Source organism: Harpia harpyja, chromosome 2, assembly GCF_026419915.1.
Source record: "Harpia harpyja isolate bHarHar1 chromosome 2, bHarHar1 primary haplotype, whole genome shotgun sequence".
Lineage (NCBI taxonomy): Eukaryota > Metazoa > Chordata > Aves > Accipitriformes > Accipitridae > Harpia > Harpia harpyja.
In genome coordinates, this window is record NC_068941.1 from 49393481 (window position 1) to 49537659 (window position 144179).

The 144179-nt window shown below is 37.2% G+C and overlaps 1 protein-coding gene and 1 long non-coding RNA gene across 4 annotated transcripts; one reads left to right on the forward strand and one right to left on the reverse strand.

Annotated features, from left to right (window-relative positions):
- Positions 1-245: 245 nt before the first annotated feature.
- GLRA3 (glycine receptor alpha 3) lies at positions 246-99835 on the reverse strand. 3 transcript variants are annotated; one of them, XM_052779320.1, is made up of 10 exons: positions 99342-99833; positions 78189-78316; positions 71622-71689; positions 50300-50523; positions 47275-47357; positions 31841-31978; positions 19808-20022; positions 16981-17127; positions 11168-11284; positions 246-7323 (listed from the first exon to the last, which is right to left on the reverse strand). In XM_052779320.1, the coding sequence occupies exons 1-10, from the start codon at positions 99458-99460 to the stop codon at positions 7054-7056; spliced, it is 1509 nt and encodes a 502-aa protein (XP_052635280.1). In that variant the 5' UTR covers positions 99461-99833; the 3' UTR covers positions 246-7053. The 3 variants fall into 3 exon arrangements, with proteins under 3 accessions (XP_052635280.1, XP_052635264.1, XP_052635271.1); XM_052779304.1 differs by lacking the exon at positions 11168-11284 and having other exon boundaries at positions 99342-99832; XM_052779311.1 differs by lacking the exons at positions 246-7323; positions 11168-11284 and adding an exon at positions 14305-15016 and having other exon boundaries at positions 99342-99835.
- LOC128138057 (uncharacterized) lies at positions 79859-95249 on the forward strand. Its single transcript, XR_008233950.1, has 3 exons — positions 79859-80121; positions 87223-87404; positions 95035-95249. It is a non-coding gene; the product is annotated as an uncharacterized LOC128138057 (long non-coding RNA).
- Positions 99836-144179: the final 44344 nt, after the last annotated feature.

The window sequence follows — 144179 nt, forward strand, 5'->3', positions numbered from 1 at the left end:
TGGTCCTTGAAAACACCTCTTTGTATTTTTCATTAATGCAGTTAAAGTATTTTGAAGCTTAATCTGAATAATATAACAATTGAAGGTACTCCATTCCTTTTCTCTCAAGTTTTCACTCCTGAAATATTTCATAGTAATGCACTTTAACTACTGCTGAGGGTTTCATCCTTTTTTCCAATGGTGTTGATAGTCCCTCCTGTAACTTTAAGCCCATTGCCTAAAATATCATAAAAATAATTATACCGTTTCTGAAAAAAGTTAAGTTTATTTTTTTAATAAAATATCTACAATGACATGACTGACACCATAAATTTCACATATTTTAACACTTCTGTGTGCAGAGAATGTCAGTTTAAGTGCAATATGATACTGCAATACAATAAAAAGGAATTTAATCAAATCCATGCACAACACATTTACAGAGTTTTACCAAAAAGTAAGTACTTTGAGATGAAATTGCCATCAGACAGAATTCACAGGAGAATATTTTGAAAACTCACAGACAAATTATTAATAAACTATCATATTAACTTTTTTTTCTTTTTTCTTGCTGTAGCCTTTAAAAAGCTGGGATCACTAACACACAAAATACTGTATATTATGTTAAACCTTTATGTCAAAAGCTTATGGCACAATTTCTTTTTATACAGCTCACGATTACACATTCATGGAACATCAGTAGCTACTTCAGTCCATTTCATCTGTTAACATCACTCTGTCATACATTAAAATACAAACATAAGAAATGTTTCTTGCATATTTCACAGAGATGAAAGTGAAGAAGTGCAGTAATATTCAAGAATGTCAAGAATACAAGATGAGCCAACATTTTTCTGGCATTTAACCCACTGCTTCTAGCAATCTAACCTGCTTCCACAAGCCTTCCAAACTGATAGAATTTCAGTAACTACTGTAGGTGATGCGTGTTGCCTGAAGGCACCTTTTCCATAACCACTCCAAAATGGGATACCCATTTTATTATTAACAAGTAGTTTGGTTTGTGATTTATATTTTTCTTCTCAGTTGTCTCAAAAAGGAAAAAAGCCACGATGATCTGATATTGTCCTCATCTAAATAACCATATGATTATACAGTAAGATGTGGATAAAGTTATTTTACTACCTCACAAGCATACTGTAAGAATTAATAACTCATTCAGCAGTTTCACAGTTTAAGGCCAAATTCTGCTCTGTTGCATTAGATTAATTCCTACAATAGCTCAAATAAGAGCAGAAGCTGCACATAAAGTGCATCTATCTTTTGCAACCAACCATCTCAGCTTGGGCTGGGAACTGTATAAATAAATTCATTTCCATCTAATATAAAATTATTGCTAAAAATAATACTTTTTTTTAATGGTTGAGGAAGACTTTTTATCTTTCCCTACTGTTAAAAATATAAGGTTTTATATACTTTAGTATATTCTATTTTTATCTACATTATCAACCTACAGTTTTGTAAGGGGTTATAGTACAAAGTGGAAGCAATACCTTAATCCTTAAATGTAAAGTGCACATCTAAATCACCTAAATGTAAGTCTTTCTAGTGAGTAAACAGAATCATCTCTCACACATCACAAAGGATTCTTTATAAAGCAGACTATGAAAAGGTTTTGGAACAAACTCTTAATAAAGAGAATGCAAAGAAAACCAATATATGATGGAGCTGAAAGAATAATTAAATCCCGTGTTCTTCCTGAATTCCACTTACCTGCTTAAATAATAGTGCTTGCTGTCAAAACTCCTTGAAAGTAGAATGTGCTTTATTTTGGTATTAAAATAGCTAAATTCTAAATAGTAAAACACTAGTATACCTTCTTCCCTTTCTCCTTCAAGCCTCCTCTAGTTTATCAACATTACAGAGAAAAAAAGCCAGCCCTCTAACCATGCAAGCCTATTTTGTTGATATTTGAATACTGTTTTAAAAATAAAATGCATTTTGCTATTCAGAATTTAAGCAGGAGTTTGGTACTGTGGCAGTTCAGTATATCTACTGCACCTCTAAGGGACCTTTCTTATCCTCTCTCAAGGTCTTGAAGTTTTTGGCCTTACGAGGGATGACATGGATTTGGCCACATCTCTCTCTTTAGTGCAGAAAGAAAAGACAGTCATATGAGAGGTTCCAGACTCTGCTTTCAGCTTTCTCTCTCCCTGTGGTCCTTCTTATGCTATGTACAGCCCATACTTTTCATCCTGTACCTTCCTGCTCCCCTTCTCTTTCCATTAAGAAAGCGGATGGTGTGGAAGTCAGTTGTCTCTCTGCACAGGTAGAAACTACTGTCCCAAGAGAATATATACTTTGCAGCAGTTGACATAAATTGTTTCCCTCTGCAGCTACTGCTTCTACCTGAACACGTGTACCTGTGGAGCGGATACTGGGGGATGGGGAAAAGTAGTAAGGATGCCTCATGCTTCCTTCTTTCCCCTTTATGGTGACTGTGTCAGCTCTCTGGTCTCTGTGTTACTGGAGTATTCCTCCAGATCCTACAGTTCCTCCCTCTATTTTCATTGTATTGCAATGATCTTCTAGTGCCAGTATTTTATTTTTGAAGTATAGGGCTGGTCTACAGAGACCACAAAAACATGACCTGAGCAGCACAGAGTCTGCACCTATGGTGAATGATGACTTGGGGCAAAGCTGCATTAGCCTGTCACATAGGGGTTGTGCTTACAAGAAGCCTTCTTGTGTGGCTTTGCTAAGGACCTGTACTCTGCAGAGCCCAGGTTCTGTGATAGTGAGGTGAGGTAGCTATCTACTTCAGCCTAATGAACGGGGTCTTTTTTAGATGTAGAAGTGTCCTGGTTTCAGCTGGGATAGAGTTAATTGTCTTCCTAGTAGCTGGTACTGTGCTATGTTTTTGAGTTAGGTAGGAGAAGAATGTTGATAACACTGATGTTTTCAGTTGTTGCTGAGTAGTCTTTAGACTAGGTCAAGAGTTTTTCAGCTTCTCATGCCCTGCCAGCGAGAAAGCTGGAGGGGCACAAGAAGTTGGGATGGGACACAGCCAGGGCAACTGACCCAAAGTGGCCAACGGGGTATTCCATACCATGTGACACCATATTTAGTATGTAAACTGGGGGAGTGGGGGCGGGGGGATCGCTGCTTGGGGACTAACTGGGTGTCGATTGGTGGGTGGTAAGCAATTGCATTGTGTATAATTTGTATATTCCAATCCTTTTATTATTACTGTTGTCATTTTATTAGTGTTATCATTATCATTATTAGTTTCTTCTTTTCTGTTCTATTAAACCGTTCTTATCTCAACCCACGAGTTTTACTTCTTTTCCCAATTTTCTCCCCCATCCCACTGGGTGGGGGATGGGAGTGAGCGAGCGGCTGCGTGGTGCTTAGTTGCTGGCTGGGGTTAAACCACGACAAGGAGAAGCCCTGCTAAGTAGCATCTGCCTCAAACTTATTTCCTTGATGATTGTTTTTCTGCCTCTCCACTGCCTCTTCCACAGGACTGTAGCATAAATAGCTCAGTCTGATAAATACTGCAGAGTACATTTCAATTCTTGCATCTTCTTCATGTTATTGCCTGCTACTTCATTATACAGTTACAAAAGAATCATCTCCCACACTAACCTTAGCTGATGACAGTAGCTGTTGATTCTAGCTTTGTACAGAGGGCTGGCATGCCTGCTGGCATTTTTGGACTTTTCCCCTAGTCAGTGGTGAATAGCAGGCAGTTGTGCCTTGAAATTTCTTATCATCTCAAATGACATTTCTCTCTTTCTTTACTGTGTGACTTTACACTAAGTCATTCAGGAATAATTTAAATGAAATTTTAATTTTACATTCTGCTTTCTTTTGAAAAACACATTATTTAGTGGACTGCAGAGGCTTCTGTTACCTTGGCAAATGTTATGTTATGGTTCCAGTAAAAACACAGAAAACCATCAGTTCAGGAGAGATCTTGGTTCCATTACATCGAAATAGAAAATCTTTACTTACCTGAGGGCAGCAGAATGACATGCCAAATGTTATGTTCATTTGAAACCATCATCACGGAACCATTTTTTACTTTTCCCCTCTGTTTGAAATACTTTTATTATTAATGGATTGCTAAATAAAAAATGTTCCAGCAAGACTGTAGAGTTTTCATAATGATGTTTTAAACATATTTAATTCTCTTCATTTTCAATGTGCTCTGTTAGAAGACTGAGCATTATATGTAAATTTTCTGTATAAAAGTAGAGTATGCTCAACTTCCCAATGTAACGGCCTATGAAAGACCAATATAAGTACATAGAGGAAGGGATATACTTTCCATCGGCCAGGTCTGAGACCCTCTTCTCTCTCACCATAACGCATGCATGGCTGAAGAGTTGCATCCTGAGAGGCAACACTAGACACTAGGTCCAGTCATTAAATCTATAGATCTCACTTATTTTAAATAGAACATATAGGTAACAATCCATTAGGGAGGTCAGAAAAGAATTAGAATGTAGATCTATGCTTTTTATTTTATATATGCTATATGCTGTAATTTTTCCTTAGATTAGCATACCTCTAATCAAAGAGAAATGTGGCACAAGGGTTCTTCCCCCTCACTGAGGTAATAGGTTCACATATGAATGAAGGAACTTGTCTTTTTTGCTTAACAATTTACATTCCTTCTAACTCCCTGTTACATTTTGCCAGTGTTGTAATTTAATCTCTCTTTTATCAGATTTCTTGTCTGATTTCTTTATTTGAGAGCATAGACCTTTTCTGCCTCAGAGTGAAGAAAGAAATTAGGGCTAAATTTGTTTAACTCTGCATGACTCAAATTTGTTAATGTTTTCAAAACAAGGTAGTACTACATGTGCAAGAGCAACAGACTATTGAATGATTGGGAAAGAGGCAATATGAACCAGGTACTCAAGTGTTATAAACTAGAATAACTAGGAGTTATTCTGATCTAGCCATCATTTTTTTATGCACTTACCCCTTCAACTAAGAATTCTTTATTGAATTCAATAAAGCTAATTTAGAAGGAAAGAAGAGAGATGAGCCAGAAAGATAATGTAATTTTTTATGATTGCCTCTTGGTTATGGATCCAGTACTTCAAACAGTCCTTAAACAAAATACTGTTGACTTTACTGATAGCAGAAGCAAGTTAACATCCCTTTTCATACGATACAGCTAATGATAACTTTGGGAGAGATTAATATAATCCAACTGAAATGTCAGCCATTAGTTCATGATACTCCCTCACACAGGTGAGCACCTTCATAAGTGAATAGGATTTTTTGGAACATGCACATAAAGAAATCAACAAAACCAAGACATAACCTCAGCAAACAATGATTGTTTAAAGTGAATTGAATTCATTTCAGATCATACATGAAGCAAAACTCTGAAAAAATAATACTGTTTTAAAATAAAGGAGGATTATACAGCTTCTTTCTGACACAGAAGAACCAAATCTGAGAGCTACTATTTCAGAATCTCTCTAACTAATCCTTGGAGGAAAATGACAACAAACCCAACCAAACCCAAGGTTGCTATGCTATAATCCTCAGTGCAGAGTTACATTGCTTCTGTTGCTTCATAAGCACCGTGCCTTTGGCAGTGCACCAGATGTTTGCCTCCAGCTGATTTTGCTTTTGTATACACATTCTGAGCAACAACAAACCAAAAATTTAAAACATGTTAAAAAGAAAAATATTTTGCAATGAGAAACAGCCTCAGCTACTGGACTTAAAATATCTAGTAAATCTAAATGTCAGAGTTCCATATCTTAGCATGTTTTTGTTTTCCAAGAGACAGGATTGGCAAAAGTAAACACTCTTGCCTACAAGGTAGGCCATAGATGTGATCTATTGTGTTACAATTCAAAGAAGCAACTAGTATAACTTATTTAATCCTAAATAGGGAAAATCTCTCTAAGAGTTTTAATAGTTGTTCTCCTATTTATTAATGTGAAGTACAATAAATGTAAAAGACCATCCAGATCCTTTTTCATGTTTTAGAAGAGCTGCATGTTTTTCTAAGGCTGTGAAGTGCTTCTTAACCAGTATCTAAGTCATATCAATATACTTCAAAGAATGAGTTAGAAAACTTGATATACTCATAAATTTAACTTCCTGTATTTATGTAACATGTAGGAGATAAATGTGCATAAACACAGCTGTACTTATCCTCGAAATATTTCAGTGAAGCAGTTGACTATTTGCTTTTAGTTTTGGTCCAAGATCTCTTTGCATTGAATCAAAACGAAGCATTGCAAAATTTTGATGTAGTTTGTCTATCTCACAAGCTGTATGAGTTTTATCAGTTGAGAAAAACAAACCCTTCAAAAATATAAAAAGGATTAAAAAATATTATAAGTTTTGATTATTAAAGTGTAGGTAATTAAAAGAAAAAAAAATCCTTTGCAGGATCAATACTTCACAAATTTTAATATATTTCCCATGTGATATGCAGACTATTAGGCTGTAGATACCCTGTGCTGTTTGAGATTATTTCAACATACAGCTTCCAGGAGAACAGTAACATGAAGTACATTGAATAAATTATATAACTTAAATGTGTCAGACGTGCTCATTGCAAAACTGCAGGTACTGTCCTTAAGACAAGAAAAAATCCTTAAAACTGTAATCTCAAATCAGTAATTTGTCATTATCTTGTAAAATTAAAATAAAAGTTTAAAATACTAATCTATTCTGTAATACGGTGGGATTTACCTAGGGTATTTTGGATACTTTTTTTTAATTAAAAACGCACCAGAATTAAAAAAAGTCAAAGAACATCAAAGAATACTGTACAATTATACCACTATGTAACAGTATGTATAAATACTTGGCAGTAAAGCTTCAGTAGAGAGTGATTTACAATGAAAAAGTTGTTAATATTTAGTTTGACACTGAAAGTTTGCAATAGCAGATGTATCTTCTCTGGGTGTCATTCAGTCCATTCCACTGTGACTGGGCATTGCAGGCCATGCAGGATCTTCCCCCCCCCATGCTTTTAACTCTCCCAATCACTCCTCCGATGTGCATTTTTAACAAAAAGCCTCCTGTTGAACATGGCAGCCAGATCTGTATGTACTACAAGCCTTACTCTTGTTATTGGTGAATGTCCTCATGCCTGATGATTTTGTAAATTACCCAGTAAAAAATATTGAAAATCAGAAAGGCTAATGGGAAACAAGCTCTGGATATTGTGTCTATCTTCTTGGCCCGGTCAATGAATACCTTTCTCATCTCATCAGGACTTTTTCGTGCAGCTTGAACAGGATTATTTGGCCCCTTTTGTGTCACTCCATCTTTTGCTTGCAGACATGGGCCCATTCCATATGCTGTAAAGCTAAACTGACTTTCCCTTACATCATCATCCTGTTGAAAAAAAAAAAAAGAAAAAAAAAGAAAAAAAGCAAGAATTTTTTTTTATTTACAGAAATCTTACCGGCTGCTAAATAGCAAGTATTGCACCGTTACCTCAGTGACTTCTTGAATCCACAGTTTATCTTAGCTGGTTGAAATTTCAGCCCTATCAGTGCCTGTCAAAAATATTGCAGCAGCTTTAACAAGCACAGAGTTTTCCTATTTGTTTATAGATTCTGTAATCTATTTAGAGACAAGAGAAAGCTTAGTAGGCTAGTGGTAACGAGGCACACAACTTCTGATTTGGTTTAATTTTCCCCATTTACAGTAAATATCCACAGTCTTCAACTGGGCAAACTTCACAATGGTCTTTTAGACAATAGCCATTAACTCCGTACATTGCTTAACAGAATGGGATCTTGGCCCCTAGAGATACTCATCATACAAGCACTAATGATGTTCATGTTAGTTATATTAGTGAGAATTCTATTTGGTCATTGCATATTTAGTTAATCTTATCTGTATGCCTTATTTCTGCTGTTCCCTGTGAATACATCAGATAAAGAGAATAGTATGTAAAGTGTCTTAGTTTAAAATAAAAGTGAATGAAAGCTAAAGGCCGGATTTTAATTCTGACTCATTCTTCTGTCAATTCAGAGGTAAACTGGCAAAGACATTCTGAATTCAGGGTGGTATAAGAGAAAATGGTTTTTAATCCTGTGGCACAGAAACAGAAGTAGAAGGTCTGAAGATATACATATTTTCATAGCATGTGTTTCAAGAATGTGGCTTCTGTCTGGAGACACATTTTGCACTTCTCTTTACCTGGTTATAGGTATTCTCAAGTAATAAAGGAGGTACAAATGCAGGCAAATAAATGATACATAGACTGTGAAGCAAGGGCCAAATTTGGTTCTGAAATATATTCTAGTATATTCCTTCACTATATATGCTACTCAAGGATAGCCATGTGATTTAGATGGCATTTACAATTTTTTTAATACTGATTTTAAATTCAGGATTTCCTATTTTTCATGTTTAATTTAGCCTAGCTGCTTTAGGATTCTAGACTTTTATGAAGTATGACAAAGCGTATGTATATGTTATTTCTTAAACAAGTATTTTGGAAAATATTTTCTGTAAGTATTAAAAAAAGAATTGAGCAGCAGTCAATTTTCCTTTTATAAGAGAATTTTTGATGTTTTGAAGCTCTTCCTAGCTTAAATTAAAATAAAAGGGTAAAAAAATTTATTTACCAAAGCAAGTCAAATAATTAGTGTTTTAGTTCAGTAATTCTGAAATATTTTTGTTTTATTTAAACCTCTTACTTTATAGTCATGTAATTTCTCAATGAACACAGTTTAAATCCAGACTTCCAAATTTTGCATTTTGAAAATGCCTGTCACATTTGGAAAATCTGAAAATGTTTTGGAATAGAGAATTAATTTTAAATGTATTTAAAGTTTTGGTTAAGTAGTACTTGCTAGAAGAACCATTGTTAATTACTTTGTTTAAAAAAATTCCAATCGTATTTGTTATCAATATTAGTTGAATAAGTTATCTACAAAAGAATGCAGATCAAATACTAAGTTTGAAGTGAATTAGTTGGCAATCAGCATGAGCATCTGGCAGAGCTGTAGTTATCACCCAACAGCTGTAGTTATCACCCAACTGCAACACTTTTTCATATATGTAAACTGAATAAACTTACAGACTAATATAGTTTACTGAAACTACTCTACTTCAAATCTGTATTAGAATTCTCCTATAAAAACAAAAAATAAGGAAAAATTAACATGAAAGAAAAGGAGGAGGAAAAATCACTGACTGACTTCATTATGGAAATGAATAACAGAAATACAAAATGATAGGATCATTATCTGATGACGTGATAAAACAAAGATCTAATTACTAGAATAGTGTTCCTCTCCTGTCAGAAAAGAATGGGAAATAACATCTTTATAGTGGTTGTATTCCAGAAGAGTTGTAGTGTAGTATTCCAGTTAACAGAAGTTACAAATACATGGACTGTGAGAACTTACACTAAACTTGCCATTTAAACACCTTTATACATACAGTTCAGGGTTTAAATCTTTTCATGCTTCTCCAGAAAGTAATGCTTATGATTGCACAAGCTCAAAAAGATAATAAAATAATTCTTCTGAGTAGCAGCTTTCAGCTGGTTATGATTTCGGGATGAGGCACAGTATACGAAGACTTTACTGTCTCTGTTCGATGCTTACCTGAACTGAGCCATCCCCTAGAATGGTTTTAAAGGTCAGGTCTCTGATTTTTTTTTTTTTTTTTTTTGCTTGCAGACATCCCTAATTTAGTCTGCAAGCAGGCTGTGTGGAAATGCTCCCTGTTGTTGAGGAAGTGATGTGAAAGTCCTTCTAGGAGTCTAGCTTTTCTGTTGCATGGTGTCTCCATGAGGGCAAGCAGAATGGCTGGAGCCTGTAAGTCAGACCAAAGTGCTAGGACCAATGGATATGCAGGAAAGGGCACCTTCTGGAGCACTGTAGCATGCCAGGTACCATCATACTTTTTTTTCTGGGATACCAGCTGGAATATCCAAAATGTGGTTCTGCAAGTTTTCTAGCAGGTTCATAATGCAGAAAAATCATTAATTTGGCCTCAGGCTCGTATCTGTGGGTGCTCTTGCACAGCAGGAAAGATGCAGTTATTGTTGTTATTGATATTAACTTTTGAGTGCTTTTTTGAATGCATTTTTATAAAATGTTAGTGACACCCCATTTGTTTTATCAACTGACTTGGCTATAGTCCCTCTTTTTGACTAGAAATATTTCTCATGATGCACGTGTCCGAGTTCACAGCAGTTGAAATCGTCTAATGGAAGTACACTGTATGTCCCAGTTGAGAATCGGAACAGTGAATCTTCCTCAAGAAGTCCTGCATTTTGGTTGAAAATTTTTTTTTTAAATGTAATAAGGAAGCTTTTTTTTTTGTCTTTTGTGCATTTGTTTAGTGGTTCATCACTAAAGAAAAGAAAATGATTTCTTATTGATTTTTGATAAAGCTTTTAAAATCTTATTAAAAAAAGTTCAGTATGAATGAGCTTTTCACACATACGGCTTTGGAATTAACAATTTGAAAGTTATTCTGCATACAATTACATATAAATATTTTATCATCTGTATTAAAACTACTGTAATTAAAGATAGGAAATAAATTTAGATAATAATTTCTATTTAGAAAGTTAGAATTCTCTGGAGGCCTGAGGGAAATTATTTCAATTAGTTTATTTTTGTATCAGCATTGTTCTACAAAATACTTAGCTATAAAGTATTATAAAGCTGTCAGTTTCTGTGGCCCTGTGACTACACTGTTTTCTGTCCATATATTTAATAATACATTTCTCTTGAGGAGTAATATGCATAAGGGTTGAAAATATCTCTACAGCCTTTTGACTGTAGGTTGTGGTAACAGCTTGAAGACTTATTTGAAGCCTATGCTTTGATAACTGAACGCTATATTTTTTACTGTTCATTTTTGAGAAGAAAAGTGTTTTTGAATTGTTTTGCACAAAAACCAACTTGGTTTTAAATGCTGATCTGTTAGCAACTGATTTCTCCTTGAACTAATGTCACTGTTCCTTTGAAGTTGCAGAAAGTAAAATTTTAATACTATGTTTTAAGCCAGATTTAAACAGATCAAAATGGATTACGGAACTAACAAGACAGGTACCTTTATTAACATTTCACGTCATCACATACAGGTAGCAATGAAGGTATATGGAGTTCACATGGGAAGATGTTATTCCAGACAAAAAGACAGGGCCTCTGTTAATGATTGGATATCACATTATGACAAATGGGACATCTTCTTCACAATTTACCCTTAAATTTGTACTGTAGATTTGAGGCAAAGTCCCATCTATAGGTCCTGTACATCTCAAGCCATTGCTATGCTGCAATGATTCACTGATTTCATTTCCATCAAGAACTCCCTCAAACTTTCATCAAAACGGATGGGTTGACCAAAAAGAAAACAAAAGAAAAGAGGTGTGATTACCATTAAAGAAAATCTAGTTTGCATGTCTATTTTCCTCACTAAAGATATGGTGATCTTTAGATTTTTGAAAATAGAATTAAAAGATTGACTATTCCTGAAAACTAAATATATTAAAAGCTAATCTAAAATCAAAGTGTTATTCAATATATATACACAGTTAATATTTTTCCCTCTACAGTGTGAATGCAACTAAGAAAAAGCACTGGTCGCAGATATATTTCAGTATCTCTGTATGACTTCTAATTCTGCTATTTTTTTCCTTTTGTCTTTCAAGACTGAAAAGAGTCTAACTGTAAATGAATAATTAATATTCATTCATTCTGAAGGAATGTTTCCATCACATTAGTAATATAATATTTGTGAAATGGTTGTGTTCATTGGCCAGATTTCTTTCTCTGTCAGAGACAAAGCACTATGGATCATACAGTGACTACCAAATGAAGTCTTAAATTGGGAATCAAAATCCCCCTGTTCTCAGAATTCATTATGCCATTTGTGTAATCATAAAGAAACGAGACCCTTTTTGAAAAATCTCCTATACCTATTGTGATGCCTATCGGAAAACAGCAATGAGTAGGTTGCATATTACATTGCAATAACAGTTTTTATTTATAAATGTATTTACAACAGAATCCTGGACACTTCAAAATATTTGTTAATTCCGTGTAAATTGGATTGGCCCTCTGAAAAGAAATTTGTCTTTCAGTTATTTGAATCAGTTAGTGAGGTCCATACTTAGAACCATAAAAACAGTAGCCAGAGGGTGCAGTTACACCTAAGTATTGCCTTTGATGCTGCTGTTACTGTTGTCTGGGAAGGGAGGCTGCAAATGTACTAGGTGGTGTAAGAAAGAGGCAGTGACTGTAGGTGGAAAAAGCATAAGGAAAATGGCAAGGATAGATGAGCTTTGGACGCCAAAATGTCTTGATACAGCCCTGTACATAATTACATTTTAAAAAATTTTCCATAAAACTCAGCAGTTCTTATTTTGTTTGCTACACTTGTTTACTGCAGGGGTTTTACCCAAGTTCAATCATATGCTTTTTAAGAGAGAGATTTCAGTTCTACTGTGTTTTTAATCAGCATTGAGAAGGAATAACACATAGTTTTGGTTAAATTTACAAAAGACTCCAATCTGGGAAAACCTGCAAATTTGTTTGAGGATATGTTTAGAGTTAAAATTTAATTTAATGACTTGGACAAAGAATCTGAAAAATAGAGAAGGAGAGTCGGTAGGTGCAAATACAAGGTACTACATTTAGCCAGGAATAATCAGCTTCACAAACATAAGATGGAAAGTGAATGGCTCTGCAGTAGTTCTGGAAAAAGACCTGGGAGTTATGGAAGGTCACAATCTTGATACAGGTCAATACCATGCTGTTGTTAAAAAGGCAAATGGCAAACTGGCTTGGATAAAGAAGTGTATAACTTGCATGATGTGATCCATCATCTGCTCTCACTGTTACTGGTTAGGCATCATGTTGCAAGCACAGTTTTGAGGAATTATATGGACTTATTAGGAGAATTTCCAGGGAACGGGAATGAGGATGAGCATAAAAGAAGACTATACCAACTGGGAATATTTAAAGAAGACTGAATGGAAATGTGCAAATGGCTACATAAAGGAATGCAGTAGTCTGTTCTCTGTGCCCCTTCTAGACAAGCTGTGAGAGGCCAAAAAGGCATGAGTAAAAAAACTTTCTAAACCATTGGAATAGATTGCAGGGGATCTTGTGGAATTTTTATGACTGTGATGAATTAGGTATAACTGACACTGACTTAGGTCAGGAAAATGGATTCATTGACCTTCCAAGGGCATTCCAGCACTGAAATTCAATCATCTGACCATTGCTAGGGTTACTTGGTAAAAGTAAATATTTCTTGCAAAAAGCATGTCTTTGTAATTACAAAGAAAATAGACCTTGGAAATTCTTCACCTACCCTATTGCAATTAGATATTATTTATACATGTTCTCCTCTGTCAACATATATCTGAAATGAAATATTTCCAAAACCATCTATTTTTGGATTTTTGCAACACTGACGAATCACTGCAGATTTTGCTGTACCCTTGCAGATAAATTGCCAGTGCCAAAAAATTCTGTATTCGTCGGTTGGAATTAACCTAATCCTAGTAAAATGTCCCAAGATGGTAAGCATATAGGATGAAAAAAAGTCTAATAAGTTATCCTAACTGCTCTATTACTCTAATCTATTTGAACAAAAATACTGAATAGAATAGCAGTTTTCACTTTGAAAAGAAAGAGGATTTAATGTTCAAGCAAGCTCCTGAAGTTTATTTTAAACGCAGACTTTTAACCTGACTTCTTTTCTTGTCTTTTGACTTTGTGGTCTGTAGTGGGTTGACCCTGGCTGGATGCCAGGTGCCCACCAAAGCCGCTCTATCACTCCCCCTTCTCAGCTGGACAGGGGGGAGAAAATATAACCAAAGGCTCATGGGTCAAGATAAGGACAGTTTAATAAAGTGAAAGCCAAGGTCGCGCGCGAAAGCAAAGAAAAACAAATGATATTATTCTCTACTTCCCATCAGCAGGCGATGTCTAGCCACTTCCTGGGAAGCAGGGCTTCAGTACACGTAGTGGTTGCTCCGGAAGACAAAAATGACCCCCTTCCGTCTCCCTTTACTTAGCTTTTATATCTGAGCTGATGTCATATGGTATGGAATATCTGTTTGGTTAGTTTAGGTCAGCTGTCCTGGTTATGTCCCCTCCCGAGATCTTGCCCTGCCCCAGCCTGCCATTGAGGGGGGGCAAAAATGTTGGGGAGACAGCCTTGATGCTGTGCCAGCACTGCTCAGCAGTAGCCAAAACACTGGTTGTTATCAACACCTTTCTAGTTACTGATGCAGAGCACAGTGCTACGAGGGCTGCTATGGGGAGAATTAACTCCATCTCAGCCAGACCCAATACATCTCTTTATACATGGTAGTTTTAAAAGTCAATACAAGGTAATTTTGGAGAGCCAGTGCTATTTGACCTAGTCCAAAGGGATAAAAAACACATAGAAAACTTTATAATCATGAGCTATAGTAACTGACTTTGAAAAAGACAAAAGAGGAAGGAAACACAAGTTAATTTGGCTTATGATCCTAGTGCCTGCATTTCATGTTAGAAATTGTGGTGAATAAATAACAACATTTGTGGTAAGGAAGGCTAGTTATTAACTGCTTTCTTTAATCTATAAGACGTCATTTATTATTTGTATACCAGAGGGTTTAGGATGCGATCCAATTTTTTTTAAGAGATAAAATCTCCATGCTGTAACATTTCAAATTCTAGTACACTTGTTGGGCAAGGAATGGTTTAATAAAACAGAGAAAAAGAGAAGTAATTAGCTAAGCTCTCTCTAGAGCTTGAGAAGGTGTATTCTCAAAGGCTAAGTCTGGACAGGAGCTCTAGCTCTTCATAGAATTGGAGTCAGTCAAGAAACATTTAGTTAATCTTTTCAGAAAAATGCCTATTTCTCAAAATCATAACCTTGCATGGGAACAAAGCGTTTTTTTGGTAAATTTAGGCTGAGAAACCTGTCTCATGATGAAACATACAGATATAGGGAGGAAGGGAAAGCCATATACCCCCAAATATAGTTAATACCCTCACCTGGGTATGTTATGAAGAAAAGCATTGAAATGCATGTTTTCATCCTTCAGAATCTAAGGGGAATACTTAATATGTTACTACAGACCCTGCAGTCTCTAAGTCTAATTCTCTAATTTTATGAGAACTTAGCAGGCAACCTACTTGAAGCTAGAAGACTGTCTAATAAAATGTAAAATTAGAATAAGGACTTTTACGTGTGAATTAAAAAATACCATGATGTCAAGCACTCATCCAGCAAAACACTTAAGTCAATGAGAGTATTCACGTGCATACTTTTTTGTTAAGTGGTCTTCTCTTAGAAGTGCTTTGTATATCCTTCCTCACATATGTCTAAGCTAAAATTTGATTGATTGCGGTTGCTGAAGAAGTGTCTTTGCTGAGCCTGAAGTCTTGCTAAAAGGGGACTGGAAAGATACTTGGTTTGATTCTGAGGAAGGAAGGTAATATTACCTGCCAGTTTCTAACCCTGTTTTAATAATTGGCATCTATTTAAGGAAGTGAAAAGATATTACTGAAGTTGAATATGGTAAATTTGCCTGAGATCCAGAAGACACTGTAATACATGGTGAAAAAAAAGAATGGACTAAAGTATAATCACATAATATCTCACTCACCACAGCTGTTTGATACATGACGCATTTGTCGTGGCTCACCTTCTCCCTGTCCGGTAATCCGTCTCTGCCTGTCCCATTCCCCCCATTCCAAACCTTTAAGCAGCTTTCAGAGAGCTGCCATATTTCAAAAGCAAATACCCTGTCACAAAAATTCTGCTTTCCTCCTGTGTGTCTCAGAAAGCGTTTTTTCTGCTGCTGTCAGCAAAAAGAAAAAAGCACGTTTTTCATAGGGACAAATGTTGAAAGCAGTCTGAATCATCCTCTAGGCTACAGTACATGAGTTTCTCTCTGCACCTGAAGAAGTCTAGGACTCGACACACAGGAACAGGCAGTGTATGAAAATGTCATTTTCATTTGACTGTTCATCCTGCCTATTAACAAGGAGCCTTGCTAGCAGAGACTGCTTAGGTAGGCTTTACAGCATTACAGATATTCAGTATCTTCTAAGTAAAAGGGAAACAACCTGTACAATGTCGTCTTCTTGTGAGGTAAGGAGTAAATAGAGGTAAGTCTTCAGGAGCAAAAGATGGCTGAACTGAGTCATGTTGCTATGGTCAGACTTTCATCCACAGTAATATTCTAGATAGGGACTGAAAGCCACATACCCAGTGGAAAGGGTCTGCATGACATCAGTGGTGAGCGCTCATTTAATGAGTAGGTTGGAGAAATATTTACTCTTTGAAAAATCAGAATTAGGAGTTACATATTGTTGTAAGAAATTTTGCTTATTGCTTGATTTAACTGGACTTCAGAAATCAAACCCGTAGCTTTTGCTGTTTGACTTTGCACATTGGTAGTGACTTATTTTACTGGTAGTCTAGATAGCTTCAACTATAAAATAAATATTAATAACCATTGCTATATCAAAGTTTCTTACTAGTTGTATGAACAATTTACACTAAATTAACATGAAAGAAGGAAAAAACCCAACTTCTCAGCCTTTTAAAGTAAATAATATTAATTGAATAAGTATTTTTTGTATTGAAAAAATTTTACATGAAACAGCTGTTAAGGCTTTGAACTGAATACTAGAATGAAATTAGGAAACATTATTTGTTGAATCTTAATGTAGTACACAAACTGCTGCAAGTATCAGTAACATTCATCCACTGAAGTATAATGTAACTCTTCTAACAGAGTGAAATTCATGCTTGTGCAGATGGCTCCCACATGGCCCATGCCTCATTTAAATCCCTCTTAATCCCTCTTCCGAGAATTCAAGTTGAATTTATGCAGTGCGTAGTCCTTGTAGTGACCCTTTGCCTACAGTGAATTTTATTCTCTGCTGCCATTTTATTTATATTGCCACTTTAAGCTGCAGTATGTTTACCAAATTAACCCTATATCCTCGCATAAATCAATCTTAGACTTTCTTTCAAAGTTGTGAATACTGTTATTTTTACCTTGTTCTTCTTCCTCTTGCGGCGGAATCGCAGAAGTTCTTTATGCTGCCTTGAAACAAAGTTTACAGCTGCGTACTCCAAAAGTGCAGAAAATACGAAGAGCAGACACACAGCCATCCAGATGTCAATCGCTTTGACATATGACACCTATGGAGAGAACAGAGCAGAAGACTGAATATGTTAAAACCACAGATGTGAAGTTTAGTATTTCATGTCAGGAGTAAGTGCATTAATATCTCCACATCCCAAAACTACTCTTATCAAATAAAACTTAACACGAAAGCTAGATAATAAGAGGGACAACAATTCAATCTATAAGCATTAAATATTATTTTAAAAAATGGAGTCTTTCACAAAATGTGATTACTCTTTATGTCATTAACAGTTCCTCATAATGTACTGTGTATTTTATCACAAACCAAAAAATCCACAAGAAGCACATGCTCTTCCTCCATTTTTCCCACTGAGATCTGTGAATGATACTAAGGAACCAGAGAATAGCTTATAGTGGGACCAGTGGGAATTCCTGTATTATAACGGATCTGATTTAGAGTTCCTGGAATAGAAATTAGGTAGAAGAAGGGAGATGGATGGAGAACTCTGATATGTTCATTCTCTGCTAACACAGGCATGGTAAATCAAAGATATAGGTTCAAATTAGTCCTGTAATTTTGACACAGTAGAAGTACTGAAAATCAATTACAGAGCAGATGAACTCATTGCAATCCTTTATTGCCAAGCTCAGCTGCAGGACATAATCTGAACTAGGAAAGTAGGGCCTGTTCCCTCTCTGTGTGCAGATTTACAAGAGCTTTTTCATATAAGGCAACATAGCTAGCTTCAGGGCTCTAAAATGTGACAAAAAACATCTGTAGCTCTCTTCGGTAACCTCTTACATTCTCTCTTTTCTGAGTTTTTATAGCATTCCATTTTCTTATATGTTGATGCTACATTCAGATGCATTTAGATCCACATATTTGAGGCACAAAGCACAGCCACCTCTGTTAGGGGTATCTACTTAGAAAAAAATTTAATTAGCCAAACTAAAAATACCATGTTAAAACTATTTGGCAGCTCATGGCTTGGACAAGTGTACTCTTCGCTTGGTAAAAAACTGGCTAGATGGACAAGCCCAGAGGGTTGTGGTGAATGGAGTTAAAAGCAGTTGGCAGCAGGTCACAAGTGGTGTTCCCCAGGGCTCAGTATTGGGGCCGGTTCTGTTTAATATCTTTATTAATGATCTGGACAAGGGGATCGAATGCATCCTCAGTAAGTTTGCAGGTGACACCAAGTTAGACAGGAATGTTGATCTGCTCGAGGGTAGGAAGGCTCTACAGAGAGATCTGGACAGGCTGGATCGATGGGCCAAGGCCAATTGTATGAGGTTCAACAAGGCCAAGTGCCACGTCCTGCATTTGGTCACAACAACCCCATGCAGCGCTACAGGCTTGGGGAAGAGTGACTGGAAAGCTGCCCGGCAGAAAAAGACCTGGGGGTGCTGGTTGACAGCCGGCTGAATATGAGCCGGCAGTGTGCCCAGTGGCCAAGAAGGCCAACGGCATCCTGGCCTGTATCAGAAATAGTGTGGCCAGCAGGAGCAGGGAGGTGGTTGTTCCCCTGTACTCGGCACTGGTGAGGCCGCACCTCGAGTACTGTGTTCAGTTTTGGGCCCCTCACTACAGGAAAGACATTGAGGTGCTTGAGCGTGTCCAGAGAAGGGCAACCAAGTTGGTGAGGGGCCTGGAGCACAAGTCTTATGAGGAGCGGCTGAGGGAACTGGTGTTGTTCAGTCTGGAGAAGAGGAGGCTGAGGGGAGACCTTATCGCTCTCTACAACTACCTGAAGGGGGGTTGTAGTGAGGTGGGTGCTGGTCTCTTCTGCCAGGTGGCTGGAGATAGGACAAGAGGAAATGGCCTCAAGTTGTGGCAAGGGAGATTTAGGTTGGATATTAGGAAAAATTTCTTCACTGAAAGGGTTGTCAGGTATTGGAACAGGCTGCCCAGGGAAGTGGTGGAGTCACCATCCCTGGAGGTATTCAAAAAGCACATAGACAAGGCACTTCAGGACATGGTTTAGGGGGCATGGTTGATGGTTGGACTCAATGATCTTGAAGGTCTTTTCCAATCTAAATGATTCTATGAATCTGTGATAATACAGAAGTGGACTTTGTGTATTTTTGTTATATACATTTTATTTCCATTAACTGCAATGGCCCATGAAGATGGTCAAGGAATAACCCTTAAAATGAAAAAGAAAATTTTAAAGCAATGACAAGTAAATAGTTAATCATAGAACTATACTTTAAGCTATTTATATTGTGTAGTGAACCATTCTTTATACAATTGTTTGGAGCTATTTAGCTTCACATTTTTCTATATTTTAATGTAAATATGTTTGTAACTAGTGAATTAATTCATAATGTAGGCAGGTTTTGGGAAAGGAATATCATTGAGAATAAGTTGGAATCTATGACCTTCAGAAATTCAGTCATATCTGCTAGCATGTCATCAGATACTGGGATCTGGAAAGGACAGACTAGTCAATTGCTAGGCGGCATTTATGTAGTACTGAATAACATTGCTTTCATCACTTGCTGAGGTTTATGGAATTTAGTAGATGTGTGGTTGGCTAAATAGTTGAGACGGGACAAATAGAATATATTTGGTGACTCAACCTTTAAATATTTCAAAGTTATTTATCTCCTTTAGAAGATTCTTAAATGCTGACAATTAAGACACATATTATAAGGTTGACTGAAGGTGTTTATTTGTCACATAGCATTATGACTTTGTACTAATGTGGCACAAACAAAGGAAATTCTGCCTACCTTTGGAAGAGATGCTCGTGAACCTGAGCTTTGTGTTGTCATGGTCAGTACAGTTGTTATGCCTAAAGCCACTCTGGCTGGAGCTGCATCCATATTGATCCAAAATGACACCCAGGAGAGAATGACGATCAAGAGACTCGGTATGTACATCTGGATGAGATAGTAACCCATCTGCCTCTCAAGGTGAAATCGGACTTCAATACATGTAAACTTTCCTTTTTATAACAAAGAAGAAATATTGAATAGAAATAGAATGTTCTTTACCGTCAACATTTAGTGCACACTCTAAAGAATTTACACTCTGTCAAATATTTTTGTTCTCTAATGAAAGATGAATGTTTCGATTTCTTTTCAGTGATTTTTAATATACATGGTTCCCACTGTAACAGGAATATACACTGGAAAGAAAGGGGACAGAAAAACTGAAAATTTAAGAATTCAATAACCTCTGGAACTCTTCTTTCCTTTTAAAATACAAAACACAATTCATTATGACATAGGAAAGTTCCTCTGTGAGATCACACTTGGTTTTCCACTTATTGTTTGGCAATACTGCTGTATGCAAAGAAAAGGCTTGCTCTCCCATTGTATAATATCATCTTTATCTTTTGGTTCAATTTTAAGTTTAAATTTATTTTTTTTAATCCAATGAATTTGCAAAAAATATAGTGAGATCAGTGTGGGCATTAGGTTATCAATAGGAGATTCTGCTAAATCTCTTCCTTTATCCCCATTTAAACTGTTCCAGCTCAAAAGTACAATGACCACGATTCAAACAGAAATTGAGAATTTGAGATTAGGCAATTTTAGGAAGCTAATTAATTTTTTCCAGATAACGAACATCAATCAACTTCCACTGATTTAACCAAACCAGAACAACAACAACAAAATCTATTGTTTGCTCATAGAAATGCCATAAAACCATTTTTTTCTCTTATCCCAACTGTTTTTTTTAACCCGGTAAACTGTAGATTATTTCACAGATCTTGACCTGGTCTCATTAGATTTTATAATTCTTCTCAATGCTCATATTAGTCACGTTAAGAATGGTGCTGAAGGCAATGTTATTACTATAAATAGTGTATACATGAAACAGTTTCTCATAGCAGGAAATATACATACATCAGATTTCTTCCTCATTTGAATGAAAGCATTTCCTAATTCTAAGTTTAACATGGAAAGCTATACAGTTATTTATTTTGTGGTATGAAGTTTTTTGGTTATGTTTTCCAGTAGGTTTTGACAGATATTTTCCTAATGTATTTTTATTTGCCAAAATGCCATTAATGCACATTAATAGTGCTTTAATATTTACCATATTAACAAAACTTATGTAATGGACTTATTTAGGAGCTTATCCTATACTAATTTAATATATTGTGTATTATGCTGTGACAATAGTCTTAGGCATACGGAAACGAGTTTCAGGTAAAGTCAAACTGAAATGTTTTTATTCTAGGCATATTAAGTGCTTGGAAATATCTTTTGAAGTTCATTATTTTTGTAATAGTTCTCTTAACAGGCCATTAGTTCTTTCTATGCTGTCATAGTAAAAGTCATTGTATGAAATTTTTATTCTGCTGAGGCACTAAAAAAAATATTTAGAAAGACGGTAGTTATGATGTTCAATTTTAAAATGATATGATATATCTCAGGAGTTTCATATCTGCCGGCTCAATTATTAGTTCCATTCCTAATTGCTGCTGTTTTCTGAATCCTATCTACACTCCTGAAACCTGTGTCCCAAATCCTGGCTCAACCATCTGCTGCCCCAGCTTCAAAACTGATTTCTGCTTCAGTCAAGGGATGAAGTCCCAGTTTAACAAAGTGAATGGGAATTTTGATGTTTACTTCAGAAAAGGCCAGGATTTTCCCCTATGTTTCTCTTTCAGAATCTTTGAATGGATACCTGCATGATACATTCTTTTACTTAGCAGCTCAGTACACCCCACGTAACTAGAAGTTCTGCACTGACTGGCCTTTGTCAGAATCATATTCTTACTTCAAACTGGTCCTTACACTGAAGATTTCTTTTTTGTGACATTCGTTCTGTTAATCCAGCAGCCTTAGACAGCAGCAGTCTCTTCTCTCATACATCACAGTAAACCATGGTGGTAAGGAGTGACAGAAATGCATCAACCAAGTCTAGGTCTCTTGCAAAGCTGTTTTATTTGGCATCACATCAGCAAGAATTACAGTTCAGCATGCAACATTTTCTTCTTATAGGGTCCTATATTCTTCTTTCAAAACAAATTAGGGAGGAAAATGAAGGAGCATCAGAATGGGTAATATATGCATAACTGGTGTGTCAATAAATGTTGGCTATTGCTTGTACATAGTTTTTTTCTCCAGAGAAAGGTGGGATAAGAGATCTGAGTCTCTTTCCGAGTACTCAAGTAGGCTTGGATTATTACAGAGCTCTCAGCACAAAAATACAGTGGTCCTAAACAGGAAGCAATAAATAATATACTAGGTCTGATGTGGGTTATTTTTATGTTGTTGCAAGTTTGCCAGGTTTGTACTAAGAAGAAAGAGAGGAATAGCTGTGGACAACAGAACCCTAAAAAATTGGAAGATTATGAAAGAAAGAAGTGCAAATGGAATATATTGTAACCACAGAAAAGAGATGGGATTATGAAGAGGCCAGAACTAGGACTGGGTGATGTGTCAGAGGAATTATACTGAAAAAATCTTTTTGCTTGGTTTTGTATTTTTGTATCATTGGCCAAGGTAACAAAAAAAGCAAGTGAAGTGTGTCTCAAAGTGGAAAAATACCTTTGCTTACTCCACAGAATGTGTGACTTAAACTCCGACCTTTGTCTTGGGCTCAATGAGTTTATGGACATGCCAGTCATATGTCCACTGCTTCCCAGGCAAGACCACTGTATTCCTCATGTGCTCTGTTCCAGTGTAGCACGAAAAAATTAGTATGTGGCAACTCCCCAGGCAGACTCGTAGCTACCCAGGTAGACGCTTCTCTCTGTTACTCCACTGCTGACTATTGGAGAACGGCAGCACTTGGAAGTCAGTCTCGGCACTGCAATTGCAGTAGTTGCTAGTCTAAGTGTGGAAGGGGTAATGTTAGTTTTTGCCCTTCCTGCCTGAGACTAGAACCACCTGCATAAGCTTGGCTAATGAGGCAGAATGGGAAAAAACACATTTGCACTAGCAGATGTGAGCTTCAGCTAGGAGGCAGCCAGCAGAGGCTGTGCTGTTGTTTCCCAGCTGAAGCCAGCATCCAGCTGTGGGCCTCCTTTCTCTTCCTGTATTCTATTTCAGATTCAAAGCCAGGTTAGCTGTGGTTTAATCTATTTGACTGGATGCTTGAATGGTTCAGAAGAGACATACCCATGAAGTCATCTCGGTTGGGGAAGGAGAAAGACAAGCAGCTAAGAGCATTGCTCTAATAATTCATTTGCAGTACATAAAAGGTAAGCTCTAGTTCATTCTGATATGCACTGTAAATGTCATGGAGAGTGGCTAGGAGGAGTATATGAAACCTTTGTGGTATTGTGGTTTTGCTGAGGTTGAGTAACAAATTAAGGCCTGATGCTAGTTTCGGACCAGAGCTAAATATAGATGTGCACACAAACCATACAATGGACAGATTTTTGTAATGCAAAAGAAAGAACTGTTACTGAGGGCTTCCTAAAGGATAAGTATTTTTTCCTGAAACAGAGGTAATGTTCTTTGTGTTTGTAAGTCTAGCCTAACCAGGGATTCAAGTGTGTTAAAAGCACCAAAAGTGCTGTCTTGCTGAATGCTGTACCTATGCATATGAAGTGAATGTAGTGGTATATATGCACATGCATTTTTCTCTCTTACACATGTTCTTTGGTAACAATGTCAGACCTGCTGGGCTGGCATGATTTCCATGCAATGTCCACACTGAAACCAATATTGTAGTGGAAAAATGTATATTCCAGTCAGTCTGTATGGTTTTTATTTCTCCTGGAAAGTATAAGTGGCTTTTCTTCAGAGTCAGTGTCTAGGTCACATATTCTTCTTTTGGTTGTTGCTGCTGTGGCTCATTGTGAGTAACCTAAGAAGAGCAATTTTCTACCTTAGCATACCTTCACACTGCACAGCCTCCTCTGACTACGGCAGGTGCTATTTAAGCAGTGGGCTATGCAGGCAGCAGTATGCTTGTGTGATTAAAAGGTACTGCCAGCAGTGTGGGATGTGCAAGGGAAATCAAGCATAAGTAGTAGCTTTCAGGCCATAAGGAGTCCTTCTTTTCAGTTTTGCCTGCCTCAAACAGCTCCAGAGGTAGTACTTGGTAGAACTTAAATATATTTGTCCCCTTTTAGCAACCCTTAAGATGTACCTTGGGGGAAGCGTTTCTTACTGTACCCTTACAATGTCACGGTCATGTTTACAACTCCCAGGAAGGCTAAGCAGATGTTTCTGAAGCTACATAGAAAGTTTTCATAATGGAGAATCACCTTAGGAAACTGAGCCAAGGAAATAGTGTGCCTGAGAAATAGGTAATTTCTAATAAAGGTAAGAGTAATAATAATTATTAAATCACTATGAAATTAAAAATTAATAACATAATAAAATAAAATTAATAAGTATAAACAAAAAAAAGGAACTAAGCATGCACAGATTCAGCTGTTAATCCATGTGGAATGGAGAGATATTTGCTGAAGGTTCTGGTTCTTGATACTACTTAGTAAATCATAGTCTGGCCTTCCTAATAAAAAAAGCCATTGATAATGCTAATATCTGATCTACTATGAAATATCTTATGGATGTAGAGAGGACTGTGGCCTAAAGACTATATAGCTTAATGAAATTACATTAAAATATTTACTTAAAATAAGCATTTTATATTTGCTGAATAGGGAATGATTCAAAGCTTAGCAAAATTGAACTAAACTAAGTTAAGCAAATCTGAATAAATCTTTATGGAGCCCTACAGAGTATAAGTCTTAGACCTGGGAAGCAGATATTTTATATTCTGATTCTAACACATCTGTCAATATGGACGTAGACTACACAATTCTGTTTTTACCAGCAACTGATGACCAACAAACAGCCAGCCCGAGGGCCAAAATATTGCTAGCTACGGAGATTTGCTAACAGAGTCCTGGGGCAATTGAACTGTGATGATGGTCCTCTCCTCTAGCACTGCATTTTCCTCCTTGAAAAATAGCTAGAGGCACCGGTTTAACATGAAATTAAGTACTGAAAGACAGCAGGGCAGGAGAAAGGGAGAGTGGGACTTCTTCATTGGTGAGGATATGCTCAGCCTAAATGGTTGACTTAGATTTAGATCCCTTAATAAAATACAGAGCTTCTCCCATTTGTCTGTCTTCTGGAAATCCCTTTCCTAAGCAGCTCAATTCCTCTACTCCCCATCCTAAGATCCTAAGCGTTCAAGCTCAATCTGAGCTTGAAACTTGTGTTAGACAGAGTATTTATTTCCAGGTGCTATTCTGAACCTCTGCGGTGTCTATCATTTTTGGACTTGTAAAAATCACAGTTCCTCATTTTATGTGAAAAGATAACATATTGCAAAAGCCTGCTGACACACTTTTCTCTATAGAGAGAAAAGTAAAGACAGCCTTCTCTTCTAAAAACAAAAGTTAAAGACTCTTCTAAGACAAAACACTAGGTGGAATCAAGAAATAGATTTTGTATGCATTGATGTAACATGGCTACTGCATTTTATGACTTTGACTGTTTTCTAATGTTTAATACCTCGGATTCCCAGGCTCTCACTAAATAGTTGCCATTGCAATGCTTTGAGTATTCTTGTCTACTCTCTGTACCTTTGTATGAAGGAAAAAAGGACAATATTTACTCAAAACAAATGTCTATTGCAGGACAATACACGCTGAGAATAGTTCATGAGATATAATGTATATGTATAATATGATCTCACTGCAGGCCATCCCTTTTGCTGTATTTTTTCAGCCCTTCCTTAATGCTGGTTCCGGCACTCATCTCATCCTGAGTTGGGACACTTCGGTGTGCTAGATAGTAGAAAGCTAGTCCTTTATGTATGTGTGTGTTAAAGCCCCAGACAGATGAAGTTTTGATCAGTATCGTCCTGAAACCAAATCATTCATCATGTAATTAATCAAGGCTTTTGTTAAGTGCCCTGCATGCATGAGACCTAATGGGTTAGGTTATCTAGTACATAGGATGGAATCGCCCTGGCAAAGGTTGCTGTTGTCTTTAGTGAGAGTGAGGGTATTGATTCCAAGTATCCTCAGACAAACTGGATTAATGAAAAAAAGCCCCAACACCCCAAATAGAAAGCCTTTTATTTTTAAAGTTATTAATGTTGAAAGAAATTTTCTGAGGACAATTTTATATTCTAACTGAAATAACTGTTTGGCTGAAAACAGACATAGTATCATAAGGAAATAAAACTGTATTGCCATAAGAGGGATGACATAGATCACCAGCACTTCCCTTCTGCCTTTTGTTATGTGCTTTCTTTTTGCTCTGCATCTGCTAAAATAAGACCACAATTAACCTCTCTCGGCAACAAAGTACAGCGTGTTATGTATCACACCACAATCATAATGGCAGATGATTTTCACAGAGAGCATGAAGAAAGAGAATGGATAAACTGACTTTTCCATGAGGCAGTACTGCTCCTTTTACTTTCTCTCCTGTTAGAGTCATTATCATAATCACCACTAGGCAAGCAGTCTAGCTCTGTTTACCTTATTCAGTAAAAAGACTTCCTTTTTATTCCTCCCAGAATGTTACACAGTCATTTGAGAGGCATTCTGCTTTACTTATTACTGAAATACAGTTAAATATTTTCTGTCCTTTTGCCTTCCCATGATAAAATTTCTTAAATAAACAAGACACTCCATAAATTATGTGTGTGTGCAAAGCTGGTTATTTCAAGAGACTGTATCTATAAAATTGATTACATATAAGTAAAGTTAGCTGAAATTGCTTTCATACCTCTCTAAGAAGGAGACAGGGTAATAAAAAAGCACTTGGTAAGTGCAGTCTCCAGACACTTTTTGCAATTTGCACTGAAATAAAAAAAGCAATTTGAGTATATTTTGCTGATTAAAACTGCTTATAAAAGTACTTGCCTTTTCCTCATCGTAAAACATTCAGGCTTTATCTATGATCATGCAGCCTGACTAGAAATGATGACTGTCGAGTGTCTGGCATATAGAACTAGACGAGTTCTCATACATATGGGTGGTGTATATGTATTTAAAGCCAAGATTCACAAAACAGCTATAGGAACGTACTAACGCTCAGTTTTTCCTTGAAGTCACAGTCTGTGGATATCAGTGGTATACTGGGGGATACCAGTGTTGGTGCTGTCACCTGCCATTGACTACATAATTTCTTGGTCAGGAAGGAAGTGACTTTACATAGCTTGTTTGGAAACAAATACTAGGGCAGGTGGTAAACTTAACGTTGGTCTAAGACTGATAATGACTGCAGTAAAAGAAAGTTGCAATTCCCATCTCTCACCGAATGGAGGACCAAGCTGCCATTCAGTGGGACCTCTGTAGGCTGGAGGACTCACCGCAACATCATGACAGCAAAGACAAATGCACAGTTCTGTGATAAGGATGGCGTAACCCCATGCACTGGTACAGGCTGGGGATGGACTGGGTAGGTAGCAGTTCTACAGGAAAGGCCTGGGAGCCTTTTTATTCAATGAAACTTTAAAGTAGAATGTTTAAATTTTGTTCAGTGCAGGGGTGACGATTGAGGTAAGTTTTCTTCTCTTGCAGAGAAAAATGCCCTGTTGGAGTCAGGCAGTGCTGTTTCTGTGTCTATGGATGGTCATGTCCTCAGCCTGTCATAGACTGTTCTTTGAAGTGTTTATCATTTCTCCTTTTTCAGTGAAGGAATGAGCAGCTTCAGAGTTTTCATGCCCATGGAATACCTCCTGGATAAAAAGTACAAGGTTCCTTTTCTGAGAAGTGGTCTATGAAAAAACCCCAAGGGGTTAAAAAGCCATGGTTCAAAAGTCACTGCTATAGTCTCAAAAAGAGTGGTTTAGGTATTTATCAAAACAAGTAGGGGTTTGAGCTCTTGCGGGCAGAGTAAGGCATCAAAGCTCTGTCTCCTTTAATCACTATCATGTTGGCAACAAAATGGCCAAATGTAAGGCTGTAAGTCAGTTGAAAGTAGGACCTAGAAAGGGCACAATCTACAGGTTATTAAACAACTTCTTTGACCTTAAGGGGGTACCAAAGGACTCATGAGAAAAGGTTGTGTTTGGGATGTATGTGTTAGGAGGTCGAATGGAGAGTGTGGAGTTAAGGTAGTGGGCTGTTCATCAAGATCACAGATTTAAGGATACAGAGTTATCAGAAATGGTAACATACAGAATGCATCAGTTCTGATGGTGAGTGTAGCAACCATAGCTCCACTGTTTCCAAGACCACTACATCCAATACTTTGAGCCAAACCCCATCAATAGACATAAAGACAGTTCTGAGCAGCATCATTCAAGTGCAGGTGTAGTGTGTTATCCATGGTGCAGGAATAAAGCCAAGATTCAAAGTATTTCTGTTTGTGCCTGTTAGCCAATGCTATTATGTATAAATTCATGCTATCGTATATTGGGCTTTTTGCAACTGTGATTGCAATTACCTGTGATTGAAATTAAGATTGGGTGTTGCATATAAAAGCCCAGGGGAGCAATGCATGTCACATAGGAAGTGAATGAGGACGCGGTAAAGCAAGACCATCCTTGTAATGTAAATGGTTCACGTTGTGATTTTTCTGGTTGTTACGATTCTACTTCACTTCCCAAATTTGTCACTGCGGATATGCCAGTGGACACAAAAACATGAAAATGATCAGAAATGTTGTTGCGTCACTTCAGAACACAAGACTTGATGAGCCATTATGCTGTACTGTTGCTGAAACTATTATGTCCCTATCTTTAGAAGCAGTTTATTTTTCAAGCTGTAGTTACAGTGATCCATTTTCAATTGGACATGAAACACTGATGAGACATGTACTGATGAGTTTCCACATACCGTCCTGAAGCTCCATGTTAATTTGTTTCTCAGGGAGACTTTGGGGATTTTTTTTCTGTTTTACAGGATGTCTCAGAAAAGCTTGTCATCTTGTGTTGTAACTAAATTTAAATTGAACACTCTTCTTTGGTCACTTATTGCATACCAGCTGCTGTTGCTTAGCATTCTTTTAAGAATTCATTTTATCTAATCTGTCATAGGCCAGAGAAATAGGCTTTATTTCTAGTTTTGGAAAATGATTTTTTTGTTTGTTTCTTTTGGAGTACCCAAAAGGGGTATCTGTCTACAGTATCTCACTGCAGGAGCCTTAAGAAAGCACATTACTGGTCACATACCCAAGTGAAATAATGGAGGAAAAGAAACTCTTAGTTGTTGGCTTTTAATGTAATGTTTAGGGATTTTTAGCCTACACATGGTAGTTAATAATACTGGTTGCAACAAAGAAATGAAGGGCACTCCTACCCTTCTAGAAACCAAACCAAACCCCTCTAATTTGATTAAATTAACTTCATACTGAAGACTTGAATAAAAAAATAAATACTCTGGAGAAAATACTGTTATGATGAAGAAAAGAATGTCACAATAATTGTAGTCCTGCATGAGTAAGACTATCTTTTCTTTCTGGTTTGTCCTGCCAAAATTCTTCTAGATTTGTACCTGTAATTTTGGTGCTGTAACTCAGAGCAGGCCACTCTGCTGCTTCCTCTGGTGAGGACATACCCTTCTGCCTGCAGCCACTCAGTGCCACTCAGTATTGCATTTTTTTTCCCCTTGGCCAGTCATAGGCAGGTTCCACAGCTGTGCAATTGTCTTTTTGTTTGCCGAGGTCTTTTAAAGTCTCCATCCTGAAGTGTATGGTGGGTGCCTGCATCCAGGCTTCCAAGTTTTCTGTATGAGTAAATGGCTTGACTTTTTATGGACAAATTAAATGGCTCAATTCTTTTTTTAAATAGAGGCATGAACTTCGGCCATCTTTTCAGAGTTGTGGGCTGCACTCACATTTTAGAGTACCTGTTTGGCCATGGAAATGCAGTTTGGCCAAAGCAATACAGAAATATAACAGACTGATTATTGGCCACGCTGTCCTCTGAAGTTATGACGGTAAACCCCTTCTCCCACCTAACTGTGACAGCGGTTCACAAGGATAAGTGCACTTGTCTTGCAGGCACATTTTGAGAGACCTTACATGCAGTTAATAACATCTGTTCCTCCCGCTTCTCAGCTCAGTTTAGGGCCACAGGAAAAGACAGTAGATGTAAGTTGAACCCATGCAACCTAGTGTGTTATGCCTAGGCCTAGCATGTTTTCCTATTTCTGCCTAGAAGAAAATTAATACCAACTCAAATAGGCTTGAAACATAGTTTATAAAGAAAAAGGTAGGGGCTCAAAAATATTGAAAAAATGAAGTTTCAGTCAAAATCAAAAGGTTTAAACTATGATGATTGTAATGAAATTCTCAGACAAGTCAGAGTACAAGTCAGCTTTGGATGAGATGTTTAGAGAGATATTTGGAAATCACTGGAAATTCTGACATTTTAAAACAGTTTTCCATTCAATATCACATTAAGTACCACAGTAATGTTTTAGTTCCTCAGTTAGAAGTTTTTGATGCATCATATTGTCCAAATGAACTTTGGAAAAATGAGGAGAATATTTTCTACCACAAATTCTCATTTCTTAATATCACTATACAGATTATAGAAGTACAGTTCCAGGCTCATGTTAAAAAGGCACAAAAGCAGGAGAGTCCTAAAATGGAAGAAGAGGTTGCCTATATATCTCAAAGGAGACAAAGAAAAATAACAAAAGCAAAATTTTCTTGTTTGTCATAGGGATTACAGTAAAAAGAAAAAAGGAATAATATTAATTTCATTATTATCATTAACAAAGGGATGTTTGAGTGAAAAAATTACCCTGCTATAGGATATGTATCTCCATTTCTGGAAGGTTTTTAAGGATTAGCCAGATATTAGTATTTTTCCGGTAAAAGTGCATGTTATGTATTTCCAATTTATTTTAGGGAACACTTCAGAACATCTCTATCAATATATCCCCACTCTAAATGGAAATTATTAGAGAACCTTTCCCTCCATTAGGGCACCATGGCAGCTGTGATAAAACTCAGTGCTGAAAATTATTCTTCCTTAGTTTTGATTGCAACAGGACATTTGTTATGAATGTCACCTGTGGAATTTTATCCTTTCTGCCATTTCAGCGGAATCCAAATAAATCAGTTCTAAACTTAAATTTCAAGATATGTTTATTAAGAATCAAATTGGAGAGCAGAAATGAAAAGAGATATGGATTAGAATGAAAGAGTTCTAGGCTTTTTTTTTTCCCATGAGAACATGGAAGCTGTGCATTCTAAGTCTTTGCTACATGTTTTTTTTGAGGATTATTATGCTTGTGATTGATTGTCTAGTTATTGAGATAATTTTTTACAATTAAAAATAAAATAACTATATTAGTAATGTTAAAACCCCCCTTTTTCAAATAAACCCAGAGATGATGAGCTAAACATCGCAGTTCTACAAAGGCTTTATCTCAGAAAGGCCATGTCTAGTTTGGTCACCTGGCCATTGTACATTAAGGATGCTTTCAGATTGTTTGCATTGCTCCCTTGCTTTAAGAACTAGGGCAGGGGTAGCTGGCTTGGCAACCCTGTGTCCCTTTTTCCTGACTGAGCCAGTCCATGCTTAGTGAATAGCATATGGACCTTTGGATTTTAGCAGTGCTTCAGATCCCACAGTGTAGATGTGGTTATGGCACCCACTGTAAAAATAAAACTCCTGACTGAATTGCTTCTTAATTATTTCAACTATGTATTTTCTTAAGTTTACTGAAATAGAAGTTTGATCAGCCTTCAGGTACTTTTGTTTCATTGTGTCAGTTATTTAAGACTGCATTATCCTGCCCAATGCACCTGTACATTTTAATCTTCTTGTGAGTTCAGTAAGAATATGTAAAAAACCAAAACAACTCTCCAAAGTAACAATAAATTTTAAATGTCATTCCAGTTTTCATCACTGATATGCTTTCCTACCTGTATTGTAATGCTTGGTGCAGTAACATAAATCCTTTTCTTCTTTCAACAGAAACTGTGGCAGAGTGAGACCTTCTGCTACTTGAACTGCTCCCTTTTCTTGCCATTCAAAAATTAGATCATTCATTGTGTATCCAACTAAAAAAAAAAACAAAAAACAAACCGCAAATAAACTCTAAGGCAGCTGGAAACTTTGAAAAGCAGGGACATAACAAATAGTCATGACTTAATCAAATGTCATAAAAAGGAGATAATACAGGGGGTCTGTTTGTACCTGTTAATCACAATGTGCTATCTGCCATTCTATACCATACTGAACTAGGAAAAAAAGCCAGTCCTATGCATCCTTTGTGAAATCTTAATAGTCAGGTAGTCTATTAATGGAATTAACAAAAGCATCAAAATGAGCTAAACATCCAATTCTCTTGGGCACTTGGGAAAATCTTACCCCCCGCCCCCCAGCTAATGAAGGATAAAATAGGCCCTTCACACTCAGATCTCTTTCTCCTTTTATTTGAGGTGAAATGGTGGATTGTCAAAGCTATGTTTATGGATTTATGTCAATTTGAATTGTTAGGTGCAAATTCTTCAAAGAGAACAATGAATAAAAATTTCTGCAGGAGTGAGGTACTAGTTGAAAAACTACTTTTCTCTGGAACTGGCACAAAACAAGGGAAAGCAATTGATTGTAGTGTTCTTTTATTAGCTGACTATGACGACTTATGATATTAAAAGGCATTCAGTTTCAATATTCAGATTCCTGCACTTACCCCTACCTCATGCATGTGTGTACAAGATTAAATAAACCAGCAAAAGCTGTAGTAGAAGTACTAATCAAGGCCCAGACTTTGTAAAGGGCAAGTACTTTTTCCTTCTGTTTGCCTCTCTCAGCTGAATATTTGCATGGGATATCATTGGGGAAAAAAGTTCTACTTCCTCTGAATATGTGATATATGAACTTTCCAGTATATCCCTGGCATTTATTCTAAATTTTTTCTGAACAAATTTTATCTGGTTATGACAACTGGGGAAAAAAAAAAGCTTCTTATTCTCATTCACGTTTCATTAAGACTTTCTCAGAGTCTAATAGATTTGGACAAAGTGAGATTTTAAGATTGAAATCTAAAAGTAGATAGCTTCTATTGTTGTAATAGTTTGAATGGCAAGTGTACATTTGAGCCACATATAATAGCTTGAACCAGAAGGAAAAGGGAGTAATTTTTACATCTAAATTATATACCTTTCACTCATCTGTTTTGCTTCTTTGCCATATTTCCTTTCTGCTTTAGTCCAATGCTAATGAGCTGTTGAGGATAACCTACTGATAACTGGAAATATCTTTTAATCCACCAGTAACAAATTACTGTTCAAAGTATATTGTTCAGAACTTTCTAAGAGTAACTGTCTGCCCTCAAATACTGAAATTTTGAGTTCCAGTGAAGGCAATAACCTCTTTGGTGTGTGGGCATAAATCTTTCCCGTTATATTCAGTGACTTCATTACTCCTTGAACACATCTATAAATGCTATTCAGTCATAATACCCTGATATGCTGACCTCAAATCTGAGACACACTTCATCCTTTCTGATCTATGTTGAATGCACCTATAAGCTAAGAATCAGTGTTTATACATTTAAAACTGTTATCAACACCTCTCCTTGCTTCTAGATTCTTGATGTTTCTTTTGGAGAGTATCTTTATACAAGGTATTCACAGGCACTCAGGCTGACTGTTGGTTTACTTTGGTATTTTGTTGGGGCTGGATGAATATGCTAAAATAGAGACCATATCCTTTTAAATAAGTATTTAATTAAGATCAGACATTACTCAAGTCATTACAAGCATATACTAACTGTGCAAGGAAACACTTATTTTTCTGTCTTATTGAATGCATGACATTCCATAAACACAGTCTAAAAATTCACTATTAAATGCCATAAACTATGAAAAATCAGAAGTATCAAACTTCCCATGAATTCAGACAAAAAGCAGTTGTGTGTAAAGCAGATTATCATTTGAAGCATGTAGATTATGGCCAGAAGTGATATCCCCTGAGTAAAACTCATTGAACTGACAAGAAACAACTGCTGTGTCAAAATGTATTATTTCACTAAATCAGATTCATTCATCTCTAATGCATGCTTTTAATTTTGATTATCATCTACCCTGCCCACTAATTCTTCTATAGTGCACTCTGTTAAAAATAATAACAGTGTATGCAAAATGCTGATGTGGTAATTAATTTTTATCATGTTTACATTTTAAATACCCAAATAAAGCTTTAGCATTCAATACTGTAACTTCATTTTGTAAGTCAAGATCATAGTTATAAAGTAAATGTGTCTTAAAATATAAAGGAGCTTAATGGAGATGTGAGTTTATGTTATACCAAAGAAATTTAAAATAGTATAATATATATCATATTTCCACTAGGTAAGTTAAATTAAATCAACTTAAAATAAATCTCTATTAAATTTATGGCCCTTTATTAAATGTGAAATACATGGCCCAATCAAATGTGCCCATTGAATTAGGGACATCAAAAATCTTGTATAGTCCTGTAAGTGGGGAAGTGAGAAAACATAAATTATTTAAGCATACTGAACTATTTGATAACTCAAATTTGCCTCTAAATTTTCTTTAGTGAGCAGTGTTAACAAGGACAGGTATTCTTGATTTTCTAGCTGAAAATATTTTGTTATTTGGTACAGTTCCAAATAGACTGATGATCTCTTTCTTTTTTTCAACTACTGCATTGTTCTTTCTTCTTGGCATGGAGAAAAGGAAGAAAGACTACAGTGGAAAGTATCTAGTCACTAGCAGAAATAAAGTAGAATCAGAGAATTTCTAAGAACAAACTGCAGCACATGTCCTAGGTCCATCCCAGGATATCCTATCTACAAAAGGGTTAAAACCCACATTGTTCTGTGTTGGAAATTTTTCAGGAGGAACAACAATATCAATTGAGCTAACTGAGCTTCCTTAATATCTCAAAAAAAAAAAAAAAAGGAAAATATTTTTGTTTTTAAATTAATTTTATATAGAAGACCTGCTGAATAGCACAGTGCTTAAGACTCAGAATGCTCATGGTATTGTGTACACTGTGCATAAGGTGAAAAAGGCATTTCTATAGAAATGGCCCTTTAAAATTGTCAGTGGTTACCATACTGTAGTATATATACTGTTATGATTTAGGTGTATGGTGTTATATATGCAATGAGCCTAAAAATCAGTCCTCCAGCACCCTAAATTTGGGACCTCTGCTGATTAATGTAATTAGTGTCCCTTACTGAAGTGTCTGGACTCCCAGCAGCATGAGAAGACATCATGGCAGATTTTGAAAAGTTCAGTCTCAGCAACAAAGTAGAGACTTATGTTCCTGATATGGATAAGGCACCAAATTGCTTAGTGCCATCAACAGAGGGTGGGGGGGCTAAGTACACAGGAACTAACAGAAGTGTAGGGAGCTTTGGTAATGAAAATTTTGAAGACTCAAGAGCAGAGTGTTATTTTTTAGATTTAGGATCCTAGAATTGCCAATCATAAAAGTTTACAGTATTAGAATTATGTGGGTAAATTTAAATGTCTGATGCCAGTGCCTGAGTTCAATGGGACTATACAGATCTTTCATGCATAGTATTTGCAGTACTGAGGCCTACATTGGCAAAAAGGAAATGATTAGATGCTGCAACAAAGAAGGTCTCTACTAAAATGCATTTACCTTACTCATCTAGATGAAAAAAGTACACTCGCCCATCCACTGCTGAAATGAGTTTTACAGGAATAAAATGAAAACAAGTAAACTATTTCATTGACTGTACAAGATTAGCAACTGATAAGCTGAGAAAAGGCAGGTGAGAGAAGTGAGTAATGGTGCTGTCTTTGTCCCAGGTTTATGCAGCACTAGTCAATCTAACTGATCAAGCTCATAATTAAAGCTGAGTGTTCCTGAGACACAATTGCAGTTTATCATAGTATCATAGAATGGTTTGGGTTGGAGGAGACCTCAAAGATCATTTAGTTCCAACCCCACTGCCATGGGCAGGGACACCTTCCACTAGACCAGGTTGCTCAAAGCCCCATCCAACCTGGCCTTGAACACTTCCAGGGATGGGGCATCCACAGCCTCTCTGGGCAACCTGTTCTAGTGTTAGGCTGCAAACGCACATTGCTGGGTCTTACTCAGCTTCTCATCAACCAACACTCACAAGTCCCTCTCTGCAGGGCTGCTGTCAATCCATTCTCCACCCAGCCTGTATTTGTGCTTGGGATTGCCCTGACCCATGTGCAGGGCCTTGCACTTGGCCTTGTTGAACTTCATGAGGTTTGCACAAGCCCACCTCTCAAGCCTGTCAAGGTCCCTCTGGATGGCATCCTGTCCCTCAGGCGTGTCAGCTGCACCACTCAGTTTGGTGTTGTCTGCAAACTTGCTGAGGGTGCACTCAGTCCCACTCTCCATATCACCGACAAAGATGTTAGCACCGGTCCCAGTACCAACCCCTGAGGAACACCACTCTTCAGGGCGTTCAGTTGCTGGTCTCCACTTGGACGTCGAGTCATTGACCACAACTCTTTGAGTGCAACCATCCAGCCAATTCCTTATCCAGCAAGTGGTCCATCCATCAAATCCATGTCTCTCCAATTTAGAGACAACGATGTCATGCGGGACAGTGTTAAATGCTTTGCACAAGTCCAGGTAGATGACATCAGTTGCTCTTCCCTTATCCACCAATACTGTAACCCCATCGTAGAAGGCCACCAAATTTGTCAGGCACGATTTGCCCATAGTGAAGCCATGTTAGCTGTCACCTATTACCTCCTTATTTTCCATGTGCCTTAGCACAGTTTCCAGGATGATCCACTCCATGATCTTGCCAGGCACAGAGGTGAGACTGACTGGCCTGTAGTTCTCCAGGTCTTCCTTTTTTCCCCTTTTTAAAAATGGCAGTTATGCTTCCCCTTTTCCAGTCAATGGGAACTTCCGTGGACTGCCACGACTTCTCAAATATGATCGAACATGGCTTAGCAACTTCATCCATCAGTTCCTTCCGGACCCACCAATGCATTTCATCAGGTCCCATGGGCTTGTGCACCTTCATGTTCCTCAGACGGTCTCAAACTGATCTCCTACAGTAGGTGGTTCTTCATTCTCCCAGTGCCTGTCTTTGCCTTCTGCGACTTGAGTGGTGTGGCTGGAGCACTTGCTGGTGAAGACTGAGGCAAAAAAAGTCACTGAGTACCTCAGCCTTCTCCATATCCCAGGTAACCAGATCTTCTGTTTCCTTCCGGAGAAGGCCTACATTTTCTCTAGTCTTCCCTTTATCACCAACATACCTATAGAAGCTTTTCTTGTTGCCCTTGACCTCTCCTGGCCAGATTTTATTCTATCAGGGCTTTAGCTTTCCTAACCTGATCCCTGGCTGCTTGGACAATTTCTCTGTATTACTCCTAGGCTACCTGTCCTTGCTTCCACTCTCTGCAGGCTTCCTTTTTGCATCTGAGTTTGTCCAGAAGCTCCTTGTTCATCCACGCAGGCCTCCTGGCATTTTTGCCTGACTTCCTCTTTGTTGGGATGCATGACTCCTGAGCTTGGAGGAGGTGAACCAGCTTTCTTGGGCCCCTCTTCCCTGCAGGGCTTTATCTCATGGCACTCTACCAAGCAGATCCCTGAAGAGGCCAAAGTCTGCTCTCCTGAAGTCCAGGGTAGTGAGCATGCTGTGCACCCTCCTCGCTGCCCTAAGGATCTTGAACTCCACTGTTTCATGGTCACTAAAGCCAAGGCTGCCCTTGAGCTTCATGTTCCCCACCAGCCCCACCTTGTTGGTAAGAACAAGGTCCAGCATAGCACCTCTCCTCGTTGACTCTTCCATCACTTGGAGAAGGAAGTTATCATCAACGCATTCCAGGAATCTCCTAGATTGCTTATGCCCTGCTGTGCTGTCCCTCCAACAGATATCGGGGTGGCTGATGTCCCCCATGAGGACCAGGGCTTGTGAATGTGAGGCTGCTCCTATCTGTCTATACAGGGCTTCATCTGCTCGGTCTTCCCGGTTGGTGGCCTGTAGGAGACCCCCACTATAATGTTACCTGTCCCTGCCCTTCCTTTAATCCTGACCCATAAGCTCTCAGTGGGCTCCTCATCCATCCCCAGGCAGAGCTCCATGCACTCCAGCTGGTCATTGACATAGAGGGTGACACCCCCTCCTCCTCTCCCCTGCCTGTCCTTCCTAAAGAGCCTGTGTCCTTCCATTCCAACACTCCAGTCATAGGAGCCATCCCACCACGTCTCTGTGATGCCAATAAGATCATAGCCCTGCAGGTATGCACACATCTCTTAACAACTCTTGTTTATTCCTCATGCCATGTGTGTTTGCATAGAGGCATTTAAGTTGAGCCCCTGATGAAGCTGATAATTGATCTGAATGCAGTAGTACCCAAACAGTAAAATTCAGTAAGAGAGATATCTTTCTGTGGTCTCTCAAATTTTGCTTTGATATTCTTGAATAATGGCACCACTAGCAGAAAGGGCTAATTTGTTGGCTAGATATATGCAGAAACAGTTCAGATTATCTTAGGAATGGATTATTCTGCCAGTGATAAATATATTACAGGTTCAATCCAGTGCATTAATTTTTCATTAAATAATCAGAAGGCATGATAATTAAAATAAGGCAAAACCTCTTAAACTGAATTCTAGAAATACTAAACCTGAAGTCTGTTATTCTGAACAGATGTGTGGTTACCAGTACAAATTTGCACTGTATGTGTTATATTGTTAAATATGTTCTGCGTCTTGCAAGAACACACTGAACTATGTAGTAGTCATAAAGAACAAGACGTTTCTCTTTAGGGATTCTAAGGGATAAGGAAGATAACAATGTCTTTATTGTACTGTTAGGTCCATAAATACTGACTCCACAGAAAGTGGCTGGCAGGAGAGTCGGCACAATCTAGGACCCTGAATTTGAGGAAATAGAGGAACCAACTCACAGCAATGTCATAGAATGAGGAATCATGTCCCTTGCAGTTTTTCAAGTTCAGATTCACACCTATAGAAGCCCTATCTCCCTGACGATACCTGTTTCTAGATTCTCCTCCTTACATTTGCTATGCCAGAGAAGCCCATGACAAATGTTAATGTGGTGATGAGTTTTGCAGTTTATTTATATTTTTTTATATTTGCAAAAATAGCAGATGCATTTCCTATGTTATTTCTTAATCACATTTCCTATGCCTCTAACATTTCTATCAGGAGGGCACTGTATTTTTTCTAGGACAATAATTTCAGTGGCTGCCTACTCAGCTCTGAGTATAGAAAGAGATGACCCAAAGCCATATCAGAAGAGTGCTTTTATCAATTACACATAACTTTAAATGTTTATTAACTCTGCTTTTAGATGTATAGAGCTTATTCTGTAGTAGACATAAGTGGTTAGCTCTTGAATCCTGACTTCTTCTTGGGATAAGACTTGAGTGTAAGATGTTTTCTCTCTGTGCCATGCTTTCATTGTATTCTGCTTTCCATAGGAAGTATGGTGTGCATGCCTGATGGGAGTCTCACTCTATGTGTCTGGAAGAAAAAACTGTGAATCTATTTCTGAGCGCACCTGTTTTTCAGGGTAAACTTTTGCTACATAATGGTTATTCCTATTCTCTGTAAATCCTTGCTGTTCAGTCTTACTATATTCTATCTCTTGCTGCTGCTTTGTGAGCAGAACATATATATGTCTTGTTTGCATTTGCTGCAGCCTAACATGGTATTCAGCCTCTCACAAAAAAAAGGAGTTTTTCTTTTTAGGCTATGAGGTGGTTTTGGTGACTATTATAAATTGCTACCAGATATTTTTATTACTGGTGATTAGCAAATACAGTGTTACAGAGGAGTCCTTATGGCTACATTTTAGTGTTGAAAAAAGGACAGTCAGTCACTGGCCTAGTTAGTATATGAGGGCACAGCTCACTTTTTAATTTCTGGTGGATAAAGTGACCCTTTTATACTACAGAATAGCTGAAAGCAATAGAGGCTATCATCTAGTACAGTGGTCTGCAGGACGAGGCCAACCTGAACTAAATCAGGTGGATTAGTAAGGATGTCTGTCACTGAAATGCAGTGTGCTAGGGTTTGGGTTTGCAGGGTGTAAATGCATGAAGGTTAAGAAAGGAAGTAGAGATGCCAAATTGTGTGTGTTATGGGACACAAACCAGCTGCTGTGGCTGAAATAGAGTTCAGTCTGCAACGTATTTGTTATCGTCTGGCTACTGTCCAGGTGTTTGCTCTTACTTAATTCTATAAAGGTATTACTAATCACACAAAATCTAAGTGGTGTCATCATAGAACTGGTAAGAAAGGACAGAAAAAACACATTGTTATGTTGAACAGCAATGTTCAGAACTTACAGGACTGGTTAGGTTACATTAATACTGTCTCTATTAACCCAAAATCTGAGGTCTTGCACATTTGTAATGCAAAAGTAGATGATAAATTGTTGGTAATTATATGACAAGGCTATCATCCCAGGAGGAGAAGGTTACCAGAGGCAGTATTTCTCAGGAAAACTCAAGAACTGTGTGTATGCATGGCACTGTAGCCTCTCAGCAAACAGCTCCCTTTAAAGAGACAACTCATTTTTAGGAGCCTGAAGTCATTCCAGGTAATTAGCTAGTGAAGCATGTACTGGCAGACTGAGACCTCTGCCTGAGATGAATATGAAGAACTGGCAAACTAAGTAGACTTTAGAATTGACTGGCAGTGTAGAGGGCCTGAAACAATTGGGAAAGTTAGATTTGGCCTGCAGAAGTTTTTATTTAGAAATGGTCTGTCACAGAGCTGGTGATAAGTATGAAAAAATGAAAGTAAAAACTCTGTGGAGTCACACTTATGGAGGGAGGAGGTGGAAAAGATAAGGCATTGAATGAGGAGTGGTTGTCAGGACTTGTGCCTGGAATAGTTGATGTATGGTTTTGCATAGCTGGACATCAAATAAAATGAAACTGTAGTGATAGTCTATTTAATTGATCTCATCTATACAAAACTCTTTGGCAGAATGTGGACAAGACAGACATACTAACTCTAGCCTTTAGACAGCACCGAAAATTGTCTGGCTAGAGTGAAAATTTTCAGTGTGTTCAATTAAAGGTTTCAGGAAAAATCGCAGGGAAAAAGAATGTGATCCTGCTGAAATATTTCTAAGTAGCAAGGGCAACTATAGTGCCTGGAAAAAAGAAAACCGAATTTTTCCCTTGGTGTCAGTCATCTTTCCCAGAAAATCTTATCTTTTAAAAAATGGTGTTGACAAGTTGTTACCAACACCCATATGAGGTCCCTGAAAGAAAAAGTAGATTGTATCTGTGGTTTTTTTTAACACTATTATAAATCTTAATACTAAATATAACCTCTTCATTCATCCAGTTCTGAAAGTATAGGAATGAAGCCTGCCTTAAACAAATAGGGTTCCTTTCAACCCACATCAGTCCACATGACTCTATAGAACTTACTGGAACCAAGCTATTTATATTGGTTGTATACATGCATGCTAAGAGTATGAAGATTTTATTTTAGCTAATTCAATATCAGCTGTAGGCATTAAAAGCCCATAATCTCATAGGCAAGATAGTGGACATCCAACAAGTTTGTCTTGAAGAATTGTTTAAGTGTCTTGAAAGTATTAACATCTCTTCTTCAGGCTGTCCAAGGACTACACCATTACAGAAAAACAAGGTTTGTTATTCAAGGCAAGCAATTCCACTGTACCTTCAGAGACTCCACACCTTTGAACCACAATTGTCTTGGCAATTCCAAGATACTCCCTTTTTTACTTCTGCTGACACAGTCTTATTTGCTAAGTCCTTTCCTTTTCACCACACTCAGAGTACCATTCCAAGCCATAAAGAATAAAATTTTTGAGAAAACTTGTGATCCAGCTGAATACCAATATATCTTGTAAATTTTCTACTCATTCTGTTTTATTCCAGAAAGGCCATGCTTCCCTTGTGTCATTTTACAATACCTACAGGCATATTAAAACCTAACTCTTTTCCTCTTGTTCAATAAACAAACACATGAACGGCATGAAACAACTGAGCTGAATAGCTAGCATTTTTGTAGAAGAGAATTTGGTTCAACTACAGGATTTATTTTATAGTTCTTTTAATCCCACTGATTTATCTAAATTCCATTCTCATTTCTTTAATGTTTAGTAAGGTACAGGTTCAAGAGTAACATTGGATTTATTCAGCAAATGAAGCAGTTCTTTAGGTATCCAGCTGAGGCAAGGACTACAGTCGTGTTGACTAGAGTTATTTCACTACTCTCTTCTGTTAGGCATCCCAACAGTGTGCCTCCAGGATAGGCTGCCTGCACACTACTGTTCCTAAGAACATGGCAGAGATTTGAGTTGCACCCTAAATTCCAAGCAACATAGCAGGGGGAAGATATGACAGAGGTAACAAATCTGGTTTTGGCTTGAGGTTAGAATAAATTCTTCTAATATACATTATGTGCTAAAAATATTAGCTTCAGAAATCAGCTGTGATGCATTTCAAGGCTAAATTTATGCTGGAGCTCCAAGAAAGCAGGATTTTATTCTATGTACTTCTGAGCCACTGTGCAAAGGGTCTTCCCCTTGCACTGCCCTCTAAGTCATTCTAATGGAATCTCTCCCTTGGGAGTTACAGGTTTATCCTTCTTAGTCTGAACTTCAGAGAAGAATAACATTTCAGGCCCACCCCTTTACCACATCTCTCAAACCTAATATTCCTTGCTGAAGCCTATAGATTTTCAGCTGTCACTTTTATATTAGTTTCTGTGGGTTCAGCAGCAGTTGTACAGTTACTACGGCCCTTTCATCCTGCATTAGTTGGGAGCTGATGAATACAAATACCTAGCTCTCTGTAGCTGTGTGTCAGGTCTCACTTCAGATATGCGCAGTGGGCTGAGTCACCCATCTGCAGAGCAGAAACCCTTGGATGAGTTGTTGGCAACTTTTGTGCTACTGAAATGGAAAGGAGAGAAGAGGTATGGTTTCCACACATTCAGGCACATGCAGGCATTGACCTAGTGTGTCCATAATTACTGTCACTCAGGTAGACACCTGAGGTTCCCTGGCAGATAAGAAATATACTCCAGTTCTATTATCTTTCTTATGGTGTCTTTGTGCTGTTGTGGGAAAGCAACAATGTGCACATCATTTTCTGTAATGCAGTAACCTGTATTGCTGTAGCCTGCTTACAGATCTTTCCATTTGCACGATGTCCAATTTAGAGACTGGGAGGAAAGAAACTGTACTATTCAGGTAACATCATAATGTAGTACGGAGTGAATTTTCTCTAAAAATCCAAAAGACTGGAGGATGATTGCTTAGAAAGACTAAAAAGCCTCCATAAATAAAAAAGGAAAAAAAAAAGGCCATTATTTAATTTATTAAGAGAGACAATAAGCATCAAAATGAAATTACGAGGTGAGCAGGTGCTTTCTCCCTTACATATGTTGCTTTTCATAGTATATTTCTTCTTTTGTAACTTAGTTAGTTAGTCTTTTCACTATTCTTTGAAAATTCAGGAATATTGAATGTCACATAAAGTTATAATTGTAATATAAGAATAAAGGAATGCTGTGAGATAAAAGTGAAACTTAAAAAAGAGAGAGACAACAAGCTCTAGCACATGAAAGAAAAACATTTCTTTCCTGGGAGACAGACCACAGAAATAAATATGTATCTAGCTGACATTTCTTTGTATCTTATTCAAGCAGAATAAAACTATATCTCACATGCCTATAGGCTGCCCTGGTGTAAGGCACAGAAATGTAGAAGGGATTATTTCATATGTGCATTTTCATTTGCTTCCTTTCTAAAATACAAAAGCAGCTCATTCTAGTTGCTGAGAAATCATTTGGTAAAATAAATCCTTAAAAATAGAAGACATTTCCACTTAAATATTTTTTCAGACACTTCATGATATAAGTGAAGTATTTTAACCAGGGGCAAATCCAGCTGCTTAGACTGACCTTGGAAAAAAAATTACATGAGCTGGCTAAAACCAAAAATATCATTTGGAAGGAATGCTATACATGAATTTTCCTCTTAGAGCTTTTTATGCAGGAGCAACAGTATCGATATTGAAGGAAAGTATCCAGTACTAAACAAAATCATTATTTTTTTTTTAGCAGAGCTAAAACCTACAAACTGTCCTTTATAAGTAACTGTCAGCCTTTCTTTGCAACCTGGTGGTAAGACAAGTAAGAAAATGATGAGTGATTTGTTAGAAACAGTCTAATTTGCTTAGTGACACATGCAGGAGCAAGGCTTGCAAGATCAGGTACAATTTAAAGAAACTGTGAGATAAATGTGCCTTGTAAATTCATAATTGTACAATGTCCTACCCAACCTGGCACTCAGTGGAAAATACAGCAATGATCATCACTTTAAAAAGAAACATCTGGAAGCATGGCTGCTGCTGTTTTGCTCCTGCAACTGCTTCAGTTTTATAACACAGCCTGATGATCAGTTCATTTACTCAGGACACGAGAGGACTGTGTTCTCAGTTTTGAAACCCTGCGTCTTCCACTTCCCCAGACAATGCATTAACCACCAGAGTTAGTGCTTTGATCCCCCTGTTTAAGTTGTCCCACTGTGCGCCAAAAAATGTAAGCCAGACAGCCACAGGAGAGTATGACACTGTGGCCTAGAGATTAGAGATGCTTGGATGGATTCAGGCTCTCAGGGTTATGTCAGTTTTTACCTCAGGAGATTTGATATGAAGCCTGGCAAAATGCTAAAAGCACCCATTCTCCTTTTTTCTTCTATAATTTTAAAGGGAACTGGATGCCCGTTCTTAGCCAAAGACTGAAATTTGAATGTTTCTGCTCACCTTTTTCTAAGTTTTAGAAATTGGTCAGAGTTCAGACTCACATAAAACAATTATTTTATCTAGTTACTCTTCTGTCTAGCATGTAGATATTATTTGTAACTCCTCCAAGGTGTCTATTTCCCTTCCTGTACTGCCTGTATAGAGAAACCAGTTTTGGGCAGGTGAATTCCTGCTCTTGAAGGTCTAGGATCTTGGACGTTATGTCACTGTGCCTGTCTTCTTTGGGTCTGTCCGAAAGTCATTTCAGGGAACTGGTTTCTTGTTCTTGCAAACCTAACTGGTTATTCTGCTATCAGACATGTAGGTACAGCCAGAGCTCCCACATGCTGCAAAATTTTCTGCCTCAGGCCAGCTACTTTGCCCATAGTCTCTATTTTTCAATGTCTGGAGTAACAGGTAAAATAGAATTAGACAAGGCAATTTGGGGAAACTTTATTACTTGTAACTTTCTTATGAAATCAAGTTTGATCTTTCTCTGTAACTAGAAGATTTTCAAGCACTCATTTGTATTTTGTTCAGCTCTTCTTTTGTGAACATTGCCTTTCTCTATTATGTGAATGTGCAGCAGGGAATTTACTCCCACTGAACTGAATGATTAAAAACAAGACTTCAGTGAAAAATGTTCTGCTGGAAAATACAGTAAAACATCTACAGTGTTATTCAACTAATAAGTGTTGGTTCCCTGTGGTGTAGTTTGTGGGAATTGTGAGCTCCTGCAAGGTTTCTATAAAGCAAAACAGATGCCTGTTTGTTCAAGAATGCTCAGTTGTTGTATGACCTGTCCTCACAAGGGCTGAAAAACAGGAAAAATACAGCTGAGTTTTATGAAGTTGTTAAAGTAAAAATTTCATAACTTTTTAAAATTATACCTTTTGATTGTTCAAACACTGTGATGCTTTCTGTTTGAAGCATAATTGCATATAGTGAATATTTACTTATTGATCCCAAAACTGTAAATCTAGATCTGACATTAAGATGGGTACTTATAATTAATCTGTTTTTCTCCTGTCATTGATTTTCGCAAACTTCAGATTGCTGGAATCTTTCAAAGAATGCTTTGCTTTGTTTTATTTTTGTTCTTCACATCATTAGGAGGATTTTTCTGCTAGGAATCTCTTCCAAAATCCTCTCATTTTAAGGGCAAAAGGCAATTCCCAAATACTTCATATCACAAGGAAAATGAGAATATAATGCATATCTGTGCCTTCCTCCTCGCACATCCTGTGTTAGCTCAGATCATAGCATCAGACAGAACCTTTGGTTTTGTCTTTTTGTCTGTGTGTGTGTGCACCTTGAAATGGCATAGCTTCTGTATGCTTTCCATCCTCTTTTATGTTCTAAGCGAGATATCAAGGGAGGTGATAAGTGCAATAGATGATGGCTTGAGTTAACAAATGCTAATTTTATTTTACATAAAAAGTATTGATGTTAACTGAGAGATAATTCTGCAAAGCCTGTCTTGTCTAAGCTGTTTTTACCTTCTCTTCTGCTCTCAGGATATTTGTGTATAATGCAAACAGAGCTTTATGATGAGATTATTTAAAACACATGGAGTTGTAATTTCGCTTTTTCCATTGAAATTCTAGTGTAACACCAGGTTTGGTCAAACTGTCAGACCTTCTCTGCGCTAGAAAGCTATCAAATCATTTTTTCTTTCTGTGTTTTGCTGCGTGATTTCAATGTCAAGCTATCTGTGCTAATACACATTCCTTTAGGCCCAGAATCTTCGGAAGATGCCAGAAATTTTTCCAGTGTTATGGCTGATGGTCAGATCATACTCACATTTTATCCCTAGCTAGATGGTACCTTTTATGGACATCTTCCTCCTCATAATGCAAGGGCTCTACAGCCCTTCGCAAGATTTTCTTGGGGGTGTTCCACTGATCCAAGGTGCTGCCCCAATTGAGGGGGTGAGGGCTGTGTAAGTGACATACCCTATGTAGGTACATGGGCATATACATATATACATATATATGCTTTGCAATCTTCTACATTTCTCCCTTGTAGTAAACCCTTTCCCTAATCCCTTCTAGGATGATTAGGTAAAAACGACAGTTATGTAGCTGTAACATGTTAGCATACTGAAGAGCTAGGGCAGGAATCGGAAGAGCCGGGACTCAGTATACATTGTCTTGTTTCCAGCTTTTAAGGACACCACGTTATTATCGATTTCAGGATATTCACATAAATCACATAAATCACTTCCTCAAGTTATTCTCATGTTTCCTTTATGCTCTCCCATATTACTGTCCCCCTGTATGTGTGAACACAGGGAAGACTTAATGGTGAATCTCCATATGCATAAATTTTCCATAAAGGTAAACTGGCATTGGGTACTTTAGTAGTAACATCAGATTTACACAAAACAATTGATTTTCAGTACAAGTAAGGATGAAAGAATCTCTTCCTTTGAAAATCATGTATGTTTCACAGATTCTTTTGGTAAAATAGAGGATTCTTTTTTGAAAATTTGTTCTTGTACCAATACAAGGGGTCTTTCTACATCCTGCATAGCTGTTGTAATCCCTACAAAAGTATTTATAGGATAATACATTAAGCAAACTTACAGCTTTCCAGCTGCATTATACATGTTTGCACATCCATTGGAAAGTTTTTTAGATCCATCGGACAGGACAGTATTAAAGTCAATCTGAAAGAACACAAAAAAATATTAAATATATACCACAAAAATGCCATAGAACTGCACAGGAAAAATGCATGAAAACACTGGAAGTCATTAGAAATAGAAGAAATTGCATTTTTTCATTAGGAAGCTCTCAAAAGGGCTGTACATTAGCTGAACACATTTCACTCCCTCACCCTATTATGACCATGTGGAAAAAAAATATAGACTTTCAGAAAAACAAATTTTTCAATTGGGTTACCCAACTTAATGAGAACTCTAAAGGAATGCATCAACAGCATCGTTTTTTGTGCTACAGCAGAATTATTGTACTGTTACAGTATTTCAAATAATTGACATAAAATTTACCCAGATTTGCAAGAATTTCGTAACAGATGTCAGCTGCAAATTATGGTGGCAAAGTAATTTATGTGTTATTGTCCTAAAATAAGGTGCTTAAATTGTCAACACAAAGGTTTAAGATAACATTTAATGATATTGATGGCAGACTGAAATATGCCTGTCATTTTGAACTGCAGCTGTGTTTCACGTTAGTCCTGGTACTTCCTGTGAAATACTTTGCAACCTACAGGCAAAAGAGGTATTTTTACATTTTGTATCAATACAATAACTTATCTTTAGAGTGATACTTCTCAGAGGAATGAGAAAGAAGAATGTAACAGGTAAAGGCACATGTTTTCCCTCACTGGCCATGTTTAGGTATCCATTCATAATTCAGGGACATGACTGCACCTTTCATCTTGCTAGAAAATATCTTGTGTGAAAATTTTGCCCCATATTCATTTATCAGTTTAGTTGATAGAAAATCTGAGGGCCTTGAGATCAATTCCTTACACGTAAGGCTTTTCTAGAATTGCAGTGCTCTAATCCCCCTCTCTTAAACCCATTTCCCTGTTTTTGGCATTGGGGCTAAAGGGAAGTGGGCAGTAGGTGGCAAGTATAGCTGTATATTTCTTTCACCCTACTTTTTCCCCTCTCCAAAGCTTCTTGATTCTTTGTTGCTGCACCTTCTGTTTAGCCTGTCAGTGACAGGGCTGCAGGGGGAGAGTCCAAGTAGGGAACTCAGACCCAGGCTCTATTCCCATGCTAAAAATGGTTCCAAATGCAAAATCTGATTAGTAGGCTAGTAACAAGGCAAGTCATTTCAGAGAAGAGGCACCTGGACTTTACTTTGTACTTCGGTAAATATTTTAGGATTTTATATTAAGTATTCATTGAATCAGGAACTGGACCCTTCTCATTATTTTCTTGTCTGAATCATTCCAATGCAATTGGGGGGGGGACGGACATTAGGGAATGAAAGGAAAAGCAAATTTAGAAACTTATTTTTTTCTTTTAATATTGGCACGTTAGCAATTAGCATGTCTCCCCTCATCAAAAGCTTAACTGACTCAAATTCACATAACAACTCAACTAGATGCCAATTATATGATTTTAAATCTGTTTCAGAAATTGTAATAGTTCTCAATTAAACCATGGCAACATAAACTTTCTGACTCCATAAGAAACACAGGGGCTATGTGGCATCTGTTTCATCACAGTCAATGTTTGCTTTTATAATTTAATATTATAATATTTCTCATGTTTTGTTTTTTCCCCCATTTCATGTGACCATGAACTGAGTCTGAATGCTATTGAAGTTGCAATCCAAACTTGTTTCAGTTGAGTGGTGGTGTCTGTACTCTGTGTTGTACATATCTGGAGGAAGTAGGGCAAGGAGGAGGAGTTGTTTGATTAGAGTGGAACAACTGCCAGTGCCTCTCAGGCTGACTCAGACAGTCTGGAGAGAATTGATTTAGTTCTACTTTCTACTTGGGTCTGGAGAAGGAATCCTTTTTACTTGCTTTCCATCTGTTTCTAGTGACAGAATACATGTTGTGGCACTGAAGAATGATTATGTTCCCAGACTGGCAGGCTAACCTCCTTTTGGATATGAAATGCTTGTAGGAATTTTAACCCAACCCTTTCTCCCTGTGTAAGCTTGACAAGATGCTGCCCACTTGCACTGGAAGGAGGGAGGAAGGAGACTCCCTTGCCACTGAGACATTCCACGCAAGTCACAAACATTTTCTTTTTCTCTTAGTATACAAATTGTTTTACAGATTCCTGATGTCTCTTCAAAAAGTCCAATTACCCATTAATACAGTGTCACAAAAACATGCAAAGCAAAACACTAAGTGGATGAGAGGTATATTTATTTTGAAAAGTGTAACATTTTGTACAAGTAGGTCACTGTATTAATACCAAATCTGTATCATGTCTAATGGGTCATTAGTATATTTATATCCAATGTGTTTCTCATTAAATCAGGTTTTTCAAGATAGTGGTAAAATGCCTACTAATGTCTGTATTAATAAAACAAAAGTGGGGAGAAAAGAAGAGAAAAGAAGTAGGATAACTTGATTTTGTCAATACTTATGATTGCTGCTTATAGCTTCTTAAACCTTTTCAGAAGTTTACTTTCCACTTTTCCCTCCATCTCCAGCAGTAAGTGAACTATTCTTTAAATGTCATGCTTCCTCAAACAGGTCATGTTTCCATGTTGAAGTGCAACGGCAATATCCAAAAAGGTGAAAAAGAAATAACATTGGATTGTCATTACGTTGGAGGCTACAGTATGTGAAACTCATACATAGGCCAGCTCAGATTATGATACTCCAGGGTTATTTGCTCTGTGCAAGTGTCCTAGCAACTCCACGCTCAGTATCTGTACTTTAAAATGGCAAAGATACTTTTCTTATTATTTTTACTATGTGCATGCCTAATGAAGGATCATTTTCTATTTTAGTATTAAGAATGAACAGTAATGATGATGAAGTTCTGTATTCAAAACTCACAACTATTTTAGTGATAGTTCTGCATGACTAGCAACTGAAGATATCTGTTAGTAATTCTTGGGTACACTTTTCAGCTTCTATCTGAAAAAAATCATTTGATTAGAGACTCACCTGATGGAATAAAGTACATTTCCATTTTTGAAAATTCGCAACAACTTATTATCTGTTGTAACTTCATGAAAGTTGGCACCTTTTTCATTTGCAAAGAACAAATCAGGTTTCCAAATTGAATCCAGCATGGATGGATCTAAGTCTAAAGAGTCATCTGGATATTCGCTGTATGCGAGGCGTGGATCATTCCAATTCTGACGGAGAAAGATGTTTACTCGGTAATCCTGAATGAAAGAGAAGACAAGCAAAGCTTTATCAAGCATGGGGATTTAGCTTTTATTTCATTTCTTAGCCATGTAATCCCCTGTCCATCTGTGGATGACAAAAGAATTACTTAGCTGAATGCCAGCATGATACCTATTTGTATTAGTGGGGGCACAATGGATAAGAATAAAGATGTATTTCAGGGCAATTGAAAACATTCCAAGCTAAGGAAATCCAACCTCCATGTACAGTTCATATAACTCCATGTAACTCTACCCCTACAGCAGCTTCGACCTGAAATCAAAATGAGAGAAGCATAAAGAGTTTTATGGAGTTACCTTTTTCTGCCAAAGTCCTGGCAGGGGCATTCCTACTTCCCTCTCTTAGGCAGTGAGAATCTCTCCCACTGTAAGGGAAGTTAAATTAATTTCTTTTTTCTGTCTCTAATCCTTACATATTTTAGACCCACCACTTAGATTTTCTGTGCCTCAGTTCCCTATTGAAAATTGTGTGAGCAGTAGTTTACCATACAGCTGTCTAAGGAGGACACATGTTCTTCCTCTGTTCAAATACAGTGGAGACCATATAAGTCCTTATGATAAATTAGCTTAGGTACAAGTGGAGTCACCTTAATTCCTACAGACAGTCCTGTCTTAGTCAAGGTTGCTTCTATAGAAAAGACGAGTAGAGTGCTTCGAACTTCTGGAAGCCATTTTGGAGTGATATCTACTCTCTGTCAGACACAATGTTGTATTTATGGCTGGACACTTTCTTAAAACTTTACTACTTTGAAAGATGAAAATACTTGTTTTTAAATAAAAGCAAGTATTAGCATCTCATTACATTATATCAAGAACTGAGAGAATTGAGACACTGAGCATAAGGACTATACTTTTATTGGTCCTAATATGATTTTCCTCATTATTTGCACTACTGCATTAATGAAAGAAGATTAAAAATAAAATAGAAAAAAGACGTTAGGTGCAGAGGTGAAATGGGAGCTGGTTGTCAGACCTTATGTGACACTTCTGAATGTAATAGAATTAAATAACATCACTTGTTTATTGTTAAAAAAGACAATGGAACTTAATGTTAAAATGAAATCTTTTTGATTCAAAATAGGAAGTGAAGTGTTCAAGGCTGAGCAATACAATTTGGCCAATAACTATGGGTAGTATTGATTAGTGGTTAGAATAACTAGTTAAAACCCCACTGGTGTAGAAGTTGTGGGTACTGTTAAAATTCCAGTGTCGTATCAATATTTGGTCTTATCAAGCTTGGAACATGCAGCCATACAGTTGTGAGAATCATGCCAACCGACATAATAAAGGTCAACAGGAACCTCAATATGCAACATTTACTCATGAGAAATAGTTTTTTATATCTTCCTGTTTTGATCAATTTAATTACTTGGCTTGAATAAGTGTAGCCAAATATGCTAAAAACATGCTTATCAAGAATTTGCTGCTTGATAATCAGAAAATACTGCATATCATATAGAGAAAGTCCCAGTAGACGATTTTATATTTGTGTAACCTTTTAAATTTTCAAGACAAAGCCAGTAAGTGGAAAACTACACGTGGAGAATGAAATGAATTCAGATTATTGTTTTCAGCAGACATGAAAAAGGCTCTCTGGCCAAATCGAAGTGTATAACATTAGATGCCAGGTTTTGTTAATAAATTGCTCTTTAAAAAAAAAATAGTTGATTTATTAACCCCCCTTTCAGGAAAGGACTGAAGGAAATTTTCCTTCTCTTTTCATCATGGCTAGTGACAGCCTCAAGAGCCATCAAAGGTTCATAAGAGAAGCTGTTGGTATTTTTCATAATTAGCACCATGGCGTGATGAAACCAGAGCCAGGGATTTGTATTTTACAGATGTAGAAACAAACTTTTTTTTTTCCTAAAGTAAGCCAAAACCTTTAGACAGACTTGTGCCTCAGTGTTCATAGAACTGAGCTTTTGGTGTCTTCCATGCAGCAAGAGGACATATTACCCCCTGAAATACCCTTATTTCTTTGCATGATATCCCAAATACCACGTAGTACCAGTTCCCCTTCCAAATTCCTGTATACAAACAAAAGACCAGGAAGAAGTAGGATGTGGGAGCAGTGACGGCTCTACTGCCTGTCCCAACATGTGGAATCCTTGCACTGAAGAAAACATTAGCTCTAAACCTGGGGCACTGGGTGTGAGCACTGCAGCTCTCAGGACTTCATCTGCACTTCAGCCAAACCCAAGCTTTACCTTTTAATTTGTATAACCTGAAGTATGCTTATTTATTTCACTTTTCTCTGTAGAATATGATGAGTTTAAGAGTGGGATTACTTATAGAGTAAGGTATTTCTCATATGTATAAAACAGAACAGGTGAAAAATGCATAGCAGAAAGTTGAAATGTAAACAGAAAATGGAGGAAGAAAAATGGAGGAGTCTGTTCGAGGTTATATTAAGCTATTCTGTATGTCAGTTTGCCCAAATTTTATGGGTTTAAATTGTTTCCAGCTTTTAAGATGAAAAACATCCTAGTTAAATTTTTCACTGAAGCAATTGAAGCTATTTTTCATTGTTCTCTCCCCTGAAAGGTCTGACTTAAATTGGCTCTCATTATTCACTAAAAAAATTCCTAATCTATGAAAAGGAAAGAGATACATTTGATTGCTATTGTATGAAGGACAAGTATTCATTGCCTCAGTTTATAATTACACGTTGTAAGCATAAGGCTTAACTGCTTTAAACAAGTAGGGTGGTTTGATGCAAACACAGAGACCAGAATTAAACTGCCAGAACTGATTTGTATTCCTACAAGAGGATTACTATTCTCACATGCTACTTGCCCAGAGGGGTGACTCCTAATTCAAATAACTCTGTGCTGGGGAGGTCCCTTGAGGGGAGAGAGAAATCATCATTTAAGCATGTGGTGTCTTCCACAGCCAATTCTATAACCTCAAGGCTGCCATCGTCTGAACAGCTGCCATACCCTGGTTCTACAGAATGGGATTGCTTTATGGGTCTGCACTTGCTCCATTGTCCTTCGAAACCCTTAGCCACAGGGTGAACTTTCTTAGAGGGTCAGGATACTGTTCATCTGCTTCATAGGGCTCAATAAAATAAAAATTGGGAGATCAGGTAATTGTTCTTTGCTGTCCATGCTGAGGTGGAGGCCATTATGGACTCCAGTACTAACATTTTGATTAGCAATTTCTAGCACACAATAAAATCTAAAATACTTACAGAATATGTTGATTTCTTCTTCATTATACTGATACAGATAGAGCTATATTCCCATAGCATACAGAAGATAGCTAGACTGCTTTATGAAAACTTTTGTACAAATCCTCAAGGTATTAATTGCCTAACTCTCACCGGTTTCTTTAATGCATTTTTAATATGCACTGTATGTGGAATCCTTCTAGATCTGAGAGAAAGAGATATAAAAGCAAATTTCCAAAATATGCCCTTCATTTGAACATTGCATATCACCTGCTCTCACAATTTTTGAATGCTGTCATTTGAACAGTTAATCAAATTTTCATGCATAAATGAATAATCTTCCAGAACTCTACCTGTTGCACTTCCAAATACTATTATAATTTTGACTAATATATCCATCTAAGTGAAATCTAGACTTGTCTTATTTTTGCTTTATTTGTTTTAACTCACTGTAAAATTTTAACATGGAAATCCTATGAACTTTCCAAGAACACTGCTAAGAGTAAATTTAAAGGCACTATGAGAAATATTGTTCTTGTGAAGAATTTTTTTTAATCTGGTAACTATGGCATTTTGTTGTAATGAAAGCTGGAGATGATCCTCTGTTCCGAAGAAGATATCACAGACGTACTGGAAAGAGCTGCTCACACGAAGGCTGAAGTGAGGAATGAAAATTAGCAGGGTGACCTGGAGTAAAAGTCAGGCAGAACGAGAGAGAGCTGCTAGAGTCATTGGGGGAACAGGGAATAATTCAAATGGTTTAAGTAGGTGTTACAAAGGAGAGGAATATGTATCAAGAAGAATAAGACCCAAGGGAGTCCTGTCCTAAAAAGGTAGCCAATGTCTTGAAGAGCTACTTCAAAGTAAGTATAATTTTGTAACTACAGTGGGCTATTTGTTTTATTGAATTTGTATATCATCCCATAGAGAATGAGACTATTTGGTCACACAGTTGTGTGTGTGTTACCAGCCTTCTCCCTCTGTCTATGCCCCCCCCAAATTATCAGGTGCTGAGTTATCAGGTGTTCAGTTGCTAGTGAAATAGTAGTAGTAGTTTCATATTTCAGCACAACATCCTTGGTACACCAACATAAAAGGAATGTTGTTGAGGATATGTCACTTCATTTTCCATTTTGTTTCTTGGGTAAATGAAAAACATATTTGGCCTTTGTTCTACAAAATATTATGGTTGCCTTATGCATTTTATCTTCAATATACTTTGACTTCTTAATCTTGATGTAATTTGTTAATTAGGATACTTCTAACAGGCTAATTAAAAGCCTTTTGCAAATTTACCTTTAATATTTTAATTTTGATGTAATACTGTGGCAAAAAAAAGTTAGACTTAAAAATAACTCCATGCCTGGAAGAAAAAGTGGAAAACTAAGCAGAAAATGATTATTTTCTCAACCAGATGATTGCTGCACAATCCAGTATAGTACTAAACTTGTTACTGCTATGAAACAGCCGTAAAAACATAATACTAACTTTTTTATTTTGCAGTTTCTAAGATGAGTTCTCCCCTTGGAATATGTGCTTTCCTGGTTTACCGTAGCTAGAATTAATTAATTTTTTTTTACTTTAGAAAACCATTGGAGAAAATTTCACAAAAAGTGAGGAATGATTTTGGCGTTTGTTATACCAATACAAAGGTAGTACCATGTGGGGACGTGATGGATACAGGTTGTCATAGTTGTCTTCTTTCTCAGGTTTGCTTTCTCGTTCTCACTGCTGTACTTGAAAAGCTATTATGTTACAGAACACGTTAATTTTTACTAGTGAGAATTTACTAGTTTTAATTTTTACTAGTGAGATTTCCTAAAGTTGCTATCTCAGTCTCTGAAAAACATGCAACTTGACATGCTTTTTATTGCCGCCTTGATCACTATAATTAGACAGGATGCCTTGTGGCAGATTAGTATTTTGTGGTAATAACATCTTACCATTTTTAATTTGTTCACTGGCACTAAGCACTATGGCTGCTCTTTAGGTAACCTAATTACTTTGGGTAAATTGATGGAGTTTCCTTAGTTTTCCTTTACATATCTGAAAATTTCAGACTGCACCAAAAGCTATTCAGCTAATGACTTCAATATGCCTTTGATGAGATTTCCCTAGTACAGAAACTCAAGTATTTAAAGTTAAGTAAGCCCCTCAAATTGGTAAGTCATTTTCCATGCAGGTTACCAATGACATTGCAAAATCAAAGTAGGAGGACACCCTTGAAATTCACACTGCTATTTAAGAAATGTAAATGTAGTTTATGTAATCTGAAGGATTCCCCCATATTTCCTCATGCTTAAGAGTTGGACTTCCATGATTAGTGAGATTATTTATGGAGAGGCCTCATCTGTAGTCATGCAAGTTCAGAAAAATAATATATAGAAGTAGGTGCAGAAAAGGATGATATAGGACTGGACAGGATAGCCAGTTCTTTGAGAGTAGACAAGAAAATTCAATTTCTTTAAACAGGTAATACAAAGGACTTGCATTATGACTTGATTGATGACTTGATTGCCATCTGTAAACATGTGGAAGGGTAAATACTAGAGGGAGAAAACATTTTAAATCTAAGAACAAGAACATCTTTAATTATCAATAAATTTAGGCTGGACTGAAATGGCTCATACTTTCGCTTATCATGCTAATAAACATCAGTAATCTTTTCACTGGCATGATTTATTATTGCAAATAAGGGGACTCTATTTTTTATTACATCTTTGCATTATTACAGGTCTGAACTTCAGCAAGAATAGTGCATATATCTATGCTGTATGGCAGTTCAATTAATGAATGAAAACAAACTGCAACAGACTCCGTGCTCCACCATTAACTGTAACTCATTAATCTGTCAGAGATTTACCACAGCAGCTAAAGAGAAATTAAATGTGATTTAAATTGATCACTGAGTACTTAACTTTAATTGACACGTCAAATCTGTGTCAGAGTAACAAGATTTGACTAACGCCAAACATCCCTAAGAACATGCTTTTCTGTACTGAATAGCTGTAGGGCATTCATTATAAGAAGCAATGTAGATATGCTGTTGATTATGATAAAGAGTTTGCCTGACTCACAGGATCCTTCCTGATGATCTGTCCCTGGATAATTCCGTAGGTGGAAGCTCTCTTTCCAGAACTGATTTTGGCAGTGGGTAAAACTAAGGATGACCTTATTGTTCTCACTCTGGAATTACAGAACCCACAGAGAGGCTGGGAGCAACTGCAGTACTGCACGACTCCCTCAGTAAGGACCAACTTTGTGAATTTTCCAGAACCACAGGATTCCTCCCTCAGAAAGGAATGTCGTCATCGATGGGCCTTAGAAGAAAGCCTTCCTCTTGCAATTTTTCTTTCTAATCCTGTGATTCTTGTAATTTTGCTGTATAAGGGCAAGTATGCAATTCCGTACACGAAGACATGGAAACTTTTCCTGTCTAGTCCCGCCTCAAGTTAGTTGGCTAAGCACTTTGTTGGTGATTAGGTTCTCTAGATTTGAGCACTTGCAGGCTGAGGATGAGCAGTAAGGCCTGTTCGGTTCCTGGATAAAAGCTCTAATCCTAGACTAGTTTGAAAATGGTGAGTGCTCTTACCCCCTCCATTAAGTAGGGCAGGCCAGATGGTTTGGGGATTTGGGTAAGGGCTAACTTGCCTCTGACCTCAGGAAGCTTTAGGAAATTATTTGAGCTATTCAGAAAAGATTGTTGATGGATTTTGGATGAAGAGCTCTCTCTTTCTTTGTCCATGGATGTATAAAAGCAGATTTTAAGGTGTTCATTATTATTTTTAATCTTTCTGTTTTATTGTTTGGTTGGTTTTTTTGGTTTTGTTTGTTTTAATTATGCTTCAGAACTACTAGGTATCCAGGTGGGTGTCCTCTGAATAGTTTTGTTAAAATTTTATTTAAATTTTGCCTAATTCCTTTGCAAACTTTTACTCCAATAGCTGCCCAGCAATATGCATATTGTAGTCAATAGAACTAAAATTTACTTGGCAAAGAACTAGCTAAAACTAGGACTTCAGAATTGCTACCTGTAATATCAGACATCTCGGATTCCCTTACAAAATAAAAATTCAGAGTTCAGCAAATAAGTGTAAACACTACTTGTTCACCAGGTGCTCTTCCTAGGTGTGTCACCTGCCTTCATAACCTTGGATTCTGAAGTGGCACGGCCTCTGTTAACTTTCTGCCCAGGACAGATGAATGTTGCTTGCTTTCTTTTCTTCTGACTTGAGTAATATCTCATTTACCATCACTGCTAATGGTTTGGAGGATGAGAACTGTCCTGTCGCTACTCCAGTTCAGTCTTTCCCTTACTGAAAGTATGGGGTCACTTACAGGATGCTTATTAATACAGAGCTATCAGTCTTTGTCATTCAATCCATAGCTAAAAGAAGAAGAATATAGTCAGTAGTTTCTGTGAGGACTCCTTGATTTTTAGCTTCTGACTCCCTTGTCTTTATTACAAAACATTCAAAATCTGTTGAATTCAACAGTGTGCTACAAAAATCTACTTATTTTCCATAGGTTTTAGGATGGAAACATTGCAAAATGGACAGGTTTAGTTAATTTTAGTGTTGGGTGTTTTTTCTGGTTTATTATCAGTAGCAATGGTTGGATTTTAGTTTCTGTGCTCACAAATAATTGTCATATCAAAAGTCAAAGCTAGTTATAATAGCAAGGATGTTTACTCTCAAAAAAAAATTAAACACAGTACAGACATACTGTATAATAACATTTGTCACAGCTCTTACTGCATGTCCTAGAATATTTATTAACTGAAGACTGAATATACTACTTCCATTCTTAATGGAAGTTGTGTGTTCCCAACTCCTAACTCATTACACTAAAATCACATTTTGCAACTTGTTCAATGTAATTGCTTTGTTAAGCTTTAGCTCGGGGGCTTTTAAAATGTTTGCACTTTCAAGCAGTAGTATAAGGGATTAGATGAAAATGGACATGACAATTACATGAACAAACATCATGCACTAAGCCTCTGTCTTCGTTGATCTTTGCCATCTTCTCAGTTAACAAAAGATTCTGGGGTTTTTTTCTGCAGACAAATGATGTGTCCCTGAAGATGCTTTTGCTCTAACAGCAGAAGGTATTTCTTGTTAAGTGAAAAGTTGAGTTTTTCTGAGATTATTCATTTGTTCAGATGAAATGTTGGTGCTATATATTCCATGTTGTTATCAATACATTTTATATGTTAGCGCTTAGAATATGACTAGTTTCAATGAGTGACTAAAAGGTCTAATAGTAGAAATCTTTATTGAAAACATGTATTTGAAATCATCCTTTGTTTCATCTCCTCAGGGAAATATAACCCAATTAGATCAAATAGGAATTTGGGAATTCCATACTAACTTTGCCTGCAGCCTTGCTTATGTTGGTAGGTAAATACGACATTGTCTATAATAGGGGAAACAGGGTAAAATAAAAGGTAAAGTTGAACTAGCTCAAGTCCAGAAACAGGGCCTGCTAACTCCAGAAGCTTAAACACCTGCTAAAATGGGCTGTGGGAAGGGATATATCTCTAACTTTAAACAAACTTGATTAGATATGAGTTGTATTTAAATTTATTCATAGGCATGAAGCGCACCAAGAAGTCTGTCAGGAAAATCATGTTGGTTTAGAGGTTCTACAGTGATGCCATGGCAACACATAAAAGTTAATGTGGATTTGAACTGTACCAGTACTGCAGAGAAAGGGAACAATTTCTTTGTCTACACAAAGACGTCTAGTGGCATTTGAAAAGCCCTAAGATATTCTGCCTTTTGGCTGCTGGTTCAAAAAGATGCACGTCTCCTGCAGTCCTATGATACGTCTACCAGCCTACATAACCCAGGGACTCTTAGGGATTATTAAGGCCAACTCTGAAAACACTAAATGCACTTAGGCAACTAAATAAAACTTGAACAGGCACAAACTCCATTCAGTTTCCATTTCCTAACCTGCTCCTTTCATGAACCAGTGCATGTGGGTCTAGATGAGCAGCAAGGGAGGAAGAAGAAATGTCAAGTTCATGGGCCTCCACTAGGTCCACGGTGAAGGGAGTGGAAGTAGAGGTTACTCATTGAAAAGCCAATCCTAACCTTATTTTGATAGATCTCAAATATCATGGTTTGTAATACTACAGTCACACCTGAACAGTAGTCATGGGCACAAATCTGAAACTTTTTTCCTCCATTTTGCTAAGCTGGGCAACAGTCTTGCTACACAGTAAGGTCTAGTATAAATATTTAAAAATTGCAGTAAAATTATCCCAAATTAATTAAAGACTTAACCAGTGTAAAGTATAAACATATACTATGAAAAGTGTTGTTATATATATGTATTACTTATTATATACAATTTACATTATATCAAGGCATGCAAATTATGTATTTTATATATTCAGTTTTCTGAAACTGTAGAGTAGCCAGTTTTATAATTTTCACAAAAATAAGAAAAAATATATTGCAAACCAGGGAACTAATAAAGACTGACTAGAAACATCAAATTTTCAGTATTCTATCCCTTCAATCCTACTAGGAATCAAGCAGCTAAACCCTCATTCGATTTAAATCTAAGGAAGATAGAGCAACTAAAAAGAATATTGTGAGAAATCCCACATATTGTAGCACACAATGTTTGTAGATGGAACGCAGACTAGAAATCTTCTTTAATCCTGTTATGCCAATAAATTAGCTTTCATATGCTCCTATACATTTACATTTTGTAAATCTATTAATTGAAAAAGAAAACTAGTGACTGAAAGATCAAGCAATGTAAAGACTGCTTATTTTTTAAAGCAAGGGAATAAATTCAGAATCCCCAGAGGTGCTTTTGAAGGTTATTATTTTATCAGTAAAAACAGGTCAAGAAGAAATAGTGAGTACATGCTTTTTCTCAGTTACCTGTATTCAATATATTTGTTTTTACTTCACCTTCAATATCTTCATGATTGTGATTGATAAAGTGTTTGATCAATATCTGTTCACACTGGCTCACAGTCTCTGACAAATGCTTTGAGGAGGTAGGTGGCTGTTTTTTTCTGGGAAAGAAAGATATGGGATTAAATTTGCACCTAGGGTTTGCTAATGTTTTGTAGAGGCTTGCAAGTTGGGACATTTCCGAACTGTGGAGAAGGCTGCAGCTAGCAGGAGCTGATTTTTGTTGGCTTTACTGTGTCAAAAGCCCTGGATGAAGCTGTTGAGACAGTAAAAGCCTCTGCAAGCTGGAGCGCTAGTGACAGAGGAGCAGAGAAGCCTGTGAGCTGGGATTACCTGTAAACTGGAGAGAAGGAGGAAGATAACAATCTGTAGACCCCTGTCTAGAGACACCTGTCTGGTGAATCTAGATGGCAGGGTAGCGCTTCCTGGGAAAGATGGTTAGCTAGCTGAAGGGACAAAGGAAAGTGCCTTGGGAGTGAGCGAAGGTACCGAACCTGACCTCTGTGCTGTAGGAGGTGACTGGGCCTGCTGAGAACTATGTAAGTGAGACAGATTATGAAGTCATAAGGATTATTTTGTGCTGTTGAAGAAACCAAACTGTCTCAGAGATGCTGAATCTTACTATTGTGTAAATTGGTATTAAACTCTAGAAGGATTTGGGCAGGGTGAGGGATGGGGGAAGGCGGATCTGGCACCATCGTTATAATGCCAGTAATGACACAAGGAGGGGCATGTCAGTAAAAAATGCATATCAGCCCACACCCTGCTGTGATTGTATTGGCTTTTAAAGAAAATCAAAGCCTGAATCACAGCCTCATAATATTCCTTGTTCTACCAGCTGTTAATGACCATATTTGATAGCATGCTGTGTATTCTCTTTGGAAAAGGAAAAAGACTATGGAGAAAACAGATTCTCACAAGCTCTTTAGATAAATTATATAATTTTACTGTTTAATTTTAAAGTATTATAAAATGGTTTCAACTTTTTTGGATATGATTTAGGATATGTCTTTGCAGTATGGGTATGATATATAAAAAAATCTGAGTGCACAGCTCTTTTACGCTGAGTGATTACTTTGGCTATTGTAATTAAAAATGCAAACCCAGAGTGCATGAAGTACCAAGTATTCAGAACAGAATGAAGACATGAGAGCAGAACTGAATTTTTAAATGATGCCAAAATAACTCAAACATATTCAAGGAAAGAATTTCAAGGTTAATGCTTCATGTAAAGTGTTTGTACTGAAGAACTTTTCCAGCACATTACTAGACTAGACAGAAATTAGGAACAAAGGTGACAATCTGAAAATCCTTCATTTTCTTAACTCGGGTTCATTTAACAGTTATTCTAAAGTTCACTGTAGCTTTTGTTTCTGTAAATGAAGAGTTAGTAAATTGCAGGTTGATGCAAAAATGAGGGAGAAAGGCTATATTCTTACAGTGATAGATGGAGATTTATGGACTTAACTCCTATTAGCATTAATGGGAGTTAAGGACAAAATCCCCATATATCATGATGAGATTAGTTTCCATCGCTTAAATACACGTGATCAGGCAGCTACACTAAAGATATTTGAAAAATTATTTCTTTTGGCCTAGTCTTTTAAGTTTTTTTTTTTTTACAATGTCTTTACATTGATATCTGTGTCCTTATAAATTAAAGAAGGATCATGCGTGTTACATAATCATAACCTCAATGGAATTAATCTTGTGTGATTGCAACAAAATATGAAACTTTATAACAGCATACCTCATACAATGAGAACAGAGCTACGTAGTGATGCCACAATCTTATTTTCAGAGCTCCTCAGATTTTCTACAGTAGTGACTGAGTAGATTGCAGCTTGCAAATTAGTTATCTTCACAGCTTTTTCTAGGTAATGCTGTAATTGCTGTAGCAGGATATAGACTTTAGCAACAGCTAACCTGATAGCTACTATTCAAACAGATTGAAAAGACTAATATAAAAATGTAAAAGTAAGTAAGATAATGCTGGAGGGGATGGGAGTAATGCCATAGGCTTTCATAGTGCAGTGCTGTATGCAGCACCAACGAGTGGATACATGGCTTTTCCTTTAAGTGAAAAACAGCAGTCAGAAAGAAGAATCAACGTAAGCAAGCATAGGTAAGAGGTAATAAGAGGTGTGAACTTTTCTCCAGCTTTTCTAGAACAAGATTGTATGGGTATAAGTAAACACAGGACATAAAAATTTGGCTAAAGGCTAAGTCTCCTTTGGAATGAGGACATAAAGACTCTGGAAGAACCTTTTGTAAGGGCTGGCATGTAAAGAAACCAGTTGGGTTTTGGATAGCATTAGGACAAACGATGAATATGATTATAAAGCAAAATTGTCTGCAGTAGCAAGGGCTTGCACTGATGATATAGGAGGTCCTGTTGTGTCTTTTGTTCGTAATAATTGCAATATGTGGCTATGGGGAAATGTAAAATTTGGTGCCTTTAAATTGAGCTGTTCAGCTTTCTGTATTGTACAAAGTGTTTTGTAAAATCTTTAAGAATATTTGTTAAAATGGACCAGAGAGAATGAGAAAATTCTTTCCTATAGTATGTCTGGAAGAGCTGATTATAACACCTGTCCTGGTAAATATTTATCTATTTTATAAAACAGAACAATTACTCCTAGGTTTAGAGTACTAAGGCAACTGCAGGCCTGGATTCAGTCTTCTTCAAATGAGGTAAAAAACATTTAAAGCTAGGTTTCCCTTAATGTAAGTAAGAATTTAAGAAAACATCACCCAGCACACTGGTGCCTGTTTCCTAGACCTATGAAACAATCTCTGACTGACATGTTCTAAAACGTTTACAGAATTGGGTATACCTGAAGTTGGTATAGATAGTTGTATACCTGATTTGACATTTCTCCCAGGACTAGGAAGTCAAAGCAGAAGATACTGTATGAGTCTGGAGGTAGCTGAAGATCCCAGCTTGTGGATGCCCAGCTTGAACGAGTGGATGCAGCCACTCAGCTTTCAGCATTGTCTGTAGATTTATATATTGGCAAAGAGTACCAAAGTGTTTAAGCATCATGTCTTAGTTGTTTGTTAAACTGAATGACAAAAGTCCACTAAAATTTAGGAAGAAAAGACTACCAGTGTTTGCTTTTTAAAAATCTGGATGCAGTTCTCTTCAATTAATTTTCGTTGTAGGTATGGAACTGCATCTTCAGGCACCACAAAAACAGGATCAGCAAAGAGCAGTCTGCTCTGAAATGAGAAAACCTGTTGCCAGTCTCCACCTGCAGCTTTTCTACATGAGCTCAGAGTGCCTGTCTCCTGCATGTGCCATAGTCTAGAAACACTGTTCTTGCATGTTGGGAAACTTGAGAGATTGCCTCTTGTCTGTTGGCAATAAGTAATAAAAGTTATGTCTGGAAACCTTGACAGCACCACACAGGTCTGAAATTAGTTGTAAGTTGCCCTTATAGATGGGTATTAAGATCCAGATGATCTGTTTATATCACTAGGGAAAGTTAAATGGAACCAGCAGTCTTTATTTCTGACTTAGATATTTATTCTCCGTCTTGCATAAAGATCCCATTGAATTTCAGCTCCAAGTTCCAGAAAACGTTACAGAATTTGGCTGTGACTCAGCCACCAAGCCTTACTGGGACAAATATAAAACTTATTCCAATTCATCTTCTTCCAAAAAATCTTGAAATAAATTATGGATCACAACCACGAAAATGGATCCAGTTTACAAATCAGAACAACTGAAATGGGAATTTTAGTATTTCATTGTGGAAACCTTCTGGTATATTATGTTTCTAGATTCTGCTTTAAAGGCATCTGTTTTTGCAGAAGGACCACACCTTTATTCTGTTTGTGCCCATCACACGGCTGCTGTCAGTGAAAACTGTCAGTTTGAACATCTGCTTTACTCTAGATACTTGTTATTATATTTTCAAACCTATGACTTGTTTCAGTTCTTGCATCACACTTAAATTTCCATTAATACTGCAAATGCACACTAACAACTGAGTCGGATCCTCTATGACAGTGCTTTCACCTAAAGCTATCAAAAATGTCCAAAACTTTTTCAAGCAGCTTTTCATCACTACAGTATCACTTATTCTAGACTATAACTTCACAGTCAATTTGGAGATGTTGACTGCATGAAACAATTTCCTTTTATAAAGGAAGCTTCAATTCTTCATAAATCATTGAAAGGATATCTAGAAACGGCAGGTTTTGAGACCTGAAAACAAGACCTTGCTGCTTTTCCAGTATTTTCTCAGACCAATGCACTCTGTTATTAGGTAAGATTGCACTGTATCTCTAGAGCTTTCAGCAGAATTTGGCCTCAGGATGCTATCTAAAATAAACCTGAGACTTGGTCCTGAGTTGGTTTGTTGCTGTTTTACAGTGACAAGAAAGATTAACCTAACATTTAATAAAACAAGACAAGACTTGTTCATTTTTTACTGACATGAGTCTATTCGTAGTTCATAGTTCTGTTTTTCTGTATATCCATGTTGAATATACTGGTTTTCAATCATATGAAATATGTGTAAACCATCCCTGTAACCGAGTCTCTTTTTCAAATAACATAATCACACTCTATTAACCAAGGAACAAACACTACTGCTCCCTAATAACTCACTGGAGAGTTGGTTCTGAAAACAGTTTAAAAACCACTGGCTTGAGGGGCTGGGGAAAGAAGCCTGCCACCAGCTTCTGGAAAGGTCATCAACTCCAGCAAAAGCAAAGCTTCTGGTGATTTTTAAAAATTAATTTAATCAGCCATTTTCACTAGTCCAAACCTAAACCAAACATTACAGTCAAAACTATTTTATTCAGTGCAAAGCCCATTTGCAGCCCAGATTCCTGGAATTTAATTCTGTGATGATCCAATCCAAACATTATTTTTTTTTTCTGAATCATTTATAAATCACCAAAGGAATCAAAAAGGAAAAATTGACATTTGCTTTACTTTTTCAGAGTCATAAAAGCAGCCCAAAAGGCTGGAGTTATTTCCTGAGAAAAAGCACCAGTATGTATGCCAGGAAAGAATACAGGACTATTCTCATAACAGAGAAAGAGAAGGTTAGGAAAAGGTATAGAACGGTACAATCATCTTCGTAAGCTTCCCAGTAGCCAGAAGATAAACACAGTGAGATTATTTCTCCTTGTTTCCAACTTGTTGTGTAAGGATGGTTTTCAGCGTTAGCAGGGAACCAGATTTCCCCAGATTTGGAAATTCAGCTCTTGGTACCTGATAACCATCATGCGCTGTACCATCTGTACTACTAGCCTTTTCTATGCGTAGCATCACCCAACCTATCCATCTGCTGCACCATCTATTACAGTTTATCAGCAAATCAGATACTTGACCCTCATGTTTTTATGCACAACCCCAATTGCTCTCATTCTTAATAGGCACCTGAAAACACCTCTTCTCAATACCCATTAGCGATATGCAATATGCACCCTTGATCAGTGGTTGCAAGCAGTTGGTGCCATGCCATACCAATAACTCAGTGAGATGGATGGGACTTGGCTGTGCTACCTTTGTCTAACATTTCCTTGTCCCTCCCTGCTTCATCATGCTGTTGTGCTGTTGTAACACCAGCCAGCATTTTACCTGATATCTTCTACCACACAGTATCTGAATTCCAAGATTCCCTTCTAAAAAGTTATCTTGGACTAAAAGTTTCAGAGCAGAACTGCACAAAACAATGTTTTCTGTTGCTGCTTATAAAACCAACTGATACAGGTCTTTTTTTTTTTTTTTTTAATTTGAAAACAAATGACTCTGCTAATTCATATGCTGTATGCATCACAATGTGCTTTTTCAAGCATACTTTGTTTGCATCCTATAGAATTTCCATACAATATGGAAAATAGATGCTGTATCTGGAGAGAGTGATATGATGCTGTCTGCTTAGAATGCAGGTTCAGCAGGGGGATTTGCATGGATTAATCTGGTCATGTAACAAACTGAACAGCTGCAGGCCTGCTAGAATTTGAAAAACCTCTGTCTACTCCTGACTCCGTGACCCAGGCTCAGGGTGGCAGAGACAAGTTTATGATAAAATAAAAGATGCTAAATAATCCACCTTCCAAACTCATACAAGAACAACCTGTTGACTTCTCTGTGTCTTGATATAAGGGTGTTAATTGTCAAATAGGGAAAAAATTGAATTTTTTTTTTTAAATTTTGAAACTGTAAAGTGCTGTTTATTGCACGTTCACTCATCTGAGATAAAAATTGTGCAACGTAGATATTTCTGCCCGTCACTTCAGTATTAACATATTGGTATATCCATTACACAGAATTTTTCAGCATATTTTCACCAAAGAAAGGCATATATTTCCTTGTATTTGAGACAATCAACTAAATGGTTCATTTAGGAAGAATATTTGGCGAAACTCTTCAGTGTTAAGCTTTGCAATGTATAGAAGTGAACACTCCTTTCAAGCACTCTATTTAAAGACAACCTAGAATAGGTAGAACAGAACCTAAACAGAAATGCTCACTTGAAGAAAGATGAAGCAAATGAAATTAAAGAGCTGTGACTCGTGAAAGGAGAGCAATTATGATGGCTTAAAAATGGGTTAATGTAGGTTAAAAGCACATTTTATTTGTAAATGTAAAATAATCTCATTAATGCTGGGAGTACAGAAAGATCTATCGCTTCCTTCCTAACAACATTCAGGATCACACAGTTATTTTCACTGAGTGAAGAAATACCCATCAGCAAAAATGTGGCAGGAACAAATAACAGACATATGCTTTTTAATATGTTAATTGTCTGCAGCATTGTCATTTGCCATTAGGTCTCTCAGTGAGTGTCCCTTTCAATGCACTTTTAGCACATGCATTATGCTAAGCATATCAATACGTACTTAGTAGATATTGCTGTAAATCTGCATTAAGATCAAAGTGTTGTTCCTGACCTTTAAAACTCAGAAAACCTTGAGGAAGTTGGTCAGTCATATTTACTAGAATAAAAGGAGGCTTTTTGGTATGGCCTACTATCAGCCCTATAGCCTAACTATTCTGTAGTCTGTGCTTCATCTATTCAGTATTTTTTCTATGAACATTTGTAGCTGAAAATGTTGGCACTGATGTTATTCTCACCCTGTGAGACTGAATAATGTCTCCTTTTCTTTTTGTTGGTAACTGCCAACAATATATAGGACACTGCTCCTGACAATCAGGAAATCTGTTAGCATTAGGAGATACAGTGCAAATATAAGCTGAGCACAGCTTCAGCTACAACCCCCCCCCACCCGTAAGGAACTTCTGAGGATGTTGTGATAAGACCTGAAATTTAAGTTCCAGTGCACCAATAAGGAAATGATTTGGTTTCCTGTAGGATATGGTTCCCATATTGCCAATATACATTTAACTTTACATGTCCAAGCAATCCGATTGATTTGTCAGATTTTTAAGGTTAAGTGTGCTTACGTATGTCGCTCTTTATCTTAAATAAAAAACTTCAGATGTTAATTTATGTTAATATGTTATGTTAATTTCATATAGTAAAACAGTAATTTTATTCTGGGCTTCCACATTTGTTTAATCTCCTATGCTTTAAGATTTCTAAATCCTTATGTGAAAAAAAAAATAGTAGCAACAGGTAAAAAATGAAAGACTGGACCTAGGTTTTCCTTTATATGTGCGAAATGGTAAGAGTTTTACTTGGCTAGAGGATGAGTATGAAATCCTCACTTTGTGAATATCATCAAGATATATACAGATCTGGTACTACCATTCGGCTCAATAACATAGAATGATTGGCAAGGCTGGACCTTAAGTGGTGCCGATGATGAAAGTTGGTTTAAGGGAGTTTTAAATTATGTGATTTACTTTTTTTCTGCCTCCTCAGAGCATACATGACATAAATTAAGTTCCTCACGTGATCACTTAAAATTACCTAGGTTCAACTAGAATCACAGCTTCCTAGCAAGAGGTGGCATGCCTTTTCCCCACTATGAACCATCTGATTTGTCTTTTGAGACGAAGAAAGGGAATATGAAATAACTAGAACCCATACTCTAAAGAAGTTGAAAGAAATGTAAAAAACAAGAAAAAAAAAAAAAAGAAAGAACCAATTGACACAGTTAACAGGCTGTAAACCAGATTAAGCTAATTTATTTTGGTTTGGCTGTCTCTCCTGAACTGTTAGACCAGATGTGGGTGAGTTTAAGAGAATCCGCTAGCCCGACAGCAGATTCCTGCTGCCCACTCGGCACACTGTACGTTCCCATTGCACACTGATAAACTCCTCTTCCTTACTGAGAACTGTGAAGTTCGGTAATGTAAAGTTGGCACCGGGCCATTTTGCAGCCGATCCTGGGTCTTTTTTAACCCATTATTTTTCTGTAAGTGTTTAGTGTGTTATACATAACCGAGGCAGCAGAGGGGGCTCGAAGATTTCGGTCATCAGTGAGAGAACTAGCGAACCAGTGAGACGGGGAGGAAGAGAGAGAGACTGACAGGGCCGACAGCAATTACAACGACAGGGAAGGACGTGGCTTGATGTACTCGGGCTTCTCTAAAGCTAATAGATTATATGCGTATCCCATTATTCAGCTGGTAGTTTTAAATACCAGTGAGACTTCAAGGTACCACTTAGTGGCCAGGTTTTATTTTGCACTTGTTGCTTACTTAAGCTCTTTTGTTTACAGTTTGGAAAGAAATGTTTATCAAGAATATAGAAGTCCTTTTTGAGTTTAATAAATTGTTCTAGTAAGTCTTTCTATGTGTAAAGATTTAGAATAAATATTAAGACATAGGTACCTGAATGTTAAGGGCTATAGTAAACAAAATTGGTAAAATAGTGACAATTGGTAAAGCACTGAACTGCAGTGAAGTGACTTCCATTCAACAACGCAGAAATTCAGTTTGTAAAATAATAGAAGATGGTTTTGATTGTAATTTTAAGACAGAAAAATTTTCATGTTTTTCAGAAAATGTTCCTCTTCAGTGTTGGGGAGAAGTAAAGCTAATAAAATACGCAATTGAAAGTCCTATCTACACAAAAGCATCTGTTCTTCTGCAAAGGAAGATTTGAGTCTCTCAGAGGTCAACAGCTGCTGGTCTGACCATAAGCAAACGTCAGGTTTGAACTGTATCGGTGAATACATTATAAACAGAATACCAGCATCATGAAGGCAGCATTTGTCCTAAGGTCAAGGTTGTGCTTAATTGTCCAGTTTCAGAATGCATATAATCAGTAGAATGAAAACCCCGGTCGTTCTGACCAGATTTGGTATTTTCTATAACATACTACCTGGAACTATTTGTTACAGATCAGGCTGTAGTCTGTCTCTGCTGTTTTAGTTGGCTTTCAAGGCAACGCAGACAGAATGTAATTTCATTATAAGATAGAAGTATTTTACTAACTTACTAAGTTGTACTGAAAGGAAACATTTATAATTCTCATTTTTTGGAGAGAAAATGCACTTGAGATGTGAACTCAGGCATCCTGTTCCCAAATTCAGGACAATTTTTTTAAGTGGCAGTAACGTCAGTTTTCCAAATATCCTTTATATAGTGATCTAATTGCTGGATCTTTGCACTTTACTGACCCTTTGGTCTGTCTCCTGCTTTGCACCAGATTAACCCATACAGCCATTAAAAAGTAGCTGTGGAGGACTAGTCTAATCATGTGGGCATTGCTTAATCCTCTGATCGAACCTGAATAAATCTCCTTGGATGCCATGTAAATCTGTTTGGGATTTGCAATCTGGTAATGTACCCAAAGACAAATTAAAGTAATTTTCTACCTGAAATTTTCTACCACTATGTTCCAAGGCGTGTAAAGATGAGGCAGCTGTGAATATCTCTTTGAAGGTAGGGGGCATAATTATTTCACCTTATGAATTTAAGTTATTGATTTCCTAACTACAGGTCCTTGGCTACATTCAAAGGTCTCATTCTTGCTCTTACTGGTAATTCAGAAGGATGGCTTTTGCTTAATATTATTCGTTTATCTTCTTTTTTTTTTTTTTTTTTTTTTTTTGGCTATACCAATTATTTTTAGTCTGTGTTCTGTCATTCCAAGTACATATCCTGACCCCTGAAATAGTTGGGATTTCAGAGTATTTACTTACTCCTTACTTACAAACTCCCACAGTTCTTCCTTCATCCTTCTGTATTTTAACCCTCTCTCTCCCCAAATTACTATGAAGCTGTTTTCAAACGTGTTTATTTGCCTTTCTTAAAAATATGTGAGGCACTTGTATGGAGAAAGAATGCCTATATCTTCTCTCTCACCAAATTTTAATTAGCATATATGTTTCACTTGTTGAATAAAATTATCCAAGTTATTTTTATGGATTTATGGTTCAATATCTAGTTTTACTGTCTTTAGACTTTGACCTCTCTTTCTCATTATTTTTTTAAAATCTCCAGTCTTTTTGTACTCTATCTTTTGCCTTTCTTTAATAGACAAATTATAAGTGTATGTACAAAAAGATTGCAATGCGCTTATATTTATCCCACTCTTAGTATTCATAATGAAATTTTATATACCAGCTCACCTTTTTATTCTATTATCTCTGTGCAATAGCTCTATGGAAGAAGGACTTTTAAAACAAAGTCTACATCCCCATATGCACTGTATATAATGAAATTATAAAATATTATTAACAAAGCAACTTAATGAATTGACATTTTTGAGGTTAGAAACGTGGAACACCATAGAAACTAATACCTATCTAATTGAAAATAATCAGTTCATTACAACTGTCAAATAAAACTTATGGAGAAATAAAAAAGACAACCTTTGGCTTTACTTTTACGTGTGTGTCTGATGGTATAATGATGGATTTTCTGTTAGAAAAATCAATTGCCACATTAAATGTTCTCACTTTCTATTCTCAGAAGTGGGTTTCCTTCTTCATTTAGTTCCAGGTGAAGAGAAGCCCTAGCTGGCTTTTGAGCTCATTGAAGATATTTAACTTGAACTTTAAACACTGCTTGAGGTAAAATATCTTACCATGGTTGTCTCTGCAATGGATCCAAAGCTGTTTATAAATATGTTGCATGTGACATTAACTGGAGGGCCTGCAAAAGAAAAAAAGACACCAGTCCCTGTTCCAGAATCATTGCTTATTGGCTGACTGTGAAATATAAACCATTATGAAACAATGTTTATTGACTTAGGAGGAAATAATGCTACATTCACAACTTATTTAATGCACAATTAAATTGAGTTGTTTCTAATAATTGTCCTTTTGACTTTTCTCAAAGGTATACTGCTTGACTGGCCAGTTCTAGCAATAAAAAAAAAGGGAGAAAGTTCATTATAAACTTGCACAGATGATTCTATGCAAAAAAATCAACATCTCATTTGAAATATATAGTAAAAACTATTTTTATGTGTGTTTCAGTGAGCAATGTATGTCACTTCTCACAAAAATTAGGGGAAAAAGTGACCTTTTTCACTCAAGGCAGATGCTACTTTAATGTTATCTGTCATCACTGGTAACAAAAATACATTATTGCTGCTCTTATCTCTACTGCTTAAAGGAACAAATGTGGATAAGAAAGAATGACTTAGATTCCATTCTCATTCCTCTTAAATCCACAAAATGGTTAGGAATCTATTTAAACTGAACTTTCTGTTACCATGGGTCTTCAGTCAACTGTTGTTCTGTCTTATCTTGCACTTGTGAAGTATCAGTAGTGGCAGAGCAGCCATTATGATAACTGAACAATGAATTGTATCTTCATGGAAAAGGTTTTAAATTATTTCTCTGAGAGTCTCTGTAAAAATGGCATTATGGTAGAGCATGCTAATTTCTCCATTATTTCTTATCAATTTCAGTCTGTGTACAGCAGAAACAAGGTTTTTCCATCACAAGGGTTTTTTGTCACCCTCCTGCACCTTAATATTCTTATATTAATAACCCAGTTCAGCATTGGAGAACCTGGTTTCTTTTTGCAGTTGTAAGCAGTCACTAATAATGAAAGATCTGTATCTGGAATTTGAGAACTGGTCTTACAAACCCTTATGTAATATTTCTTCTTTAGGGTCGCTGAACTAAGAAGCTGCTCTGCCGCTGCTGGTGGTTTGCAACTAGCAAAATCTAATGTGACCAATGAACTTGATATTAAATACTCAAAGAATCAGAACGTCCATTAAAAATTCTGCCAAAAGGACACAACTTGGAAGATCCAGCTTTCTTTCCTCAAGACAATAATTGTTTTGAAGTACTGTATAGCAATTGGAACAAAACCTCAATAGGTGTACTTCAGTCATGGTAATACACTAGACTATGTCTGTGGAGCTGAATTCTCAGGTAAGGAGGTATCACTCTGCAGTCACTTTTACACTATTTTCACTTTGATGCTTGGTTAATTATTTAGAGCTGTGGAGCATATCCAGTACTTCTTAGAATTCAGTAAAAGCTTGACTCTGAAAACTCCTGAAAAGGATCAAGGGAAAAAGAAAAAGCAGGGGAGACAAACAAAGGCAGAGTCACTAGAAACTGTCAGGGAGAAATTTTTACTTCCTGGCTATGTTAGATAATTTGTTTGCAAGGTAGCTTTCCTTTCAAACACTTTCATGTTGTACTACTTGTCATCATTTCAAATTTGGTATGATACTATCTTGTTTAAAGTAGTACTATGCTTTAAAGTGTAAGTTTACTATATCAACAAACATAGTTGCTTTTATAAAGAAAAAGCCCTAAATCACTACAACGCTGATGCTTAATTTCAAAAGCAGCATTACAAAAATATAGTTAATGGCTAGTTAAAAAAAGCATAAAAGGAGAAGCTAAAAGCAGCTTGCAGATGGTTTACAGATTACTTAAAGATACTGTGCTGAGAGTAAAAATGAACTTCCCAAAACATGGTCAAAAAGAAGCATAATTGAAGATGTTAAAACTGGAAGTCATATTCAAACACAGGAACTTGGACAAGTTGAACATCAGTTAAAGGCAGGGAGAAAAAGTTTAGAGCTGAAACTCACTAGAGACAGAAAAGCTAACAATGCTAACTATCTGCAAGATGTTAAAAATAGAATCCTGCCAAGCTCTGGAAGGTGAAGTCAAGAGAAGATGATTAAGATATAAAAGTATCCATGAAAGTGAAGAAGGTCAGAGCAGAAGAACTAAATGGAGTCTTTGTAGCAGCATTTGTCCCAGTTGCTAGCTGTGTCAAATACTGGAGCCATTCTGATGGAGGATTTGTATGAGGACTGTAGAAGACATTTCAGACTAAGTGAACAGGAGCAAACTGACAGGCTGAGGTGATATCAAGCCAGACATTATAAAAATCTTTGCAAAATTGTGGAAATACGAATCACTGTGAGTCAGCTATCACCTGTGTCCATTTTGTTATCAGTGGAAATGTGTACCATGTCCAGCAAGTATAACTTGAATTAAAAAAGAAAACCAGACTTCAGGTATGATGGTGGATGACATCATTGACAATGAACTTTATCCCTGTAAACCTTACCTCTGTACCAGCCAAACTGGTAGAAATGATGAAGACTGTTAGGATTAACAGATATGGATTAATATTATTTTTGCTGGAATAACATCTCTCAGATCTACTGAAGCTCCCTGAAAGAGCCGATGAAGATGTAGACAAAGGCAATCTAATTAACTTAAATAAATATTAATTTTAATTGTAATATATAATTAAATTAATCAAAATAGTTTATCTGGAGTTTCAAAAACTTTTCAACATGATCTTTTGCCAAAGGCTTTTTAAGGATATTAGTCTTGACGAAGTGAGAGACAGTTCTCTTATAGGCCTTTTGCTTTAAAGTCGTTTAATGTTAGGAATCAATAGCCATTTTTCAAAGTGCAAGGTGATTGCTGGTGAGCTCCTTCATGGATCTGAACTGAATCTTAGTAGTTCAATATTAATGACCTAGAAAAGAAGATATCGCAATACAATTTTGCTTCTAGTATAAGATTATTTAGTGTGGTTGTATATAAAGCTGACTGCAAGGAGGTGCAGAAAAATCACAAAATACTGAGCTACTGAGCAATAAAATGTTTGATGAAATTCAGCGTCAGTCAAATGCCAAATAATCTTCACTATGCATTCCTACCGAGGGGCTCCAAATTAATGACTTCCATGCAGGAAAGAGAGGCTAGATTAGTTAGGGATGGTTGTCTGGAAGCATGATCTGTAATCAATAAAGATAGGAGAATGCAAAGAAATACATTAAAAAAAAATGGACTACCATACAAGTAGATCATGAACTTCCATCCTGAATACTTCAAAATTTCTCCTCTGTCTGCCTCAAAAAGATATATTAGGGAGAAAAGAGACGTCAAGTAGTCAAAGAAGGATCACAAATTCTATGAAATGCTGCCACACAACACCAGCTTAAGTAGAGCAGGACTCTTCACATTGGAAAAGGTATACAGTAGGGAGCGATATATAAGTATACAATCTGTAAAGATCAAAAGGAAGTAATCCTTTTCTTCCATTTCTCAGTATGTCACATGGTAATAAAATCTGTAAAGTAGTCACCAAATTCAAAGAAAACAAAAAATGGTACTTTTCACTATTCCAAACCATGAAGATTTTATTGCCATAAAATACTGGAAAGGCCAAAAGTATAAACAGCTTCCAGAAGTGATCAGAAGAACATACTTATCTAAATTTACTTTTTCAGTTAAGTCCTGGCTTAAGAAATCCCTAAACTGATGATTGCTGAATACTGTTTGGCAATACCAGGGCAAGGAACACTTCACACTTTCCTATGTGAATCCCAAAATTTCCACCTTAATAGATTGTTATCAATGGTGCAACCTGGGCTGTACAGATTTAAAAATACAACATCTCTTCTGTATCAGGTTAATTATGAGCATCCTGAGGCCATGATAATTTTTACACATGGATTACATAATTGTGTCCAAATTTGAAAGACAGTGAAGTATTTCCTATATTTGCAGGAACAGATATAGTCTGTCGAACAGCTGAGTAAGAGAAGGACCTTGCTATAGGTTTGATGTACCAGAAATAAAAGTATTTTGCAACTGGAACAAAGATTTTACAAGAGTTCTTAATTTTCTATTTTATTCCATAGCTAAATAAATACCAACAGTCTTCTCTATTATTTCTGTTGAAGAAGAACAGATATGCAGAATTCCCTATCCAAAAGCAGAGCACTGAGACAAAATATATAATTATATGTTATTGACCAAGATTAATTATAACTAAAATTGGTAGTTAAAAGTCTTGTCTACATAAGAATTTTATTGGAAGAACAAATTATTTAAAATGCCTGTCTGAGTTCTCTTATTAGTACTCGTTCTGTTTCTTTAAAACTGTTGCCAGATTAAAAACTCAAAAAGGCATTAAGCCCTAGCACTTGTTCTAGGACTAATAAAACTAACCAGAAAGTGGGAAAGTCACTTAAGGAGATACTTATTCTTAGTGATAGATCTGAATCATTCTGGGCAGATTTGTTCAAACTGCATAGCTGTCTAGAAGATTTAGAATGTGCACTTTTTGAAAAAGAACAATGTCAGATTAGGTTTTGTCTCTTTAAATTTCAACAGTTACAAAACAAGGCTCTAAGTCTTTTGAATTATACTTTCAAGAAGTACTGTATTGAATTCGCTAATCTCTAAACCATCTGCCTATTCTTCACTGTAGCCCCATCAGAAGACTCTGATTGCATGGTGTTCATGACAAACTCCAAAATCCAATCCCCAAATCAACTGCTAAGCTATAAGCTCCTCATTTTTAAATGCTTCTTTGTAGGACTTCAGGAGACTCAAAGAAGAAAGAAGAAAAACTGCAGTGCTTAGATTTTGCCTGAGGTCTTCTTTTGCTCAGCATGGCTTTACCTTAGGTTGAACCTGCAGTTTGCACGCTAAAGAGTGTACTGTGGCAACAAGTCAAGGTAACTTCAATAAGGAGCAAAAATAATTTAAGAGCTACCACTCATATGAGAAAGTAATTTTAGAAATACAGTGTTTTGCATTACTTTGCAAATATTGTTTCATACATTAACGCTCCAGGAAGCCAGGCACTGGAACATTCTTCAAAGTAGTTCTGGCAAGGAAAGGCCAAGGGACTTATTCTGTATGGTCATTAGGGGTATTGATCACTGTTGTAAATCTTTTAGGGATGAGTTTGAATTTCCAGTGCATGTTTATCATTTCCTGAGAAATATCAGCACCGCTAACTTATTAAAAGCAAAGCATTTCCAGCTGCAGTAAATCCTTGGTAATAAGTTTATATATACAGCACCAACTTTTTATGGTTTACTGATGAAGAAGTAATTTGACAAACTACTTGGTTCTTATGAATCAGTCTGGGCAAATTCTAGCAAAACAAGCAAACAGCAATGGCTTTAGAGTCATAACCACTTAAGTTCCTGGGACTTGGAAATGTCAAAAAATTATAAAATTCAGTGCTGCATAAGAATTAAGGTAGAAAGGCAGTGACAGATGACTTAGAAGAGGAAGGCCTGTCTTCTTGAAGGAAAATTTTTGTAGTAAACATGGAGTAAAACCTGCCTTATAGTGAAATGTTAGAGCTAAGAGAATCTCTTGGACTCAGGAAAATAGGCATAGGAGGAGACAGCTAAGGCAAATTAAGAATAATATCATTTTTAATCACAATAGGTTTACTCTTCAAAAAAATATTATATTCTGGAGAATTTAAAGACTGATAACTTGATTTAAAGATTCAGAAATATAGTTAAATATAATTCCAGTATATTATTGGTACTTTCTGCATTCTAAAAAAAGTATAGTCAAATTTATGTAAACTTCCCAGACTGCAAAAGTTAGAATGGGTGGTATTTGTCTGTATAATAGTTTGTGTATTTGTATAATAATATAGTTTGTATAACCCTTCATTAAACACTCTACTTTAGCATGTCTGAGTCTGGTTTGCACTAAGACCCTCAGAAGATGTAACCATTGCATTTGCAAACTTTGGACTTTCAATCTTCTTTGAATCTCTTTTGTCTTGTTTGAATCTCGTTTGTGATAAGTGCATGAAAGACACACACCATGAGAAAATTCCAGGTATTGAGAACCTGCAGTTTCAGTGGAGAACTGAGAACAGGGAAAGGAACAAGAGGAAAGATAGTCCCTTTGCCATTTCAAAGCACAACTGGGGCACAGGAGTGAGGAATCTATTTTAGTGATAGATTTGGTAACTAAGATAAGCTCTCTTGAGTTTGACTCTGATGGTTATATTATTAACATACTCTTCATTTTAGGATCAAGCAGGTATGAGGATTTGTCCTCTCTTTCACAGAACTTGCTTTCTGGAGTGCTTCAGGCTATGGTAGTCCAAGGTGGGAATTTGAATCCATTAACAAGCATTTAAGGAAAGGAAAAAAAAAAACAAACCCCAAACCATATTAGACAATTCAAATCTAGTGATAAGCTAAATTTCTAAAAGAAATGTTGGGCAGCTGTGAAATGAACTGTCATAGCAAAGAAAGGCAAAAGAAGGCACTTTTTTTTTTAGTGAGTGTACTTCTTCATTTTCACGTTTATTCCAGAAACTGCATTTGTGTGAGAAGAAATACTGAAATACTGAAAACCTGAAGGTTTAGGTTTGAAATTACCTTTGAAATTTGGTCTGATCCTTGCATCGTAGCCTGACATCCTACCCATTAGCTTATCCAGGAAATCAGATGGCGACATTGGCATGCTACGAGATCTTGCACTGTCTGTTTCCTTTGTGGCTACCAAGCTAACAGCAAGGAAAAACAAACAAACAAAAAACCAAAACAAAACATTTTGTTAGCGATTTTGTTAGGGAAACTTTAATTTTACACAGTAAATCACTTCGTTCTTGTATGAACAGGAAAATAGGAAAGCTAAGATTGCCTTTCAAGCTAGTTTACGCTTCAAAAATAATAGTAGCAAAGAAATGGAAACACCAAGTTCTTTTTATATCTGTCATTTTATATGCAGGGTTTTTTTTGCTAAGCTGCATAGTTATAGGTTGCTGTTACCTCTTCCTCAGGACTTTTGGAGATTAATAACAGTTTCAGTCAACAGTAATCAATGCATTATCACAGACTTAAATAATATCATCACACAAATAGCTGTGCATGTGCAATGTCATAATTTGGAGTCTATTCCAAGATTGGTCTGTTTAGTTGGGTGTGGTGTAATAGAAGCCTAGATCAGAAAAAAAAAAGTAGTAAGGGTCTTTCATAGAATAGTACTACTACCACTGATTTTTGTCCAACCAATGTTTTATGTTGATATTTAAACTTAACACAATATATCAGTCTCTTTGCAACTGGTATTCTTTAACATTTTCTTAGAGGTTCATTTTCTGTTAAAACAAAAGTGACTGCTGTAGTGGAAAAAACCCAACCACTTACTGAAGGAACTATTTTAGGGCAAAATTTTCATCTCAGGGCCACATGGTAAGTGTCATCTCCAATAGCCTCCTCTCCATGCGCATGCAGAACTCCCACTGACACTCTAAAGTGTGCTCTGCACATGTGAAGAGAGAAGAGTATTGGCACTGCGATCAGCCATGTGGACCCAAAGAAAAGGTCTTTACTGTTGTGGAACGCTTACTTGAATGCTGGCCAACACATTGAAAAAACAATACAGTCAGTAAATATATACGTAAATAAGATTGTGATTAACATTGCGATACACAGTGCAACTAAAACCCTTCATGGCTTTTGGGAGTCTCAAAAGTGATAAAGAGCTTTTTCCTGTTTGCGCTGACTTTGAGTCAACAATCTATTGCAGAAAGATGTGAATCTCTTTTACTTACCCACTTCATTGTCTCCTATTAATGCCAATCCACTCTTTTAGAAGTGCTTAAATATGCCTTTGTTTAGAAGTAAACACAGGGAATAATGTAAAACCCTTCGGAATTTTCTAACTCATAAAAAAACGATGCTGAACTTTGCTTGTTAGCAATGGATGGAGTTCCAAAATAGAAAAATTCCATACAGGTACGTGTGTATGCAGATGCCATATTAAGTGCAGATTGGCAATGTCATTTTTTTCCTCCCAAGACTGTGTTAACCAGGACATGAAAAGTTACAGTTTTATAGCAACTTCCATTTAGAAGGTCTACTAAAAAATCTGTCTTCAAATTTGAAATTTGGATTTAATAACTTAAATAAAAAACTATTTCATACTAAGTCTTGAGTGTTCCAAATTCGGGCATGCACAGAATATGAACATAGAAACCTCTAGAATGCTGTGGTTTACTCATATTTGAATTAAAACTGGCAATTAAGTCTTCTAATTGTAATATTATCTGAAATCGGAGTTAAAAATGAACCCTTCTGCTTATTTGCTTATCTAGTGTTTATTCTATTCTATATGTAAGTTGATTTACATATTTCTAGATTGCTCATAAATTTCTGAATTGTTGGATATTTCTAAATTGTTCTGAATACTTTGGTATCTCTTTCGGTATTATCTTTCAGTAAAAATATTTCTTTAGTGTCCTTCAGTAGCTAACCTAGTTTTTTATTTCTTCCCATAGCTGGAGAATGTATTTCCCTTTCTGAGAAAGTAAGTACTTAACATATTCTTTTTCTAGTTCAATTTCAAATTATCCTATTGGCATAATTTTCATTATCAATCATTCTGAATGTATCTGATTCATCACATTATTGCAACTTGTAGTCATTTATATTTCTGTAAAACATCATATGTGGTTATAAAGCAAATAAAATATGAGAGTCCAAGTACACTTTGCTGGATTTTATCTATTTGCAAGGCAGGACAATCAAATTACTGTGTATATACATATATATATATATGTATATATATAACACTTAGATTTCTTTCTTATACTCTTGTATAAGAAAGTTATATTTCTATTCCACAGGGTATATAGAATTCCGACACAACAGGATATATATCTCCTATATTTTTATTCTGGACATAAATAAATTCTCCAGAACACAAATATAGAAAAGCTCATTGTTAGCTTCATCTTTCTCTGATCACTTTCTCTGAATGGAGAATTTGTTTGTTTGTCCTTTATTCACTTCACTGAACTTTTTCTAAATCTTTCTTTGTTGTACTTGTAGTTGTTACTTTTAAAGGCTGCCATGAAATAGAGTACCTTGAAATTAAGGTAACTAATGCTGAATAGGAAAAATAGTAATTGCTGTGACTATGGATTTTCACAAAGTGGCATGTACCTTTTTGTATAACAGCATCGTTAATACTTGCTTTCATTAGTCAGTTAAAACTCTCAGAATATCTTCAATAATTTTATTGCCTGCTTCTGAAAATAATAAATTCAGCATAATTAATAAATTTTGTATAAGCCAGTTTTATTGTAGAAAACAGCTGTAATCTGTAACTAAATATTTCTTCAAGGAATGTTTTCCCTTTTTCTCAGCTTGGTGTGTTACTGAGTAAAATCTGGTTGAGCACTGCAGAATTCTGCCCTTTCAAATTACCTTAAATTGAAAACATGTATTTCAAGAATACTATTGGACGAATAATACTTTCATCTATCTGAGTTGACTTGTGGAATATTCTTCTAGTTAAAAAGGAGCAAGACTTGGTAATATAGTAAAACCTGAGTAAGGTAGTGGATTTTAGGAAGGCCTACCTGGCAAAGTATAGGTTTTCTGTTTGCAGATTAACACAAAAATTAATTCTGCATGGTAAGGATTCTTCATTTTTATTGTACACTGCCTCTGAAAAATAAGCCTCTGGCTAAGTGGTTAGAGAAAGTTACACTCCTTTCATGAAGTATGAATTTAGCTCCTTTTAGTGTTAATACACATAGCTTCCCCCTTGACACACAACTATTCCATAAGTCCAGGAATGGCTTTGTGTACCTCTAGAGGGAATTTACTCTGACCTGTCACTTTTTTTAAAAGAATTTGTGCATCCGTTTTCTAACAGGCAGAATTAGAAGAATTTACTATCAGCAAAACTTTTATCCTGTGGTGCATTCGGAAGTAAGCTACAATAGACTTGTGATTAGCATAAAGTCATCACACAACTTTAAATTACTGAGAAGAAAAGCTGTACATTTTTGTTCACAGGTAGAGGCAACAAAGGCTTCTCATTGCTGAAGACTCTTATTGGAGAAAGGTTATAACCTCCCAGTCTTCTGGGCTATTCATATTTTAACAGGAAAAGTTACCAACAAGAATGCTAGCCCTGGTAGTGATTCTGTGTTGTTCCTGTGGGCTATTGGTAAATATCACTAACAGTTATAAGGATTTAAACCATTTTCCAATTTCAGACTTAAAGCAGTACTTTATTTCACTTTCCTGAATGTGTACTGAACATCTTTACAATGTTGCCAAAATAATTAAAAAGAAATTTGTTAACTAAAGTAGTGGACAAAAAGCAAGAAAAAAATGGAAAATGTTGTCAAATGACATATTCAAAAAATCATTTGTGACCAGCTGAATCTACACCATCAAAAGTTAGGGTAAGAATTTTTGTTCCAAATAAGCTGTTATACAAAACCAGGCATGAACAGAAAATTAGAATCACCAGGACTATAATTACTCCTGTCTTTGGTCTATTCTGTCTGTCAAACCAGTGTTCACCTAAAATCTGAGGAGAGGTGAGCTTTGCATCATGCCCTGAAGACTGTCAAGTTGGAATTTCAGGGACTGAGATAGGAAAACATCCTGAATCACAGGTGTGTGACAGTCCATGACCTACCAAAAGTCATATTTGAGTCAGAAAGTGTTAGGTCAAGCTGAGGACATTTACAGTGGGATATAAATGTTAGAGAGCAAGAAGCAGCCCGGCACAGCCAAGATGCAACTTCTCTAGATCAGTACCCACATCCTAAATTCTAGACAAAAACCTACTGTAGGGAGTTGTAGTAAGAATGGTGTTCAGCACTGCCATCTATGATCCAGAAAGAAAATACAAAATCATTAATGGTTTAAAACTAAGAATTGCAAAAAAAAATTGACAGAGGTATAAATATTGCTGAGGGCAAGAAATTTCTTAAGTTCAGTCCATTTAAGTAGAACAGTTTAAAACAGACAGAGGAAGGATATTAAGAGATACAGGAATTGGGAATGTGGGCAGAGTTGGAGAAAGCAGTGAGTCTGAAGAAGGATTCAGATTCATGTTGAACAACTCAGCACTGTTGTGATAAAGTTCTCACTGCACTACTGTGTTATCCAGTCGTGTGGAAAGACTGAAAGAGTGAGTAGAAGCATGAAGGTCACTTATTATTTTATATGATATTAATGAGAACACTTCTGGGACATTGCATGAAATTCTGTGTCCAAGTTTTAAAAGGATATTAAAGCATTAGGAAAGGTACTGAACAAAGCCACTAAACCATGATCTGGGAGTTAGGGAAATTTTCTTAAAGTAGGAGACTTTAAGAGCTCACTCTGCTTAGTTTATCAAAAAGAAGATTGAAAAATAACATGACTGAAGTGTATAAATACCTCAAAGGGACAGAAAATGCTGGGCATTTATCTAAAGAACAAAGGCAGAAGAAAAATCAATGAGAGACAGACAAATTCAAATGGGAATTCAGGCACACAGTTTAATAATAAAGGTAACTTAACAGAAGATCAAACTGTACCAGCCGAGACAGTATAGCTTTCTGGAAGAAACAATTTAGCAAAATATAAGGTATTGTGTTTCATATATGGCCAGTTTGGTGAAAAGGAATGACCTATGATATATAGAAAAGCAGGCAAATTCAGAGTAGACATTACAAATCTCATGAAGAAATCTTCAGATTGCCAAAACACACTTTATGGACTTGCAAGAGCTTAGGGAAGGGAAGCAATGAGCATAGTTCAAAGTGGAAAACTGTGTCTTCTCAGGGTCCTTCTAAACTGGGGCTGGGTTGCAGGCTTGCAGTTGCCTGTGCTGTAACCTGTAATCTGGGTTGCAGGTTGCATGAGGTAATGTAGGCTGATTTTGCTCAATTCCTTTCACAGCTGGGTATTTGACTTACCCAGCAGTTGTATGAGCATCAGCTCCTTACACAGTATGGAACTAAGCTCCAGAATGGAAACTGCACTTGAACTGCTCATAAACTACAGGCAGCTTAAAAAATCAGAGATTGACCACTACTAGGAAAAAATGAGCTAATGTTCTATCTATAACATGCACCTGCAAAGAGGAAAGAATTTTAAGCTAAATGATAAAAATGTCATGAAAGCAAATAGATATGAAGAGGCCAGGGATAAATTTAGATCATAAATTAAAAGGCTTTCAATCACTGAAACATTTCAGTTCAGAATAGTTTAGCACTTTGAGTAGAGATAGAAAAGCCCTGTGTGTTTCAAGACAGAGGTAGATAAGGATATTAGGACGCTGTGACATGTATGACTGTGATTGCAGGTGATGGGACTCAGTTCTAACCCCTCTGCTGAGGTTATGTTTACATTATTATTGATTCTTTTATGCGTTTAAAATAATTACTACTACAGAACTTTGAAAAAAATATATAGTTAACAGAGCTACGCAGCCAGAGCACCAACATCTACAGAATTTAAATGGGAGATCTCATCTAGCAGCTGGCAATTTAGACAGCAAGAGAAAGCACAGGTCATGAATCTGTGCTCCTGAAATGTCTATTTAAAGTAGGCATGTTTGTGAGAGAAAACCTTACTCTCTTCTCTTCCTCCAAAAGAAAATGATGAGAAAAACACTTCAAAGGGAATTTCACAATATCCACAAATGTTTTCTTCTCTAAAATATTCAAAGCTACAATGCTAAAGCTTTCCCATGTTTTTCTGAAGAACCACTGTATTCCTACTCTTAAGCTGACTCTTTTCTATCTGCTCCATACTTCTGCACATTTTTACCAAAGCACAAATAGAGGAAAGGAACATTACAAATGAAAGTGCTTTATATATGCTTTATTTTAAAAGACATATTTTCAAAAGTAATTTCAATCATACTGCCTTTGAGACTTTTGTATCATTTGTGTGCTACAGAAAGTACTGTTTTTCACTGATTTCTCCTCTCTCTCTTTAAAACTTTTCATGTTTAAGGTGGGTTCTTAAAAATCGCTTTCAGTGTGTTGTTTCAGTCTTAAAACAATACCTACTTATTTGCAAATATTGAAGAAAAGAAGTAATGGGCTACTGTCAACATTCGTATAAGCAAGGTTGTAGCCCTCCAGAAGAGCTTAATAAGAGTAGTATAGACAAAAGGTGAAGGAAGAAATTACATTTTACACCATTTGCTGACTCTTTCCAGTTTGTTGCTGCTACAGGTGGATGACAGAGATAAAGAGCGAGCATGGTGTGCTGTAATGATACCTTCCATTGGAGACTTCCCAGAGAGAAGTTTCCAAGACCAAGTTAGAGCAGTCCTCTAATTTATCTAAGTTATTCTGAGAGTAGTCTCCAGAGTATCACTAACTTACTTCTGAATATAATTGATACAAATTATCTTTTAATTAGATGGTATGTTCATTTTCTTCCTTCCATAGTTAAACTACCAATGTATTTTAACTTGAAAATGTTATATTAACACTAAGTTACTGTCATATTTGGCTTGCTGATTTTTCTCATCTGCTCATAAATTATTTCTTTTGTCTCAAATACAATCCATCTTAGCTATTCAGAGAGGTAGCAGTTTTGTATTTCACTTTACAATACATACTACAGAGCTGTTATATGATGCTTTGCATGCATTATGACGGTCCAATAGCTCTTTCATTTCATTTCATTTCATCATTTAGCTTATTCTCTAAGACTGCAAGCGTGGCCAAACCCCTGGAGCAATTGGATCTTGTGTTTGTGGTCCATTCTCTCCAACTGATGTTTGAATGTTTTTAATGCACTTTTTACATTAAAAAGCTTTGCAGAGAAACTCAAGGAAATTAATCACACACTCATAAGGAAAGCTAAAACTGCAGCCAGCCAATATGCACTCAGCAGCATCACAAACAACAATACATGAAAGCATTTCAGTAAATTAATCTGAATTGCTACTTATTCACTGGTTCACCAATAATGGTTGGGTAAATTAATCTCATGACTACTTCCCTTGATTCTGTAACTGTAAGTAATGGTGATAGAATTCATCAATTTTAAAACAAAAATTAGTCAGTATAACCCTGTAATTAACAAGGTTTGCTAAAATGAAATAATCCTCAAATAGGTGGTGTCTGATAATTGCACTTTGAAAATTGTGGCAATAAGATTTTGTGGTATGAAGACAGTATTTAAACCCTCTTCTGTGCAATATAGATCTCTTAACAAAATGTATTTAGTACGATTAATGGGAAAAATGAACATGATGTTTGAAGACGTCAGAAGCATAGGATTTTTTTTTTTGTAAAGGGATTGTTTCTAATTATCTGATCTATTAATTGAAGTACAAAAAGAACTAAAAAGATCAGAGTTTATAGTATGTAGAATTTGTTCACATTATTCCAAGAGTGAACATAAACCTGACAAAAATACCTTTTTGACAGATGAATGTTCCAGAATGTGACAGCTTAAAACAAAAACAACAAATGTTAACAAGAATGACCACTGAAAGCCTCAAGCCCATTCAAATGAAAGTGTTTTCCATGTTTCAACAAAATAAAAAATCCTGCTCTTTCAGAAAGGTGAAAACTGCTTTCAATTTCAGGGAAAAAAAAGTCAATGTAAAGAATAAACAATACTGAGTTGTTTGATTTCTGCGGATAAAGCTGTTTCCTAAAGTTTTTCCAAAATTTTGCACAGTTTGTCATTAAAATGCATTTGTCAGTCAAGTAGCATGACACAGATGTTCTTCTGAGGTGTGATGTGTTTAAACTGGCTGCCTGAGATAGCTGTGTCAGAAGAGAAATGAAATTCTCTATTTTTTATTTCAATAAACAATTTTGACTTTTGAAAGCCTTGCAAATGAGGCATATATTGTGGACTGGGAGCTCAGAAGGGGGGACACATATATTTAAAGCAAATAGTTTTAAAAATTGCAATAAAATTTTAAGGCAATCTCTTCACTCTACTGAAAATTAAAATCCTTCACATAAAACAGAAGATAAATAGACTTTTCTTATTAGAGTCCATTCATCAGCAATATTGATTCACGAAAAGCCAGAGCTAATCTGGAAAGGCAGGAGCTGTGTCAGAGGATCACAGCTGCATGGATCCAGTCCTGAAAGTGGCATACAGAATCAGCTGTCACTGCTGTCCCATTTTAGCTCACACAGAAAGAGTTTCTTCTGAGGAGCAAACCAAGACTCAAAATTCAGCTCCTTCTCTGATTTATCTTTTGGAAGACTCAATCTCTTCACATTATCTACATTGTGAACCCAGGGTAACTGAACTCCTAGTTTAGATGCCTGAATTACATAACTCTACCTTCTTCTACAGTTCAAGGTTAATGCAAGGAGATAATTTTCTTCCAACTCCTTTCTATTCCAGCACGAAAATAATTCTGCTTGAGCTTTATTGGTGAATAAATTAATTTCATTCTGAGGGACCAAATAAAACCAAAAAAAAAAAAAGTGAGTTTCCAATGGTGAAAGAGTAGTGGAAGAGTGATGTACTAAACCCAAAGAGATTAAATGAAGGAGAAAGAATTGTTTCCAATGTCTCAAAAAAGACTGAGATTACAAATGCTTCTCCTATTATTTCTGTTAAAACTGACAATAATGTGTTGCTTGCTAATTAAAGATGAAATTTTTTTTATTTATTGTAGGTCATGAAGTTGTTAGTTCCTAATGCAATGAAAATGCAGATTTTCATATCCTACAATATTTTAGATAATAATTTTATTGGATCAGAGAGAAGCACAGAACTCTTAATTCACGTTTGCCAGAGAAAAGACTGTCACTTCAACTAACAGGAGCAGAAGCATTGTATCACCAGTATTTTAAAGAGGTATTTTCTAAGAAAAATCTTCAGGAGAATTTTAAATGTTTTCTGCGACAGGTTATATTTTCTACTGATTTTTCACAGTTTTAGATTTTTCTAGTTGCCCTTTTATCCTCTTATTTTGATTAAGTTCAAATGGTCAAATTAATTTTTCGATATAATCCTGCAGAGATAAGTAGAGTTACATCCAGACACATTTTCAGCCAAAGTAACAATTTTTATGTGCAACAAACAATAAATTTCCATTTTAAGATCACTAATTATCCATTCTTTATTGTTTTAGTGATTTAGTTACAAATGAAAACTACGTGAAAAATACATGGGATTGCATTTCAATGAAACTATTAAAAATGTCTTTTCTTTCAGATTTGGAAAAATTTCATTTTTCTGTTTCAGTGACTGAAGTAACATTGCATTTTAGTGCTCTTTTTAGGTTAGGCAGTGGTTACAAGCATTTTGTTATGATGTTCCTGATACCTTTATGGTGTCATATTTTCTTCCCTTTTCTTAATACAGTTGAGAATTCCTCCAGCCCTACAGTCTTCCTCCAGTCCTGTTTGTCATGGAAATAAAATGGTATAATGTTTATAGCTTATTTACTTTATGTACTATAGTTTAAAAAAGCTTTGGATTGCTGTAGAGTGTTTCAGCTTTTCTTAACAGAGAATAAAAATACAGAACAATGGGGTTTTAAGTATTCTGATTAAGTCACTCTGACCTCATCACCATTCTACAGGTCAGAGGGCTTTATATTCTAGATGATGCTAAATTTGTATATACTTTTTGTTTGTGACTCAGTGCACATATATAAGCTCAATGCTTTACTACACCCCCCCACCTCCCCTCGCCCCTTTGGAAAAAAAATTATCCCTTAGGGTAAAGGAATAAAAATAATTTGTCAGCATTCTTCATAATCCTATGGGCAAGGCTTTCTAGCTTAATTAAGGTATGGATTCAACTGGATTCGATAAACCACAGGCTGTCCCTCTAATTTTAATTTCTTGTTTAAGACAAGTTTGTTGTTGCCAATTACAGCCATGCAGCATGTGAATTTTCTCGAGATTTTTTACGAATTGTGACTCTAATCTGCGTATTTGTTCATTGTTTTCCCAGAAGCACCTACTTCCTTAGTAGTCTTTTGTACCTGTTGTATACCTTATTTTTATAAATGTTCTAAACTCAGGTCTTACTTTCTTGCTGTTTCTTAATTTACTCAACCTACATTTTTGGAGAAAAAGCTGACTCAAACAGCTATACAAAGAGCAGAGAGTGTATCAAATATTCAAATTCTGGCAAATCTCTCACTCTTCCAAAGATCTACTGCATGGGTTAAGTTTTTGAACTAACTTTGAATTAAAGATAAGTCAGATTTTCCCAAAATTCAATTAACTGTTTTGGGGGTTTTTTTTTAGACAGATAATACTTGGCTAAAATGAACAGAATACCTTTGAAAATAGAAACTGTAAATCACTAATTTATAGTAATCCAAACTTGCATTACTATCTCACTATAAAGACTAATTTGTGTATTAACTGAATAATGGAGAAAAGATATTGGAGTAATGGATAGATTGCAAAATGACCAAGTAAAATAATTTCAGAATATTATATTTTATAACACCAGATATCCTTCTATAAAGGCTTCTCAGAGCTGAACAATTACATTTATTTTTGTGATTAATGAATGATTCCTCTAACCAGCTGAACTTGTGCAGGAACTGACTGGTGTCTTTCACCACCATAATGAATAGTAATTCAACTGATGTCAATGAGGCCACACTAGACTGAAAAGAGAATTAATTAAAACAAGACTTTTGCCTGGCTAAAACTGCAAATTATTGTTTTCCAAGGCAAACTCTTCCCAAATCTAGAAGCAGTCTGTGAATACTGAAAACAGAATTCTACAGATTATAGCTGCTTGGTTGATCCTGTATTTTGAATGCATCCCCAAATGTCCTTTAAATTGTAAAGCTGCATATTACTGTGTTTTCTAGTTCTAATTCACTGGATAGATTTTTTACTATTGTTGTGGCATTGCCCCATCAGCTTACTTTGCATCCACTAGGTTGCTGTACTCTCACTCAATATAAACAGGAACAGTGTCCACTGAAGTGTGCAACTGTAGAAAAGATATATTTATCTTAATCATAATTAATGACCATTTAGAATGTCATAAGTCTTCTGTTCCTCTTTTGCCTGGTTTTGCTTTAAAAATCCACTTTTATGAGTTGAAAACCATAACTGAAACTGAAAATTGGCATTCTTTGATGTTTCTTTTCAAACAATTATTTTACTATTCGTAAAAATCTTGATCGAAAATCTTATAACAGAATGAAATGGTTGATGTTTATCAAAACTGGATAAAAATTTGATTTTGAATTAAAACCCCAGGGTCTGTGAAGACTGAAGCACAATTCAATTAAACACTACTCCATTTGCCTTAGGGAAGCTCTGCTTGTATCAGTACAACAATGTTGTCCTGTATCTTCAGTGAGCCTGTCAGATGGCTGTTAAGAAGATGAGAGTTTTTCCCCCAAATAAGTTTGATAAGGTATGAGTTCAGTTAGAGAAAAGCTGAATATAGCCTGAAGAGTCACGCACCTTAAAATAAAGTATTTCTACAAGCAGGACTACAGCCCAGACAAGTCAAAACTTATCAGTAAGTAGAACTCAGTGCTATATAAAGTTCTTGCCCGAAACACTTCTCATGAAACTGTTTATTTTGATTAGTCAGCTAATTATAGTGTAGATACTGTGTTATTACTATTGATTAAGAATTTTCAATTAAGGCAATATTTCTAGTTGAAAAAATACTGATTTCTTGAAATAGAGTTTTACAGAAACATATCTGTTTCAATGTTTTTTTAATGAAATGCTGGCAGGCTTGGGTGGACTGTTGTCCAGTGTCCTTTCTATTCTGTCAGCCACAATCAGTTTTCTAGTGTCAGAGGGAACTGAAGGTGAGGTCTCGGGTTCTAATTTTCAAAAATTTCTCTGAACATCTCCCCCACAGAATCGACAGTGATTTTTTCCTGCTTTCTACAACTTAAACTTCCTTCTATGCATTGAAAAAACAATAAAATCTTTTCAGAGCTTTGGAATTTTCTGTGAGCAGGAATGGTGATGTTCAACTAGCTGTGTTAATTTACATGTGATACATGGATTAAGTAATTTTTTCCTTTTTATTAATTCTATCCAGAATCAACACTATAATAATTCAGTATAAGACTTTCTTTAAGCAACAACAGGGCTGAGCTTCAGGGTGATGATAAGAGTGGCAGGATTCATGCCACATAATGACAGAACCCAGTGTTCCTAATGCATGCACTGAAGCATATTCCTTGCTGAATAAGTCGAAGAAAATAATGTGAAGGTTAAAAAACAGTGCTGCTAGCCTTTCATATTTCCGAAAAAATTATCGTGGTCCACTACACGCATTCTCTTTCACACACAGAAAGTGGTGTTTAAACTTCCCCTCAGATACACATTTTGTCTTTGCTATACTAGTCTTGCTTATGTCAGCACCCCCTTCATTATCATCTGAGTCATCTAAGCTTCGTATAAACAAATGGAAATATGCTGGGTGAAGGAAAGATCATGACATGCACCAATACCCCGCCACCCCCTGCACATCCTACGCGGGCTGGGCCGGGGGCTTCATGGGGTCCAGGTAGAGCACCCCCTCCCCTCCCCTTCCCTGGGTGATTGTGGAGACTTTGAGGAGCCCCTCCAAACGGTGTTCCAGTCTTTATTATGTGCAAAACACTTCATCTCCTGAAGGAGTCATCACTGTTAAAAAGGATGAAAAAGGGCATTCTGTTAACCATTACTTAGGGAATCTGAACAAGTGCATTTGTGCTCACATTTTGATTACAGAGGAAGATTTGAGTACTTTTACTTCCAAAGATCTGTGTACAGGAACAACAAAACCAGGTAAAGATATATATATATTCATAGAGTTCATTTGCACAGTGTTATAATTTTGGGATAAGTTTTGGAGATAAAATTTTAATGCATATATGGAGAAACTGCTTGCAAATAGCATTTTTAATTGCAGTTCTCTACTGTATGGTACTTTTTGTAACCAGGGATTACTGTCTCAAGAGGGTGCATTTCATATTCACTTTGCGTAGTAAAAAATTGCAATATTGTTCAAAACAACTGAGTATCCAATCTTTAGTGTGCAAGAACTAAAGGAAAACAGAATATAGTTTATTTTACTTTAACTCTTGCAAATTGAGAGTTAAAGCAAACTCTGATAAATCTGCTTCCTTTTTTTTGGAAAAAATAAAAAGTAAGTTTGCATAAAGCATTCTTTCTGATAGAATAAAGCAATGAAAAAACCCACTATGGATTTCAAAAAAAGTCTTTTATGGGATGTAGTCCGGATGTAATGCTGATATCTGCCCACTTTGATTTTAGTTCTAATACTGCTGAGTCAACGGTAAAGGATCTGACCCAATAGCATCAGGGAAAACATCGCTCAGATGCGCATCCCTTCATGGAGGCATTATATAGATGCTTAGGCACAGAATTAACATTTAGATTAGAATACTGTAGTTAGTCATAATTTAGCTGTGTGAAGTCAGTGCTTTAGTCATGATTGATTTCAAAATTTTTATTTTTCCCATCAAAAAAATGAAAAGTTTTACCCTACTTTTGCCAGCAAGTTACCACTTTGTGACATTTATTTTATCTATCTAGTAGGGCACCCTTAGCCAGCGGATACTTTGCTCACAAAACTGGAAGTTTAGTTGGTCCCTGCAGATGAATATGTCTTAGCCCACATATGCCCAGAGCATGGATGCCCCTGTTCATTACTGAATCTAACAGATGACAGTGCAGTTTTGAAAACTTTATGAAATGAAAGCCTTAGCAGGACAAGAACTCAGGATCTTTTTAATAAACAAGTCCCACTGTATCCCAGAACATTATAAACCAGCTTTTCACAAAAAAGTCCCTAAGCTCTGCAGTCACCCACTAAGATGTAAAGTAATAATAATTTTTAAAAAACCTGAAGAACTATGCTGGTATAACTGTATTTACTAGGCATTTCTGCTGAGTGGTTAGTTGTGAAATTAAAGTTAATTAAAGGTAGTTGTTGGTAAAAATTATACAAATTTCTAAGCAGCTAATTTTATAGAAAGTCATCTTGGAAGTGATATATTCTTGTACTTATGGATCCTCAGAGATGCTATTTAGGGTTAAATTAGGCTCATATTTTACTTTTACCTTTCAAAATTCTGAAAGGTAGAAAAATGTATTTTACAAGAAACTGGAGATAAATTCTAGACATAGTGGAGTCTTATGCAAACTGTACATAGTATTTGAAGCCTTGGGCAATGGTGAGATGGGTAGCATATTCCAATATTATATTTTTTTCTATCAAAAGTATTTTTATATATATTTTATATCAAAGATGGAATGCAACAAAGGGCAAAATATTAAGACAGTAGGTTATGTGGTTATAACTGCAGCTTGAATTTTAATCAGGAAGAGGAGAAAATGAGTTTGCTTTTTTAAATGTCATAGCTCTACTGATTTAGCTTATGATACCCTTCCCAAATTAGTTTTAGCTGTAACAGTCACATACAGGTTAATAGCAATTAACTCAATCTCACAGTCTGAGATAATTTAGTACTCCTGTGTTTGCTTTCTACTCACTTCATTGTTTCACTGAAACAGTCTCAGGATAATCTTCTGGCTTGATTTTTCCTATAGCTGTTGATTTGTATTAGACAGTAGCCCCACTATTTGTGCAGCTCCGTTATTTCTACAGCCCCATCAGTGACCACATGATTATCTCAGGTCAGAGTCTTCTTGAACTTTTCTACATTTTCTGTGGTCTCAAACTGTTTCCCTTGGAAACTGCATTTCACTAATATTTCATGTCACCAAATAGAAACTTCAGTAATAACAATATTGAAGAGGACTGATCTTCCTTAGGGAAGTTCCTACCTGGAAATAGTCCTGACTCTCCCCACAGTCCCTGCTCATTTTGTACATCTGTGGTAGGTCTACAGGAATAACAGGGTGGTATAGGAAAATTATGTAGGAAGTGTTCATTATGTAGAAAGTCCACTGCAATGTAGACCAAGTATTATTACCCTGTCTGCTGTTGAATAAGGTTGGAGTAATTCATTACAGCTGACTGGAAGAGTAATAACAAAATGCATTCTTTTACACTTTTATAACCACATGCTGTCTATTTTTGTACTTTTTTCCTTCATTCTTTCTTTTTACTGTCACTACTTAGCATTTGTATTGACACAGCATCTAAAGACATCAGTCAGGAAGGATGATATTGTTTCAGAAGCCATAAAAAATAATGGATTATAGTCCCTGCTAGAAAAAAGTAGTCTCAAAGATTCTCACCTTCTTTTCTCTTGACATTACTGTGCAGATTGTTCTGCTTCATGATGCTCTTCTAATTCTTCTGCTTTGGTCCTGCATTCTTGTTACACATAGTTTCTAGCTGTGTCTTTTCCTGCTCTCTGAAATGTTCCCTTTCCACTGGTAGTTGATATCCTCAAAAAGGTGCCTTTTACTCCATCTGTTCACAAGGCCTACATATCAGTGAAAGTAAAGCTACTCCTTTTTAGTTCCCATCTCCTTTTACTGATTCTTCCAATAAACATCATGAAGATTAGTAGAAAAAGCAATAAAAAGGAGAAGATGCAACACCACACAGAGGGGCTCTTCATTGTTCATTACTTGAGAAAAGCTGATTTGCAGGAATAATTCCCTATAGGTATTATTACATAATACTCAGTAAGGTCATTTGAAGCTTGTATTCTAAATCTGTTAAAATAAGAAGCTCTAATCTTATAAAAATTTTCATTTTCTCTAATTGTCATGATTCCTAGGATATCTGGACAAGACTAATCTGATAGAGGAGCTACTACCTTTTTCATCATATAGAAGCACAGCACTTATCTCACAATATTACTTGCTTTCAGTTGTTAGCATCAGTTGGCTAGGAATAAATTAGGAGAGGTTGAAAAGTAAGAAAATGTCACGGGCACGGTAAGAATTGAAAGATTCATGTTTTTAATTGAAGTTTCTTTGTTATTTATTTTTCTTACAGTTTATAACATTATAAACTCAAAAATCTACAAATAATTCTTTCTCAAAATTATAAACATGGTAGTTGCACAAATAATTGTTTTTTATAGAAATAAAGAATGGATAGTAAAAGTTCTGATCAAATTCATACTCATGACAAAACTCGTATTTGGTTCAAAGGCATTTCAGTGTTTTCACTGGTGTAGTTGAAATATAAGAGAATTTGAATCATGTATTCTTCATCACAAAAACCCCCACTTCCTTTTTTTCTGAGTTTTGGAAAGTACAATGAATGCCTGCCTATGGGTACATCCTGCAAGGAAACCCCGACGCTCTCCTCCTAACATTTTTTAAGGACCCTGAGCACATTTCCTTCATCCCAGGGGTTTGGCTACCTGGACTTAGTGCCAGCTCTGATAATGCAGCAGCCCAGCTTTGAAGCAGAGCTGTTTGATAAAAAGCTGTAGAAGCCTCAGCAGGGGTTCACCCACCCCTCTTCTCTCAGGAGCTGTTTTTTTCTTTTTTTCTTTGTTCATTTCTTTTTTCCTTTTTTTTTTTTTTTCCTCCCTCAGGAGTGCTGGGGAGATGCTCTTGGTCTCTGTGCAAGCTACTGCGCAAGTATACCTTTACCCAGCCTCGTAACTTCCTAATTCTGACCCTGAGCCTGATCTGCTGACCTGACTTTTTGGCTTGACCTTGGACCTGCCTCATCACTACCAACCTGGCCTGTCAATCTGAACTGTTGTTTGGACTAGATCTGCTCTGCTCCTGCACAGGTGCTCTGCAACTGCAAACTTTGTTGGTAGGATCCCGCTCCTGCCTGCCTTGCTGTGAGTCTGAACTCCCAGCTCACCTTCCCTTCCCTTGCTGCTCCCTGACACATACCAAATCTTTTTCATTAGGACCTGGAGTCTGTTGACTGATTTATCCCACAGTAACTATCTTTTCAAATTGAGTCTGGGCTGCTGAGGAAAGGTACTGTGCTTCAGTGCTCTCATCTTGAATTACTACATTTTCTTTCACACACTATTTTATTCACATCCTGATTTTAACAGACACTTTTATTTCTTGAATAGTATTGTAGGTATAATTCTTATTAATAAGCTACTGAAGTCTCATTAGAACATCTGAAAATCTTTATTTTCAAAGGTGTTTGTGATGATATGTCTGAGTTAATATTTTCTGGCTGTTTTTTTTTTTCTCTTTCATTATTTGGAGGAACTAATGCTGGCTTAAAGGATATTGACTTCTGCTTCTTAAAGCTATTCATCTGAAATCAATTTGCAATACAATGCAGGAATAATTTCAAAGTCAGTTAACTGTGAGCTCGGACATGCCCCAGAGTTAGGTTGCTTGGAGGTTTTTTCCACAAGAATCTGGTCTCTACGTGCAATTAGCTGTCTCTGTGATACTGTTTCCTTCAATATAAGGACAATGGGATAGTGAATAGAACAAGGAAAGAGGCAATAACCTAATTGTAGCATGATTCTTGTCTATGCTAATATGGATAACTACAGAAGTATCATATAGGGAGAATCTATTTTGCATTTCCACAGTGCCACCTACCTTTTCACCCTGTGCTTTCCCCATACACACATCTACATATAAAATACCTATACTATACTCTTTAAGGAGAAAGCAGAGTGCCTGGCAAGCCCCTGACAGTGTAGTTCTAATAGACCTGTGTTGGTGCCCATGCAAGTTCGAGAGCTGTCATAAAACTGTTTGAATCAGAAATATGGTCTTCGTGTTGATTCTACAAATATGATCTTGCTTTCAGCCTGACCTCTTGTGATCCGGACAAATCCAGAGGAATTTCTGTTAACACTATTACTTTAATGAAAACTCAGAGGAATACTCAGTCTTAGAGATTATTATAACTTCAAACCATATCTTAGAAGTGTTTATTTTCCTCCTTTGGTAGTGAATTACAGTTATTTTTAGGCTCCATTACATTATTTTCCCTAGCTTTTACCCTCATTTTTACACCTCTACCCTCTTAATATCACACTGGGGCTTGGCCTGGCAGTCATTAATAAATAATAATTTTTTATTTTTGGTCTGATTATAGCTTTTCTCCCAGTCCTTAAATATATCACTGAAAACATAATAGAGTGCTATGTGGTTAAACCCCTGTTTTTCATGTCTAAAATCTATTAATATATTACCAACAAGTATGTTATTAATCTAAGACATAGTAGTACAAACATGCACAATATTATGAAAGACTATTAACGTTTTAGTCTCTCTACAATGTCTTTCAGAGATCAAATTAATAATTAGGTCCTAGTACAATCTATATATGTCTTGTTTCAGTCATTTCCATTTGAAGAGCCTTTAGCTGTGGGATGAAAAATTATTATTGAAAAAAAAAAAAAAATCAGGTGCAGTTTCCTCTTTTGAAGCATGCCAATCCAGAGACTGCTCATTAAAGTAACAAACCTGTAACTTTACACGGAAAAAAATCCTTTTTGTTTTCATTTGCCCTGTACTGAAAATAAAACTAAATGTCTATCTTCACAGGCATATATTTTAAACAATCACTTTAAACAGCCTCAGGGCTGTTGGACAAGAATTGAAGGTTCTTCCTGTTAGGTTCATTCAGTCTTCTCACACAGCCTTGAGTGCTTGTTAATAAAGAGCAGAAAAGTTTTAATGTTGCACAATGTAAGAGAACATACATTATTTTTTTCCATAACGTTTGAGCAAGTGAAGCACTTCAGGTTTGGTTGTTCCTAGAAATTCATGGCACACCCATCTTCTCACTGAGGGTGTTTGATACGTGCTAAGGATAGAGTCTGTGTGTCTTACACAGAGTGGAAGCAGCGTCCTACTGTTCCCTGTTCCGTTTGCTCTAATGTAAATCATTTCACAAGGCTTAAGTTGGAAAAGAACTAGAATTAATGGCTCCAGGAAGATTGGGAATTTTATAGGTTTTAATATTTTAACTTTTTTTTTTTTAACACTTTTTCCATTTTAAAGCATGGAGAGAACTCCTCTGTGTCTTGAACTGACTCAGGTTTCTCGGATATTATTGCTAGACATAAAGTCACCAGCAGTCTCTATATTGAGATACATAACAAAGTTATACATAGATTCTGAGCAGCTTTCTGAAGTCTTTCTCAGACTATATACTCCTTGTGCACAGTAACCATGTTCCTTGTCATAAAATGACAATTTAAGAGCAGAAAGCTATTGCGATACAAAAGTTATTTGGAGACTGAACAGAATAGTTTGAATTTATGCAAAATAAGATGCCTATATAGATTTTGAAACAATTAAATGTTAGTTCAGAATTATGTGATGCAAAATACATGTATGCTTTCCAAAACTGACTTTTTCACTTTTTTCCCCCCTTGGATTATAATATGTGTTTTTATATCATTAAAATAAAGGATGAATCACTCAACAGTAGGGTGGCATTTAAATAATATGCGGAGGAAAAATAAGTTCTATAAGTACATTGAAATAGAATAATAACAGCACAGTACTGCTTGTATTGCCTACACTACACAGGGGTTTGGTCATCTACTCTGAACATTAAATACTCAATGCAACTGGAAAATTTAAGCTTTAATATATGTGCATTTACTCTTTCTTCCCGGTGTCAATTAATCCCATACCATGTGACCCAGTTTCTTAAAATCTCTTTCTTTTGGCACAATTACAATAAAATCACATTATAAACTATTTATGTTACATATGTTGATATGAAACAGGTCATTAAGCTAACTTCAAAAAGGAAAGATTTGCTATGAACCTGGGAGCACCTGTGAAGTGTGCCATCACTGTGGGGCACTGCATGCTACTATTTTAACTTTGTGGTTATAAATCCCTTGCATGTGTAATTCCCAAACTCTCTCTGGAGAACCACTTTTCAAATTTAAGTTTCCTTTTTTTATCTTTGTCAAGTAACAATGTGAATCTTCAAACGGTCTGGCACTGTCATGTTATATGCCATAGTCTGTTTATTGTGATATGGAACTAGAATGTTTGTTGATAACAAGCATGGCTAACTCTGCATCACCAGTGAATACATGATGACATTGAAGTCTGCTTCTTTACATGTCTGATTCTTCTTTTTAAGTTTTCCCTCACCTTTAAATGGAGGACTCAAGTTTATTTTACCCTGTTAACACCACGCTTCCAGAGCTATGTATTAAAAGGATGCTTGCATTGATATCATAACATTACTTTAGCTAGGAAAAGTGTGCCGGGCAGAAAGTAGAAAAAGCTGTATGAACCTCAGTCTTCTACTCAGGTCATAATTGATGGATATGTTGCTGTCTTTCATAGTACAAATCCTAAACTGCCGGTGGTACAACAAATGCTTTCCCTCTTGAGGGAAATTCGGTAGACCATATCCTCTGTTCTCTCAGCTATCATTTTTCTTTTTCTGTTTAAGACTTCTCAGACCTAACGTAATCCCCGATTTTCCTTTTGCTGAAAAGAACTGACAGTAATAAATAAGTCCATACATTCCCAACTCAGACCATCTTCTGTAACTTTTACATATAGACACTTCGCACCTGAAGAATTTTCGAGATCATTAATGTTACAATTCCTGCTAAAAACAGTAATAAAATTCACAGATCAAACAGGGAAACCCTACCTGTGAACAGCTGAAGGAAATGCACAGCCTTCAGCATGCAAAATGCAAAATCAAATTCGAGGCAATGCAAAGTTACAAAGCCATTCGCAAAGCGTGGATCCCACGCATATAGTTTCCGTGCCCGGAGTCTGGCTGCCGAAGGTAGCCGGGCGTTAGCGGTGAGGCAAGGCAGTGACCGCGGCGACTCTCTGCGCGAGTCCCAGGCATTTCAGCCGCCCGAGAGAACCGGCGGGGGAACCTTTGCTTCCCCAAAGAAAAACAACTCACCTGAGCAGTACCGCGGCTTCCCACAGATAAAATCCCGAGACAGCCGCGCGGAGGTACCTAATCCGGGCCATGCTGCTCGGGGGCGCCGCGGAGCCCTGGAGCGGTCGTGTCCGAGCCATCGGCGGGGCTCCGCGGCTCGGCTCGGCTCGGCGCGGCTTGGCGCGGCGCGGCGGGGGAGGGCGGCGGCGCGGCTCCCCGCGGGCGGGCGGGCGGGCGGGCGGGCGGCGCCCCAGCACCCTGGAGAGCTCCGGCGGCTCCGCGCGCGCCGCCCGCCTAGCGCCCGGCGGCGCCCCGCGCCCTCCCGCCGGGCCCCGCCGCGCCGGCCCCGCCGCTCCGCATCGCAGCCGAGCGGGAGCCTAATCTCAGCCGCGGCGGCGGCGCCCAGCCGCGGCGGCGGCGGGAGCCCACCTCTCCGCCCGCCTGCCCCCGGCTCCTGCTAGCAGCCGGCACCCCGCCGCCGCCGGCCGCAGCCCGGGCGCGGAGGGCGCCGCGGCCCCGGCGGCGGCGGGGCGGGCGGGGAGGCAGGGCAGGGGGACCGGCCCCGGCCGCCCCCAAACTACTCCCCCCCCCCCCCCCCCTCTCCGCCCCGGACCGCGCTGCCGCCGCGGAGGCCGGCGGGGCGGGCCCGGGGCGGGCGGCGGCGAGGGGGCGCCCTGGAGAGGCTGCCCTGGAAGGGGAGCTGGCCCCGCCGGGGGCGCGGGGGAGGGCTTAGCCGGGGCTGGTGGTGGATGTTTGTGCTGAGAACAGCCCCGGCCGGAGTGCCTTCCCTCCTGCGGGAAGAGGGGTGGCGGGAGTGATGCCCGCGCAGGGCAGCTCTCGTTCGAGAGCTGGGGCGAATTCACTGAACCTTGGGTCTCGGAAAGGATTGGGGAAGGTGGGGTGGGGGAGTTACTCTGCTTTGTCTGTGGGGCTGGTGGTGCGCTTTTTCTTCGGAAACGGGGCGAAAAAAACCCACCTCTGTATTTCAGTCTCTTCTTCTTCTTTGAAAGTAGAGTGCTGTTGGACCCAGAAAAAGTATATCCTGTTCTACTGCACTTTTTCGAAAAGGGAGACGATCTAGTGCCATAAGGCGGACTAATAGGGAAATCCAAAGAGTTTGAAAGCTTGGCTGGGGAGGAGAGTGGAAGGGGCTATGGGAAGAAGCAAGGGAAAGAGCATTGTAAAACGGAAACAGGAAAGTTACTCATGAGAAGAGGGAGGAACAGAGAATGAGTTTACAAGTACAGGTTACGGTAGGAAAGTGAGGTGATTACAGTTATTGTTAGAGAAACCAAACATTTCATGCAAGCCAGGAGCTGCTTGCACTAGAAAAGGGTAAGGATTTATGAGTCAATAGTGAGAAATACTGTTTGAGAAATTCTTGTGGGAATCTGTACGGTTTGTACATGAGATACAATGAAAGATATGTGAGGAAGGGCTATACCTGGAGAGGCACAGAAGAGGGAAATATGTCTGAGATTGTAGAGCAGGGATACTCTCTGTGAGCCTAAAAGACAATGGCCTTTGAATGTCTACATCGTGTCTGGGAGAACCAATGGAAGGAGAAATCTGGGAGCAGTTCAGGGACAGATCTCTGCATGTGTGAAATGTATCTGGCTGGGCATGTCCCTCTCTCAGTGTTCGCCTCAGTATAATCTGCTGGCTTGCTTTTTCCTATAGCCACTAATTTGTGTTAGACAGGAGCCCCCCTACTTGTGCAGCTCCACTAGTTGCGCAGCCCACATGATTATCTCAGGCCAGAGTCTTATTTAAACTATTAAAAAGCTATAGAAAGCTTAACTGTTGAAGAAGGAAGCAGATGTGGAAAAAGGCAAAAGTTCGGGAAGATTAGGCACATGAAGCAGGGTAAAAGAAACTGAAATTTGAGGGAAGTATAAAAAACTCATTACAGAAAAGGGAAGACACAAAGAGAGTGAAATACAGAACACCTTTTTACACAGAATAGGAAAACAAGATATTAAAAGATATGTTGAATATAGGAGATGCAGGAAAGAAATAAGAAACAGGGATTTTATGCATTCTTTATATCCAAGTGTAGGGTGCGTGTTAGAAATAGGGTATTTCATTAGAAATCTTTAAAGAAATCACATGTTCCACCTCCAGGTATATTGTCTTTTTTGTTTAAAATATATCCCACATGTAGCTTTCACCTCCATTCCTAACTTACATTTTCCATTTTCACCATGTGCTTATTCTTTTTTTATCTCTTCTTCAAGGTTGTTCTAGCAGATATCACTAAATAATAACACATACCACACATTTTAGATCCAGCTTGGATTTCTTTGTTGATACCTATCAAGTGTATGGCTGAAGAATATACTAGAATATCACTAACTTATTTCCTCTGTTCCCTGAACTTTTTTTTATTATTAGTGGTTACATAAATTCAGGGACTTTTCGAATTCAGCACTCCAAGTTTCTAGGTCCACTGTGCAAAAAGTTTACCCTTTTGTTCTTGTTCTCCCCATAGCCCTGGGTGGCAACAATGATCATGAAAATAACCTCTTTAAACCCTTAACTGGAAACATAATAGCAAACAAACTAAAGAATCCCTCCATTTGCTCAAGGACAGTCTGTCAATGCAGGTGCTCTACAGAATCAGTACAGAGAACTTCCTTTGTATATTTAGAACAGTTGATTCTTATCTTTCCCCTCAAAATAAGAATTTAGTGAGGCCGCTTCTCCAGGTGCTCTTTATCTTTGTGCGTTATGTACTTCAACAGTGAATTGGTCTAACCTGTCATTTATTTGCACTGAGGCAACTGCATTTTTCTTATGATGCAATTAGTTAAAACTACCAGCACAAACTCTCCAGTTCTCCAATAGGAAAAGTTCTATTAATTATAAATATAGGCTATACTTTAGATATGCAGCGTTCAAACTTCTCAAAATCCCTGTGGGAAAACAGACGCTTGTGCGTTAAGTAGCAACTTTGCTGTTGCATTGTTTTGTTCTGCTAAATATGAACGTTGTTTTCAAGCTTTTGAAAATTTTCATATGGATGGTGTTGAATATTAAAATACTCTCTTCTGAGTGGATTCAAACAACTCGCCTTGATTTATGAAAAGATCCAGTTCAACACAGTATTCAAGCACATGCTGTTGACTTCAGTGAGATTAGAAACATAGAAGCATACTTAGTTTTTAATCACAAGCTTTGATAAAATATTCCCTAACTATTTCAAGTGTTTTAATTCACTATTGTTTTAATTACCAACTTTTTATTCTTTCCATATCACTACTGGTAGACTTACCTGCTATTATACAAGGCTGAACACATGGCTACGTCCAATCTTCAGAAGATCTTTATGGTATCTCTTGATACTTCTGGTAGATGCAGTAAATTGAAAGGTAAAACTTGTTTGGACATCCATTTTAAAACCAGAATCCATAGAGTGTCACTGTGGTATGAATCTGTCCCAAGTATTAATGTTGTTCATTTATCTATGCCTCATAAACCTGGATACCAACATCATAAAATATTGCTCATCATTCAAAACATGATAGCTGGCATGTGTATACCATATGCGTACAAAGCTGAGTGGCATAATTTACTTTCAGTAGTATTGGAGGTTAATTGAAGAATATTCTTTACAAATGCAAAACACTAGTATGTTAAAATGAAAAGTTTTCACCAAAATACGTTAATGTCAATCTCTAATTCTGCCCATAACCAGCAGGCTGTATAGCTACCCTTTCTCTGGTCCAACCAGTATTTGGGTATATTTGAAAGTAAACCAATTGTATTTATGAGCTTGAGAGATGTTTACCAGGAGTAGCCTGGGACTCGAAAATGCTGTAAGGTTACTGGAAGGAGGTGATCCTAATGTGGATCATAACAGTAGATTACCTTTTTTGTCCCCAAAATGGGGATACTTGGAAAGCTGTGTATTTGCACTCAGCAAAAGATAAGCATAGGTCAATTTTATAGAGTAGCTCACTTTAACAACACACACAATTTATACAACTGAATGCAAGATCATGCAGCTACTCAACAGTGTTCATACAGAGAAACCAAAGTGCAGAGATGGATCGAAGGATTACTGAATGTACTTTTTGGTGTGACATAGTCCTTGTGGAATATTAAGACAAACTAATCATAGTGCTAGTCATGAGAAGTTGTTATTGTCATTTCAGTCTGCCCAATCCTGGAACATATTATGGTTCAATATGTTTAAATAATCATTCTGTTAGAAGGCTGCTGACAAATTTGAAAGGTTTCTGAAAAGAGCTACAAGAACATTACAGTCTGGAATACTTTTCTAACATAAGATTAAAGTGGTTTAGCTTGTAAAAACCAGAAAGGTTTAGAGGTGTCTTTAGACACCTTCGTGATGGAAAAAAGATTGTGAAGTGAAGGTAATTTTTTAAATAAGTAGAGGTAGTAAATTAGCAAGACAGGAAACTGATAAAAAATGAATTCAGAATAGAAAAAAATTTCCTACTTTGAAGCAATTAAAAGATTAAAACAACTAAAGAGGGAGCAGAACTGATCACCATTTAAAGTCTTTGAATGTAGGTCAGCTGTATGTTCTGGGTTTGATCCAGAAGCTGCTGGGTAAAATTTGATGAGCCTTGAGATTCAGAAGTTCAAAACAACGATAGCTCCAGTGTTAAAACATGTGAATCTATAAACCCACAGTGTTTTGTCATGATATATTTAGCTACAAAGTTAAAGTTATTTACTTTCTTAGAAAAGCAATAAATTGACCTTACAAACATTAGATTGGCTTCCAAGATGACAGAGTTGAAAACCACACATATCTTAATGGTAAGGAATAAAGATCTCATGTATGTAGTCTTTACCACACTTGTATTGCCAGTTTGAACATTCCAGCATTTTAAGAGGGTGTTGTGATGGGATATGACATCACTGTAGTTTTAGATTCTGGTTTTACTGAGACATGTTTGATTATGTTAATTAATCTGGCTTTCTCAGTACACAGGATTCCCCGGGATGTAATTCATTCAAGTGTGAAACCCCAGAGGCTTTGACCTATTACTAAACACAAAACTACAAATAGAATAGAAGTTTTTTGATAAACACAATCCTAAAATAGAAAGACCAAATTTAAAATATAGGAGTAAAGTCACTAAAAAGAAAAATGTAGTTCAGTATACCTCAATAAGCAACAAATGGCTAAGCAACATATTTCAGTCTCTGAAAATAAAGTGGGGAGTCTGTATAAGAGCATTTGCCAGTTTTCTTTGTAAGAAATATAGGTGCTTACCACAAGGCTGTAACATAACATTCTTCAAAATGTATTACCTCAAAAGTAAGTCTTGGGGTAACTAAAATAGATGGACTTTTTAGTCTGGTTTGCTTAACTGGTGGCTGTTGCATTTAATTTCTGCATATATGCAAAGAAATTGTTTCTAATTCATGGTTAATGAAATTATCAGTCTTTTAGCAAACTGAGATACGACCAACAGATTGCATGTGTTTTTCTTCAGATAATTTTTCTTCTCAAGCACCTTCTATCTGAAGCCTTACTTCTCCTAATTCAGATGGAGTTCCCCGGTTCCAGTGGCAACTGATGTTCTTCTATCCATCATGTTCTTTAGATCTGTGCTAAACTATATGAGAAGCTAATCTCTGGGGAGGTTGGTTATAGCAGTAGCAGAAATTAAAATGCAGGTAGATGGTCTATATTTTACTCTCAGTGCTAGAGCTCATCCAATGTTAATGAGTGGTATATTGCAGAGTATTAACATATCACATGTACGTATTTAGTGTATATACAGCAGAATTTGGAAAATATATTGATAGAGGGAGAACAGATTGGAAACTTCAATGAAAAACCCCACAGCCTTGTAAATAACTGGTATATTCATAAAAATAGCACTCTGAAATTGTCTAATATCTAAATATAACATTATTAAATATTAGTCACTATGTTTACAAAAACGTGTCTGTATGTATTCACTTTATATGAAGACAGCTAAGCAAGGATATAAGTACACTGTAAATTTGTACTCCATAAGTAGTAGTCATCACTGAAAAGAAGTGCTGAGGTGTAGCTGATGTTTATATTCACTATAGTGTCTTGACAGCCTTGGAGCAAAATCTGGTCCTTTCTTTATGTGCTTATAAACAGAATTTCTGTCAGACAATGAGAGTCAATGGGAAGTTAGTATTTTCTCTATGTTTTACAAAAAAGAACAGAACAAACAGTCGTCTAAAAAGGGGGCAGAAATGCCTGTGAACTGTTGTGCACAGAGTCCAATCAAAAGCAGAAAGATTTTCAAACTAATTTCATACTTCGTTATTAGCTCCATTTATTAATCAAGGCTGCTCCATTTATTAATCAAGGCTTCAGTCCGTTAAACACTGTGTAGCTCAGAGCAAGTGAGTTGTTCTGCTGGAGTCAGCGGCCCTGTGAATGTTTTGCTGGCTCAAGCCTCAAGGGAGACAGTTCCTGCTAGTTAGTGAGTGCTCCTCTTTTTTTATTTAATTACTTCTTGTAATCATAGCAGAACAATGTTTAAATATCCAGAGTAGCCTGCCATTTTCCCAGTGTGAAACTTTAAGTGTCTTCCATGGTTTGAGTGTTATTTTTTTTTTCTTTGCCCATGGGATAGTTTTGCATACAAAAAATTAACTGAGAAGCAAATTGTGCCTGTATAAATTAACTCCCATGGATATTGATGCTAGAAATATGATTGCTTGCGTGTGTAAAACATCGTATGGGTTGAGACTGTTTTAATGATACAGCTGAAAATGTGTGGGTCTTGTAATGAGTGGAATTATTACGAGGACACCTCAGTGTTTTATATTTTAGGCTGTACTGATGTTTGTGCTTAGAGGCAGGGGTTTAGATATGACATTTTTGTAATCTGCTGGTGTTAGACTACCTTTGTTTCTATTGGAGTATTTTACATTAAAATAAAAAAAACCCCCAACTTTCAAATAAGCACTTCTCAGTGCCCACAAACAGATGCAGTAAAGTCATAGTGACTGCAGGTGTATGTGAAATGGAAGGAATCAAACCTGGGAGCCCGGTTTTTCTCATCCTGCCATACTTTACACCAGTTTTCTCATTCGTCTTGGAGAGTATACAGATTTCGCAGCATGTTCTGGAAGCTAACAAGCACAAGTATGAATTTAGGGAGAGAGTGAATACTAAAGACGTAGACCAAAGTGAAAATCTCCCACTAACTGTTTTCTCTGTCGCTATGGTCTGTGCTCAGCTCCAATGTTTTACACGACTGTACACGCTACATCTAGCATAAGGAGAGAGAAAGGACATAAACCTATTAAGAAGATTATGAGCTATAGAAACTGTCAATAACTCTTTGAATTCCTGTATGACTTAAATAACTTGCAGGGGATCCTTTATAATGATCTGGGAAGTGATTCCAAAATGTAAGACCCTGGGGTAGCTTAGTTTGGTAGCTGGCTGTTACTTTATAAACACTGCTACTCAAAACTGGTTTTCAGAGTTGTGACTGAAAACCAAACTATTTTTGTCCCTTTCTTCCTCAGTAGCTCTTCTTAAACACATTTTGACAACTACTGACCTATTTCAGCTAATTAATTTGCTGGAAAAATGTGTTATTTTCATTATAATTAATTACATAAAATTGTTTTTATACATATTACTTTTTATATGGAATGAGTGCTCGACAACATATTTTGACTTGTTTATAAGGGTTTGGACGACTGGATCATTTGCACTGAGGTGTAATTATCCATCTCTCTGACCTTCCCTCTTCAGCAGCCTACTTGAGAATCCTGCACTTGGAAGCTCTTTCAAGAAATACAGCAAATGAACATTCTCTCTGAAACTAAGTAGAACAAAGGGAAACCACCCCTTATTGTTCTCTACAGCAACTGGCCTATTACACATTTCCATTTGGGTAGAATATGAGTTATAATAATTTGGAAAAATAGACTTAGTATGTAAAGTGATAATTTTTGAGCAGAATGTATTGCTGTAAGGCCCTAATGTACATTCCTGTTACAGTAAGTCACTTAATACCTTAGGATTTTGGAAAATGTGTTCATGTGAGCAATCCTGCTGAGGTACATCGTGAACTATGTCTTCATTAAAAGCACTGACATGTTTTCACAAAGGAACTTTGGAGTATCAGTGAGAACTTCCTCAAGGGAAGGCAAATGCACCTCCCTCAGACCTGCTGCAGAATGAGTTTAGAGAAAAGAGTCTGAAAGAATAACAAGTCAAACTCAGGCTTAAAACCCAGTTTCGGCTTGAATGTTGTTTCACAAAACCTTGCAAGCCCAGCCCTTAATCTCATAATTCGTTAGATCCTGATAAACCATAAAATACCTCATAGCTCACAAGATTTTGAATATGTTCATATTCTAAGTCAGAGACAAGTACTTTCAGTTTACTGATCCTTGTTGATGTCTTCCTTTTCGTTGAGGTCAACTGGACTTTAAAGTTCTAGTTTCTACAAAAAGGCAACAGTTGTTCTTGATCTGAATCCATGGTTGTCAGGGAGAAGGATTTGAAGCATCAAAGTCAATTGTGCATGGTATTTCAAAATTACATATATAATAGCAAGCAACTTCATATAAATCATTTTCATCATTGGCATCAGGACTGAAGATAAAGGATTGTAACAGTACTAGCAAAAGATTGAAAACTTTCCATTACAAAGCAAATGTTCTACAGTTAGCAACTTTCCTTTTAGCAGTGATTTTAGTATTGTCTCATAGTGGCATAGTTAGCTGGTGGAATTTATTATCATTATTATTATTATTACTTATTAGTTTTACTATTAATTGCTAAATGTGGTCAATGCATTAAAAACTGGAAAAGTAACACGTCAACTATTAGTCAGGGTTATGGTTATTCTACATATTTTTGCTTACTTTGTGTATATCCTAGCTTCTACTTAACTACTTTCCACACAGAGTGCTTTCAGGAGGCTTGACTATGAATGGGAAACTACTGTCTGGGCCAGAGAGGAGGACTGCTCTATAACGTCTGCTGTCAAAATGGTCCGAGCAGCAATATACTGAAAGAAGTGTTTGATATTGCTTGTGATTCTACTTGTCTCAGTGTAGTAATCTATAAAGATACTTGAGCCAGCTTGAAACAATTTGGCAAGGCCAATAACCATGCTATGGCAGTGCTCTGCCTTGGCCTAATTAGTCATGCTGGGAAAGTGGTGGGAGGAGAACAGGATATACACCTGCTTGCGTAGCACTAACTCCTCTACTCAATGAGATCCTTTGTTTCTTCAGTACAGTGGTATTTCTGTGTGTACTGTGAAGCTGAACATAGGTCTGGAAGTTGAATTCTGAGACATTAGATTTAGTTCACAGTCATTTTGGGTAATCGCACCACGAAAAGTTATCCACAGTTTGACAAATGTAAGTTACATCGTAAAAATATCTAACTCTTTCTGCTGCTGCTCCTAGAGGGATAGTATCTTACTGCTTTGATGATTGGAAATTTTTTTCTAATTTCAAACCCTGGCAAGTTTAAATTCACATACAGTTTTCTGTTTGATTGCTTGGGTTTTATGTTTGTGGGGTTTTTTCGACAGTATTATTCTTTTCCTTCCTTTGTTTTTACCTCAGGAAATGCATTTACCAAATGAACCAAGCTCTTTCAGTCTCCTGAGTAGCTTTTCTCACCTTTTTTTCCACTTTGATTTTCTCTTTCTCAAAACTAAATGATGAGAATAAAAGGCAGTATTCTGCATAAGGTCAGTTCAGGACTTCATAGAATGGCACTAGTACTTCCCTAAAAAAATAACTTTTCCAATACATGGGGAAATACCAAGAGAATATTCTGGACATATGCAGTATTCGTTTGGAACCAAATCAAAGAAAATAAACAAAAATATCCCTGTTCATAGGTTTTGGACCATCTTGTTAGATTTCATTTTAGATGTCTTGCTTATCTTGGTCCTTCATTTGTGTTCTTCAGAGCTCATGAAATCTACTGGATTCATTGGCTTTTAAGTTAAAAAAAATTATCAATAATTTCATTACATTCTGAAATGTACTGTAGTGATCATGCCTGTAAATGACCATGCCTTAAGTCTACATATGAAACTCTAGGGCTAGCTTTCTTGGTGTGGTGTAGCTATTCTGGTCAGTTTGATGCCAGCTTTAGTGTCCATCTAAGTCCTCTACTGAGTTTCTGAGTAGCAAAGCAAGGCAGCCAAGGCTCTCTTGTCTGTCCCTGCTCTACCTGCAGTCATGTCAGGACAAACATATCTAGTGTGCAGAACTGGGAGACACACTCTTTCATTGCTTTAGCCACTAGTTGCTCTTCTGGTCTACTGAAAACATTAGCCCAAGCATGAGTAGATACACAGATGTTGCTACAGTTTGATAAGGTTGACAGCAAAGCGAAAAGGGGGTCAACATGCAAAAAAGGTGGAGTCTGTTTCTTTCAATGCATAGTCAAAATTGCAGCAAGGGCAGTTCAGCTGCTTAACAGCCTTCAACCCTTAGTGTAGTGTTCCTATTACTTAAAGATGCATCAACTGACCTTAGTTTATTTGATGTATTTCAAACGACTGGCACTTCCTTGTAGGCAAGGATTAAAATTTCAGGCCTCTCAACGAGTGCCCTGAACAGTGTGATCCTGTAGACTCATGTCAGGGTCCTAAGTGCACTAGTGAGCACTAATGACCCTGACACAGCCTCATCTGGGGCATCCAGCCACACTCAGCATCAGGAGAGACATAAGACTGCTATCACTTTTTCTGTTATTTCCACCCTTTACTTAACAAAGTCGTTAACCAGCTTTAAGTGTCAGTGCCTTTCTTACCGAGATCCCAAAAGAATCAGCACCTCCTCAATGCAGAACAACCCTGCATGTGGGCCCAGGAGCCCCATTCAAGCTCAAGAACGAGCGTTCAGTCCCAGCCCGAGCTATGTCGTAGTTGTGCCAGTCTCCAGTCCTGTCTCTTGCTGCTCCTGGCTGGACCTGCGTTGTAGCCTTTCCTTCAGTCCCCTCTTTGGCCCACCTCCTGCTGCCCCTTGATGGATCCCCACTGGACCTGCTTCACCCCTTGCCATGTCTGGCGCTGTCGATGGACCTTGTTACTACCATGGGACTGTGCCCACCCTGTTTGGGTGCTGTGGGAGTGCACCCCATCAGAAAGGACATGGCTTGCACTGGCTATGCTCTTGGCCGCTGGCTTGCCTTCCCTCCAGGGTTGGCCAGCCCTCGCAGCTCTGTGGTGCCTTGCTGTACGTGTTGCTGGAAACCTGTAAGCCTCTTGGAAAATGAAAATCTCTGTGAAAGCGCATTGAAAAGTGGGTATGAAAAGCTTCTGTTCTCACATGGTAGTGCTTTATACCTACTTTGATCCTACAAAGGGCCAGGCTGTGAAGACTCAGCAACGCTATATACAGCTCATTGTACCTATATCCATGCTTTGATCATTTAAAAAAATATGCTAGTGATGGCAGCTCTCAGAGAATATATTCTCCATTGGCTTATTCCTCTCATGTCAGCTTCAATGGTATAGATTCGTGTCTAGTTTTTCAAACTAGAAGTATTAAACAACTTGATATGCCCGACTGAATTTAATTCTTTTTTTCAGTACTAACACATATTTATTAATGCAGAAATGTGTAGTACAAAAATATGTGAGTTTATGTACATTATTCTTCTGATTTGAATGTTGATATGCTGCTCATACAGGCACCATACACAACCACAATCTATTGATGATGGATACTACATTTTTAGGTAACTTTAATAAACACCACGTCAAAGTATAAACAAAATTTACGATGTTTATACAAAACATGTTTAAAATTCATAAGCATCCTAAAGCAAAAACTGATTTGTCTCCTATAAAAGAAGAGTATTGAGGAAAAACTTCTGATAATAAAATATTGCAAACCCCCCCACTTCTGGGGGGAGAAAGTGTCTCCAGATTATTTATTCCCAACCTCAACCCCCACCACTCTGCTCTAATTCACACTCCAGATGGAGGCTACTGCAACTACAGCCAGAATCAGACATTCAGCAGGTGAATTAAATTAAGCTCTTAACTAGGTAACCAAAAAAACCTGGACCCAGCTAGTGCTTCTTTCTTTACATTAGGAAGAACAGATCAAGTATGCTCTTCTGATGTTCTGACCTGCTGAAGTGGTACAGCTACCCAGAAAGGTAATTAGTAGATGGTTTTATGGTTTTTTTAAGATTATTTTTTTCATGGGTTTTTTTTAATGAAATGTCTCCTGTTGCTGGGGTGCTATTTGTTCCTTGGGAGTATGGTTCTTTGAAGTTGCCTTAGGATGAGGTAGCTTTCTTTGTATGTTTTGGTTTTGTCCTATGAGTATTTTTTTGAGTACAGGGACCAGCTACATGTAGTAATGATTGTTAAGGTAGGGGAGCTTAATCCAGTTGATGGCTTCCTGTTTCTTTGTAATGTGCTTCTCTGACAAATTCTAGGGATGCCTCGAAAACTTGAAAAATCCTATTGGATGCTAGGGGACTGTTTCAGCTGTTTTATAGCTGTGTATTTCTTGAGTACAGAGAGGTTGGAGAAAGTTCCTGCTTTCCTGTTGTATTTTCTTTCTATTCCAGTTTTCAGTGTGGAGCTTATTGCGCAGAGGCAAAGAGGTAGCACTAAGGGGAGAGGAGGCTGTGCTGACAAGATTTAGCTGACTACTACTATGAAAAAGGCACAGGTGATTATTCCCACACTGCTATTATTTCCCTGCTTGCTTGTTTCATTGTATTAATTCTCAAATCAATCTGCCTCCTAACTTAAGCTTTTACTGTCTTATTCCTTATTTCATGTTTGCAGTATCTGTAATTCACATCTGTGAAAAGAATTGTGCTTAATTCTCTGGTTTGGGTTTTTTTGGTTTGGTGGTTTTTTGTTTTTTTTTTTTTTTTTCCCCTGAAACAAATTCATAGTCTTTGGTTTTTCTCTTATCTAATGCTCTCAGCTTAAGTATTTCCAGCTAGTGCTGTTCATCACTGAAATAAAGATGTGGTGAGAGGAAGTACATAATGAAAAGGGCTTGTAATGTGACTGTTAGTTGGTGTTAGTACAGCAATTCCTAAGCTGGTATTGGTTTTGAGCCTATATTTTGAAATTATTTCTAGGAGTTGTTTGGCATTGCCTTCCCTTCTGGTTTTACCCTAAATGAAGACTGTTCAGATGACTGCACTTCCAATCTGAGTGCAAATAACAGGGAAGTGGAAGTAAGCATAGGTTCAAGGAGAACTGCTCACTGAACTGATGTGAACAAATTGGAAAGTAGTACCAGAGTACAAGAACTTTCCTGTGACCAGGCATAATGTGGTCTGAAATTCAGCTGCGTAACTAAAGCAGCGAGCTGTGTATACCTAGGTACATCTATATTTCTGCCTAACAGTAGCTTCATAATAGAAGATTGTTTCAATAATTGGCCACTAAGTGGTTTTAGAAGCCGTGCTACTCTCTTACCACTCGCTGTCCAGCTTCTCTTTGTGTGTGGCAAATTGTTTTTATGTGGAGGGGTCTAGGAAAGCTTTGAGACATGTAGTTCTATACAGTTTCTCCTGCTTTATTGATTGACTTAATGCAACTATCTGGCAGTCCTTTTAATGAATTTTTATCTAGCTTCATCCTTCTGGGAAGAAGGAAGGGGTTAAGTGCATCATGCAGTTATATCTTAAGGCAATATAATTTGAAAACATCATGCAAGTCTTGAGATCTTAAACTTTCAGTAATGTTAAAGATGTGTAAGGCACTTTTTGCACAAACAGTTCTTTAATATTAGAAAATGGGAACAAATGAGATTCACCTGCTTCTCCAGGTGACTTGTTTCGCTTGTGTGATAGAACAAGTCTGTCCACCTTCTGAGGCTCACTGCAGTTCTTCAGTGTGTGTGCTGTAAATAGAAATGCATATAGGACATAGTTTTGAGACTATTAAATACTGGATTGTACTAGATAGCGTGGCCAGCAGGACTAGGGAAGTGATCATTCCCCTGCACTCGGCACTGGTGAGGCCGCACCTCGAGTACTGTGTTCAGTTTTGGGCCCCTCACTACAGGAAAGACATTGAGGTGCTGCAGCGTGTCCAGAGAAGGGCAACCAAGTTGGTGAGGGGCCTGGAGCACAAGTCTTAGGAGGAGCGGCTGAGGGAGCTGGGGCTGTTTAGTCTGGAGAAGAGGAGGCTGAGGGGAGACCTTATCGCTCTCTACAACTACCTGAAAGGAGGTTGTAGCAAGGTGAGTTTTGTCTCTTCTCCCAGGTAACAAGCGATAGGACAAGAGGAAATGGTCTCAAGTTGTGCCAGGGGAGGTTTAGATTGGATATTAGGAAAAATTTCTTCACTGAAAGGGTTATCAACATTGGACCTGGCTGCCCAGGGAAATGGTGGAGTCACCATCCCTGGAGGTATTTAAAAGACATGTAGATATGGTGCTTAAGGATGTGGTTTAGTGGTGGACTTGGCAGTGTTAAGTTTATGGTTGGACTTGATGATCTTAAAGGTCTTTTCCAACCTAAATGATTCTATGAAAAAGTTAATGTTTCAAATTGGTTGAACATGTGTTTTAAAAGAGTTCATACAAAATGTGGGTTTGAATTTCAATTGAGTACCCAAGTGATCATTTACATGCACTTACTGAATTCAAAGTCCTCATATCGACTGACAAGAAACTATAGCTGGATATAATTCAAAGTCAATTGCTGTCTTCATAGAGCTGTGAAGATTATCATCCTGACCTGACCTGTGATTCTGATATCCGTGCAATGCTGTCTCCAAGATCCATATCCAATAAATAATCTTTGGCTCAGTCAGATATACACTTCATTGTAATCCTTTAAGAGGAAGGGCAGAGGAAAACTATTGTACTTGTGCATTTAGCACATTAGGCTTGTGTCTTGCAGTGAACAGCTACATGTTTCTGAAGCCGGATTTTTTTTTTTAAGACAGAATATATTACTGTCACAATGAAGAATTTTTTCAGTAATGGCTCTCTATCAGATATTGGCTACAAAGTAGCTCTTATATATCTTGTTTCATTCTTTTAGATGTGACTTCATAAGTATTCTTTGTGGTAGGAGTTTTATGGGTTACAGATTAGGTTGTTAACAAGATAATTAAACACTATTTTTTCTTTGTTTATTTGGCTTAAAAAGCACAGATTTAATGGTTCACTGCTGCTTCTGTAACTTGTATGTGCTTGAATATAAAGTGTTAGAGAAACTGTTTTTCCCCTCCAAATGCACTGTAACCAAAGGCTTTCGCCTCAAAGGTACTCATCTCATTTCCAGACTACTATTCATTGTTATATGAAATAGATAATTTTATTGTTTATCTATATACAGTAATTTTTTTTTAAAGTCTCTGTTCAGCAGTAAGTATTTCCTACATGTATGTGCTGATCATGCATGTGATGCATCTCACCTTTAAAGCATCTAGAAACAACTGAATCTCATTGAATTGACTCTTAGGATTATTTAAGCTAATAAAAAACTTGCTTTCATTTTTAGCTTATCTTCGCTACCTCTTTTCTCAGCCAGTCTAGCAATTATTTTGTTCCTGGATGATCCAATTACAGCAAATCTGAACTCCATGCTCCTAGATGCTTCAACAGCAGGAGTTTAGAGTGACCCCCACACACTTAACAGTAGGAGGCTGGACTGACTACCCTGCTCTGGATTGTAGTTAAAGTGTAGGCGGACATGTGACAGACAGCTTGTACTAACTAGCTGTAGATATTGTTTTGTTTCTTTTCTGTTTAATTAACAGTTGTGTGGCCTGAATCAGATATGTGTATTTGTGATTTGAATGCACATGTATAAATACACATATAACATATGCTTAAATACGACATAGCATTAAGTTCTATCTATCTGAAACATGGTTTTTAAAAAAATGAAAAACTTCATCTTGAATTAATGATTGATCATATTTGTAACTTGGTTTCAAGTATTTATTTTCTATTTTCTCTGTTATGTGATATCGTTGAGACATTTTTAGAATTTGCAAGCCCCTTTTTGACATAATCGCAACATTAATTCAAAGACTCCTCAGAAGTAGAAAATGACAGAGAACCATAAAAACATGTTCTCTTTTAGTAAAGTAGATATTTCACAGATGCAGATTCTTGGCTGCATCTTTAGTTCAACGTAACATGAATTTTTCTTCAGCTACAGATATAAAGCTGATGTGGAACTTGAGACTTTATTTATTAATAAAGTAAGCATACGAACTAACTTAGATAAAGAATTTCAGAAAACAGCAGACGCTGCATGGAAAATTTACAGAACTGTATTCCTTCACTTGTAGTAAACTCATTAAATAGTACAAAATCACAGAGGAATTAAGATTTTTTTTTTTAAGGTTTTATTTAAACAAATGTTTTCCTAAGGTGAAGAATGGCAGTGCCTTCATGAAGGTTTTGCATTAATAGATAAAACTAACTTGGGGACTTATTAATGTAACCACTTCAAGAGAATAGCTGCTGGGAGATGGAGGAGGACCCTTACTCCCAGACTCCCGCTCACTTAGGTCATGCGTGTGTTTCTGTACTCAGAAAAATACCTGCTTTGCCATTGAGTAGATGCTTGCAAAGCACAGGCACTTGAAAGACCCTGTGGTGCTGCCCCGTGGAGGGGGAAGCATGCCCTGCTCTACTAACAAACTGGTATGTGGTCATTCAGATTGTTATTTCAGAGGATGTTTTTGCATGGCATGGTTACAACAGTGAGACTCCATAGGCTGCATTTTACTGTAACTTTAATGCTTCAGCCAATGAACAGGAAGCTAACATTACCTTAAAGTTTCTAATTTTTGTAAGTTTGTGGACTACAATATCCTTGAGGAGGCCCCGGGACATGAAGATAAGGGGGTCGGTGGAACTGTGTAGCTTTACATGCTCATGTTGGAGTTCTTGTAGCATCAAAATACCTAGTTACTTCAGGGTGAAAAATCATCTTCCTACATCTACAAAACAGAATGCATGAAGGGGAGCTCCATGCCTGTTGGCAGGGTGTCAAGTTCTCATATATGTCATGATTTTAGCCTTATTGGAGTTTGGAAGTGATAAAAGCAAGCTTTGACTGAGATGCCTGAGGAATGGGAAATCATATCTATTTGTATACCTTACATATACTTTTGAGTGGCCTTCACAGATGCATTCTGAAAGCATGGAAATCTCTCTTGTGATTATCAGCCACATTGGTGCAGGTAAGGGAGAGAAAGAGTTTCCATTTAGGAAGTATGTTGGGGAAGGGAACACATTTTACTGCAAGTAGAGTTTACTGTAATGTTTAAAAAAAAAAACAAACAAACCCAACAACCCCCCCCAAACAACAACACACCAAAAAACCAAACCAAAACCAAACAAAAAACCCCCAACCAAACAAAAAACCCTCCAAAACCACAACCAAAACAAAACATGCCAACAACCAAAACCAACCAACCAAAAAAAACCCCCCCAAACCAAAAACCACCCAAAACCTGTGACCATGAAACTCAGACAAATCAATCTGGCATCTTTTGCTACTGTAGGCATGACTACAGAATAGAGGATTTATGTGAATAAGGAAAACTAACTTTTCTGTGCAATCTTTAGCTGGCAACTGCTTCTAAGTTGGTTTTGGTTTTGTTTTTGTTTTTTTGCGGGGTGTGGGGGTGGGTTAGCAAACATTATTTGGTTGACTTGTAGAAGAAAAGAAGGATGAATATTCTATATACACATACCCCCTTCAGTCCCCAACCCCTCCAAAGGTATATTTTGCATGCCCACACACCTCAAAATTTCATTTGGAACAGAGGGAGGTGGTACTTAAGAAGTCACAACTGCTGACTCTGATGAAGCTGTATTTAGTTGTTCCCCATCTGGGATGTTCAAATCTTCTGAAGGAAAAAGAAAAAGGGCATTTTATCATTTGACTTGCCTTTTATGTAGCCAGGGCTACTTCAGCCACTTCTTCCTCTCTGTCTGTGAGCAAACTATCTAATGTCCCTGGGGTAACTCTCAGGGAGGACTTTTTAATGCTGGACCACTTCTCTTAATCAGATTTCTTTTTTTAATAATCTTTATGTGCTATTTGCTTATAAAGCTAGACTAGTTTTTTCCTTTTACAGACTAGAGAAGATTTAATGTGTATCTGAGTCCAACTTGATCTCAGACAAAAATTTAAAGTGTGCATATTTAAACACCTCATTGGTGATGGCATTTATGTAGGAGAGTTGAGTCCACACACTGCTCACTGGTGTGGTCTGCAGCACTGTTCAACAGTCTGTGTTGGTCAGTTTATGGTTTACCTGTGTGATGGGAGTCTGGAATAACTCATAGCTTCAGGCAACTGCATGCATTGCTAGGACTGGTAACCAACAGGAGTAGGAAATGGGAAGAGGAAAACAGATGAGATTCTGCAACTCTTCTGCAGTTTATCACTCCATATGTTGACCAAATTGTGTCTTGCCTTTTCAGAAGAAACAAGGGATGGAAGACTTCTTTCTCTCTTATCCTGACAGTCAGGCAATAAAAGGAATCTATAGTTTATATAAACGGCAGCAAAAATAGGAGATTGCCAACAAAATAGGGGTAGAACAGCTACTATGTGTGGCTCTTTCAGGGGCAGAGGGGGTGTGACATGGTTTTGCTGACTTAAGCAGCTTGTTTCATTGGACAATGTCTTCCTTTTGTTTTATATCCTAACTGCAATTTCATCTGGAGTATCAAGTTTCTTCATTCTGAATTATGTTCCTGGTATGTTTTTGCAGCTTAGGTTTTTTCTGAGGACAGGCAGATTATGAAGCAAGTCTATTTCATTCACAGATACAGACATAAAGGTTCAGATTCAACTGAAATCATCAAAACAATGGGGAAATTGGGGTGTATTGTTAGTATGTCTTTTAATACTGCAGTTTCAGTTTGAACCCTGCACAATTCTAGAGAAACTGGAAGAATAAATGACATCAATTTATCATCACTGCTTCAATTATATATAGGTGGTATTTCCATTCTTCATTCTCAGTAAGGGTGCTTCTTGCTGAAAATGTCATCAAAACACTTTTTTTTTTTTTTTTTTTTTTTTTTTTAAGAAATAATCCTGTATGTCAACCCAGGAGATGAGAGAGACAAATGAGAAATATGCTTGTAGTTCTACTGGGTGTAAGATCTTGGAACAGATGAGACCCCAATGGATCAAGTTCAAATCCATTCATAATTGGTGATGGGGAGCTGTGGTCTATATGCAGACATGATGTTGAAGAATGATTCATACTCTCAATCTGGAGATGTAAATGTGCAGAGCTCAAATAGTCTCTGGCTGGTGAGTAATCCTAGAATGGTTTTTTGTGGCCTGTTCCTTGGAATAATAGAAGTTGGATGAAAAACCGCAATAGAAATGTAAATAGCCTTGCATTACAAATGTAGCGTGTCAGTTCACCAATTAGGATGTCTAGCAATATGAGGCCTATTACCAAGGGAAGAGGAATGCAGTAATGGCACAAAGTAAATCAAGCTGCTGTGCATTTCCTGGGCCTCAGTAGGGTTAGAATGTAGTCTTCAGGAGTACAGATTGAAACTGGTGCTGTCAACAGTTCTGTTCTTGTCTCTGTGGCACTGCTTCATACCACTTTTAAGGAAATAGAATGAAATATTAAAGTCAGCAAAGGAGTTGTTTTTTATTTCTCGGAAGAACCTAAGTGTCTCCAAATACTTTGGAGATGGTAATGCTCTGTAATCTGGAGAATGTGTATAGCTATTTTCAAAATCTGTTATATGGTATTGCTATTTCATTTCTTTTCTTCCCAAAGTCTAAAATGGGAGTAAAAATTCTTTTCTTTCTTATCTGCTTCTTGGCATAGCTGAGTGACTGAATATAGATGTGAGATGCATCCAGCTTGTTGAGTACAACCCCAATGATGACTCTAAAGAAGAAATCCCATCTGTGAGACATTACTAATATATGAGACTTCCAAGTACACCTGACCTGCTGGAAACATTACTCTTTTTTCATAAATGTCAAGATACTTCTGCTAGAGGAAGGTCCAAAATATTTTTGCTGTATAGAAACTACTTGGCAAAAAATACCTCATTCATCAAAAGCTTTTAAGAACCGCTGAACTGTTGAAGATTTAAGGCATCCTTTTTAGTAGATAAGGCAACAAAACACATTTAGGAGAAAGGTGACTGCTACCTTCGCTTAGTTTGAACAGCATTCAGCAGCAATAGTACAAATAGACAAATTTTGACATAGTTCAGGAGCTCTGTTTGCACAAATAAAAGCAAAAAAAAAAGGAAGTGGTAATACAAATTATGTATAAAACAAATCCAAACCAATTAATGCTGGATTCTTGAAAGCATCTCAATTCTTTACTTCCTCAGGCATTAGTAAATTGCTTACTTGTTTCACAATCTATTTTAATATCTTAGAGATTAGCATTGACTAAACTCTGATGTTACTAAAGTCTGTGAATATCAAAAAAAGGCTTAAAAATAAGATGCAAACATTTTCTGTATTCCAAATATCTGAGCAACATCCATCAAGAATCCAGGCTTCAACTATGATCATTAGTTTTCTTTCAATACTAAAACATGAGGCAAAGTATTTTTGTTATAATGCTATAGTGGGTGTGGAGAGAGGAGGAAGGCTTTAGAAATGTATTTAGACTTATCCTGGCATTTATGCTTTCATTGGTGTGTTCTATTTAAATGATTGTATTTAAAATTGATGAAAGGTGAGATCAAGCAGTGTGCTTTGAAAAAACCTTCAATTCAATATAACCAGCATGACCCTTGTTTCACAGTGCTCTTTCTTAAAGGTAGTACATTTTGGATTATTACTTCAGAAAAAATGTTTTCTAATTATCATGCATGCCTAGATACCTGTGGGAGCCTGCTTTGAATAAGTGAAGGCTGTTAGGTGAAACATGTGCAATGGAAAAAGTGTTGGGATACTAGAATTAATAACAAAGTGTAAGGGTCTGGCTGAGATGGAGTTAATACTCCCCATAGCAGCCCTTGTAGTGCTGTGCTCTGCATCAGTAACTAGAAAGGTGTTGATAACACCCCAGTGTTTTGGCTACTGCTGAGCAGTGCTGGCACAGCATCAAGGCTGTATCTCCAACATTTTTGCCCTCCCCTCAATGGCAGGCTGGGGCAGGGCAAGATCTCGGGAGGGGACATAACCAGGACAGCTGACCTAAACTAACCAAACAGATATTCCATACCATATGACATCAGCTCAGATATAAAAGCTAAGTAAAGGGAGGCAGAAGGGGGTCATTTTTGTCTTCCGGAGCAACCACTACGCGTACTGAAGCCCTGCTTCCCAGGAAGTGGCTAGACATCGCCTGCTGATGGGAAGTAGAGAATAACTTCATTTGTTTTTCTTTGCTGTCGCGTGTGACCTTTGCTTTCACTTTATTAAACCGTCCTTATCTTGACCCATGAGCCTTTTGTTATATTTTTCTCCCCCCTGTCCAGCTGAGAAGGGGGAGTGATAGAGCGGCTTTTGTGGGCACCTGGCACCCAGCCAGGGTCAACCCACCACACAAAGCTACTTGGTGGCTCTTGGCAATAGTTAGTCATAATATCCTTTATGGGAAGGATGCGCATGTAAATGACATCCTGAAGTAAAATACAGTGCAGACATCTTGCAAAGTCGGTGGGTGGGAAATAAACTTCCCTTGGAAACCATGAGACATTTGGAGCCTGGAATTACAGTGAATCAGATTTTTCCAGCCACAAGAAAGGCAAAAATCAGTTCTTTGAAACATTTTCTCTGAAAATAAGTTATTTGCAAGGAGCATGTCTCAATAGAAGTGAGAATGCAGCAAGGAAGATGGTTCGGTGTCCCCCAGTTTGCTTTTTTCAGCATAGGATTAAAAAATGTTTTTAAGATACAGCTGTTGTATGTAAATGTGTCAAACTGTATGATTTTTTTTTTTTAACCTATTTATTGAAAGAAGGCAAATGGGAGGAATTTCAAAATGCTGTGAGTATCCTAGTATAAAATACTAGGATACTGGGAGCAACCTCCCCGGAGATATGATAGTCCTCATCACTGAAGATTTTCAAGATGTAATTGGACAGGTGCTAGATAATCTCATCTAGGCTTCCTTTCCCATGAAAGGTTGGACCAGATGATCTATCAAGGTCCTTTCCAACTTGGGCTGTTCTATGATTCCTATGGAATAAGTAGCCTTTACAAGATCTGCGTTTTACTCAGGCTCATGACAACCATTTTCAGGTGTTGATGCTTCTTGTCTGTGACTTCTGAAGGGTGTTTACTGCTGTGCAGCTGAGCCTAGATGAGTTTTTCCTTGTCTTAAGAGAGTAGTTTTGAAATATGTTTGGGTTTGTATTTTTTTTTATACTGGCAACTTGTCAAAGTCAACTCTAATTTATGACAAGTAGTGATTGAAACGCCTTATCTGAGATCAGTCACTTTCCAGGCAGTGAAATAAACTACAAACTGCCCATTGTGTGTAGGCTCTATTTGTTTATGGAAAAGCTTGTACTATTTTCCTTAGCTGACTAGCTCTAAGATGGGGCCGTTCTGCCAGGGCAATGTTGACTAGACCTCCTTGCCAGCTCATAAAAATAACTGAGACCCAAAAAACTTTACTTGAAATGAAGTCAATCCAGGTAAAGTCTGAGAGTGGCCTTCCAAAGCAGCCTGTGAAATGAAAAAATAATTAACAATGAGGAAGTCGTAGTTTAGCCTTCAGTACCAGATTATTTTCCAGGTTTTTTGCATCTCTTACTTCATGAAAATTAATTTATGCTGTGTTGTTCTTGCACCAAACTACTGAGGAGACTAAATAGGCATGAAGCAAGTGTCCCTGCATTTGCCAAAGTGAACTGACCAGGAAAATAACATCCTTTTTCTGTAGTTTTTCTTACTGAAGCTGTTACTTTTTCTACAGTGGAAAACAGAAGCTGAAGAAGTAATGACTAGTCTTTTCAGCTTTCTCTTCTGTGTGTGTGTATATGTGTATATATATGTGAATATATATATATATTTCTGTTAATGTTGTGGTTTAACCCCAGCCAGCAACTAAGCACCATGCAGCTGCTCACTTACTTCCCTCCCAACCCCAGTGGGGTGGGGGAGAGAGTTGGAAGGAAAAAGATAAAACCAGGACAGTTAAACATGAAGATAGTCTGTTGAGGAAACTTATAAGTATTTGTAGATATGTGTAATTGTTCAGAAGGAAGAGACATGAATCGGCTTTGCATAAATGTAGACTGGTCCCCTATTAGCTCTTCCTATTGCCTACTGGATGCTAGCTAAAAGTCTAATGGAAAAGTTACAGTAACTGAAAGCTGCTGAATGTGCTTTATTTATTTAATCTTGGAAAACTGCTCTTTGATGGACTGAGTTCTTCTTTTCTTTGATGTTACCCTCTCACAAATGAGATTTTTCACTATATCCAAAGATCTACCAGATTCACAAAACTTCCTTGCCCAAAGAGGAAACAATGCTGCAATTTTTAATGGCTTATGAGATCTGTGAAAAGAATTCCCAGTACAATTACATTGGGTTTTCAGCTGAGAGGTAGAGGGAGGGAAATGCAAGCAAAACCCTAAATGCCTTCACTGTAATTTTTTTTTTTTTTTTCTGGATAGTGTAAATGAGTGTTAATGCAATATTTCACCAAGGCCTTGGAGAGACTTCTTCAAAGCCTGTAAAAATTCATGTGTACTGACTCCCCATGCACTCAGGAGCTTGTGCATGTTGGAGATTGTAAGTGTTTATCTGTTGTTATTGCTAATTCTAACAGAGTTCTGACATATGGTGTTGCATTTGAGATTACTGACACTGTGTTGCCTAACTGCTAATTTCCAAGTAGTATGTAACAGGGAAAGCTGTTAATGTGCTATGAATTTGTAAAATCCCTTTAAAAGGATAGGGTGTTATTTGAAATGATTTCTCCAATGTGTTCAGCAGGATGCCCAGTCAAGGGTGTTGGCTAAACAGCATCTATGCTGTCTGAGTAGAAACAGAAGCTTTGTACCAGTACATGTCACAGCTTACCACCAACAGGCAAATAGTTTCAGACTTGCAAAATGACCAAGACTGGTGGATCTTTACCTGCTGCAGGTGTTACTGCAGCTCCCAGTTCTAAGTCTGTAACAGAAACCAAGCAAATTCTCAGCTGGGTAGCTGAGATCTCTGCTTTCCTGCCTCCAGAGTAGAAGAGCTGGACTGCACTCTTATGCAAGCAAAACAACTAATTCCTAGGGCTGTGAAGTATAATGAAAATAATTTGGTGGGATTCAGCATTATTGGAAGTGGATCTACTTGTAACAGTTTAATGACTGGGCGGTGAAGTACTGGGCTGGTTTGTAACAATGCCCTTTGATTTCCTATGTTTATGCTTCCCGTAAGAAGAAATCTCTTTGCACTTGTTAATACACAAAGACAGGGTTTTATTCAGCTAAACAGGAAAAATAGAAACTGGCTAACCACTGCTTCAAGAATTAATGCTAACATGTTGGTCACACAGATATAGTTGCATTACAGCTTAGGGTGGATTGAATGGATCCTCTGCCGGACAAAACCTGAATAAGTGTACCTTGTGATAGGGAGAACAAACCCCAAACAAATTCATCTGGTTAGTGTGAAAAAGCAATGGAGAAAAGGAATTGAAATATAACTGCATATACACACAGTGATTGCTTTAAGGAGCCACTATTATATCAAAGGTAGATGTAACTGGGGTGTGGGTTTTGGGGTTGGTATTTTTTTGGACAGCAGAAGGGTTTTGGGGGGATTTTTTTGGTCATGTGGTTCCCCCCCCCCCCCCCAAGGAAAACAAATCAAAATACTTTCTAGAAAATCTTTTTTTTTCTCCTAAAATTGGTTTTATTGATTTCACATGAGTAAGTTTTCTTTGCTCATGTTTTGAGGTAGGTGCTTTAAAGACTTAGGATCAGGGGTCATTGCGTAGAGATAAATATGTATATAAAACAAACTATTGGAAAACAGTACACAACAAGCTAGAAATACTAATAAGTTGATTCCCAGTGGTTTATTTCAATAGGGAAAAGAATCCAAAATCCAGATACTGGAGTGTTATTTGTTCACATTTAAAACTTATCATTGAATCTTGGAATCCCAGAAAGGACCTCTGGGAGTTGTCAGGTCCACCCCCTCTGCTCAAGCAGGGTCATGTATACAGAGTAGTTTGCCTAAGACCACATCCAGATGGCTTTTGAATATCTCCAGGGATGGAGACTTCACCACTTCTGTGGGCAAACAAGGTAGCAAACAAATGCCTGTTTGGTGTTCCTTGGCAGAACAGGTGTTGGCAGACCCACAGGTGGGGAGATGACTTCTGTGAGTTGCATAGAAAAGCATTTTATTAAAGGTTCTAGCTGCCCAGTAACAACTTCTGACTTGTATAAATTCAAAGAGGATTTTTTGTTTATTCTTTTGCTGTTTCCTTAACCTGGCTCTGCTTTACAGTATATTGTAGAAGAATTGCCTGGGATAGTACCCCCTTTATACGATATCTGAGCAATGAAACAAAAGAGGGGAAACTGCGTCTCTCAAGATGTAAACTGCCTCAGTTTACCTTTTAATACACAAAAGACTGAGTTCAACTTGTAAGATATTCACTAAAAATTTTTTTAATTTGCTATTTGATGTCGTCTTGTACTAAAACTTAATGTAATCCACTTATGTGATCAAATAACTGCTGAAAATATCAAGTTCTTCTTAAGCCCTATTCCTTCCCCTCCTCCAGCAGATACTGAAAAATACATGGTGAAAACAGATACATCTAAGAAATAAAAAAATGTTGAACATCAAACAGTACTAAGTACTGAAATATTTACTTAGAAGCCTGCCAAAGAGGAGAACTGCCTCCAAGAGATAATTCAAATATATAAAATTTGTTTTCAAGTTAACAAGTGAATACATTCTTTAAATTCATTAAGTTTTCTGTTGCAATGAGCAGCTTTCCAAACAAACTTCTTTAGCAAAAAGTTACTTGGTAACCTTTAAACTTGATTCCATGTCCTCAAACTTTTTATTTTTTTCACTCTTTTTTTTCTGTTCTTTTAAGGAATCCCACTGGAAAACTGACTTTGGATATAGAGTATCTAAGATGCACATACAAATATTTCCTTTATAGATTCTTTTAAAGTTGCACTTCATATTCTGTTGTATTCACATTGTAATCTTTCTTGCTCATTCAGGAAAGTAACAGACTGGTATACAGTAGCATGGATCTTAAACTTGTGATACTGAGATATTTCATATAATAGTAAGCTGTAATGGCTATTGCTGCTGCAAACGCTGTTCAATCTTCTTGTGTAACCTTCTCTTTTAATACAGTGAACAATACAGGATTTTCCCAGGTGTCAATCCAATGCCAATATAGTTTCTCCAATACTTGGCCAGACCTTGAAGTTCTGAGCATAGTAACTTTAATTTTAGAGCAAAAATCTTGTTCATGACCATATTTACATGTTACAAAAATGCGTGACTCTGGGGTATAAGGTAAAATCCTCAACTGTGAATGCCTGACATCCTGTGGAAGCAGACAGAATGCTCATTAAGTGTAATAAAGATAGTGTTGAGTTCAAGTCCTGAGGATGAGCGCCTGTAATGCACTCGGGCAGATGATGTTTTGAAGGTAGAACTGTTGTAGCAAGGCATGTAGTAAAATGAACTGTGGGACAGCATGTGTATCCTTTTGTGCAATAGATGCTTAAGGATTATTGTAAATAATGGTAATCACTCAACTTCTGTGTCAGGTTTTACAGGCTTTTAAGTGTAGGTATGCATCATAACACCATGCATATCTAAGTTGAAACTTCAGTCTTAATTGTCCATGAATATCAGGTATACACTGGAAAATCCATTAGGAGTGTTTCCTTTATCAGTCCCAGTTATTTTTCTCTGCTTTTCCAGTACAAAAGTTAATGATAAAACTGACACACATTACAAGGCATTCCTGGGAATGTTTTCCATCTCTGAACGTTCATACAAGACTTTTTTTTTTTCTGGAATGTAATACTAGTGGGTAGTGAACTTACCACAGAGAGGTCACAAGAAAATAAATATTCCTGTTTAAAAGTGTTATAGAACCTATCCAGAATTCTGATAGCTTCATGGTACTCTAAGTTAAGACAGTAAATGAAGCTTAAGTTTAGAAATATGATTATAGAAAAACATATTGGCACTTGGAGTTCTGACAGAGTTGTCACTTTTGATTTCTGAAGTGTACATGTGGTGAAGCTGTTGGGGTGGGGTATGTGTGTAGGAATTGCTCCTCATGATTTCCCCCCCTGGTTACAAGTTCATTTGTGATACAGATGGCTTTTTTAACACTTGTAGTTCCATGACTATGGGATTGCCATTGAAGGCAAACTAAACAAAAACTGGGGCAAATACTGTGATTGCCTTTGGACCTAGGTGGTCTGAAATACAGCCACAGTCATTCTTGAACTTACTCTGTTGGTGTTCATTAAGTATCTCTATATTATCACATGTTATGCTGATCTGTGAGCAATTCAATTAAGAAAAGAAGCTAAGAATGTGAATTTTCTTCAAATATTTGCTAGTATGATTCAATAATAGTAAGATAAATATTAAAAAGCAGCATGGGACAATATCTGTGAAAGTTCCTGTCTGAGGAATGTTTGAGGTGGAAGAATAATTTGACTACTTTTTCCATTAAACAGTCAAGGTTTCTATGTGGCAATAGTCTACACACCAGGCTCTGGGTATAATTGACTGCATGGATCCAGTTGACTAAGTGACCCAGACATTGAATAGACAGTGTAGGAGCATGTCAACTACCTTGTGTGTACCCATATATTTAACTCTGAGGTAGAATGCTTCCTTGAAGTTGGTATATCCGCAGTTGTAGAAAACCTAAATGTGCTTGATCCATTTCATAGGAAGGGCTAGTGAAGCCTTAAACCAGTGTCAATTATCCCATTTTTTCTTTAGGTTTTGGACTGTGACTGGTTATATTACTACCTAAATATGACCAACTGGGAGGAGGAGAGAGTTGACTTGATGATCCTTATGGGTCCCTTCCAGCTTGAGGTATTCTATGAACTGCAGATGTAACTTCTCCTGATGAGGTGATGAGAAGTCTCAAATTTGGGGCACTTAGAATTCTAGACTGGAATCTGGTCTACTTCTGAACAGTAATGTTAAAATGTTCATATTTGCTCTTAAGAAGAGGGCTTTGTTGAATGAAAATTGAGAGAGGATTCAAGTTTTAAGATAGAAACTGAAACTTCCAGCAGTTTCTTGAAGATAAATATCTTGCAGAAACTTGCACTCTTAAAAATGAAGCTATTTTTGCCTATCTTTGACAAATCAATTTTGCAAAATTTTCCTTTTAATACAAAGGTCTGCCAAAGTATCAGAGTGTGCTATTGCATCTCTGTAGAGTTGTTAATTTTAAAATAATCAGGCTTAGCTGCTAGTTAGACTCAGATGCAAGACTGGAACTCTTGAAAGGCAAGAGAAAGCGGAAGGTCTCTAATACCAAATATTAGCAAGTTCTGGAAGAAAGTCCTTTTGATACAATAGCTAGTCTACTTTTTTTGCTTTCCCTGAATGTAAATGGGATGGCTTCTTCTGCATTTGTAAGAACTTAAGAAAATGTTAAATGCTTGAATATTCCTATACTGCTTTGCTTTATACTTTGTTCTTGCTTATTTTTCTTCAGTCTGTTTAGTGCGTTGGTGTTTTCCCTACAACCTTCTGTCTACCCTACAGCACTTCTAGTAGCAGATCTGTTTTCATAAATAACTTTGAGAGAAGCCAACATTCATAAAGAAAATATATGTTGATTTCTGCACTGTCCTGACATCTAAAGGAAAGTTAAAATAAAGGCCACAGTAAAATTTCACTGCAACTCATACCATGCTTGTTTTGTGTTGTATGGATGTGCAGTTTTTCTTTTAGACTAGAATATCATTCTGATTTTAATGGGTTTTTTGCTTGTGAAATAAGATGGTAATGAAATGAAACACAACTAGGTTCCAGTCTCGGCATTTGTTCTCACTTTTTCATAAAGGCAAAGCTTTCACTGACGTCAGTGACAGTTTTGCCTGAGTCAGAATTGCTGGATTGGGCTGATAGTGTCTCAATGAATTTCAAAGAGTTTTCATTTCATGACCAGACAGATTATTTTGGAGCATCTTTCACAGCCAGTAGAAATGCTCCTTGGGATCATGTTTTTGTTTTCCTTTTGTTTTTATGGTTCTTTAAAGCTTTTTTCCCTGGGACATGATACTCTAACAAATGAACAGAGTGTTTTAATCAAAAGGATAGTAATGAGATTAGTGTAAGAACTTTTTAAAATCTTACTGAAAGATGCATGGATTTTCTTGTCTAGGGTTTTTTTTTTTGGTAGTAGGACTGAAAAAGGTTTTGCTGCAACATTTTTTTTTGTGGAAGTTTGCATTGCTGCTTGGTAACTAGGAGGCAAGGCTTAATTAAAAAAAAAAAATCCTCACACATTTGAATCTTCTTAAGGTTGGTTCACAGTCACAGAGAGCAAATGAGGAGAAGGCACAGAAGAAGGAAGAGGGAATTTCATAGTCCATAGTAAACAAGGGAAGAAGTGTGTGTGGAGGGGGTTTGGGTTTTTTTCTTCCCCATTTGCTCTGGCAACAGAACTTGCTCCCTGTTCAGCCTAATACGTGCTACGCTGCAACTATTGCCATTTTTGGAAGTAACAAATGCAACCAGTCCTAACCTGAAATCAGGCCTTAACCTGTGGGAGTTCATAAAGGGAAACTACTTATTTTTAGTAGACCTGCTATGTAGAACTTATGATACTTGTTTGTATGGTTTGGGGATTTGTTGGTTTTTTTTTTTTTTAAACCCACAGGCAGTCTTCGTATATGAAGCTCTTTACTGAGGTTTGCAAATGACCTTAACCTAAGGTTGCCTTTTGCTGAAGTGAGGCAACTCAACATAGTTTTTTTCAGCCACAGGCTGCTTCATAGATTATACTGCCTACTAGTACGCAATCTATAGCTTGTCATGATACTTAGACTTGAACTGTAATGACCAGCACTCCCTCTTGGCCACACGCAGAGCTATGTGAAAAACACAATGGCAAACAGATTTTTATCCTTATTTAAATGCGTACAAACACTAACTTAATAATTTTTTTTCCCTGCACAGTTGCTTAATATGTGAATATTTTAAATGGTGCTGGATCAGAGCTATGATATCTTGCTTGCTGGACCTGACCTTTGTAAATATTGATTGTTAGAAAACATGCATTAATAGTAATTTCTCAGAAATATTTTGTGAGGTGTTAAATTGCTCTGTTTTACAAAACAGATGTAAAGAGAGAGGCTTGTAATGGCCAACTTACTGAACTCTTCATCAGACTTTCTTCCTCACTTTTTCCCTGTTATTTGAAGCTTGTGAGGAAAAGGCAGGGCACTAAGGTGCTGAAACTACTTTTTTCAAAAAGACTGAAAAACAAAAATACATGATATGAGAGGTGGATTGGAATTGTGGGGAAGATGCCCAAGGATTACCTGTTGATCCGTATTAGGGAATGTAGTCTAAATATGTGGCAATTTCTGACCATAGGATAGACCTTTTTTTCCCTTTCCCTAAGGGAGTCAGTGCTATGGATGTTGCTTCCTGTGCCTATCTCCCTTGGAGAGAGGATATCTTTGATATTCTGTCCTAATTTTAGCAAAGCTTCTCTCTGTTGTAGCTGCAGTATTGGAAGAGGAACATGAGATGTCCTCCTCCTCCTCCTCAGCATGGCCTGCTCTAACTCCAAAGTGGTGGTGACATGTCCCCTCAGCCTGGGAAAGGGAAGAGGAGAGAATGGCACATGCACTAGCTGCATTAGGTCAGGATTGGCGGGGGGAGTAATTCCTCTTTATGGAGACACCTTCTGTCTTCCCAGAACTGTCTTGAATACTGACCTAACTATTTAAAACTTAAAGCCCACAAAACCAACAACAAACTTCAGGGAGGAAGAATAACAGCAACCTATAGAGCCAGAGGAGCTGTCTGGCCTCACGGCCCTCTATTACCCCTTTTGATATTGTATCTAGAAGAGGAGGTGAATAGCAAAAAGCACCAGACTGGAGCAATGGCAGCATGCTCTGTTCCTGCAGCGAGATGAGGGATGAAATATCTGAGCATCAATGTTGAGGGTTATATGTGGTCAGGGAGCAAGTACTTCATATAAGAGGAATCAGGTGGTAGGGCATGCAATTTAAACCAAATACTTTTATATTCACCAGGAACTTCCAGTGCTGAGAAGGAAGCTGTTGTTTGTAGTTCCATTTAATTCTTAACTAATAATGCTATTATGAGTGCAGCAGAGCTCCTTAACCAGAATAGTGGCAAAAAGCCACAGAACTTGAGGCATGGGCTTATTAAACATTACAAAATATCCTGGTGACTCTACTGAGATTGGCACACTTGTCAAAAAAACCTATTCCTATAAATGATACTTTGAAAGACAGATGTGTTTCCACCAGCTGTCTGTCTTGTAGCACTCTTGCTCTATTGCTCTGATTCCTTTCAGATCCAAAGCTCAAGCCAAAACAACCAAGCATGTGCTAAGCCATAGTAATAGGTATAGGCAGTTATACAATCATACAATTTATTACTGTTGAGCTGCTGAAAGAAGAAAAGTAAAAAAGGTTAGAACAGTCAGAATACTGTTTAACTGAGGGATGCTTAGTATATGCACACTCATGCCACTTGAATTTCTCCAGGTATTCTCTAGTATATTCGTTGTTGTTTCGTGCAGAAGATGACATACAGATAAAGTATTGAATTCAGTTCTAACAATCCTTGTTTGGATTTCTAACCCTCTAAAGGGAAATGGGCATCTGAATTTACTTATTTGTCAAAAATACAAATAAGATTATTGTGATTAAGTTTACATGTGCGTATGAAGGGAAAGATGCAAAAACCCCTTTATCCTCGCAGAAACATTAAACACAGGAGGCTGGTATTCATTAAACTAATATTCCAAACTTCTGTTTTGCTGCCTTTTCAATATGTCAGCAGAGTTTGTGTCGGCTTAGCTGGAGAAAATAGTCCAGTAAATTCACTTTGTCAGGGACTATTTATTTTTCCCAGTTTAATTTGGGCATAATGTACTTCAGAGCTTTTAAGCAGTGTACCTGTGAGTGAGTCCTAATACCAGTTACAAGACTATGGCTTAAGTACCACAAGTCTGCTTTGTACAATGAAAAGACTGGGGAGGAGGGGAGGTGAGAACTGGGAATGCACGTCAGAAAATTTTCGTACTGATGCAAAATATCATACCTGTGTTGTGCCAGATGGCTTGTTAGTCACAAAAGTAACATGATTCCAGAACACCTGAAATTCTTTAGAGTTGCAGGAGTTCAACACAATCAGTGATCACTCTGATGGACCTTAACCACCATGCAAGCTCTGCTTCTTGTTTGAAAACTGAACCCCTTCTGTGGTGGCACCAGTGAAATATCTTGCGTCAATAGTGATTTGGATTTGCAACAGTTACTCCTAGCTAGCTGAAATCTTTTGTATTGCTGCTGTTAAACTATTCCAGGCTCTTGAGGACCGTTAAGTGCACAATGACAAATAACTTACCCAATTCAAGTATATTAAGAACTTTCTGAGTTGTTAAGCTTTTATGCAACTGTCCTTTTGGATTACATTTTCATTAATCTATAAGGGATCTCTAGAAAGTCCTTTTGTATTGGCTGTGACCCTCAGTTAATGTTCCTCAGCAAATATTCACTTTATTCCAAGTGTTCTACATTGGAGTAATTCTTGAATTGCATGTTAATTTGCAAATGCATAGGTGGTCTTTGATAGCCTTATTTGTCAATGTTGTGGGCATCTCTACTGCCTGATAAACGCAATTCAGACAACCTATCCAGAACTGAGCTAACAGGCATACCTGAACATTGGCTTTTGGTAGGTAAGGCTACAAAATTGATGCTTGAAAACTGAAAAAAAAAAAAATTATTCCAACTGAGGATTTTAATATCTAACTTGGCTACAGGAGTTCACACACAAAAAAAGTAGACTGTTAATTTTGGAATCAAAACATGGTTTATATGCTCTGGAAGCAGGTATAGACAGAGGTAAGGTTTAGATGATCTTAAAATTCTATAAGCTTATTGCTGTTCTGGGATATTAATATGTCATGTTGGTATCTGACAGATTTAGAGCAGCAAATGCACCTGCAAGTGACATGACATGGAACACTCTTGGACTTGGTTTCAAACACCGATATTTAGGAACTTCCAAACTGTTCTTTCTATAAATATATCATTTATAACAGCCCACATGTGTTTAAGTGTCTTTGCTGGATTTGTGAAGAGCTAAGTGGCTGTGTAATAGTGAATACACTTCTACAGTTTGTTCTTATACTGGTGGAAATCCCTGTGTCAAACAGAAGTGATAGGAATAATAGGAATGCATAAAATGACAAGGGGAGAAACTTTCTTTTTTTCCCCTTTAAGCTGATAGAGTAAAGGCAACTTAATTTTCACTGTCTTTTTATGGTCCTGTGTTGTCTTGCTAAAATAAAAATATTTTCTTTAAAGGAAACTTTGAAATAGGAGAAAGTTGTGTGTACTGCTTTTCTTAAATTACTCCTCCTTCCAGGCTTTCCTATAGATTCTACTCTATTTGCACTTTCGTATAAATGCTATGATGGCTATGTAAACTTACTATACTGAGTACTTCTGTATGTTATCTTTTCTTCCTGAGATAATCCTGGTTAGATGTGGTTCTGCAAGATAGTGTTTTACCAAGACAAGTTTCCAAAAATGAATCCAGACATTACAAAATAACTGTATCAGTGTTGCTGAAGGCAATAGAAATATTTACACTTGCAGAGTAATGTGAGTACATACTTTGGGAAATGGGATTTTTTTGTCAGCCAAGGGAGGACTGGTTATTGTGATCAAGTAGTTGGGATGCTGGTGGGATTGGTACTTACGCAGAAGGGAGCATGCATGTGAACGTGCACTCGCACACTCTTTAAAAAAAAAACCAAAACAACCAACCCCCCCCCCCCCCAAACCCCACACAACTGAATATGTGATAAGAGTATCTTAGTTTAGATGAGATGTTTGTTTATACCACTAATTTGATATGGAATTCTGTCAGCCCTACAATTAAATGCTTGTTGCCAGGATACTAGTAATTATCTTCCACTCAGAATAAAATGTCTTTATTTTCAAAAAATTCTTTTTAAAAGATCATTTTAATACTTCTTGTTTCTTTTGAAGAACATTAATTTTAAATAGAGATTTTACTTGTGATTTATGTCATTTGTGAGGTGATGATTTGTGTGCTGTCCCCATGGCGTGGAGATCTAGAAGAGGATGGCATTACAGCAGTGTCAGTGAGATGATCGAAAGAGAGCCCAAGCACAAGGTATTGTGGAAGCAGGCAAGAAACAAATCATAAAATGATCTTGCAGATAGAAAAGCTTATGGAACATATAAGCTTTCATGGTGTTTTAACGGAAAGAAGGGAACTGTGAAAAGAGTTGAAAAGAGAATCATATCTATTTTGATCTAGAATATATTAATAAGCAAATTCAGGGATACTCATTCCTGTAAGCAAAGTTTGTTTTGCCAGTGGATATGTACAGGCAACTTTATTCATGCTGAAGCCCGTCATGCTGTCATTGCTTGCAGCAGTGCTCATACAAGACTAACTCTTGTGGCTACCATGTTCAACATTAGTAAGGTCGAGAGAACTGTTTTCTTGCCAACTACTACCTGACCTTTTGACAACTGCTTTTTTTTTTTCTCCCAAGTCAATGGTATTTATTGCAATAGCAAGTCTTGTACTTCATCAGGAAAATAAAATCTAGAAATACAATTAGATATCTATTATATTTTCTTCTGTTACATAGTAATAGAGCAGACAAAATATTTATTAATAAATGTTTATCCCAACAGAGCCTTCAGGTATGCTCTTTAAGAACTGTAAATACTATAAAAACTGGCAGATTTCTTTTTTTTTTTCCACTGTTACATGGTTTCAGGGTACCAGTAACTCCTTGTGGTAACAACTTTCTGGCTAGAATACACATTGCCTTTTGTTGATTACTAGCCCTGGAACTATTTATGGAACAAACAAGTTATACCTTATATTAAAGGGGGGAACTATGAATTTATTTGTATTTATGTCGTGGTTTAACCCCAGCCAGCAACTAAACACCACGCAGCCGCTCACTCACTCCCCCCCACCCAGTGGGATGGGGGAGAAAATCAGGAAAAGAAGCAAAACCCGTGGGTTGAGATAAGAACGGTTTAATAGAACAGAAAAAGAAGAAACTAATAATGATAATGATAACACTAATAAAATGACAACAGAAATAATGAAAGGATTGGAATGTACAAATGATGCACAGTGCAATTGCTCACCACCCGCCGACCGACACCCCGCCAGTCCCTGAGCGGCGAATCCCTGCCCCCACTTCCCCCTTCCTATACTAGATGGGACGTCACATGGTATGGAATACCCTGTTGGCCAGTTTGGGTCAGGTGCCCTGGCCGTGTCCTGTGCCAACTTCTTGTGCCCCTCCAGCTTTCTCACTGGCTGGGCATGACAAGCTGAAAAATCCTTGACATTACTCTAAACACTACTGAGCAACAACTGAAAACATCAGTGTTATCAACATTCTTCACATACTGAACTCAAAACACAGCACTGTACCAGCTACTATGAAGACAGTTAACTCTATCCCAGCTGAAACCAGGACAATTTACATTTATCCAAATTTGTCAAAATAATCTGAAGTGGCTAGCAACAGCCCAGTGAACTTCACTGTAGTATGGGTTATTAAATGCAGCTTGTATGTCAGTCTGACAATGTCATGTTCTGTCTGTGTTGCCTCCAATTGGATTTGTTACAAGGCTAGGTCGAACCTCTTACTAGGGGAGAATAGGGAGTTTTGTAGCTTGCTCCAGGGCAGATTAAAAATGGAAATGTTTGCCACTAGGTCTGTCTTCAACTCTTTGCTGTAGCTCTAGAGTTACAAAAACAGAACTTCCATTCTAAGTGGTATACAACTAGCTATTGAAATATATCCCTTACTATTAGTCAAAATCCAGAATGTTTTTTCAAAGCTGCTACAAACTTCATGTGTACCCATTTGCAATCCCTCTGTGGTATATAGTCCAACAGAATAAATGAAGATGACTGTCTATCTTCATAAACTGTCACATAGCTAACTCCTGGCCACATGCAGGATCTACTAAATCACCTGCGTTTTGCACAAGAAAAACAGATTTAATTTTTTTTTTCCTTACTCTGTGATACTTTGGGAAACCTCATGTAACCTCTGTCTACGCTTTGTGGAGAGTTCTTCTTGAGCTTTATCTTGCTCCTGACAAAGTTTCAGTATGATACAATCTTAAGACAAAGATGTATTGCCTCAAGCTATTTCTGGTTTTGAGCCCTGAATCTTACCATCATGTAGGCAGTCTTACTGCACTGTAAAGCTCTGTGCTGAGCAGTAGTATTCTGCAAGTAATTAGGTTCTTAAACTTATTTTTGTGAGAGATGTTTTTATGCAGAATTTGTGAAGGAAGTGTTTTATATGTGAGGAAGAACTAAACCACCTGGCCAGTAGTTTGGCTTAGATTTGCTTTTACTGCATTTCAAGTATCATGTAATACAGTTTTGAATAAATGTTGGATTAGGTGAATTTTTAGTTGGCCAGATTCTGATCCTGTATCCTCGATGTTGCAGTGGAGTGCACAAATATACAAGATACAGAAAACAATTGATTACTTTCAGTTTTAGCCTACTAGCCAAAAGATAGGCTCAACAAGAAATACGAGCATGGGTCAGACACACTTATTGTTGCAATGAGTCATGGCTTAATCGCATCTTAATAGCTGATGATAAATCAGTTGACACTTAGTTCTGAAACTTTAAAACGTATTATTTTTCATAATAAAATCTATAGTAAATTGAAGTTTAAATAATTTTTTTATGTTCACACAATTAGTTCTGTCCTAGTCTTCTGAGTGCTCAGTGACTAGTGAACCATTTGAGAAGCTATCAGTTGGAAGTGTGAGCCTTTAAAGGCAGATTGCTCATGAGTGGTCTTATATTAGGAAAAACAATTTCTGTGTGTAAACTTTATAAGCAGGGAGGAAATATCTCCAAGGTAATATTTCTACCAATGGTAATACCTGGCAACTATGTCTCAAAAATAGCTCAAAATAAAGCTGGAAACAAACAAGGAATTTTTTTTTTCCCCAAGTAGTTGAAGAAAAATAACTTAAGCTGCTGTTTAGTGCTGATTACAACTGTAAGAATTTGTGATAAAGTTGATAGGTGAGTATCTGGCCTTCTAAACACCACTGGGAGTTGAAGGCTGGAACATTTAGAACAGCAATAAATCAGATGCTTTGACTTACGTACCTGGTTCACAGATGTTTCCCTTGAGGAAGGGGAGAGGTGACATCTTTCTCCCATGCAAGATTCTGACGCTAAACCCTGAGGAACTGGTGAGAAAAGGACAAGATGGAGAGGAGAAGATGGAGTTTATGGAAATACTTTGCTAGAATATTTTCAGGGTGCAAGTATCTTGTTATAAAAAAATCATAGGAACAGATACATGGAATTTATTTTAATTCAGACTTGATATTCTTCCTGTGTTCTTAATATATCCTTGATAATTAAAATCTTTCCCTGTTTTTCAGATAATCTCACCTAACGCTGTAAACATTGATAAATCATTAGTCAATTTTTGTTTTGTTACTAAAAGTCACAAACTGAATTTTATGTAACACAGATATATCCAAACTGTGTGTAGTTTACAATAAGTTGAAAAAATTTAAGATTTTTATAAGCATAGATAAATTCAACACAATCACTTCAGAGCTTTGACTTGCAGTATTATATAAAATATAGCAGCCTTTTACAACACAGTTGCAGAATCTGTCTTATTTTATTGCCACTTGTACTACAGTAATTCAGAATGATTCAGGTTTATTCACTGGTCTCCTGAGTGATATCTTATACATAATTGAAATGAATGTGATAATCTGTGTTGTTTGTGAAGTCATTGCTGTGTTTGTGAATGACAACGTTGAAACTGTTTTTATAAGCCTTCTGTTGGTTTTCAACAAATATAATAAGCATAATTAGAGAGCTTATTGTTAAATACTCCAATATTCTGTTGGGGATGAGGTCTGAGGGAGGATGTCTGTTTTCAGCGTGTTGGGAGTATAACAGGTCAGATCCAGAAAGGATTTAGGGTCTGAAGTTCCTCTTCAGATCAAGCTTGTGACCTACAAAATTCACTTAGTTCTGTTGGCATCTATCACTAAAATTATCCTATAGTCTTCTGCAAATACACAGAAATGCTTAATCTCTCTGAGATGCAGCCCTGTTTCTTGGTGTGTGGGGTGTTGTGGGCTTTTTTGTTTGGTTGGCGGTTTTTTGGTGTGTTGGTTTGGTTTTGGTTTTTGTTTCTTTTTAATGAGAGGAGTTTCCTCCACTCAAGCCTTTGTCCCAGTGGTTACAAAAGTCACTTGGGATATAGAAAACTGGTTATAGTTCTGTCCTATTTTTAACTATTTGTTTGCTTTAACCTTTGTTGATATCAGTCGCTTAATTTTGCATAAGACTAACAGAAGTGAGTATGACAGGAGTAAGGGAAACATTAGATTTTTAATGTACATGAAGTTAGAATGTCTTAATTCTGCCTATTCTGGTTGGTGACACATAGGTGACAGCTAGAAACTGGAAGATTACTATTGCAGGGGGTAGAGGAATCTGCTGGCAGTTTTCTTCCTCCCAACCTCTCCTGTCTTACTCTTGCATGAAATAAACTTACTCTGAAAATGATAAATATGTTGCATATTGGGCAATGAAGAGAAAATACAAATGGAAATTTTTGATGGGCTTGCACGTGCAATGGAAAACAAGCTTCCCCTTCAAAAAATACCAGAACACAGGAAGGTTAACTACAGTGATGGCCTAAATCTGGGGTTTTTTTTCCAGACTAAAGGTGCAGAAAAGTATTTAATAAGGCCATACACCTACCTGCATAACCTTTTTTTGTCAGAACAAATGTCAGGGGAAAAAAGAATAAAGTGATAAGACTGTAACTTCCTTTTGTTAAGCTGTTTCACAGCTTAGTAAGATGAATCTCATTTTACTCCTTCCTTACATCCTCACACATCTATTTCTGACCATGTTTCTTATCCATCTTCCCAAATTCTAATAATCTTTCTCTTCTCCCTTGTGTTCAAAACATAGATGGTCCCATGAACAAACACAGGCATTTTTGCTGCCCTAAACATTTCTTTCTAGTATAAAGCATGTTCTATTTTTTTTGTCTACTAGTTGTCTGCTGCTACTTTCTGTCTGTTTGATGGCCATTCAGCCTGATATGTGTGTTTGAATTTGATTATATTCCTAGTGCTAGGGGTTAGTAGCAGTAAAAGGAGATAGATTGATATTTTTCTACACTGAGGAAAGGTCAGAAAAACTTTTGAAAGACCAGTCAGTAACTGACTCCTGTACCTCTTGGAAGAGCAGAGGAAAACAACTTCCCTGGTGACACACGTAAGCTCCTATTTTCTCCTGACTTGCCACTGACATTTGGCCTCTCTCTCCTTGACCTCCTCTCAACTCCACACCAAGTGTATTCATCCCTAGCTCTCTCCTTTAAGGCTTTTTTGCTGTGGGTTTTGTTTTGTTTTTCTTCTGTGGAGATGCCAGTATTTGGACAAGGTGTTAGCTTTTCTATTTGTGAGATTATTTCTTTTACTCCTGTGTGTTTACATAACTGTTACTAAAGGTCTCTAAGGCCAAATCTTTTATTTAATTTCTATCTGTAACTTAACAATCATTGTGGGGGAAAAACACCTGTTGGCAGGCACTTGTGGCACATCACTGGCTTTGAATGAGCACCAACATATGGCAGAGTGGGATTTGATTTGAGATTACTCATCTCAACTATAATTTCAAGAATTCATATGTTGCATAAATTGAAAAGATTTATGGGTTCAGTTGCATTAGACAAGTTGAAAGAGTATGTTACTTAAGGGAAAACAGAGCTAGATTTTAGTATCTGCAGTTTGGTGTATAAGAAGGATAACAGCTGTTATACCAGTCAAGGTGTATTTGTGGGGCTTTTTGTTATTTTCTTTCTTTTGTGGTGGGGTTTTTGGGTGATTTGGTTCTTGTGGTTTTTTTGTTGTTGCTGTTTAATAGAGCTTGCTCAAGTAAAATAAATATTTTGCCGTTCTATGGCAATGCAACATGTGTGTTATCCTAATGAAAAATATTTTCAGCTGGCAGTAGGTATTATACAGTTATGCTGAAAAATACTGATGCAACTTAATTACAGAGCTCCTATGTCTTAAAAGAATACGTCTGTGTTAGCTCCCAAGCCAGAAAAATGTATTGGATTACAAAGCTGCCAGCACAGTCTTTTAAAAAATATACTTTAAAAGTAAAGATACAAATATCGGGAAAGGTTTGTATTTCCAGCATCAATTTACCTAAAGCATTTGCATCTAGTAGAGACTTACATTATGAGCTATTGTGTTAGTTGTCAGAGCCTTTCATGGAAAAGCTGAAATGTAACAATGTAACATGTTATTTGATATGCTGCAATTTGACATGTTGTGTCAAAACCAGAAGAATTCAAAACTGGTGTGGGTTCTGTTAAATATAACTGTCCTGGTTTCAGCTGGGATAGTGTTAATTGTCTTCCTAGTAGCTGGTACAGTGCTATGTTTTGAGTTAGCTGTGAGAAGAATGTTTGACACTGATGTTTTCAGTTGTTGCTAAGTAATGTTTAGTCTAAAATCGAGGATTTTTCAGCTTGTTATGCCCAGCCAGTGAGAAAGCTGGAGGGGCACAAGAAGCTGGCGCAGGACAGAGCCAGGGCAGCTGACCCAAACTGGCCAACAGGGTATTCCGTACCATGAGATGTCATGCCCAGTATATAAACTGGGAGGAGTGGGGTCGGGGGGATCGCCACTCAGGGACTAACTGGGCATCAATCGGCAGGTGGTGAGCAATTGCACTGTGCATCATTTGTATATTCCAATTCTTTTGTTATTACTGTTGTCATTTTATTAGTGTTATCATTATTAGTTTCTTCTTTTTATATTCTATTAAAATGTTCTTATCTCAACCCACAAGTTTTACTTCTTTTCCCGATTTTCTCCCCTATCGCACTGGGGGGGGGGGGGCGGGGGAAGTGAGTGAGCGGCTGCGTGGTGCTTAGTTGCTGGCTGGGGTTAAACCATGACAATAACCAAATATGGATCAAGAAATATACAGTGTTGAAACGGTGAAATTAGAAGAAAATGTAAATCTTGCACATACTACCTAATACTGAGTTTTAGCTGTTGTTTCAGAAGCCAGTAGGAGGAAAGAGAAGCAGAAGAAGGATTGATTGGCTTTATATAGTTTGTTATGCTGCAAGTATATGCAAATATAATTATTTGGAAAATGCATACCCTAATGTAGTAACTAAAAAAAAATTAATGTGACAGACTAATATACGTTTTTCATGTGACATGGTCTGCTCTGATTTTTACATTTGGTTTTTGCAAGATAGCTACAAGTAGACCACCTTCATGGAACTTAGTGTTACTGAGAAATACAACACAATAAAAATACGTTTCTGTTCTGACTTGTGGAGTAAGTTTCAGCACGGACAATTTAACGTTTAGAGCTGAATTCTTGTTTATCTTTTAAAGTTGTTTTTTTGGGGGGTGGTGTTTGGAAGAAATTAGGTCTAACTTCCTAGTGTAAAATTCATGAAGTTTTCTCCAAGAAAAATCTTGCACTCATAATGCAGAACAAAAGTGTATTTAATATCTGATGTAAACTGTGTGTATGCATGTTATATATATAAAAATAAATATATTTGCAATAGGAGAAGGAAAGGAACCTATATGTGTAAATAGGAGGTTTATTTTTGCTCTTGCCAATCCTTCCACTTGGCAGGAATTCCTTGTAAGCTTTTCTGAAGTTTCTTCCCCACTGAAGCTTTGGCGACTTGTGTGGCAGACTGATGTGCATTGTCTTGGGTGTAGGGTTTTTGTGTTTCCTTTTACCATGTCATTTCTCAATCCAGCTGCTCTGTTTTTACTAGCGAGTATCCCCTTCTTTGCTTGTATAAAATCACTGCCAGAGGGAATGTTTTAGGAATGGGATGACCACATGTGACAGCAATATTAATAACCTGAAGTAACACTTATGAGAAGCTCTGTATCCTGGCAGCACACGTGGGGTGATGCGATGTTAATGGCTGGGTGCTCCAATGCTTGCACGTCGTGATACATGGTTAAAACTTTAACCTTTGTTTACAGTGAATACTAAGAACAAAAGTTTGTGTCTAGCTTAACTGAACTTCCTGGGTTGTTTTTTTTTCTTGTTATTTGTAAATACCTCTGTGTGTGTACTTGGAAACTTGATCTGACTTCCAATTACTTGGGCTCAGAATCTTATGAACTGAAGGTGAGCTCACAAGGTTAGTGTCAGTATGCACTAGCTAAGATTTTTCTAAAGGGCTTTGGACTGTCTGACCTCTTAAGATGAATGTTTTCACTCTCCTCTTTCTGTGGAGATTTAATTTACTTTGCTTTTCTTCCAACCTTCTTAGACAATGATCTTCAGGTCTATAAACCTGTAAATAGAAGAATGCCTTAAAAGATTTTTTTTTTAATTTTACATTGTTAACTTTACACATCTGTGCTGGATGTGATATCAGAACTGAACAAATAGCTGAATAGATCCCAGAAGGAGATTAGATACAAATTTTGCAACCATACATGTTTGACAGCTCAGGAAGAGAAGAGTGTACTTCCTGCTCCACCTTGAGCTTTCAGCCGGCTCACTTCAGCTATTTTATTCTCTGGGTGGTCACACATTTTTTTTTAATATTTTTTTTTTTTCCTTTTCACCTATTTGAAACTTCAGTGGGCATAACCTCTCTCAGTAGAACATGATAGAAAGTATCAGTATGAAGTATGAGCAAAAACAAGGTAAAAGCTTTAAGGAATTCAGTTGTATGTGTCACAAAGGGAAGATTAACATTGTGTTTAAAATGTACATCATGAGCACTAACACTTTTTGGATGTTTCACTTCTAAACTGATCTTTCGTTGCATAAATTCTGACTACACATCTTAAACAAAAATTAAAAGCATCATTTAAGGGTAAGGATTTCATTATCTCCCTTCCTAAGTCTGATTTATCTTTGGGATTTTGAAGGGGAGAAGGAGCAGTAGACTTAGGGCAAGACAAAGTGTTGCTTGCACCATCTGGAACATGCCTGGAGCAAAGATGGCCCAGCATAAATTCTTCCTTGCCTTACCGTTAGCTAGTGTAGCTTGGGAAACTGGGTTTCACAGTGCAAAACTAAAAGCAAAGTCTTTTTCTCCTTGTCCCTGTGAAGTACTTGGGAACATAAATTCTGTAGAATTTTGTTCACACGGGTATTATTGATGTGCTATATTATACTACATTGTTTTGGTAGCATGTCCTCAAATCCTATTATGTATTTGTAAATAGCATTTACAGTATACTTTCAGAAATTTCAAATATAAAGTGTTTACTCTAGCAAATGGGCAAGAGTGCTATCAGACTGTCCTCTGATAGGAAAAATGTGGTATGACTGTTTACAAAGATATGAAATTAAACAATGACTTCTTGTTTTCTGCAACACTTTGATAATAATGCACCGACACATCAAAATAAATGTAAAGTGTACACAAAAATACTGAGTAGAAGAGGCGTGTACACTCATCAATACATCCATCTCATAAAGCCAAACTGCTGGCCCTTTTATTCTGAAAGATGAGTCTCAATTTACTAAACAGGTGTGTGGTGGGCTGACCTTGGCTGGATACCAGGTGCCCACCAACCTCCTCTATCACTCCCCTCCTCAGCAGGATGGGGTGGGTTGAATATAAGATGGAAAAAACCTCATGGGTCAAGATAAATGCAGTTTAAAGCAAAGGCCATACGTGGAAGCAGAGGAAAACAAAAGATTTATTCTCTACTTCCCATCAGGAGGCGAAGTCCGGTCACTTCCCAGGAAGTGGGGCTTCAGTATGCGCAGCGGTTGTTCCAGGAGACAAATGTCATAATAACAAATGTCCCCCCCTCCTCCTTTCTCTTAGCTTTTAGAGCTAAGCTGATGGCATATGGCATGGAATATCCCTTTGGTCAGTTTGGGTCAGCTGTCCTGGCTATTTCCCCTCCCAAGATCTTGCTTACCCCCAGCCTGCTGGTGAGGGGGAAATGTTGGAGAGAGAGCCTGGATGCTGGGTGAGCACTGCTCAGCAGTAGCCAACACACTGGTATGTTATCAGCACCTTTCTAGCTACCAATACAGAGCACAGCACTGAGGGCTGCTATGGGGAAAATTAACTCACTCTAATATGCTCCTTTTGCCAAGGTGAAATCCTACTTTCATTTAGTTGCCATATTTGAGACACATTTGAGGTCTCTTCCTTCTTTTCTCCTAGGTTATTTTGGTTTGTCTTTATTTAGTGACTATTTTTTTCAATGTCACCTTCTAGTTAAGCAAAAATCTGGAAGAGAAAGTTGAATAGAGAAATCTCTTTTGATACAAGACTTGTATAAAACTAGACTTTGCCTAAGATGTTGTGAGGACAAATACTTCATGAATTTCATTGCCTAGTGCAATCTTATGTTCAGGAAAGTAAATGTGTAATTATTCTTAGTTCCTGTGGTATTCAAACATGAATTTTAACGCCACCAAATTGAAGTTTGCAAATGCAAATATTGTCATAGTGAAATATGAGACTTGTTTTGTCCTCTTTTTGCAAATTATTTTAGCAGAAGTGCTACACTTCATTGCTAGTTCACAGTACTGCCTTAGTCATTAGCATTGACAAATTATGCTCTCAAGGGAAAGAGAAC

What these genes read in the sequence shown, in the direction of transcription:
- GLRA3 (XM_052779320.1), bottom strand. Translation starts at nt 99,460, where the DNA reads ATGGCTCGGACACGACCGCTCCAGGGCTCCGCGGCGCCCCCGAGCAGC. An exon ending in GAAGCCGCGGTACTGCTCAG is followed by an intron (nt 78,317 to 99,341) that starts GTGAGTTGTTTT and finishes CCTTGCTGTTAG; the next exon opens with CTTGGTAGCCACAAAGGAAA. An exon ending in TATAATGCAGCTGGAAAGCT is followed by an intron (nt 31,979 to 47,274) that starts GTAAGTTTGCTT and finishes TTTTTTTTTTAG; the next exon opens with TTGGATACACAATGAATGAT.